This window comes from Osmia lignaria, chromosome 11 (genome assembly GCF_051020975.1).
Source record: "Osmia lignaria lignaria isolate PbOS001 chromosome 11, iyOsmLign1, whole genome shotgun sequence".
Lineage (NCBI taxonomy): Eukaryota > Metazoa > Arthropoda > Insecta > Hymenoptera > Megachilidae > Osmia > Osmia lignaria.
This window is the reverse complement of record NC_135042.1, coordinates 8,486,041-8,598,559: the sequence shown is the minus strand read 5'-3', so window position 1 is coordinate 8,598,559 and position 112,519 is coordinate 8,486,041. Positions and strand designations below refer to the sequence as shown.

The 112,519-nt window shown below is 45.8% G+C and overlaps 6 protein-coding genes across 7 annotated transcripts; 4 read left to right on the top strand and 2 right to left on the bottom strand.

The window, feature by feature from the left end:
* The first annotated feature begins 3,798 nt into the window (after positions 1-3,798).
* On the top strand, positions 3,799-7,238 carry Osi17 (DUF1676 domain-containing protein Osi17). Its single transcript, XM_034323270.2, has 4 exons — positions 3,799-4,882; positions 4,952-5,184; positions 5,250-6,007; positions 6,735-7,238. The coding sequence occupies exons 1-4, from the start codon at positions 4,234-4,236 to the stop codon at positions 6,871-6,873; spliced, it is 1,779 nt and encodes a 592-aa protein (XP_034179161.2). The 5' UTR covers positions 3,799-4,233; the 3' UTR covers positions 6,874-7,238.
* Positions 7,239-8,575: 1,337 nt separating this feature from the next.
* Osi18 (DUF1676 domain-containing protein Osi18) lies at positions 8,576-9,591 on the top strand. Its single transcript, XM_034323432.2, has 3 exons — positions 8,576-8,698; positions 8,771-9,132; positions 9,223-9,591. Exons 1-3 carry the CDS (start codon positions 8,595-8,597, stop codon positions 9,501-9,503), a joined length of 747 nt encoding a protein of 248 aa, XP_034179323.1. The 5' UTR covers positions 8,576-8,594; the 3' UTR covers positions 9,504-9,591.
* Positions 9,592-11,612: 2,021 nt separating this feature from the next.
* On the top strand, positions 11,613-13,049 carry Osi19 (DUF1676 domain-containing protein Osi19). The gene is made up of 2 exons (XM_034323350.2): positions 11,613-11,906; positions 12,086-13,049. The coding sequence occupies exons 1-2, from the start codon at positions 11,703-11,705 to the stop codon at positions 12,632-12,634; spliced, it is 753 nt and encodes a 250-aa protein (XP_034179241.2). The 5' UTR covers positions 11,613-11,702; the 3' UTR covers positions 12,635-13,049.
* Positions 13,050-14,916: 1,867 nt separating this feature from the next.
* On the top strand, positions 14,917-16,056 carry Osi20 (DUF1676 domain-containing protein Osi20). Its single transcript, XM_034323348.2, has 2 exons — positions 14,917-15,600; positions 15,688-16,056. Exons 1-2 carry the CDS (start codon positions 15,045-15,047, stop codon positions 15,945-15,947), a joined length of 816 nt encoding a protein of 271 aa, XP_034179239.1. The 5' UTR covers positions 14,917-15,044; the 3' UTR covers positions 15,948-16,056.
* Positions 16,057-69,733: 53,677 nt separating this feature from the next.
* Dip-B (Dipeptidase B) lies at positions 69,734-111,920 on the bottom strand. 2 transcript variants are annotated; one of them, XM_034323878.2, is made up of 8 exons: positions 111,798-111,920; positions 79,352-79,633; positions 77,646-77,754; positions 73,417-73,564; positions 71,712-72,064; positions 71,007-71,285; positions 70,697-70,936; positions 69,734-70,269 (listed from the first exon to the last, which is right to left on the bottom strand). In XM_034323878.2, exons 2-8 carry the CDS (start codon positions 79,627-79,629, stop codon positions 69,790-69,792), a joined length of 1,887 nt encoding a protein of 628 aa, XP_034179769.1. In that variant the 5' UTR covers positions 79,630-79,633; positions 111,798-111,920; the 3' UTR covers positions 69,734-69,789. The 2 variants fall into 2 exon arrangements, with proteins under 2 accessions (XP_034179769.1, XP_034179768.1); XM_034323877.2 differs by lacking the exon at positions 111,798-111,920 and adding an exon at positions 81,342-81,556.
* LOC117604118 (sodium-coupled monocarboxylate transporter 1) lies at positions 81,634-111,927 on the bottom strand. Its single transcript, XM_034323876.2, has 6 exons — positions 111,798-111,927; positions 89,780-90,182; positions 89,408-89,582; positions 87,867-88,018; positions 87,053-87,193; positions 81,634-84,620 (listed from the first exon to the last, which is right to left on the bottom strand). Exons 2-6 carry the CDS (start codon positions 90,136-90,138, stop codon positions 83,483-83,485), a joined length of 1,965 nt encoding a protein of 654 aa, XP_034179767.1. The 5' UTR covers positions 90,139-90,182; positions 111,798-111,927; the 3' UTR covers positions 81,634-83,482.
* Positions 111,928-112,519: the final 592 nt, after the last annotated feature.

Genomic DNA, 112,519 nt, shown 5'->3' with positions numbered 1-112,519 from the left:
CGTCTTAGAATCGACCCTGCACAATAGCTGACCCACATCCTATCCGCGACTTAGCCGCTCGATACCCATGGCACGTAACATTTTCGGAAGCAACGCGATCTGATTTGAAAAGAGTAACGGCAGTCGGATTTTTCAGGCACGACGACAGGCAATCCTATCTGCTTCCTCTCTGTCGATACTCCTTAGCTTTTTAACGCTAGGACAAACAATTTCAAATTAAAAATAAATTCTCAATATTCTGAGACTTGAAATATTTGAGTTATTCTAAATTTCTTATGGGGAAGCTATTACGTGTATATAATTTCATTCTGTTCCAATAACGAATACTTCAAGATCGCCGCTGTACAATTCTAAAATTCTACAACTGAAATAGCTGAGATTGAGTCATCACGAATTCACTGTAATTAACAAACGCTTGGGGCCTTTTATTAGATTCCGCACAGTATTTCATGAATCTCATATTAATAGATTTGTTACATCATCCCGGACTTACTCCCTCGTTAGGTGAACGATCGAACGAGATGAATGGTTTCGTCGGCGGATCGGGAAAATCGGTGAAAGTTTTCGTGTCTGTGGCCAAAGCGAACCACCATCGTGTCAGAAATAGGTGTCACGTGACGAGTTCGAGAATCGGTTTACTTTCCTACGAGCACGATCTTCGTAGTTTGCTCTCGTTTGACGCAACGGAGATCACCGGTAAGATGAAAGAACGGAAGCGTGCAGACATTGTGTTCCTTGATTCTATGTTACGTATGAAATTATGGATGGCGATTTAAGTAGTGCGGAAACAATATTATTGGAGGTGTCATTTCCGCTCGCTAAATGATACCTTAAGCTGTCGCAATGTCCACTTCCTTGTACATTTTCATTCCTGCTATAAAACATTGCTCGAGCTTAGCGAAACGAAATTCTTCATTTGATTCCATACATTTGTAGAAATCATTGATAATTGGGTTTATTATTAGAGTTACGCAAGCAACGAGAGAAACGACAGTTCATTGACCAACTTAATTGACTCCTCCTTTCTACAAGGTGTTAAAAGGAAGACACGCGAAAATTGAAAGATACACAACACTTATTACAACAAAGAATTTCTCTTCTCTCTTAATGTTTAATTCAATGACATATGATTTCTATGTCATATATAAGTATACGTGTTATTTGATCACATTGAAATTGAATGAAAAATCTAGCTCTTAACTTTAGAACTATCTACTCAAAGATACTCAAGTTTTCATGATCACCTCAATATTCATGATTGTACGGTTCTCAGGTGCTATTTAAAGAAACGTACCGTTGGCAGTCGTCACGAAGTGTCATTAATATCCCTGGATAGAATCGGCGATCTCGATTGACAGCTGCTTACGTGACGATAGACAGGGTTACGCCGGACGTTTGAAATTTTTATGCCCACCCAATATGTAACGTGTCCCAGTTGCTTGGTTCACTTCGAGCACGTGCAAACCAGTTCCGATGCACCGCGTCAGTGCAAATACTTTCAACCGTGTCTCCATTTTCCGCGTTCGACGCCTTCCGATTTCCGTCCGCTAGTCGCGTTTTCGGGGAATCTTTCGCGGCAAACGGCGACGCGATTCGTTCACCTACTTCTCGACAAACTGGAATTTCTCTTTTTCGTTTACCAGCCATCGCGAAAAGAGCTTGTCGTCAAGCTTGTTAGCACTGAATCGTTAGCAATTATCTGTAACCAACATTGCTATTCGAAATCGGCATACAAGATCAGAAGTCAGTCGATGGACCAACGCTGATCGAAGGGGGTTAAACGAATTCCAACATGGTCAGAAATATTCAAAAACAAAACGGTATACCGTACGAAGCAAGACGAATCGTGGTATCGAGCAATGTCCACGGTATGTTTGTGGGCTAAAACTTGTATCTAGGCTGGTACGAAATGAAACGAGCACGTTGCTGCACCATGGGTATCGAAGGTCGAAATAAAAAGAAACAGCCAAAAGGAAGAGAACGCATAACTCGTTTCCGTGAACGAGCTGGTCCACACGATCGCTTTTCGGCGGTCGAGCAAGCCGGTCGTCGCTCAACCTACCTGACCACCGGCTAGGTCAATAGTAGGTCAATGAAATTCATTCGGACAGCCCATGTTCGTCACTAGAATCCCCCGATTCTTTTCAAATTCCATAATGGAAAATCATCAATTCGAAGGAAACTAAAGATCAATTTATTTTAATGCTAAGTCCCGTGCGTCGCCGACTTTACGGCGGAGTCCTCGAGGACTATAGAAGAGTATGGTATCAATATAATTTTGAGGACCTCGGAAAAAGTTTCAAAGTCCAAATTTGATCCATCTAATGGTATTGAAGGCCAAAATTCTAAGTTTCCACTAAAGACAGAGGGAACAGAGCCTAAGTCCCGTGCTCTCCGGACGGGTTCTTGGTATCCATAGGAACTGTTCTTTGCCAGTTTTGCAAAGTCTTCAGCTAATTTCTTGATCATCTATATCTTTGGTATCAATATACACGCGGAACGGCACATTAAAGCTTTCTCCAAGCCGAGAAACGACACGAGGAAACACAGTTCGTAATTATTAATAATCTACTTCGTCCAGGTGTTACGGATGTTCGGAGCGGCACGTCATTGTAATATCGTTCAGGAAAACTCTGAATCAAGACTCAAGACTCAACTCTGAATCAAGAACATTATCGTAGGCGGAGAGCCATGATAACAACAGCTTTATCGTTCGTTTTTGTCGAATGTAGGTTGCTGGTGTAACACGTTTGAGCCTCCAGTCCGGATAATGGGAACACCTTCACCGACGATCTGTTAGTGAAAACCTCTCTCGAGGCGGAGTTATTCGAGAATTTGTATCAGAACAACGCTTATCACAGTGGCTGGTACATCTTCTTTTAATCAAAAATAAGACCTGAATGTGTAACTTTGAAATGAACCAAAGAATGAAACGAGATAGTGAGTAATAAATATCTCATTACAAGCTTCAAGCCGATACGAAAAGTTACGAGCACGAATGAACCTGCTTAATATTCCTCGCGTAGATCTTCCGCATCGAACCACCTCCCGTGCGTCGTTTTTCGCGGTACGTTCTAGATTTCACTCTCGCGTTCCACTTTTTTGTTGTTTGTCATCGTTTATCGTTGATTCGGAAATCGAGTCGCCCGCTTCGTCGAAAGTCCACGATCACCGTTTTTCTCCACCATCCCCGCCAGCATTCCTAGACGTCGACAATCGAACGATAATCGAACTGGATCACTTGCGAGATCGCATCAGACCGGTCTGAACCCGCGTAGACGGTGCAACGGTCCATCCGATTCGCAGTTTCACCGGGAAATCGTTTGAATACAGTTCTGCTGGACAGTTACAATCAACGTTTTCTTAACGGTGTCGCGTTTCCAATAGAAGACCTGAAGTTTAAATCAAATCGAACGGACTTTTGTGAAGACCAGCAACTTCGAAGACTGTAGTCGTCAAACACTTTCGACGACGTAAACACGAAAACCCCATTACATTAAAACAACTTGGAATAGTGTAGACACGGTAGCTCGCACGCTTTAAGCATGAAAAAGAACACGGTTGGCAGCTTTTCCATCGGCTTTCACCTGGAGCGAAGGCAAATCGTGGCCGGGCAAAGGTAGGGTCGCGTTGCATACGAAATCTTGAACGTCCATTGGGCCGGCTACGCCTTTGACCACGCGAGCGAGCATAACCCGAAGCTTGGCTGGTTGCAGCCAGAGAGGAGACGATAATGACCTTCCTCGGCGTACCCGTGGACGGAGTAGGAGGGCCTTTGACACACTTGACGCTCAGGTGAATCGTAACCGAGAGCCGGGAAGCTCGTGGTTAGTTTTAAGCCGGAGATCGAGCGGAGCGCGTCTCGCGAGAGGGAAGAGACAGTGGTCGAAGAGGATAAGGACGAGGCATGAGGACCAGGTGACATGGACATACGTAGAAGAGATCGATCGGGATTGCGCGAGGCGTGGAAACTCGGCGAAATCGAGGAGCTAGAACATTGAAGTCGAAAAGAGGCTGATCCATCGAGGACAGAAATCGTTAACCAGGTCGAACCTAGTGGAGGGGACAACGGATGCAATAAAAGGTGCACGTGGGTTGCTTTGAAGAAATCAAAAGTGCAACTAAGTTGCATTTCTTTGATTTACATAGAGGTACTTGGCGAGTTTTTCAATCGTGTTGGTGAGAAAAATAGGACAATTCGTGACACTGTGAACAAATCTTCGTCGAACTGAGATGTATTCAAGGACGCTGTTAATCGCCGCGTGTTTATGCGTGGCACGCGTTCATTCGCAGTTCTTCAGTTTCAAAAACTTGAAAGCTTACACGAGAATCTTTAAGCTGGACGGTCTGCTGGCGAACGAGACCGGTAACGAGCTGTGGAACGGATTGCTTAGAGACTGTGACCGATCAGTAACGTTCTCGTGTATACAGAAAAACGCTTACTCGTATCTGGACAACGTTTTCGTGGAACGAGATAACGTGACCGTGTTCGAGGGGCTGACGCTGACGAAAAACAGTCTCGATTATGGAACGTGTCGGAAAAAGGAGGAGCAGGACTCGCTGGACGAGAACCTAGTCGGAGGATCTAGCAATGATCACTGCTCGAACGAAGCGGAAAGTGAAGGAACAGAGGGAGAGGAAACGGGTCGACAATTCGAGGAGGAACGGACACCTTTGGAGGAAGTGACCGATGCTTTGCGGAAAAGAGCCGTGAAATTTCTTGCTACCAGAGATTACGAGATTCGATTGCCGGATTTCTTCTTCGAGGGTGCTGCGATCAAAATCAGTCCTCGCGAAGTGGATGAAAACGGGGCCTTAGTAAGGCTGGATTTCGGTCAACAGCGTTTACAAAGCGAGGGGAGGATTTTCTTCAAGAAAATCAGTAGGTTATAGCGAAGAGGAGAATCGAAGAGAATCTTTATAAAATTAACTAACAATTTCCTTATTTCAGAAAAATTTATTCAGAATAAGTTGCTGACGAGCTTGCTGGCGCTGCTGCTCATCATCAAGCTGATAAAAGTGAAATTCATGTTCGTGATACCATTCCTGTTCGGCGTGGGCACAGCTAAGAAGCTTTTCCTGAAGCTGTTACTTTTCTTCATACCCGCGTTCGCGCACATTTTCAAACTGTGCTCGAGTTATTACACCACGCAGTCCACAAAATATCATCACCATCATCATCAGGTAAATGTCGATGCTAAACATAATCATTGTACCAAATATTATCTTCTAACGTTATTCTATTTCAGATAGCGCATCATCATCACCACGTTCCAGTTCCGGTACCAGTTCCAACTTACTACAACCATCATCATCATCATCGCGACGAAGAGGAGTTCGATGGTTACGACTACGCTCATCCTCATATTCAATACCGAAAAGACATGGAAGAGCTGAAAGAGTGGGGCATCGAACCGTACGAAGAGCCTTACGACCAACATACCGAACCCGTAGCTGCAGCCAGCATTCCTGGCCGAGTTCCAGGAGTACTTCCAGCACCTTTTCCAGGACCCGTGTACCCAGGAACGTACGGTGTGCCGCAATACGCGCCAAACGCTCAACCAGTTGCGCCTCCTTATCAAGAAAAACGTCCCCCTGTGTCGGCTCACAATTTAGCCTACTCGGCCTATGCTGACAATCGTCGAACGGTTGTCCAACAACAGCACGTAGCTCCCGTTGTGAACGTTCCTTTAAACCCTGCCAATTTACCGTCAACGATGTTGCCGACAGCTACGAACGTGAAACCTCCTTACACCGTGATGGGAGCGCAAAATGTGCGACAGGTGTCTCCGAAGAATTCGCAAACGGAGACGAAGGTACCTGTCGTTAGACAGAGACAAGGTTACGACGATGAATTTTACGGGCCAATTGTTGGTAGACTCGAGGAGATCTTTAGGCAATTGAGATTCAACGACGAGCCGTGCAAGGAGAGGCTGGTGTGCAGCATGTACAAGAACCCGACTGTTTACTCGCCACACAGTAATCTCGTTTCCAACGAACTCTCCAGGTAAGGAGGCAATGTTGAAGTATGTGATTAGAACGTTGATCTCTCCGTCGGGAAGTTGGTTATGAGAATAAACGGAAGTCGGTTCAAGATTTCGAGGACGGATGGTTGAGATATTTCTATTAGTTTGAATAGTATATGGATTAGTATTACAAAGATAGATTTCTTCTGTAGACGCTGTGATTTAAAATTATCATAATTTAAAAATTTCCAAATTCTATAGGAATGTGCCTAAAATTTCGCACTGACCGATAAATCGGGCCAAGTAATTATACGTTTATCCGCGTTCGAATTTCGATCGGCACAGGCGTCGATCACCGAAGAGAAAGGTGGCCACCGTTCCAAATCGCTCGAACATCGAATCACGTTTCACAAACCTGTCTCTTTTTCTCGTTACGTTCTTTATATCGAACGCTGTTCACGGTCATTGCCAAGCAACAAACAATACCATACCAAGCGCAGGTGGAGATATTCTTCCGACCAGAAACACGGAGTTATTAGTTCCGGTAGGAAGTGCGTAATGCTTGTGCTGCTCTCTAACTAAACTAATCATCCTGTTAGCGAGTCTCCACTTGCTAAATGGCGAAAGTAACACAAATGTTTGTCGAACGAATACGCTGACCCGTGAATCGTATTAAGATTTACCTTTTCATAAATTATAGATAGCTAAATAAAGATATCTATGTGTGTAGAATTTGTTATTAATTTATTATATTTCTCTTCATTGCAGAGACCCGCAGGAGTTGAAACGAACAGGAACCGAAAGCCCGTCTAGCCAGAAATTTCACAGATATCTGAACGCGGCCAGATTGGGTCAAGACGGTGGAGACTGCTTAAGAACCTATCCGTGCCACATAAATACCGAGTAAACCTAACGGGGATTTTTCTTTCCAATTTTAAGGATCACCGAATACCAGTACGCGCAAACCACGCATTCAAATCTCAAGCGCGAGCATTGAAGTCTCCTGTCCGGGCGTTGAAGTCTCCGGCGCGAACGCGACCGGTTGATTCCGCTAAGCAATCGCGCGGTCAATTTAGGGCACCACGAGTGCGCAAGTTCTGCTTGGAACACGAGGACGGGTGCATTCTTTTGGTCAAAGGATGCCACTTGTCGTATTTAATGTAATTACATGTTTTGCACTGCGACGAGAATTTTCCGAGAACGTTTTATCGCTAGAATTGGTAAAACGTTTTTCTCGTTCCTCGAGAACTTCAGCGTTTGCACTCGTGGTAATATTAAATCGAATGAGAAAGAAGAAACTTTCTCTTCGATTTAATTAAGCATATTTTGTTTAGGGATGTAGATAGATGATTGGAAATTATAATCGATAAAGTCTCAATTACTTTTCCGTTAGTAAATTAAAACTGAGCTGTTGTTCAGCTTGATTGAATTTAGAGATTCTTATTGGAAGAATAAATTCCTTTCTTTTCTGATGAAGTGTCAAACGCTATTGACACCTTGTCAGAAATATACAAATATGATTTCTGTATTAATTTATTTGGGATTCATGTATCGTATGTAATTAGAAAAGAATAATAATTAAGGTGTATACATGGGTGAGCTTGTAACTACTATCCTGTAAATTATTATGTTGAAGGTATGGAATTTTGAAAAAAAGAATTCCTAATAATAGATATAAGGGTGTGCTTGTTTCTAAACACGATTGTTTATTGTTACGTTCTCGGGTGCCATACCCAGTTATTTATTGTATTTATTAAAATTTTAATGATGTATAAAAAGTAAATTATGTACTGTACAAAGTGTAAGGATGCTTCGATCATGCTACCTCGAAGTTTCAATGTATCCTATTGTTTTGTTCGTAATAAATTCTGTAAAAAGAAAATCTACCAGTGTTATATTTTATATTCCCTAAACAAAATGATAAATTAAGTTTCATCTTTCTCGTTTTCTATCGAATAGCGTACCTCACAAATTATTATCTTATTATTTTGCAATAAAAAGATTTAGCATACTATCTCGACTTTTTAATTTTCTTAACGAAAGCAATCCACCTTAATATAATTAATAAAACAGGGTGTGCAGCACCTGTTGAATCAAAAGCTTACGCAAGCGTGGCTTAAATTTCCATATAAAATCACTTTCTAACCAGTTTCCAATTATGCTGATTGTTCCCTCTTCATAAAACGTTTTTACTTTCATCTATTCTCTTCTCACGATCAAAGCTCGAGCGATTTCACCTTACCGTCGTTAGATTTCTTCTGCTCGACCCGTCTTTTCCCTGAAAGATAGCGTTCCGAAGCTTCGAATCGAATTTCCGAGCTTCATCGTCGATGGTCGCGAAAGCAATTGACGAGGAATCTCAGCTACGCGATAGGAGACCACGTCCAGAACCGGAAACGGAGGGAAGAAATGGATATCGAAACCAAAATCGTCCCACGGGGACCAAGCACGGGAGCCGTGAAAACATCGTCACCCTAGATAATGAGGCTTTCTTCTTTCCTTTCAATCGGCCACACGTCCCTGATCAAAATTCATCGACCGTACGTGGCTTCCATCGGCTATAAAACCGCGTTGTCTTCGTTCGAACCGGCATTCGGTGTTTAGCCTCGCAAATCGGTGGTAACCGTCATGAAGTTTCTTACGATCGTCGCGTCCGTTGCCCTTCTGGCTGCCCTTGCGTCCTCGGAAAGGACGGAGACCACAGCCGAGGCCCTTCGTAGCATTTATTACAGGTGAGCGTGTGAACAACGAAAGAAATTATAATTTTAATAACCATACTATATCAACGATCATCTATCTTGCAGATGCATAGACAACGAAGCGATGTTGTCCTGCGTGAAACCAAAGGTTCTGGCTTACCTGAGCAACGCAGTGAAACAAGACAGACTCGCGATCACCGACGATTTGGCTGTAGTCAAATCGAGGGACTTTCCTGAAGAGAGCAGCGAGGAATACTATCCTTCGCACTATGACTCTGTGGATCCAGCTAGGAAAGAACTTCTGAGGTCTTTGATGCTGGAGAAACTGGACGCGTACCTGTCGAGCCATCAATTAGAGGCTAAGCTACCAGAAGCTATCGCAGGATCCAACATTGTGCCCCGATCCTTGGTCGACAGCATGCCTAGAAGCCTGACTGTCCCTCTGTCGGACTCTTCAAACGGTCAAGGTAGCAAAGTTTATTTATTAAAATCTTTCGGAATGTCGAAGACATTCGTTTAGAGGAAATTGTAATAATTAATTAAAATCGCTTTCGTAGGCCGTGGATTCGTCAAGAAGGTCATGATACCGTTCCTGTTGGGTCTGAAGTTCAAGGCTACCGCCCTAGTGCCACTAGCTCTTGCCCTGATAGCCTTGAAGACTTGGAAAGCACTCACTCTGGGTCTCCTCTCCATGGTCCTCAGCGGAGCGATGATGATCTTCAAGCTGACCAAACCCAAAGTCGCCTACGAGGTCGTACACTACGGACACCCTCCAGTGGAACATCCTCCTCACTGGGACACCGCGGCGCATGGTCCCTACAGGGCGTACAGGAAATAGGCTGACACGAAGACTCGACTTCCTCCCCTAGATCTTTCTATTTAATATTTATTCGCGCGACTCTGACTTATTTATAATAAAATCTTTTACATGGTCTCATCAAACCTTGTCTGTCACTGTCACCCTGAAACACCCCAGTCACTTTCGATTTTATTATTTGTTCATCGTGAAAGTTGTCGATTATTTAAGAATTCTATGGTTGTTTTTGTAAGTCAAGTATCGGGAAGACAACATATCGGGTTCATTAGAGGAGAAGAAGTAAAAGTAGATGATAATTTAATTATTGAAAGATTTGTCAGCGTTATGCGTTTCGATTTTATTCGATTTATACGGTTGTGGAAATCCAACGAAAATGGAATGGCAAGAAAAATGCAGTTAACGATATTTTGGAAAAGCGATAAAGGAAAACAGGTGCTGTCGATCGGAAAGGCGACAACGATGGACGTTACAACGGCCTGAATGCTTATGCTAACTCGACCCAATATTCCAATTACCGTTTCTTTGTGACGAGCCGGAGGAAGTCGGGCAAAGCGGACAAAAGTGTCTCCTCGCAACCCCACGCGTACATTCTCGCACGAGAAACTCGCACGCAACGCGCATTTCTGATGGGATTAAAGGAATCCCCTGAGTCTCGGCTCGAACAGCGCACGCGACTTAATCGGAGTCGCCAGAGGGTGAAATTACCCTCTTAAAACTTCAGTTACATTTACGCGACTTTGAATAATTAATTTCAAACGGAGAAATATTTGTATAAATAACTTAGTAATTCTACTTTGTGCGTTATTAAGAACACAATAGTAAAATATAACGTAGTTATTAATTAAAAAATTTACTAAAAGATTTATCATCCAAAGCTTAGACGTTCAATAAAAATTTGAAGCTCAAAATCTAGGATTTTCAATGGACACTTCTTTCTTTTTAATTTTTATGATTAAGACATTACACTAATGAATAGCAATGGGAAATTCCAAGCTCGTCTAATGAAATTAACGTGATCAAAGGCTAAGGGTGGGGATCGGTGTTAGTATTAACGCGTGGAAGACGTGTGGAAAGTGTCGAGTTCGTGGCATGAATGAACGATGGATTCAATGCCAATGTTACGATGCCATTGGTGCCAAGGATGAAGGGTCTTCTACTCTTACTCGCGCGCGCAACTTCCGCTTTTCTACCCTACAACCGATGCTGCGCGGATAGCGGGCCGAATATTCGAAAGTTTCGGTCCGTTTATTGCGTGATCTGATTGTTTCATCGACACATGATCGAGGTTAATGAAATGAATGATATTTTGTTCACTTTGGAATGCATATACCTATCATGAATTCTTCTTGAGGAATTTAGGAGAGCCCAGTCCCTAAAAGGAATTTCGAACTAATTCCAAGGAATCGATTTCTTTCAATGATTTGTAATGAAAGATGAAAGGTGTTTTTCAAAAAAAAGAATTCATTGTCTTCTGGTCTTTCAAAGTTGCAGTAAATCATCCCCTATCCTCTTCAGAAAATATCAATAATAAATTATCAGATCATTATTAAAAATTCGTGTCATTCTTCATATTTTAATATCGAACATATCTACAAATGTTATGAAAAGATTTTACTAATTTTCCTTCATTTGTTTATCAAAGACATAATGTCACAAGTGTAGAAACCTGTTTTTCCTCCCCCTAAAATCGTCATCCAAAATTCTCCCCTATCAAAGTGGTACACCATTGAAATACGTATAATTTCAATGTTCCCTTTCGATATCAAAAGAGTCTCGTGTTTCCTGGTAGAAAGCAAACGGTCGCTTATTAATATCAAAGCACGATCGCGTTTCGTGAGCGAAGCACGCGACCCACAGCCGGATCGGCCGACATCGGCGTGTCATGCGTCGCAGAAAAGCTTTCTTTCGACTTTGCTGATCCAGGGATCGTTCACGTAGTCCCGTCACGATCGTGTCGAGGCCTCGATAATCGAACACCATACTGAACGAAAAGAAAATTCGTGGCCGGATGGAAGTGGGGGCGGTATGTGTTCGGGTGCTCCGCTACTCGGACGTCCAACGAACAAGAACGATGGGGGCTTCGTATAAATAGCCTGATGCCCAACCCATTGGCATCAGTCGTCGTACCATTGTCATTCCCAACGATCGTTCTCGAGTACGAGACGCGCAACAGCCTTTTCTTCAGGGTGTATACCACGAGCCGACGTTTTCTCCGCTAGAATGATGAAGCTGTACGTGTTGTGCGCCATATTAGCCCTGGCGGCCGCCCAGCCGGCGAAGAACGACCTTTGGAAGGGTAGCAGCATGGACCAAATGGTGGACCAGACGAAAATCGAGTGTTCCCAGAAGAACGACGAAGTGTCCTGCATGAAGTTCAAGGTTCTGAATCTACTCGACCAGATCTTCCGCAAAGACAGCTTCAAGGCAAGTGATGGCGATCGTAAACACGACCTCCAAGCCTGATGATTACGCAAGTCCTCTTGAAAAGTGACACCGTTCCATTTTCCTCCGTGGTTTTTACCATCGCTACTCCCCTCGATGGTTCTCGTTTGAAAGTTATTGAGAGCGAATTCGTGAAGCTAAACTTTCCTTTTTGTACACAGGTCTCAGAAACGGTGGAAGTAACTCGCAACTCGTACCCTGTCGAAGAGGTGACCGGTCGTAGCGAAGCTTCCTTACTGGACAACGTTCAGACCTATCTGTCCTCTCACGATGTGACCTTCAAGCTGCCGATGGACTCCACCGTGAAGGTGAGCGCCAGGAACATCGACGACGATCAGCTCACCTTCGACGTGAAGTTCGGCCAGGGTCGTGCCGTCGAAGAGGCTCGCAAATCGAAGCTGAAGAAAGTCGTCATCCCGATCCTGGTGTTCGTCCTCCTCAAGGCTATGACTCTGATACCCTTAGCCATCGGTGTCCTCGGTTTGAAAGCCTGGAACGCTCTGCAACTGTCGTTCTTCAGCTTCATCGTCTCCGTCGGAATGGCGATCTTCCAGTTGTGCAAGAAAATAGCTGCCGACGGACACGGCGCCCCTCTTGCCGCCCATGGACCATGGGAGTATCAGGCTCAGTACAGGTCCTTCCAGGACGAGGCTCAACCATCTCAATATTCCGCTCAGGAACTCGCGTATGCCGGACACGCGCAGTCGTAAAGCGTTCGTTCGTGCGTCTCGTTCGCGACTTTTGTAAAATACCTGTCTTCCTTCTCTCCTCTGTACGCTTTATTTAATAAATTATTCTTGCAACACATATTTATGAACAATCTCATTTGTCACGATGCATAGTCGATGATAATAATCGAACGATAATCAATTTCAGGTGGATAAAAATGGAATTTAACGAGCTTCGATCCATTAGATATGATAAAAAGTATAAGAGAAAACTTAACACTTTGATGCATATTTCATAGGATAATTTTAATAACTTTATCTTTCCTTTTCTATTTAAAAAGAGAACTTCACGTTTCTGTACTGCACGCTGAAAAACTTCAAAGTATTCGAATATGGTAAAATTAATATAGGGTGAAGAGGAATAAAAATTTGGATGCTGGAATTACGAAGAGGCAACCCCGTTCCAAATTTATAATTATCTCCTAACTTTATAATTATGCTACCCACTAAAAAAAATAAATTACAAAATGATAGCAAAAATTATGTGTGATATATGTACCTAAAAGTCCTCATCAAATCTAATCCTCTTTTTCAATTCGAAAGTAATCGAAGAAAGTTTGAAAGGAGAATTTAAATAAACTATACTTCGCATCAAATTACGATCGTGTTGACGTTTGAAATTACCATTTCTTAAACCATAACTTCAGACATTAGTACCATATACCTACATATATTCTATTAAAATTGTTACTGTAATGTTTTACAAATGGTTGCTCTATTAACCATGATTCTAATCCAGGACGTTTATCGTGCATTCTGTAACACGTAAGCGGCCCATTAAAGCTGTTGATTATTTCGCGGATTAACGAAATATATGGTAACGCTTAACATCGCGCATCTGCCTCTTTAATTGAAACGATCTGTCCTTGCCACCCTATAATTGCGCGAAAGACCAAACCGTGAAATTCTCACTTGGGTATCTAAGTTCTTTAACGTGAGTCCGGTTTTGCAAGGAGATTATACCCGATAATGATCAGACGCGACTGGCTGCTTCACGCGACCTGGCAATACCGCTTTGTTTTATGCATATTCCTATGAAATGAAAATCCAGTCGCGTAACCTTCCTGCAGTTTACATTCCCCCTTCCTCAAACACTTTCGTTTCTATTTTTACATTGCATGAATTACAGACGCCATTTAATCTGAAACGTTCGTACGTCCTTTTTATCTGTGAATGCTGAGGATACAAAAAGAACGTAGAATTTATTGGCCTGTTCCTAGGGGGCTGTAATTCTCCTGTGAGCTAGTGTAATGTTGTATTACGAGATTACAGCAATTGAAAATTTACGACCCGAGATTAAGTAAATACGAACCAGGGTGGTTCCGAAGATTAACACATCGACTACTCTGGCGGTCACCGGTTATCAACGTTACAGTATGAGTTGGATTAATTATTCAAAAGTAAAGCAAATTCTCGAATGCCTTCAGTATTAAACCAACGATATAAAGTACCAAATTACGAAATGAAATTTAGAAAATTGACATTTGTATAAAAATTGCAATTACCGTTTGAACATCTATATACATTAAATTTGATAAAAAAGTACTCGGGAATTTTCAAAAAATATTAATAAACATGGAAATACTGAACCTACTTACAAAAAGTTTACTGTTTAGCTGTAAAATTCAGGATAGAGATATGAATTGAAGAGGAACAATGGATTATTGTAAAATCATTTGATTAAAATAATCCCGTGACCAGATCTGTGATGAATGAAGCAAATGTGATATTCTTAATTAAAATATCAACCTTAAAAAAATGAAACTCCACTGAACATCTGTTTGTCCATATTGGGCCTAATGAAAGGGTCAAGAAAATCGCACCGTTCGTTACAACCGGAACGGTTATCCGTTCTCCAAACGAGGAATCGTAGAAGGCTCGAGAGATAAGCGGGGCGTTAGAAGGAAGGCCAAGTAAGAGCACGAAGCCGATGAACGCGGGGCAAGTTCCGTTTCCCGTGCGTCCCAGGCGTCGCATGCCATCGTGTACGTGGTACGCGACGCGGGCCGACACTCGTTCCGCGTACGTACACGCTTGTACACGCGTCGTGACGCGTGCACGCACGTATACCTCCACGTTCGCGAAGAGGGAAGGTGGAGAGGATAGTCCCGTGTTCCGTCTATGTGCCAGTGAAATTTGAATAATTTTCCTTCGATCGTCGATTCCCGGCATGCGCGACCGAATAACATAGATTCGCGGGGGGCAAATTAAATAAAAGGGGCGGGCCACTCCTCCGTCAGTCGCAGTTCGATCGGCGATCGCTCGCTCGCACAAGCACGGGTGGACGATCGATATTTTTTTTTATTTTCATTGTTTCAAGCTTCGCGATTAAGCGACAGGTATCGTGAGAATCAGCCTTGTAACCGAAGGATTTACCAAGGATAACGAAAGGATGAGGACGTTCGTAGCTACAGCGGCCATAGTGCTGATGGCAGGAAGTTGCATGGCCAGCCAGGACTTCCTCTCTAAATCCTTGAACGAGTGTATCGCCGCGGACTCTTGGGTGTCCTGTCTGAAACACGAAGTTCTCGGATACTTGGACGAGAAACTTGGGACCAGCACCGAGGCCAGATCCTTAGATACCGTGGACGAGGCGATCGTCGCTAGGACCTTCAAGTACCTGAAGAGTTTCGACTATGGAGTCGATCTACCCTTCGTGGACGCTAGTTTGAAATACAGACCCAGCAGGAGTTTTGCTGATTTGGACGTCGAATTTAAAGGAAACGAAGTGGCTACCAGTCAGGCTCGAGGAATCTTGAAGAAGAAGCTGCTGTTACCCTTCCTGTTGTTGTTGAAGCTGAAACTGAAGGCTTTGATGCCCATCTTCGTGGCTATCATTGGATTGAAGGCATTGAAGGCTCTGGTGCTCTCGAAACTCGCGATCCTCCTCGTCGTTGGATTTATCGCCGTGCAATTCTTCAAGAAGGGCGGCATGATGATGCCAATGGGTACGTATTTAAAAGAAACTATTCTTATCATTTCTCTTTTAAAAAGTGGAAAAGAAAAGTGAAAGCAACGAAACTTCATATTCGCAGGAATGTCGATGGAACCGGCTACACCGGCATACGGAGCTCCACCTTTGCCCTCGACCACGTCGAGCTACGACCCGGCCAACACGTGGGACGGAAATGGACCATATTCCCGCGTCTGGACGCCGACCAACGGTGTGGAAGCCCAGAATCTCGCCTACTCTTACTACTCGCCCAACAGCGGTTCAAGTTCTTACAGCTCCTCCGGTTCGTCCTCTTCGTCTTCCTCCTCGTCGGTGAATCCTGCCAGTTCGTCGAACTACTAGGCACCCTGAACGAAGCTTCCGGTAGCTTCTGACGCTGGTTCATCTATAAATTAATTCATGTTCTTAACGACGAGATCGATCGTTCGTTGTTGTACGATCGAGAGACCAAAGAGACGCACGCCAAATAACCTTGAATCATATACGATGATCGATCAATCGAAGACTGTCGATTATCCGTCATTCGAAACGAAAGAAAAACTTGTATTCTTTCCTCGAGAAATCGATCGAGTATACGATTCTGTCCGTTGATTGATTAAATCGAGGACTCGAGGAAAGAATGGAAGTTATTCAATTCATCGTTCAGTGTCACACGTGTACGCGTCGAAGGGTACAATCTTGTAAAAGTGGCCATTTTTATGATGGATAGATAGAAGAATGTTTGGCTCGATTGAAGAGTCGATTCACGAAGCTGAAGATTGCTCGTACCGAACGCCATAACGTTGTGCCTTTTATGGTTGTTCACAGATTATTTATTAATCACGCGACACGATTATTTATTCTCCCCCTCGCATTTGTTAATAAAAGCATTTGTATAACAAAACCTGGTTTTATTAATATCACTTTCGTTAATACGCACAAATATTTTAAGTGTTAATTATTTTATAATTGGAAAATTAAATTGGTCACATCGGTATCGAAATTTTCTATGCTATTGTTAAAGCATACTATCGAGTACTTTCTCTACGAATTTCGATTGAAGTATTCTGATCACGTCGAAAACGTAAGCGCCAGAAAGTATGCCGTACCTCCTGCTACGACGTCTACCTGGTTGCTTTTACCTGTCCTACACAATTCAGCCATAATTCAAAAATAAACAGGTGGAATTTATTCTTTCACGTTTTTGCTACAAATAGACACTTTCGTTTTCTAAATCATTTGGAAAGGAATAAACATAATTACACAGAAGGGTAACATTTTATTAGAGAATTGAAGAATTGAATTTATTCGATGATCAACGAGTGTCTTAATTGCAATTACAAATTAAGAAAGTACCTTAGATGAACCATAAATTGATGCAATTATTATAATCTAAAGGGTTAATTAAATTTCTAATAAGTCGATAAGGTGGAGAACGTTAAGAAATTTTAAATGGAGTCAGAATAGCCTAGAGTTTAGCCTGTTCCATGGTTGGTAACTCATTCCAGGACACCTTTCGTAACCTTCACGAGCTACGGGACACTAGCTGAAGATGGCGTTTGCTCAGCACCTGAAGAATCACAGGCGTGTTACCTGTCGGTACTCGATCGTGCATTGAATCCCATCTTTCGTTGCACGATTCGCACAATATTACAATCATCGAACACTCGCGATCACTCTGAAGAATCACAATTACATTCGAATCCTCCTCCCTAAATCATTCGTCCCCAAGAGTCGTAAACGAAGAAACAATGAAACAGAACGCACTAAGAGTTTCACCAAACAAATTCAATTCTATGGAATATCCGCAAGGTTTAAATAGGCTCTTCGAAAGGGATTGGAAAATGGTTCTCTGGGTCTGCATTATTATACAAAGAGGCCCACCGTAATCTTCCATTTACCGGCTTTGCGTGACCCTTTCGACGAAAGCAACCCTTTCGTCGTGTGTCTTTAACGAGGCGCGGCACGAACGTCCCTTTCACCCGAGGTACAACAACCCTTTCTCTTTTTCTTTAGGCGTATGGAACGAAAAAACCGCACTGACCAGAAAATGCAGTAAAAATTTATGGCCTTTCGAGGCAGGGCCAAGTAATTTCTCTCTCTCTCTCTCTCGAGTATCGAAACGTACCGAAAGGGTTTAAACCAGCGGGAGGTATACACCGAGTGGCGAAATGGCGTAAGCCTATGAATTCTATAAGAAAATCGACATAATCCGCTTTAGGTATTGCTCCTTCTGACCACTTGACCGCAGGACTTCCTTTCCCAGTAGCATAAATTCGACAAGGGATGGGCGATGGTAAAAGGATCGTTCGATGAAAATTATTTCGGTGAAAATTATTGGTGCTCGACGAAAGTATTTATTAAGCCGTTTGGATGAGCGCAAGCATGCGGATGATCATTGTTAAAGAATGATGAAGAGTGGATTAATCATTGGTAGAGCTAATATGTTATAGAAGACAAGAATTCGAAGGAGAGGATAGGCAGGATCGTTTCACACAGATCTACTAATAAATACATCAAGTGCCTAGCAGACGCATCCACGGATTCTTGTTGCAATTTGTTCAATGAAACGGCAGCCTCTTCCCGTTTCCAGGTTATTTATAAGCAACCGACTATCGCCTGGTTTTCTCGCGTGCTTTAATGAATTCCGAAAGAAAGACCGGTTCGACCCGGCAGAACAGAGCAGAGAGTCGGGTGCAACCCTTTTTTCCAGAAAACCTCCTCCTACCGTTCGCCTCGGCCCCGTTTGTACCCCGAATCATCGTCTTAATCGTGGATAGTGGCCCTCGTGCTTCTTTTTTCGGGGGCCGATACATTCTCACGGTCCTCCTTGCTTTCCCGTTTAACAGATTTACGATCCGTGTAGCGCAACTTGTTAACAAAGCGTTGGCTGAAGAACCGAGATACGCGTCGCTACTGTCTTTCTTCTAATTTCCCATATTAACGCTGCATTCGAAACAAAGTCTGCGCGATGTCTCAAAACGTTCTTATCTATTCGCTCGTGCATTCCCATCTGTATTCAAGAGTAATTATAGTTTCTCGCACGCATCGTGTTCTATGGATTCATCGAGTTGCACAAACGTGAACTGGTTCCGAGATAAATTGAAAGCAAACTTCTGTTTGATATCGAAATTTTCGACGCATTCAAATATTTACGTCCACGTCCGTAATGTCCAGGATCCGTGGAATAAAGGTTGATCCTGCGAGCGTATAGATCGATCCGAACAGGATGCGTAACTTCCTGCATCGGTATTCCCTCCCACTCGCGCATGGACACTCGAGGAACCGAAAAACTCTCGGCGTTTGTCGAGCCATCGCATCGACAAGCTGCACCGGGTACTCCCGTTTTTTTTCCCTCTCTCGTCCCATTAAAAAAGCTCCTGGAAAACTGGAGTTCCTTTGTTGGGAAACGCAACGCGATGGTGGAGATCAAGTTAGGGGAAAGAGACGGGGTGCGTAACCGGTCGTCTGTTACAGAACCGGAAGGAAATCTGTAACACAAGGATTCAGCCTTCCTCCTCGTCGTCTGATCGCAAGGCTGAAAAGGTGGGCGAACAAAAAGTGCAGCATCATTGGCGATCGCTTGCGTAATGCTTGTCCTCCGTTTTCTTTTATAATTGTCGATACAACATCGTAAAGATTTTGTATTTCTTTTCCAAGCGAATAATCCCCTCTATAGTTTATCGCTTCTCAAAGAATGCGTCCTAATACCTCCGAGCATCTACACAAGTGAAATGGTGAAATTTAAATAGATTTTCCTAATCGCGGAAGAGAGGAAGCGTAACTTACCACTGTCGCGACAAGGCAAGAAAGTACTTACATAGCTGAATCGCTCGTCTCGACCCCAGTATGTAACTTTCTTTCTGTCCTCCCCTCTACGAACGATTGCATAACGAGAAATCGATCTTTGTTGCATCGATACGTATAGCGGGACAACGATATACGCAGCGTGCGGCTTGCGGTGAATTGCGTAATTTCGTTTCTGAACGATGTTTTCTACACGGGTCAGAACGAGGCCCTCCCGACGCGACTTGTCTCCAATTTACCACGAATAAGGACGATCACGATGTCCATCTTCTGTGACTGTCGTTCGTTACCCGCTAGTCGCGGCGACATTTAATCGAGTCACGACATTTGACGCGTCCAATTTCCCCCTGCTGCCCCGGCCACCTGTATATTCCCCTTGCAAAATCCTCTTCGACCAGGTTTTTTCTTCTGCCCCCAGGTTGCTTCTTCCCTCCTGCGGCGGTTGACATTTGCCGGCGAGCCGTTTGCACGTTCGATCGAGCGTCGGCTCGATGAAAGCGAATCCTTGCTCGAACGGACGAAGGACGTCGAAAGAACTTGGAAGCTTGAAACCTGAAAGAAATTTGCGAAATTAGCAAGCAAATGGCAGATATTTTAAATTTCATTCGCCGATGGTCCGGATTGTTTGACAGGTTGGTCTTTTTCCCGAAACCTATTGTGTATTCCTAAGTGTCGTCCAAAGACACCTTCAACAGGTGCGAGGAAACTGTTCGATTGTTTCGCGGTGAGATCCGATACGCTCGATAACGACCCCTCGAAAAGGCGGTCGGTCGAAGAAAGTATCGAGAGAGAACAAAAAAAAGTAGAAGATGAGGGTGGTGGCAAAAGAAAGGCAAGGTAAAAAAAAGAAAGAAACAATGAGAAGAAAAGCGCCCTTCGAAAAGACACAGGTAAAAGCGAAATGATGCAAGATATCCGCGGTTTGACAGCCGCTAACGACTCTATTCTCTGCGCTTCGTCGAAGGGTTGCTCGTAAACCTTGGCCACTGTAAAGCGAGAGGGAAAGCTAAAGATGACAATTTTTCGCCGTGCCACACTTACAAATCGGCAAACAGAGCCGATGGATATACGCGCTTCCTCGAAACTTCTCTTCGGCTTCACTGGAGAGTGGTGATCGTCTCATTATCTCCTGGAAGATCGTGCCTCTCGATGCTTCTCCTTCCTGACAAGGATGAAATGAGAGGTTTACATTGTTCTACGACGACCTTTCCGCCGCAGTTTTCCCGTCCGATTGGCATCGATGCCTGCCGGCGTTGCGGAACGACACGAATTTATTTGGTTGCTGATGTAAGTAACGACCTTGGCTAGGATCGAAGCAACGAGAGAGGAAACGGAACCATCGTCCTTGCTACGAAAGGACGAGCATTTCTTTTTACACAGGAAAGAATCACCCCGAGTGTCAACGTTAGATCTTAATAAGCTTTCGCATGTAAACGAAGTCAACGTTTGTCGCCGGCGATCACATTCCACGACGGCTGTTTTTCGAGTCGCACTCGACAGCTCGCGATACATTTGCGCAATCGATCGCGCTGGACATTCCGATAAAATATCGAGCATCGTTTAACGGCTCGGGATTGATAGCGAGTAATTATTGCAATTTATGATTTTAATTGATGGGTCGCGGTGAACCATTGCTTCTAATTAACGAAACCGCCAGACTCGAACGTTCGGTGAATTCATTGAAACAGCCTTTCGCGATTGATAATGATTTGCCAATTTTTTTGAAACATTCGATGTTATAAGAACTTTATGTCTCCTTGAATGCGTTCTGACGAAAGACAACTCGAACCCTTTCACTATTTAAAGATAATTGAATACTTGCAATATTTTCTATGGGTGCAGTTCGGTTCGTAATTTTAGCACCGTTCGACGAAACAAAGTCTGATCCTTTCAGAGGCGTCTAGACGAAACGATACGGGTCATTAAGGTTCGTTGCGTGCTCGATCAATGAAGCTCGTGTTCGCTAAACGGACTCTGACCGATCGGTTTCCACCTCTGTCGATGGCGATCTTTATCGACCCTCGAGGACCACCAGCAACGAACGCGACTTTTAACAAAGAAAACACAGATCAAGGTAATTAACCTATTAATTATATATCCGCATAAACCTGCCCAATAACTATCTAGCTCATAGTCTGGAAAAGCTGCGAAGTGGTTGAACACGCGTGCTGTTGGCAAAGCCTCGTTCCACGAGGCAGGTAAGCGGCGTCGATTAGCGCGCGAACAGGACAGCGTGTAATTAAGGCGCCGGTGTTAAAGCTCGTTCCACAGTTCACCGATGATGCGCTCCTATCTGCTCGAGGAGCCGCGGCTCGAGCATCGATGCGTCACGAAACGTTTGGCCGCTTCGAATACCAGAGGATTCCTACGCTTATCCGCATATTTTCAAGGGTCACTGAGCCGAGCTCGCCTCGTCCCTTCCTGCCACCCTATTATGGGTATCCGTGAAAAAATTGCGATTGCGCAATCGAGACCCAGAACCTTCACGGTCGTCCATTCTTGGCTTTGAAATGGTCTTAAAAGTAACAAAAAGAGTTTCTATCAAAAGTTTTCCTTGAAATAATCCTGAACAGGTCGATGGAGGGTGAGAAGGACGTCGTCGCTTGATAACTGAACGGTCATCGACAAGTTTCCGATGTTCTAGGGGCAGTCTTATCGACGCGAAAGAGCGGGATCCACGTCCTCGAGGATTCGAAGGGGAGATTCCTCCGCGGTGTCGTCACGGATTTTATGCATTCCTGCGCGGACGCCGCGGGAGACTTCCTTAAAACCGAAAGTGATACCGAGGACAACAGAAGACGGACGAGCGGAACGTATACGCACGTTTCTGCTCGCGTGACACCGCTCCATCTTTACGCTGGTTGGAAAAACGAAGAAGAAATCGGGAAGATAAACGAGAAGATAGGTTTCGTGGACGTTGGTCTCGTGACGCTTTAAGTGCACCTGTGTGACGAATACTCGGATATCGATCGGACTGATAGACGGACCAGGGAGAGAACAGGTGTAAATGAAGAGAAGGCTGCGATCAAGAACACGAATCAACGTCTGATTCTTTTCGAATCGAATGTCGAAGCGAATGTTCGACTAATAAAGACACTAGCCGAAAGAATTTTCTGTTTACGATTCTAGTTCGCCACTCAAAATGCTAAACTAATGATTCACCGCTACAATTATCTACTTTTTATTACCAACAAGCGCAAGAACAACGCGGGATCGGCAAAAAACGGCCGCAATGGGAACGGCTGAAAATCAGCTCGCCATTCGACTACGTTCGTAAAACATACCAGATATAATGCAAGATCGTTGAGCGTAAAAAACAAATGACCGTTTTCCAATTTGAACAAAAAGCAACATCAATCCAGTTACTTTCGATCGGTCGTGCTTAATCGGAAGAATCACCGAGACAATTTAATTAATTTCCTCAACGTTTCACTTTAATTAGTCAGTGTGAAACGCAAGCTATTAACGCGTTATCAACAACCTATTATTTTAATTGCCTGATGCATTACGTACCATCGTTTTAACGCGTCGATCTTTACGCTTCGACTCGCGTTTCAAGCGTGTAATTCTTACTGGTTCACGCGAGGATGCAGGAAACGAGAATAAAACAGCTGGCAAATTTCCAACCACCTGGAGGAGAATCGTTCTTCTGAAGAACCGGAGACTAGAAGAAGAAATGGATGAGAAAAAAAAAAAGAAAGAAAGAAAGATCCACGTAATCCGGCAGAGAAGAGACGCTCGAGGGTAAAAGGAAGGGGTTGATGATGGTTAGGTAAAAATCTCGCGTGAAAGGTACTTTCTAAACGGCTGCTCGTATCGTGGTATGCGGAAGGGTTGAGGCTAACCTGGACTCTTTTTTTCTCATCTGGATTTTTTTAATCCCCTACCCGATGCAAGGGGCGGTTACCGGGGTTCCGTTAGGTCAGCTCGACAGCAGGCTGCCCTTGAGGTAGGTGGTGGTGCAGTTGCGGCGTTTCCCCCTGTTTTCTTCCTTTTTTTTTCACTCTCATCCCTTATGCTTCCTTCTGCGTTTCCTTGAAACCCTCGTCTAACTGTGATCCGTGTAATCCACGCGCAGCTTCCGCGTTTCTAGGGGTTCGCGTGTTTTCTCACGAGTGCCCCGTTTGGGAAACCGGTATCCTTCTTCTACTTCAGGGTTGGTGGACCACGGCTTCTGAAAATAAATTTCGAACGTGTAGATATTCTTTGATAATCTAATTTAACAGCCCCTGTAATAAAAGTTGAAGAAAACCCGAGATAGGGTCAAAAATGGAATGAATTACAAAATCAAACATTAATAATTATTATAATAGAAATTGTAATAACCCAAGTCGAGGTATTTCGATAAAATTTTATTGCACGCAATTGTAAAAGCAAAAGCAATTAGGTTTTTAACTATGCCTTTAAATTGTTCTCGTTCCAGTGGGATGCAATAAAACTCTATTACACATAATCGTAAGAAAGAAAAAATAGGAATTAAGTGAAGGAAAAAAAGGTCTACACCTCGAAGCGACGATTTTTCGCGCAGTGGCCTGTTATTACCCTCAATTTTCGACCTGGACAAAGAAGCTCGTGTCAATAAACGGTCCCAGAACCCACCCCCCGTGGAGTCTCGCTAAAAACCATTGTCCCAAAAGAAGCTATGCCAAAAAGCTGCAACACACGAGACGGGTACTATTCGTTTACAGCGGTGTCATTAAATTAATCGTCACGACTGTGTGCCAGCCGATGGTCACCATCGATATTGTCCACCATTGTGTAGAACAATGAATCGTCCGACTCGTCGATGATGGCAGTGAACGAAAATTTCGTTATTTTGATTTCCAGGTTAACTTGCCCGGCTCCTAGGTAGGAAAAGGGACTAAATGAACCTACCGTAAAGTCATTACATTGCGGACAAATTTGGCCGCTGTTACGGTTCGCATAGGTATACCTTCATTTTAACTTCTACTGTTCACAATTCGACGCGTGTGCAGATGTCCTTAAGGTGTTACCAACTTTAGCGTCCCTCAAGGTCTAATTGCACCCTTCATGATCTATTTTTCCACGGTTGGTCATCTTAACCGCCACTTGCTATTTTACTATCGAACAAATTCCACAGAAATATTCAACGATAATGGTGTGAATCTTAAAGCTTCGGTTGTTCGGGAACAACTTGGCCCACGTTTTCTTCGCTTTATCATTTCGTTTCACTCCGAAACGAGGAGAACTGGTTCCTTTGCTGCGGAATACCTAAGCGACGAAAGTCGATATCCCCAGAATGCAAGACGGGAGAAAAGAAAGAAAAGAAGAGAACTGGCGTGCCAGCGCGTGCCTGGACGCATAAAATTTTCCTTCGGCCGAAGAAAGAACAGAGAGCAGGAGGGCGGTGAAAAAGGTAGAGAAAGAAACGGTCACGGTGCAAGGTCGCGAACCGTAATTTCTGTCTTTCCGTTTGCAAATTTCCTCGTCCTTTTTCCTCTTCCGGCTACGTCGAAGCGTATTTATGCGTTTACGGTGCACCTCGCTGCGCCTTTCGAGGTCAACGACGAGATTCGTCTTTTTTCCTGAACCACCGTCCCCTAACGGGATCGCGAAAAATTCGACCCTACCTGAGACCGTTAAAAATGACGCCTTCGATCCTGTTCTTCGGCTTCCCCGGTCCTTTCCCCGATACGCAAAGCGGCGAGGAAAACGGGAGGAAAAATCGTGATTTCTCGAGAGGGAACGTACATACGACATTGACTTCGACCTCGCGGAGGTTCCACGATTTTTCTCCGCTCGATGTTTCGCGAGTGAACGCGTCGCAAGAAAATTCACGAGAAACACCAGTTCCTGATTCGTTTGCTTAGAAAAACGACGGCCGTTTCTTGCCGGAAGTCAAGGCCGAGTCCTCGACTTTGCTCGTTAGAACGTTGTCTCGTTTCTTAAACCGAACGATTGAAAGAAACATTAAAATAAACAACGTTATTACGTGCAAATACCAAGGATAAACATGAAAATGATATTTTAATAATAATCTTCTTCGACCAATTCCATATTATATACCTTTACGTTTGAAATGAAAAGGAGCAAGCAGTAATGTAAAAGATAGAAAACTGTAGGTATTAGATTGAGAAACAACCCGCGTAATGTGCATCTCGCATCCGGGGTACCTTAAGTCCGCCGCGTCGAAGGCAGGGTCGAAGGAAAGAGAACCGGGAGTTGGTCGTTTGGTGGGGGGAACAGGACGAAGGGGAAGGAGGCAACCCGAGAAGAGAACCCAGTAACCTAGTGCCGAGTCGCCTGGAGGTCTGCAAAAACAAAAGGGAGAAGTGCGTGCCACGTGGCCCGTTCACCGATCGGCCCGATGCCTCGCGATTAGTCGCGGTACCCGCAAAAATGACCCCCTTCGCGCGCTCCTCGCCGCGATTTTATCGGCCACGGGGGTGGCCCCGCTCCGGCCACGTGCCTCCATTCTTTCACCGATATCCTTCGCGTTCCTCCTACGAGCATCCGGTCACAGATTTTCACTCGCTAATAACCGTTCCTGTCTGACGAATTTTCCGTCGAATTTTCGAAATTTACGTAGCACCAGAAACTGTCGGTCGGTGATTCATAATTTATTTTTTAATTTTTTCTTCGGAATAATGAATACTCTTGGGAAACACGAGGAAAGAAGGAAAGCAGGAAAAGAGGCAACCCGTTTAGAAATGACTCAATCGAGAGAGACCGTGGTCAGCGAAATATTTCCAGCTCGAAGGTCAGCAACAAGCACGCAGGAAGCAGGCGAGAGAAACGAGGAAAAAGAGGAAAGGGATAAAACGATCGGTCGATGGAACGCATTACTCTCTGCTCTTTCTGCTCTTGCCGTTTATTGTACACGAGAAGACAAAGAGAAACAACAAAAGATGTGTATAAGGTAACACGGTTACCGCTGTTTACGAAGATAGCGAGAAAGAAAAAATAACTTAAGGGGTGCGCTTCGATGGACGTCGGGGTGGGCTAACTGTGTCGTCGCTAATTAACCAAACTGACGATCGATATAATTAAACTTGAACGGTTGTATGATTTTCTTCAGGAATTTTTTACCGGATTTCTTTTTCGATAGAAAAAGAAAATCGATTCCATGAAACGTACGATCATCAAAGTGTTAACAGCGAAAACGGTGGACACGGTCGTATCGTAACCTACGATAAGAAACTTAATCGGTCTGTCGATTGTTGCGTGCCACGAAAAGGTCACGAGGATTATTACGAAGAAGGCGATCGCAACATAGCCGAATAATCGTCGATTTCACGCACGCGGCTGGAGATAACCCTTTACTAGCATCCCTGTAAATACGAGGCTCGTTCAATAAGCAAAGAGACAAACGGCTGTAAAGAAGAAGTACGATGCTTTCGTAACCATAATCTGACGTCCCTCTGTCATCAATTTCAAACAGCTGCTTGGCTTCTTACTTATCGAACGACCTTTGTACGCGGCATATTCTCTTCGAATCGCACGAGTCACCGCTTCACCGGTTTCATTCAACTTCAAATCGTAAACATTCACGGATATCCGTTTGAAATCAAGCCGAGTGAAGTGTGAAGTGGACGCCTCTGCCTGTCGCGCGCGACTCAACCGGAAGGAACGTCCATGGACTTCCGTTCGATCTATTTAATCGGCCACCGATTTCGTTTCTCGCGATTCCAGCCCGAACAGAAAAAATACAAAAATATATATCCATTTATTTATATATATATATATATAACTCTGTATATGTATTTATATATAGAAAATCTCTGTGCAGTAAGTCTGTCTCCGTCTCAGATACAAATTCGCATTCAATCCGCCCTCCTTTCAACCCTTTTCTTTCTCCATTCTAAGTTTCCTTCGGGCATTCGACTATCTTTCCTCTCACACATACGCACACACGAACCTCTCTATCTTCCTCTCTCCGTCTTTTTCTCCTCGCTGGCCGCTTCTTCTCGCTTCGCCTCTCTGTTTTTCATGGCGCGATCGCGATCCTTCCAAAGATGGATCAGGAAGAGGAAAGGAGGACGGTGGAACGTCGGACGGGCAAGGAAGAGATACGACTTAACGCGAGTGAACACAATCGAATGAATCCTGCATAAAATCGTGGTGATGATAAAAAAATAATAATATAATGCTCGATGAATAACGGTACAATTGTGTGTGATAATAATGTTAATGGGATATATCGTTCGTTATATCCTGGATACAGTATACAATTACGTACGAAGTTGAACTAAAGAAATTAGAATACAAAGTCTGGCGAAAAAGAAACAACGGTGAACAAAATGAATTACCTAAGCGAACGATGTCTCCGTGGATAAAAATATATTACAATAATCTGTTATTAATAATTATTTTTCGAACTTTAGACATACGGTTATCTCGTTTCCCTTTGACCAGACCCTGGTAAACACGCTCGCGTGCGGACGATCACGGTAACTACTTTGAACATCGTGCATGAAGAGAAGAAAACGTGGAAGAGTAAAACGTTATCCGAGGCACGGGTTCGAACGACGCCGATCGCGCGGCGGTACCCGCGAAAAAGCTCGCGCGCGTGGAATGCAAAGTGCGGCGCGTTGTTCGTGGCTGAAAACGCGCGGATCGCCGGACGATGGAAAGAAGTTATGTGTAACAATGCACACACGCGGCACCGCGGTAACTGCTTCCTGACGGCTACAGAGAAAGAGAATAAAGACGGCAAAAGAGAGAAAATCCCGCTCCTGTTGGCCGACGACCGTCGTGCTTTCAAGCGCATTCTCTTTCTCGCGGGTTCGAGACCGGGTCAACGAACACTCGTGTGCAACCTGAACGTAAATACGGGATCGAAGATACTTTTTAATCGCTATTGATCGATCCTACGGCCAATAAATATTCAATAACGATCGTATTCGCAAAGATGATTTAAAGGACACGCTCGTGTCATTGGTTCAAATAAATTATATTCTAAGTGCAAAAAATAATTTCAATCATAAGAAGAATATAATCGATCACCAGCGATCGCAAACACCTGTTCGATCGACGATAAAGAAAAATCGTGTACCTGTATATTTCCAATAGTCGTGTTCGCGCCTCGTAAATGTTGTGTATCGGTAATGAATGGTGTTATACTGGTGGCAGATAATTGCTGTGTAACAGGCGGCGATATAGCGGCAGTGATAGCGTTAATAACGAACTTTCACGTCGAACTTATTAAACGCGTTAGCCACGTTTCGTTTGCCTTTACGTTTTACTGAAATGAAGAATAGACGCTGAACACAAGTAACCAGGCCGGCCGATTCATGGTACGTTTAATAAATTCAACGTGCCCTAATATACTATAACAATGTGTTCCGTGTGTGTTTCTGTAATAATCAAGTAACAATGATAACAATTTTCCAGTAAGATATCAAAGACACAGAAAGCTGGAAGTTCGCGGTTCATCGTCTAAGGATACTTCGTCCGCATCTACTTTTTCGATACATACACGCATATGTATATGTTTATATTTATATCGGTGCTCACTTAACGCTACGGTTTAAATAATAATAATAATAATAATAATAATAATAATAATAATAATAATAATAATTAATAAAAAAAAAACATAGAAAAAAATAGTAACATCTCGAGTGTACCCTCGATTCGGTACAAGGGATCAATTTGTCGGAACAGGCGTCGAAATGAACAACCCTGAAGACAACGTGGTACGGGTAAGACGTGCAACAAGGGGTTCGACGGTTCCATCCAGTCCTCGTGCTCTCTTGCTCGTGTAGCTCGATGAACGAAGAGCAGCAGCTACTCGGGTGACTGATGTTCATGGCAGTGCGAAGCTTCCATTCTTGTGTTCCTTGCTTCTCGAGGGGCGTGGAGATCGTGGTCGCCAGCTCGCCTCGATCGCGCAACGATCCGGATTCCTCGGACGGCAGTGTCGTTGTTGCTGGTCTGTCTGGATGAGAAAAAAAGAAACGTAAAAAGTGTTATTCCTTATCGTATTTCTTTTTATTTCGATTCGTCTACACCTCCGTTTGCGCTCGAACGGTAAGGAACGCGATATGAATCAAGGATACGAGATATCGATATTCCCTACGAACGGGTGGAGTCACCGTTCAGAAGTATAATAATCGTAAAATTAGGAACGCGGTGAGAGTTGTCGCAGGATGTCAAGAGGGTGCGGTGGGTGAGGCGAACAGGCGGAACAGGGAGGAGAGAACGAGGCATAGCTGTGGAATATCCTGATCCTAGCGAAGGCCGCCTGGTGCATTCTAGCCGGGCAAAAACTGCATAGGAAACCACGCCCTGGTTGCTGCCACGATCGCGTATCCTCAGGGACGCGTGATCTCCGCGTGGAACCAACGACACCCCCTTCTACAATCTCAATAACATTTAGCAACTTTCGATCGAACTTCACAGAAAATTGATCGCGAAGAATGAGAAAAATTGCTTCGTTTCGTTTCGAAGGAATTCGAATAGTATTTAGCATCGAAAGAGTTCGATGGAGAACGAATAGGCGAATGACGTGGTACCGGCAACCTACGTTCTACCCACTTCACCCACCTACCCGGCAACCTAGTTGACTGTCACGACTATTCGCGAGGTGTACGAGGCTCGATCGATCGGTAATCGACGGTATCTTCCGGCAGCCAGTAAGCAAACGAACGGCGCGGACCGTGTCGAACGGCCTTCGCGACGATTTCGCGCGAGGTCGAGTTCGATCTTTTTGTCCTGTTCTCGACACTGGCAACGGGGAATTCGCGAAACCGACCGGTAGAAGGAAGCACGAGCCTTCTGCTGAGTAATCCTCTCCGCGCGAAATATTCAGCCTCGGGCGAGGAATCAGGAAGCGAAAGGATTTTTTCATCTTCCAAATGAAATCGTTCTTGCCGATAGGATCGCGTGAAAGTTGTTGCTCAGAGTCGACCCGGAAGGATCGACAGAAATCGGAGGCTGTTCTCGGTCGAGGAAGGTTTCACTTGCACTTTCCACGGCACCATTTCTCGGCCAAGTTCAGCCGAAAAACGTAACCAAGTTTCGTCCCCGCCCCCGAAGAGAAAGCATATATTTACGCTCGCGAGGCCTAGGCCAAGATCGTTTCGACGCCGGGGAAAGAGAAAACGAGAGGGAACGGTGCCAGGATCCGCTTGGTCCCTCCTTTTCAACGCGATGCACGCGCGTGTAAGTGCATCCACACGGGTGCAACGCGCGAGGGAGGATGCGGAGGAAGACGAGAGAGGAACGGAAGGAACGAGAAGCGGAAAAAATAAAACTAGCCGGAGCAGTGAAGTCCGTTAGACCGTCTCCGTGGTCCGCGCGCTGAAAAAGAAATGCAAGCGTTGGAAAAGGAACGAGAACGGTGAACCTAACCCAAGCCACCAGGAGAAGTCTGTTCTCCGGGGACGGCGCTGCAGTTCGCCCCTGAACTTGCTTCTCCGTCTTGCCCACACGACGTTGACCTACTTCCATGGCCTACCCGATATCTCGACCGTTCTATACCCGTGAACATACAGCTCCGATTTTCTCGCGCTACGCTCTCATTGACGCTTGCATTTCACTGACCTACATATCCGGATCCATCGTAGACACTTCTCAACGGTTAATCATAAATTTCACTAATCCTTCTTAAGCATCGAAGCGTCAGAGTTAATTTATACCAATGACTTCAGCGTGCTAATCGAGATATTATTTCTTATATTAATAAAGGTCATTAATATTCTTTAACTCCAATCTACCGTCGATCTACGAAAATATTCTCGTTGAAAAGTAACATCCATCCTCAAGGACAATCGTAGATTTTGAAACGACTGCAGCACCTTTCGGAGGTAGGTTTCGTAGATGAGAAGGAGCCTTGACGAAGGCGGTACAGTCTATTAACATATTCAAGCTGGAGGAAGTAACGCGTGTACGACGAACGAATCTCGCGTTCCAACGTGACATCTCGATCTCCTTGGAGCCTTATCTGTCGCTGAATTTCCTGCTCGGCAAAGGATCGAGTTATCCGGCAACTCGGTTTGTCTCGTGTTGTATTATTAGAGATCAACGTCTCGGGGGCGTTATCCGTTATCCGTTGCGTTATCTATTCGCCGTACGTTAAATGAGCCCGCGATAATGAGCTGTTCACGAGGGAGCACGAGAAACGTTTCACGCTCGCACGAAGATTACTTTACCGGCTGCTATCGATATAAAATAGGGCTGGTCAACCTGTGCCGGACACATTGGTTTAGACAGCACGGCAATGCACAAGTATCGGGATAATCATTAGTTTATATAACAAGTCATTTCCCGCGGCCACGTGATTTTCTCGTCAAGGCGAGCCGCTCACCACCACACGGTTTTATGCACCGTTCTACCGTAGAAGAGACACACCGCTACTCTACCACCATAGGTCAGCAGCACCGCAAGACAAGAAACAGACGGCCGAAAGACTTCTTCTATAGTAGAATTAGAATTTTTCTACATAACGCTTCAACTATTATATCGTGACGTATCAGTGGTAATTGAAATTTTATTTCAAACCCTTCGCATTTGCGATATTTTAGATTACTTAAGATTATTTGCCGATATAACGAAACGATTCCTAGACGATCAAGCATCATAAAAATGATTCACGTACAATTGAGTAGAAAAGATTTTACAACCGACCATGGAAATTCCAGAACCTCTGTTGGATTCTTACGCTTCGGTCTGCCACGCTGGAATGGTAAACAATCGCGGAAACAATTACTCCGACCGGGATTAAAGAACAGGTATAGAAGAAACGGTAAGAGCGAGGTGTCGTAGCTTCCTGAAGCTTTGCAACTCGTTACTCCTTCGATGAAGTATTCAACAGCTCGCGTGACGAAAGTGTGTCGCCGGTGTATCCGGCTTGGCAGGTGCCCGAAGGCAACGTTTCAGGTCATCCCGACGCTAATTTACCATCGTTCCGCATCTATCGTTCGCGGGAACGGTAACGAAAATTCTCTTATTATTCCTGAAAATCTCATCGAATCGGTACGTGGATGGTTGCTGAAGATCTATGCATTCCATAGAACGCTGGTAATGGGACGTTAAAGAAGCTGCTGCGCTTCTCGGCCACGATCGAAACCTAGGCGAAGAGGGAAAAAGAGCGAGAGGGATGGAACGAAAGAGTCTCTATTCGTAGAACAGAGAGGAAGAAAGAGCGACTGAGATGGCGGGTAAGAGCGAGAGGGTCGAGGCAAAGGTGGTCTTACCAGCGTAAATGCCACTGGTTGGCATTATGCCGCTTGCTTGGCCAGACCTTCGATGCATCGAACACATCCCGACGATGATTGCCCGACGCTAGAATCGCGATATCGTTCGTCTACGATCGAACACGGTCTACGAGGGAATTTCGATGTTGCGCGAGCCGCGACCGACCACCGCACGACGATCGACCACGAACACGGCCCTGGCCCATTTACCTCTGGCACAGAGTCACCGGATACCAGCGATGCTGATATTGGCCTTTTCCAGCTACCTCCAACGCTTTTCCTTCCCAAGCAAACGGTGCGCGCTCTTTTCTTCTTTTCGCCACCTACGCGAGACCACGCAGCGAAAGGTCGCCTTCGCGGACGATGATTCCCTCCGGCTCCGCGCGTCTTACGAATCTTTTCAAACGCCGGACGATTAAACGAATCTAGACACGTTTCGGGAACGATACCCCAAGGGGTTTCGAATGATTATGTCGCGACAACGAACATAACTGTCACGACAGTTAACCTTTGCCTTCCGTCGATCGACGGACGCGAGAATGCTGGAGCGCGATTTGACGTAATCGGGCCGCGAACGGGTGGTAATCGAGGCGAAGCAAACGGAATCGTAGTGGTACAAGGACAGCCGGTGTGCCGGCGACCGTGCCGCTCGTGGAGGAACGGGCTCGTTAAGGACCGGCGAGATTTTTCGAGGCTGCGGCGACGAAGTGCAAGGAAACGGCGTGGGGATCCGTGGAATGTCGAATTAAAATCTGGCCGGCCCTCTCGCCGCCACGATATATCGGGGATAGGACCGAGACCGGGCTGGTAGACGCGAGTTATTCTAGCCGAGCGTAAGCCTCCTCGGGTTATAGAGAAGCTGACGGGTCCAAGAGACACCGGGCACAGGGGAGAGGTGAACGAACCTACGAATCTGCTGGGCAAGCGACAAAGAATCGAGCCCCGGGGGCAAAATCTATCGAGTCGTTTCAGAATTCTTTGCATATTTCCGAGACATCTTTAATTAAATCATTAATTTTTAATTTCATTTAATTGAAGATTAAATCCATCTCACTGTATCGATCGAGGGTTAAATTTACGGTGAAATTCCATGAATAGAAATTTACCAAAAAGTATGCAAAAATATCTGAAATACTCTGATAATTAAAATTTGGGGAAGAAACAGTGGATGCCATTAGAAACGCAAATAGATTGTCGTCTATTCGAATGGTCCAGCTAGAGAGGACAAAAGTAGAAATAAGAGTGGTCGTTGCTTTTCAACCGTTGATCGTTTCGATCTACCGCAACAGATTAAATCGCGATTAAACGATCCCACTCGAGGATATTAATTATTGTAATAACGGCGTAATATGCGCTAGCCTGTTGTTATGCCACCTTGTGACACAATGTTAGCTGCCGGATCATTATGTATCGAGCGTGAGCAAAGAGCGTGGCAGAAGCGGAAGGGGCACCGAGGACAAAAAACGGCGCGTAAAGTAGACGCGTTTAAAAACGCGAACTGCAACCGCACGGATACGAGAGCGACGCCGTTCAAGGCTGTCGTTTGATCTCTTTCCTTTTCTTTAAACAATGCTCCGAGCAATAACGTGTACGAGCCCGTTTGCAAAAATCCGTTTAGCGGAAGAAACGGGCCGACGCTCCGTTCTGGTCAGCCGTTTACCGCTTATGTAAACCTTGTTCGCCGTTTCGCGTCCTCGCGCGACTAGACGGTGATAAATCATAGTACGATTCCGAAGCTGAAGAGAGACGAGGTAAACAACGGCTGAAGAGGAATCGATTAAAAATAGCTTGATTCAGAGAAGAAGCTGACTATTCGATAATCTTTGAAAAAAAAAATTGGAAGACTAAGCTAGAAAGCGAAGCTAGGTAGATTATAAAAAAAGAATAAATAAATATGTATGTAGGTTACACGAGTAGCAACATCGAAGTCAAAGTATAATAAAAAATAATTATGTAAAACTGATGCAACCTAATTGTCACGATTCGTTTGATTAATTATGGCGGCGTTTAATTGAAGATTCCCAAGAAACGAACTGGTCCGCAGCTTACTACGAAAGAAAAGAAAAGAAAAGGAGACGTGGCCCTTTTGAAAAGGGCCATGGATCGAGGCAGGGAAACGATCGAGGATCGAGCGACCGCCTGGCCCGGCCAAATAAAGTCAAGCCTTAGTTTTTCGTCGTCGAGTGGAAGGCAACCGTGTGTATTGGTGTGTACGTATCCGTATACACGATACGTAGGCCGAAGAGGCTCGAATCGGACGATGTCCGAGCACGTAACCAAATTCAAATCCGGGGGCGCCATTGTTATGCGAGCTGCATCGGTCTCTTCAGATGCCTGCCTGCCAAAATCCGCGAGCGGAGCGCGCGCGACTGGGTTCGATAGCATCGGGACGCCTGCGAAACGATGCGTCACCAGGACTATTGATATCTCATCGTGGCATCCTCCTAGTCTATTTCAATACCGATCGTACGTCGAATTTCGGCGACGCTTCCGATCGAACAGCTCGGACGTAAAGGTTGAAAGGAGAGGAAAAGAGGCGCTAGAAGAGAAACAGCCGGTCCGCAGAAAAGAAGGGAAGCAAGAATGTGCAAATATACGCGGGAGAGCAAGAGAGAAACGATTGGCATGCAGGTCGCGCGGTATGTTGTCCTAGGTCACGCGTAATCCCACTCTCTCTCTCTCCCCTCGACTCTCTCGTCCTCTCATCTCTCGATGGTACGAGGAGGATGCGTTCTCTCTGATAAAGAGAGCTTCAGATGAGCTGCTAGCTGATTTTAATGAAATTTGATAAAACGATAGGTAACTATACGACTGCAATTATGGATGCTTAATCAATTTAGAGAAAAGTATCTACGTTTAAAGTTTGAAAATCAAATTGTTATTGAAATCAACCAGAACCATTATGCGAAGCTCCCCTTGCGACTCCATCATTTTCGTAAGATCACGGAGGAGGATGGTGAACGTTACAACCGCGATGGATGACTCGTCGCGAATCCCGGGAGGAAGTGATTTACGAACGACCACGGATTTCTATGGTTCTGCCGTGTTCGTTGGCTTTTACTAACCACGCCGGATGAATATCGATTAGCGTGGATGGACGCGAGAGAACGCGACGATAAAAATAATTGCGCGCGATTCTTCTTCTTCTGCAACAGGCGCGTTGCTGTTCGCGAAAGTTTCCAATGTTTTTTCACATCACCGATGGAGGATGCAGGGGGAAATTTTCATCGTGATTTCCCCGCGAGAACCTGCTCGAAACTTCTTTCCAAACGATCATCGAACGAAGTGAAACGCGCACGGTGGTCGAGAGCGAGAAGTCGAAGCAACCGAGCGTACGGAGGAACGAACGAACGAACGATCGCTTATTCCTGACGAAGAGGGCACGATCGTCGGCGCGCGCGCGCGCGACCGGGACGGTGAATGCCCAAAACTCAGCTGGTGTCAATGAACTCGGCCATGTGAGGAGTCGGACGAGGCCTCCTCGGCTTATACTTACTATCGGGGTCTTGTCTTTCCCATGGAACCGAGACTAATTTCGTGACTTTGCGAAAGCTTCCAGCGAACCGGCATGTACATCGACGATTCTTTGCCACGCGAGTTTTCGGATTTCTGGATCGACCTTTGACTCACGGCTATTCTTATAAACGGTACAATAAGAATTAACCAAAAAAAAGAGAGACACTTTAATTCTTCCGTTTCCTGACGAAATACCAAATACCTTTGCGTTAACCCTTTAACAAATGTAGAACACCTGTTATATCTTGGTTTACAAGCAATCACCTACAATTTGGCGATAACGATACGGTTTTTATCTAATTATGCTTTAATTTTAGGGGCACATTGTTCTACCTTAAATTACATCGAGTTTCGTCTATATTTCTAAAAAAAGAGGATCTGATTCTTTGAATCTGCAAACAGCGACTTGAAAGATCGCGGAAGGAGACGAAGCAATGGTTCGCGAATAGAGAATTGATGCTAGTTCGCCTAATTACGCACGGCAACGACATATTCGGCCGAGTAGCCGTGGAGAGCAGGACAGAAGGAGAGAGGTGAACGTTCTAGACCGACTGGCGGAGGCACCTGCTCGCAACAGCGACAAGAAAACCGGCAGGTTGGATGAACGCTTCTCTAGGTTGGCCTCGCTCCTCTGATACGTCGAATTCATACGGCGAGTCGTGAACAAAAATTCAAGTCCGAGCCCCGACGTCATCCGGGGACACCGGCAGCGCGCAAGTCGAGATTTTCGAGTCGGTAAACGGCGCGAACCTCTGCCCGATTCGACTCTGCCCGTGACGTAACGCAAAGAAATCAGACATCTGCCTCACCTTCTCTCTCCTCCCCTCTAACTTGGCCCGTTTCCATCGTTTTTAACCAACTCCCTCCCTCTCCGCTTTTTTCGGTCGCCGGTCACGCGCGGGTCAGCGAATCTTCGAAGAGGAATCCTCCCTTCTTTCGCGTGCTTGGACGCGATCCGAGCACGCCGAACAAGGTAGAGGTGGCAGTTACACGAGAAGGAGAGAAAAGAAGGAACCAGGTGAGAGGAAGGGTTGACCGCCGAAAGAGAAATTCAAAGTGGTCGCGATCGATTCCGCGTCGTTCGCGTGGATGTACGTATACTCCTTGTCCGATCGGTAACCCTTCATCAGCCAGCAGGTATCACGCGAGAGAAAACGATCGGGAATTAATCGATGCCCGCGTAACGTTCCAGAGAAACGGGAATGAAACGAAGAACGATGAGTGGGTTGATCGAACCCCCGAAGAGAACACCGCTACCATATGTCAGAACGTATTATGTAAGAGAGGAGAAAGAGAGAGAGAATACGGATGAACCTGTTTCTCGTGCACCACGGTGCATCTATCGATGACAAGAAAAATCGACAGACGACGAACTGGCAGCGGCGGGGATTAACTCGCATAGATAAGCGAACGTCCGGATAGAGTACGGCGAGGAAACCAGAGGGAAAGGGGGAAGACGCGAGTTGAATTCCGCGATCGATCAGCTAGTAGGAATCGTCGACGTTCAGGGAACTAGCTGCTCTATAAATACGGTCGGGAAGAAGTAATTAACGTACTCACCTCTTAGGTGCAGGCAGTGACAGTCTCCGGAGCTCTTCATTGATGAGTCTCATCCAACAAGAAAGGGTGACGATGTCTTCCCTTCCGTATGTGGATACTCCACTCGGATCTCCTCAAATTCGAGGTCGAGGTTTCCTCTCTCCCCCTCACGCGTCCCATCGTCGATTCAGCAACGTCGTCAGCGTGGTCGTCAGCTGGTTCGCCTCTTAAAACAACTAGACGGCTCGATAGAGCTTCAATACTGGCCGGTGGGATCGAGGCCCGTACTGGCAGCCATGTCGCGACCTTGACGTATCTCGAGACCTATCCTCTATTACTTCCTTCTCTCTTCCGGAATACTCTCCTCGACCTACCTCCACTTCCTTTCAGTACTGACCGGTCGGATCGAGTCCAGCCATGTTGCGATATTCGTAGTCGATCGAATAGAAATGATAACGAATTCAAACTTGTCGCCGACACACCGGAAACTACTGGTTACAGTAGCGAGATTGTCGTTGATTCTCAATGGAACTTTGATCCCTCTGTTATTCAGTAGAGCCCAGTGGGGTCCAGTCCAGTTTCCATGATGATAACGACGCGATCAACTGGTCACGAGAAAGATGGAACGAGGAATCTTCGGTCTGCTACTGGTTGATACGAATCCGTTCAATACAGCCCGGTAGGGTCCAACTGATGAGCCATAATACGTCCTCCCCCAGGAATGTCGAAGTATCGGTCCTCCAGGCGGGCTGTTAATTCGACGACACGGCTGTTACGCGGTCGAATCAAAGGAAACACCGGTTGGAAGGAGGCTCGTCGACTCCGGATATGCGCCGCGAGCGAAGACTGTTTCGGGCTACACTCCGCGAGTCGAGAATCCGCGGACGATACCGAGGAAAAGCACCAGAATGTATCGGGATGTAAATGAGAGAAAAGAAACGATCGTGTACCGACCGCGCGATTCCGCGGACTACCGGGAAAACGAGGAACCGACGAAACGGGAAGAAAGAAGAGATAGAAGGAGGGGAAAAAAAAAAAAGGAAAAACGTACGACGAAGCCCCGAAAAAGACCGGTTGCTGTGTGCGTGACCGTGCCCCACAGAGCTCTGACAGCTCCACGGCGAGTGGCCTCGCTTTAAGTCTCGGCTGGCCCCCACTTGCGCGACCGGCGGCGAAGCTGATTGGTCGACGCGACCGGCTACACCGGCAATCGGCACTCCGATCAAGCTTTCGGAAAATTTCCCCCGATATATCGTCCGGACGAGCCCAACCCCCACGAGTTGCCCGGTCCCTGGGCCCACTACGTGGGGAAGGAAAGTGGGATTCGTTGGTCACTCGAGGAAGGGAGACACTTCCGAACCGCGGACAGGAGGAGTCTCTCGGGGTTCCAGCAGAATATTTTGGCTCTCGATTGGACGAGCGACAGTGAATCGCATGGGACCAGATTTTTATTAAATCCTACTCGAGGGGGTTATTGAAAAACTCACCTTCGAATCGTCCGAAAGAGTATCACCTGGAGTTGACTCGTTTTCGAGGCACTTACATCTTATGTCTTATACTTTAATAAAAATATTTATTTAAATTATACGGAACGAACCCTTTTATGGTACATGATATCTATTAAATTGTAAGAATGTCAACCTCGTGCACGTACGTGAAGACGCAAGGAGTGATAACGAGTGTAAAAATTTGTAACAAGAAGACACACGAACAGTTCATCGCAAGAGAAGGAGCAGTAGTAGCAAAGATACTAGAGTATGTGTCACGCGTCGCATTTGTGTTGATGAACTGTACTTAGGTAGTAGCATTATTATAACTAGAGATAATCTTCTTTGATACCTACAAGCGTACTTAAGTAGTTTATGTCAATGAAAAACACGAGCCTCTTCCGCGATCGACGTTGCATACGCAAATATGCAGGAGGCGAAGAACGATGTCATCGATTGTGTTACTTTTTTTCCCATGTACTTTCGATCTTGTGTTACAGGTTGTACATGATGCATGGGACCGTTTGGTCGTTTGGAAATGGAATTTCGTGACGAAGGACGGGAAGGAGGCGGTGGGTCGTTTGGGTGGTGCAATGTTTCGTTTACGTTTCGTTCCACTTGCTTGCGCCGAGGTGGTCCGTCTCTCGCGCCGCGCGGACGGCCCATAAAGCTCGGCCAGCGTTTAAACTATGCGACTCCGTAGTTTCCGTGCTAGATGGAAAAATGGAGCAGTGAATTTTCCATCGTCGAAGCACCGCTAACGGAACGACCGTCGCTTGGCTATCTAAACGAAGCGATTTCTGCCGTTCGAACGGAACAGCGAATTCATTGACCTCGAGTGTAAAATCGATTCCGTCGTTATCGTCTCGCGTGCGGCGTGCGCAGACCCACGGAACGGCACGTTATCGTCGAACTTTTCAATTTTCATTCCCTTACCACTCGAACCCGATGATTTGCCTGCGAACGATCCCTTTCAAAGCGCGATTAAGAATGCCGGAAAGCGAGGAATTTGATGAAATTTACGGCCAATGGTAAGAAAATAAAATCCAACGTAAATCATTGGCAACTTATTGCTTCGTGGCACCGTGTCTCATCCTACGTTCGTCCTACGAGCCGGAATTCTGCGACTTCCCTTCCTAAGTTCCAGTCCTAATCTTCCCGATAAGGAAGCTCGTTAGCTAATAGGCTCTCTATATCTCGGATCGACCGGACGAGCGTAGGCTTACGTAAGCGGTCAGAAATGTCGGGAAATTGGTAAAATCCATCCTCTGATTCTGACTACCCTATCGATCCATACGGTAGCGTGTCCGATTTTATGAAATACGAGCTCTTCCACGAAGTAAACCTTCGATTTTAATCCCTCACTGCCGTTCTTACCGATGTTCGAATACTGTAAACATGAAGGGATTTTCTTTTGCTGGATAGTAAACGAAATTCTTGGCAGTTCAGGTACAAGCACGTTCCGGACGCGGTATTCGAATACGTGGAAGGATCGTGGCTCGCGGATGGTTCAAGCGTTTATTGCGCATCGCAGCTATTCTTAAGCGTAGCCGCGGATTAAGGGTGTGGCCCACAGCGGTTACCGTTCTGGCCCCATTAAGACAACAGACCGATGCCGTGGCTCCTCGTTTGCACGGGAGACAATGACCGGTGGCCCCAGACGGTCTACCTCTTTCTCGTCCCACCGCCTCCCTCGCACCAGGAATCAACCGAAGCCCGGCAGCTTCTAATCGACTTCCTTTTCATCGACGAACAAATCTTTCTCTCTACCTCTTTCGGTCGATCCATTTAATTTACACCACCGCTTCCTCGACCTGTCAATCAAAATAGAACGTCCATTTCGGTATCCAGCAGGAAGCAACGTCGGGCTGCATAGCTGCCTCTTGATCGCGTTCAGCTAGGGTCAACGGAGGGCACAAAAGGCGAGGAATTAACAACTGAACAGCGTTATTAATTTACAGGGCTGGTCGGTGTCCCTGTTGTAAATCAACCGGTCTGCTTCGACCCGTCGAGACAAAGGTGCCTTTCGATTTGACTCGGTGGAAAGGAGAGTGGCCGCGGAATATCGTCAGCCGAATTTTACGGGGCAACCTGAGAGACGTCGAAAGAATCGGGACGACCCGATTCGGTGCTGAAAACGAGAACGAGAGGAGAAGAAGATGCAACACCGCGATCGATCCGATCGGCCGATACAAATAAAGCACGGTTACCCTGGCATCGCTCGTGTAGATATATACCGCGAGAACGTGCAGTTTGTAGTTTGTCGCCCGTCGTCGCTCGCGGCTACGACTTCGTGTTACTGGGATAAAAGGTGAACGACTCGCTGGTACTCGCTTTGCTCGTCCCACCAGCAGCATCCCGCTCGACGTTTGGAGGGGTAGCGTCCTTCTACGAAGTCTAACTGAGAGATACATGAAGATGAAATGAGAAAGAGAGTATCTTTATATATGTGTGTACGAGTGGCCGAGAGAGAGAGAGAGAGAGAGAGAGAAAGGCTGAGAGCGCAACAGCGTAAAGAGAGTCAAAGAAGAAGAAGAAGAAGACACTGGGAAGAGGGGAACTATAAATTACTTGATCATCCTCAAGGTTCGATTCGCCGACTGCGTGCACCTTCTCGTTGCGCCGCGGTGTCATTAAAGCGATTTTTGTGCGGAAATGTAAATCTTGGTGTCGCGTTCAGCGTCGGCCTGGCCTCGGGTGGGCGTAATCGATCCATCCGCCGATAATAATGATAAGCGTGAGTAACGCGACGCTATGCGAACTTAATGAGCGAACATCTCGCGTCGTGAGAAGCGTTACAGCAGGTTTTTCGAGCCCGTTTACGAGCACAGGACGCTTTGATAAACCTAATCCCGTATCGGAGCAAGAGGTTTGCAGAGGTGCATCCGTAATGGCTGCTCGTTGGCTATTCGCACGGTTAGGTAGTCGTAAACGGAAGCACGTGGAGCGAACAGGACGAGTGAAATTTCACGAGATACGAATGACGTCGTTTAGAAATTTCACTTTCACGTTCTTGGTAGATCGCTGCGATTCGAAATAAATTCTCTGGTCTCATCGTTGCTTCTGAAAAATTGCGGGTTAAAATATTAGCTAGGCTACTCGTGCAATATATCTCTCGTTCTTTGAATATATCTCGTTCGTTCCCTCGAATCTCCCGGAATCACGATACCTCAATTTCCCAGCGGTCTAATTACACAGCGGAGCTGAAAATCCGTTCGTGATGGCCCCGTGGGCGTGCGACGAAGACCAGGAAGCGGCATAATTCGGGCCCCGGGCCGACAGGTTACCAATTTCCATTTTACAGCCGCTGCACCGAATGTCGAAATTTCTTTGGGTAACGCATAGTTCAGAGGTGAACGATGCCCTTCCCGGTTGAATCACGATCAAGGCAACTCGCCGCACGTGGTTGGTCCCTTGCAGACATCTTTCTTCTCACGTGTTCCGAGCATCGTGAGTCAATGCCGTAAACCGTACGACGATGGCGATTGTGCAAGAAACGAACGACCTGCCTACTTATCCATACACCGTTTGCGCAACAGACAGTTTCGAAAAGACGTTCCAACGCAGAGACCAGCTCGCACGAGAATGCAACGTGTCCCGGTGCCCGTTCAAACGCTGCCTCGCCATTGGTCTACGACTAATTAAGCCGCTCGATTCGATGATCACGAGGAAACGGCCTAAACCGGGGGGACAGAAGCACGTCACCTTTGCTCCGTAGCCGGAAAGGCTCGCTTTAACGACGAACGTCGCTCCGTATTGTCGATAAGTAGCCTTTAATTGCGACCGACTCGCCACGGCTTGGGCCTTTGTGTCCGCGTGGGTTTGCCTCGGTTCGTTTCCACAGTTTTGCTCCTCGGCTCTGATGTACACGGGTCATTAGACAGCTAATGACGGAATTAATGGCGAGGCGCCTTCGGAGTGTACCAACTTTCTTAATCTTATATTCAGAATTTTGAATTCAAGCTTGACTTCCGGTATCGACTGTTATTTTTAATAAATTTCTGCAAGAAATTATTTCTACGATCTAAGATCATCAACGACGCGTGAGACGATGCATTCAGTAGGTCGCGTGCCATTCGCGACTCGGCCAGGTATGCGTAATAATTCTCGCGGTAGAAAAGCCGGAAAACAAGCGCGTCAGGGACGTTCGTTCGCGTGCCATCGCGACTACAAGGATCATTGTGACGATTTACAAGGTATTTCGATCGGCGAAAAAACGCCCGAAGAAGAAAGGAAGAAAGAGAACCGACAGCGATCTTAATCGGTGCGAACGTGATCCTAGGTCGTCGAAGGACTCGGAAGCGGAGGCGCGAGGACCGTGCTCCACTAGAGGCTGGGAAAAAGCGAAGTCGCGACACGATGTTCCATGTTGCAGCAACCTCTCAGTTATCGCAACGACTGAAGTGATGGCATTTAGTGCCATCTCACTAAATGCCTGGATTTATTGTCACGCGAAAAGGTACCCTAAGCGAGCGGGGGACATCCAGACTCGCGGACAGAGAGGGAACGAGGAAGAGCAGACGACGCGGTGAGGGTGAACGCCGGTGGAAAGGTGCGAAGGTGAGGGAGGACAAGAGGAAACGCGAAGTTAACGTGCAACAGGGACAGTTGAAGCGAGAGGGAGAGAAACGGAAACTGTGAAAAAGAGGAAAAGAGAAGGAGGTCGTAGGCACGGAGAGAAAGCAAGAAGGTGGGACGAGAGACAGATGGTTAAAGAGGAAGAGAAGGAGAGTCACTCGCTCGAGTTGTCGAGGCGATTGTGCCGATGTGCGTGGCAAAGTTTTGCGCCGGGCTCTCCCTGACCTAACCACTCCGCCTCTCTCGACTCGGCTCGACTCCGGCTCCTCTCGAACGTGCCATCGCCGATTCGACCGGTGGTCGATCGTTTCCCAAACACCGTTTAATAAATACGAAAAACTCTCCAGCTGCTCGACGATACCCTGCTCCGTACCTTTATGACAGTTCAGAGAGAGCATTGTCGGTAAGCTGAATAATCCTGAAGAGGATAATACCTTAAGTCCTTAAATAGTAGCTGGTCTACAACTCGAAGCTTGTTAGCTCCATTCACTGTTCGCTAGACGGATCGAGCGACGATTTAAGTGGAAGCGGATAGCCTGTACTCGCGGTGAAACGCGTCTACGAGAGCAGCTTCGATCCGCTCGGTTCCCGCCTCGCTTGAAACTCCGACGAAGGCTAGCGACCGTTCTCGACAAGACGCCGTGCGCAGCCTCTAGGTCGGCCGTTCACCCTGTTCCGACACGATCGACGGAGACTTGCGCCCGGAACGCTGAAACTCGATCGAATTTCGCTGTCCGCGCCGCGGCTGTTCACCGGGAAACGCGCTTCCGGGAAAGCGAGCCGGCAGAAAAAACGGAGCTCTGCTGGTCGAACGAGACAAGTGGCGGGAACGCGATGGAATCGAGAGAAGCTCGCTGCTTCGATCGAATTCCACTGAATCATGTCGGTTTAACGCGGAGCAGCTACGTTTTTTGCCGTTCGTTGGCAAATCGTGATCCAATGCTCGGTAATGACGAGGAGGATCTTTGACGATCCTTCGAAGATCCTTCATCGACGAGACGCGACGAGAACGTCCAAAGAGGAATCTGTGCGGCGGTGGTTCCGAATAAACGCGGCGGGGACTGAATCATCGCCGTTGAGAAACGATTCCTCGTCATGGAACACCGCGGTCGGACTTTTCGTCGCGGTATCTACTTCCTAATTAGAGATTCCCGCTTTCTTCACCCTTCCCCTCCATTCCTGCACTTCTTCCTCCGAAAGAAAAAGTATTCATCTACCACTTTTCTTCCATCAAAACTCCTTCGCAAGCTACTCTCAACCAACGCAAACCTATCTGAGCACTATTTCAAACATCGTCAAACTTCTTCAAACATCAAAAAACTTCATGAAAAACGAAACTGCAACGATTACAGAGATGATTTACATATTCAGATAGACAAAGTTCGATCGAACAAAGCGGAGAGAACGAGTCCAGATTCTACACGGACTGACCCGCTCGGCGTTAATCGAGGCCCGGCAGCCCGATACTCTTTTTCAAGGTAAAAAACCGTGCTGACCGTGTAATACCTTCCTCCCACCCCACCCTAGCTGGTCCTCCGCCCCCGTGCCCCGCTGTCGATCCAGCGGAGCCCGTTTCTTGCGAATCGATTCAGCTGGATCAGTGACCTGAAGCGGGGCGCCAAGCCGTGTTCCATCGATACGGGCTCACGAATTATCACTCCTCTCCTTTTCTCTCTTTCTCCTTCGGTACCTCGATTAAGCTTCGCTACGGAATTTTGTCGCATTTTCGCCTCGCTGACGATCGACGCACCTGGTGTACTTTGCAATTTCTTCGATAAATACAGCAACGTCAGATTTCGCATGTGCTATTTGGCAAACGACGAGCAATCATTGCGATATCGTCGCGTCGATTGCGACACGCTCGCGCGCATTGCAGAATTAAAACTTGAAACGTGCCGAATCGCTGAATGGCATCGGTGTGAAATCGCAACGGGCAGTCGATCTGGGTGGCGATGAAAGGAGACGAACGACGCGGCGTTTAGACTGGATATTCAGCAATTGAGGATTCCGTGGGGCCGGAACGCCTTGAAGAACTGGTGAATAAGTGACGATAAGTAGGTAGATGGGTAGGTAGGTAGGCAGAATGGATAGGTTGGCTGGCTAGTCGCTCGTTAGGCTAGGTGCGTTGACCCGCCTGGCGTGTTCACTGTTCAGCTAGAGACAGATAGACAGAGACGGACAGGGGAGAAGGTGTTTAAGAGTAACAGAGATGAATAGAGTCGGTTGGATAACGCTAGAACGAGATAGCGGAGAAGGGGGTGGCGGAGGAGAGAGGTTGCCAACACGTCAAGTCCGCGATCCTCCTTCCGCGGCTGATCGGTCGGGCCGAAAACCGAACAAAGAACGTTGAACTCCGGCCGCTTTTGGCCGACGCGGTGCGGCGCGGCGCGGCGCGGCGAGGAGCGCCGTTTGCACGCTCGACCCAACTCTCCGGGGGATACGGTCATCGTGTCACGATCGAGGCCACCGGTTGCCGCGACCGGCACGCGTCTCGCTCGCTCGATCGCTTCCTCGATACGATTTATCGTCGTCCTAGCCGACTCGGTACCTTATCAGGGCTCGTTCGTTCAGCAGGAAGTGGAAGGCTGCACGAGGTCTTTCCACGTTGAACGTTGGACCTAGAGGAGAGCATGACGTGTATGTACACTATGCGCTGTACGAGAGAGGATCGTTCAACGAGAGACACAATTCTGCCGAAGGCCTTTATATCGCTGGGGAACGTGGCTTCGCTATGAGTCACGGTACGAGGCGTGCCGATTAAGCGGTACCAGATTTCTGTACGTCGATCTCGCCGGGAAAATCTGGACCGTCCACCATTCCAAGAATTCCACCTGTCTCTCTCCTTTTTTTTAACGAGTTACTCGAGCAATCCAGTTTCGTGAATTAAAAAGACTCGTTAAACCGTGATAATTCTCCCGAGAACGTTGCGATACGCGACCTGATAACGCGTACGAACGTGACGCAACGATCGCGAGGAACTTTCTCAGGGAGAGTGCCAGCGATCGGTTCCTGGCCACGTCGGCGCTAACGAGAACGAAACGAACTTTCCGTCGATTTGGCGCAAAAATCGCACGAACGAGGAAAGAGAAACCGATGATCGATTTTTAACACCCTCGGATACGAGCTACGTATCTCTCTGTCCGTCTGTTTATCTGTCACGCTTCTCTTTTACTTTCCCTGCGTCGGAAAGAAAAGAAAAAAAAAAACGAAAGAAAGAGACGGAATAGAGGGAGAGGCTTCCTCGTCGGGGAAAGTGAAATCGGTCGCCTGCACGAGTGCACGCGTGCTCACCTTGTTCGCCGCTGCTCTTACCTGTCGCGTAAATCAGCCCCGACCAATGCTACCATTAATAATGGAACGCGCTAATTTAGCTACGTCCACTATGGAAAACCGAGAGGTTGGAGAAAGCGCGTCAAGCGGGTCGTGTCCTTTGGCGAAGAAACGCGCTTTCGAAGATGCGCAGAGTACACCTGCGATTAGAACGTGATCAATTAATTATCCGAATGGAAAGTATTAAGGAACAGTCATTATTAACCCTTTGCACTTTCAACAATCCCGATATATTTTTGTAGAATTTAAATAAACAGTGTATATTTGATCGAGCCTCGTCAATTCGACGTTATATTTCATCAGCAGGATAACTCGGTTCCATCGTTTGATAGCCTCCGCTTACCGAACAAGCGTTACGTGACGCCCGTCACATCCATGCTGCATCCTCCATACGAAAAGCATCCTCTCTTTCGTGTCCAGACCATTTATCTCTGCATCGGACAACCTAACACCTGTACTTAACAACGTTCCCATGAAACGAACAACATCAGCCACCCAAAGAAACAACGGAACCGAGCTTCTACGATAGCGAAGGTAGAATCATTAACACGGCTACCCATGTTTAGCCCTTGGGCTGAGCAGCAGTGTCTTTGCTGACTCAACCGAGCGAACTTTAATGGACGACTTTTTTATCGAGGCATACCACAGTGAAAGGATTAAGGAAGTAAACAAACAAACAAGAGAGAAAGAGAAGAGAGGGGTGGGGGGAAGTGACGGTACAGGATATGTCAAGGAGCGTCAGCCCTTCGACGATGCATGCGAAAGCGCGTCACGCAGGCAGAACTGTTGTGCAGAATTCAGCGCGCATTTGCATTTCGCCGGCCGTGTGTGCGACGCACGGTGCACGTGTGCAAAGGTGGCTGGTCGCGTGCAACGACGCGAGAATCGCGGTGCAATGTGTGCGTGCAACCCGGTCGATCGACTCGAACGCGTGATCGGCACGCGAGTCGAATCTCGATCGGGCGATGCGCGTGCTCTTCGATACGCGACGCGTCCGAGCGTCGGGCTTTCCTTCGCCTAACGATCGACCATGGAAAATCTATATTTTCCTTTGATATCGTACCGATTTCATTGATAGGAATACGGGGCATCGACCGTTTCTCACCGATCGTCGGGCAGAAAAATCGTAACGCGATCGTGGTAAAAGGAAAAAGGAAAAGGAGCGTGGAAGAAAAACGATGGAAAGTGGTCGTATTTCTGCGGTGCGTGGCGAGAAAGAAAAATGAACGGCGCGAAACGTAGGTGCGGAAAGAGATCGCCGTCCAGTCTAGCGAAACTGGCACAGTGTCAAGGTGCCTCGCGGGCACATTTGCGAGCACGTCGGGGCGTCGGCGTGAGAGGGGCGCAGGACACGTAGGAGTGGGGCTTATGTATCGTCAGCCTTCCTCCTCGTTTTACCGGCAAGCCTACCGCGGCACCGAGGCGGACAGAACCGAGCGCGGATCGAAGCGGCTCGACTTTCACGAGGCTTTCTTCTTTCGCGGCCGGCTTGCCATCGTGTGCCACTATTTCGCGTAAACACGCCCGAGATAGCCGATCCGGTCCGCGCGCCGGTCAACGGCATCCGGGGTGAAAGGCAAAACGAAACCCGTGATCGCCAGATGGATTTTCCGTGGAAATGAAAACCTCGCCGCAGGTTCCGGCGACGCCTTTCTCCGCTTCGCCGATATTCGCCCGTCATCGACCGCTGCACTTTCTTACTTTCGTTTTGTAATCCTTCCACGAGCGGCGGGCGTTGCTTCGACTACGCCGGAATATATCCGACAGTATATCAAGTATATCAAAGAATTTTTTCATTATTCCTTCATATCTGGAAATACCTGTTCGTTGGAAGCGATTTAAAATCGGTGAACAAGGTATCGCATACCGCGAGACGGAGCCAATTATCGCAGCGTCGATGTTAAAATATTGAGGTTGTTAAAAAATTCATATCCAAACATGCCGATGGATGCGACCCGTGGTTCGTAATGCAGTCACGTAACGTCCTCGAAAAATCGAATTCTTCCGTGTACCGTCGCTAAAGCATTCCGCTCGGCGTACCGGTATGTCATTCATAAAGAAATTATACCAGTCCATTACTCAACGATTATTTATAGCAAACGGGCGTACGTAGGCAAATCAGCGTCGATGTCCTTATCCCGGGGACCAGATTCGTACTTACACGGTGGGATCAGGAGAAAGAAAAAAAGAGGAATTCGTCGACATGCAGGTGCATTACCTGGTCACGCGTGCACGTACACTTTCGTGAACGACGAAAGTTGCCGGAACGATTCGACGACAAACACACGTGTGCATGATTCATGAAATTCAGATGAGCAGATTTCATTCGGAACGTTGAGATCACGGATGATTTCACGAAACGGAACCAACCTGAATCCTTTCGTTTCTACCCATATACCCACATACTCTGTAATTAATTTTTTTCCAGTTGAATTAATTTTTTAGTAACTGTTTCGTTGATTACCGCAATTCCTGGTGAATGCTAAATGTAAATCAATTCCTGGTTTATCTCCGCTGTGCGTATTCTAAAAATAAAACTAAGTGGGACATATGTGTCCCGTTAGACTTTGTGTGCTATAAACCCGAAGGCAAGGTTTAAAGTATCTATATAAGACGCTGCAAGAAATATTCCATCTCCCTGTCTTTCGTTCTTTGTTTTTATTGATCAAGTTGGGTTTCGATGGTGTCTTTAAATGAAAGGATGAAAAATTCCAAGTGGAACGTACATGGTCCCGATGACCATCGAAAAGTTAGACCCAGTAGCCGCACATAGAATTCGCCTACATTTTTCTCTCCTCCTTATCCTCACGGAACAGAGGAGTCCCTGAACGAAAGGTGGGAGTAAATAAGGTAGAAGGCAGTGGAACACTGTTAAACACGCGATCCCGCGGTGCCACGAAATGATATTCAGCCGAGTGTTTCGACAGGCCGGGTGTCGTTAACCTCCCGCACGGTTCGTTCCCCGCTAGTCGGGAAACAATTGTCCTCTCTAGGTCTAGCTCGAACCGACCAAGACGCCCACTCCCTAGGGACTATTTCAATCCCGTTTACCTCGTAGGTTCCCTAGGTTGCGAATTGGGCGTTGGCCTCCGCCCGATTCATCCTGGTGTCAGCTCGGCCGACGAGTACGCGTGGAATCCCGATTCGAAATATCTATCCTAATTTAACCCTTTAAATTTTCCCATTTCCCGTTGCAAAAGTAGAATTCAAACGTCGGCTCTAGATGCCACGTGGGATCCTGTACCGGACCAGAAGGAAACCCTTTTCTCTCCCACCTGTTTGAACGGATTTCGGTGGATCGCGGTTCGAAGGGCCGGGCAGAGGGACCAATGGCATGCATAGAGGGACGAGAGGAAAGGGAGAACCGCGTGTGCACGGTGGTACTTTGAAAATTCGAGAGATCCACGTGGACAGGGGCCGTCCAAGAGTGTTGCAATCTTGCTTCGGCCCCGCTTCTTCTATGCTCTTACCTCTCGTCCCCTGCTTACCTCTTCCGCCGCTTCCTCGACGAATCTTTGTGTGATTTCTCACGGTGAACACGGGATGACCGTTCCCTTCGCGAGCCTCACTCCTACGCGATCGAGCTGGTTTTTTACGTACCGATGTGTATGTACGTAAGTACGTGGTCGAGATGATATTGCGTTAACTGGCTGACAGGGTGACACGTATTGTTCGCTGATAATCAGAGGTGTGGTCTTGGAATGTAGGCTATAACGGTTTAAGGTTCAAGCTTTTCGGTGCTTGAACGTTTTCGAGCAACGACGAATTGATAATCACCTGCACCGTGCGTCACGTCTCTCTATCAGGATGGCAGTTTGTTCGTTAGTAAATGAATAATTATAACGTGAAATATGTATAATTAATTCGATGGATTATTTAAGAAATAGCTTGTTAGCAGATGGAATAACGACGGCGGTAAAATTGAAATGTTAAATTCCATCGACGCGTGACAGGTCCGAAAACAGTTTGAAAGATAAAATTTACGACCGCGTTTCTCAGCGAGGACGGTAGTTTGCAGAGTGCTTAAACGCGGCGTGGTGCTCGCGGCCGTGTAGTAGAAACGTCACGCGAGACGAGCTCAGCTGTCCGCGGTAACGTGCACTAACTCCTAGCCCTGATCTATGGTGTCAGGGTCTGTGGCTACCATCACTGATCGCTCTATTAGATTTTACGGACCGACCGTTGAACTTCCCGTCCTACTTTCATGAAAATCGTAACTTCCCTAAGAAACCGAACCCCGTTATCCGTTGCATGACTCCGGCTGAACTGGGTATCCGATACAGGATCTCGAACGATGCTCTGACCAAGTTATTCACCAGATATTCGCCTGTCCTTCAGCTTTTCCCGGATCCGTTCGAACTGCAAACTAGAGCATTCCGCATGAATTAATTTTCTCCAGTACCTCTATCCTATTCGAAACACCGTCCTCTCGTTTCTTTTCATCGATCAGCTGACCAATTAAAAAATCATTAACTGACCATTGACCCGGAAACGTACCGTTAACTGTGCAGTGACCCGGTACACGAACATAGATACCGTAGAAAGGGTACGTTTTGAAGAACATTGAGGGATCTTGGTAAGCCCGAAGTGTCAGGCATGATTACTGCATAATTTATAAGACGATGAAAGCCTACTGAACTCTATTATAGAATCATCGATTGATAAGTATCCCGCAACAAGCAACCTCAAAGACTAAGCGTAAAGCGAACGGTAAACTGATCCTGGAGCGTGATCCATGATCCTCGATCATAGAGCGATCATCAGCCGGCAATATCGATCGATCGAATGGGAATAAAATAGAAGCTAGGGGAAATAGCGATTGCCTAGATAGCTGGCATCGACTGAACGTCGTTCCACGGCCACGTACGTATGCAAATGACTCGAGCTCCCTCGCTCGCGGTTGACCGAGTGAGAGAATCGTGAATAAGACGAGGAGAAGCTGTAGCTCGAATCTCTCCTCTAAAATCTCCGCGGCGGATCCGAGGAGGTGAACGGAGCAACGGTAACCCATTGTATCGAACAGCCGGTTCCTTTACGACGGCTTTCTCACGATCGGTCAGTTGGCGGATAACCCAGAGGCGAGCGAACGGTCGTCGCGGTACCTTCCCGCGAGGATGTACGTACCCCCGGTGCGTGCAACTGGGTTTACAGCCGGATGCAGCGAGGTCGCGCGGTACCACGAACGATAGCCGGTCGTGTGGACGCGGACAGAAGAGGACAGGGACAGGACAGGAGACGGGCGCAGCCGGATTTCTTTTCTCGTGCGGTGCCGACACTCGCACGCGGCCACGGCTAACTGTATTTTGACTTTGTGGCCTGAATTGCGGTAACACGGTAACTGGCTCCACTGTGCGCGACACCCTGGAGTAACGGGCCATATCTCGAAGCCACGGTTGTTCGAGACTTTACGCATGTAGCTACCTACATAAAAGGCACTCTCACAGAGAACTGCCCGCGGACATCGTGGTGGTAGATACACCGTGATTCTGCTCGGTTGCCCGCCTGCGTTCAACCGCTTTCAACGCGTGCAGATGCTCGTTTCGAAGGAGAGACGAAGAAGACACCGGTGAAATGAACGAACGACAGGGGAGGAGCGAGCGAGAAGGCGGACACGCGAGGACGTAGGATCAGAACGATGCCGGTTTACACCCGTGTGCGTTCGAACCCCGCGCCTCTGTCCGTGTAAGTACGCGTTGCAACGCGAGTGTAGGTACAGTTAGGTGGAAGGTGGCCACCGGCTGGACTCTGTAGGTCGGAGCCGCGGGACGCGCGCGGTCCGACTCTTCGTATATCCTTCGCATCCGGGGGATCGCCTTCGAGACGACAGCAGGACCTTGGGCCTTAACCCACTCTTACTGGGAAAGGGACTAGCAACGTAACGCTTCTTCGCCGCTTCTTCCGCGTTCGCTGTCTTCTCGAGGCTGGCTGCGATTCCAGGGATCCTGTCGCGTGCTCCTGCGGTGATTTCGATGACGGCATAGACGGATCGATTCTACGTCCTTTACCTACGACTTTCCCTTCATTTTTATACCGAGTATACATTTTTTCCTTCTCGGGGAAACATTACAATTCGTTACACTGGACATTAAGAAAGTAAGACTAATGTCGAGCATCTTCCGCATAATAATTGATCGCGATTCATTGAACGAGCGCAGCTCATCAAATTCCCGGTCACAAACAGAGAAAGCCTCGGCCACGATGTTTGTCGTTGAAAGGAGCAAGCCATGAATGAACCACGTAATCCTTCCCCGATTTCTCAGTCGATCGGCACTCGATACGATCGGCAACGTAAAAGGGGCGTGCTACCTAAGGAACACGTGCCACGGCACGCGACACGCGACTCTCCAAGATCCTCGCGATCCTCGCAAGGATCAGGAAGCGCGTTCTGAGAGAAAGGTGTATCCTGTCGCTGGACGGCTCCCCCTCTCTCTCGTGCTTCTTTTTCGTTCACCCCTTTCTTTCGCTGCCGCCGCGGTCTTCCTGTCGGCGCGGGAAAGGGGCGCAGCAGATGTTCCTCCCGCTTTCTCGAGAACCCTTTCACGAGCGTCCCGTCTGCAAGACGGACGAGCAGGCCTTCTTCCGGGATCCTGTGTATCTCGTATTGCATCGAACTGGTTTTCACCGGGCGGAGAGAAAAAGTGGCCGCGACTGGAGGAGGCGGATGAAAGCGTAGAAAAAGGAGAGGAAAAAAAAGCTGATCGTTTGGAAAGGCTTTTGTTGTGCATATGGTGCACGATCCACGCCTCGAGACGACTCCATGGATGTTGCTCGCCACGGGACGGATCGATTTCTTCGTAGAAACGTTCGAATTTGATCTAAGAGATCGACAGCCGCGACGGAGACCCGGAAGTCGTCGCACGGCCACGCGGCCCACGCGACCACCGTCTCCCGCCACGAGGACGAACGTTGGACGTGCTCGAAGGAGGAATAATTATCGGCGATATTCGATCGAAGGAGCGCCTTTTCGTTGCTTCCACTTCCTTCTTCTTTTTTGCGATCCTCTACAGAGAAGGCTATGTACAGCTGGTATTTTTCTGGCGATGAGCAACAAGATTCTGATTTATTCGAAAGGGAGAGTGAGAATTCGCACAATTTGCAAACATTGGAAATAATAAATTCGTATTTTCATCGAATAAATTATTTCCATAAGCTGCATAACGTTAAGCATGTAATTCATCGCGTGGGAATCTCATTCATTCCTGTACTCCGTCGTACATAAAAGAAACCTGTCGATTGCTTTCTTCTGTTTGTCTTTACCTTTCTCATTATTACCATTCGGTTACGTTCCTTCGAAACCTGGCTACTATCATTTCCCGTGTGATTCTCTGTTTTATTTGAAATAAAACTTACACTCACGTGTAAGCAGGTATCGCCTTGATCTATTTCCCTGTTCGACAAGCTCGTCGAGGAAGAAAGAAAAGTGGTGGTGGTGCAGCCGTTCCGAAAAATCGTTCCGCAGATGTGGTTTTTGACCGATGCCTCGCGGTCAGCCGGCCAAGGGCCAGGAAAAATGTCTTTTTAATTGGCAATTAGTCGCGTCGTGAACCCTTTCGCATCTGTCATCCGGCCGCGGGTGATCTTTCACGACGGTCTAGCCACCCTCGAGCGTGGATGAATGGAGCGGCCGAGTAAAAAGCCCGCACGGAAAGTCCGAGCATTCTCCGTTAATCCTCGGCACACGCGTTCCATCGAGACGAACGATATTTTCCGGAGACTGGCCACGCGAGTCGGTGAAAAAAGAATAAAGGAGAGAGGCTGAAAGTGACCGGCACAAAGTGGAGCACCATCGGATGATGGACCCTCTCTCTCTCTTTCGGACCATGGACATTTTTCATCCCCTAATTTGACGGACGGGCGTGTGGCCGTCGTGCCTCCCTCCGTTTCTTCGACAAAGTGTAACCAACCGAGGGACAGACAGTCGAGAGTTTATTCAAAAGCGATGCTATTTTCAATCGACGTGTTTTACATGCTGCTGCTACTACATTTTCTTCGCGTTTGCTTTCACGAACACCAGTCGTCCGTCCAGTTGCCGATCCGATCTTAACTTTCTACACGGTAATATCGCTGCTTTGATAAATTTTATTCAACGTCACGGTTTGGTCTCGATTCAACGTAGCGCCTTAATTAAGGATCGCTCTAGCAACGGAAGAAGAACGAAGGATTTTCAATTGTAGGCAAAACCCACGCGTGTACGCCGAGTTAAAGAAGAAAGTACACGGTGCGGTCCCGGAAAAGCGATATCTGGTCACCGGTTCGAGAAATATCGTCGAGCGGACAATGGGAAGGAGCGCTGCTTAGGAAGCGATAACAGAATCGAGGCAGCATATCACGGACCTTGAATTGCGTCCGGCACACCTCCGTCTTTTGCCATTACGCGGCCACTTGGCAGCGGACAACTACGCTCCTGCTACTCGACGCATACATCGCCATTTTTTATCCGTCTGATCTATGCGTTCTACGATTACGCGACGTTCCTCTCATTCTCGAAACGTACCGTTTGCTGTACACGTTCCGGCTGTGAAAGAGAAGCAAGACGTATCGGCCATTACCTGGACGCTCTTTCTCTTTTTCTCTTCTCTAATACGACGTCGCTATTGTCGCGGCCGTCCGATAAATTGATTGCCAGCAGAAATTCCGCGATATTCTTCTATCCTTCTTGGTCGTTGCGTTTCGGTGAAAGTCCGCGTTCAAACGTACAGGATATCGCAAGCGGAAGTGAAAGAATTCGAGTGGTACGAAATATTCTTGAAACCTTCTCGACGAAGTAACATTCGAGCAGAATGCAACTGTACGCTTTCGCAGTCAGTATAAACAAAGAGAGGCGACGACTATGATGGCGAAGTCTAATTTCAAACACTTACGCGACTCCGTCGAGGCATCATGGGAATCGATAATACCTCCGATGCCTGTCTTCTTCGTCCTTCTGTTCTATCCTAATCGATCCATCTCCTTTCTTTCCTCTTCGCTATCTCGTTTCCTCCCCGGTGGCTACTTTCTTTCCTCGGCGAGCGTGTCGATTCATTCGGACTGCCGATGATGTTTCGAGAACAGTTATGTGGGAGTCTGGGTCACGAGGCGTGGCTTCTATGGGGACACCGTCCACTGTCCCATAGAACCACAATCCTATTGGCCAAGAAACGCTGGCGAGGCACGACCGGAATAATTATGTAACCTGCGCTTCGCGGTACGCGAGCCGACGCGTTCGTGATCGAGGGGGGTTGCAAAGCACCGTGGTGCCGTGAGGGGAACGACGTGCCGAGAGGGGGCACCGTGACCCTTGCTAGAAGAAAATAGGTGCCGGTCTGCCCACGTGCGCCTCGTGTTTTTCCTCTTTTTCCTTTCCTTACCTTTCTCCCCCTGACGCGCCTTTCGTCGCCACTTGTCCCCCGCGTCTTCGAATGCCACCTAAGTCATACCGATGCATAAAACGACAGTTTCCTTTTTTTTTTTTTTCGACCCTAAAATGACCAACCTTTTTCAAAGGACTAAGTTGTAAGCTTCACGACGAACATTAGTTCGTCATTCCCGGCATGGTGGTATGGAAGTGGAAAGGATCGACGTGACCTCGACGCCGAGAGGATGTCAAGACGCGAGAACCGGCTATTTATTGTCCTCCGTGTGGGCTCTTTTATCGACGATGAATTCGTGTCAGGGAAAAGGTTAATTATACCCAGTCACGAGCGAGATCAACGACGCTTACGAGGAGCTTTCGACCGACGCCGGTTCTCTTCGCGCTTACACGCGGAGAATTAACCTTTTAAGCGCTGCCTTTTAACGGGAATCTTCTCTGTGCCTTGATAAACTCCCTTGAACCTGAGCAACGAGGAACAACAGAATAGACGGTATAATTTGTTTCTTTTTTCGAAGAGAAACGAATCATAATCGAAGTAGAAAAATTCCAAATTCAACGCCCACGCGACAGAGGTGCGCATTCCATTGATAAACTTCCGCAGCGAGGATACAACGAATCCGCATACGCGAGCTAGGAAAGGATATTATATCCTCCTCTTACGTCAGCCCGGCAAATTGATTCCACCTTTTCACGGAGAAACACACGGTCGAGCGAAGGTTCTTCCGTAACGCAGAACGAAAGAAGTTTCGCGCGATTCTTGTCCCTGATTGTGCTCACGCGATAGTTCCTCTATTAGGCGAGAACGTCGAAGAGGCCAGAAGAATTCTAATTGCCATTGATTTTCACGCGCTCGCCGCACGTTTCCGCGTTTCATTATTTTCACCTCGCACCCGTGCCTTTCTTTCTATCATCGAATGGACATTGCGCCGTTCTCTCAGGAATTATTTACAAAACGAGTTCCCAAAATTCCATGTAAAATTCCATCCACCTTCTTCGAGTACCTAAGTCGGAAATTAGCGCAAGATTAATGCAACATCCTCCTCTTGACACGTTGAACGTCATTAACGAACCGCGTTCCCAATTATCACGGCCACGCGAAACGATACCGAGAAGTTTCGAGGCAGAGGCGAGCCTAATGCCCCAGTAACGGGATGACGCTTTTGTTCCCGGTGACGGTGAATTTGCAATTCAAATAATTAGCGATCCTCACGAAAAACGAACCGTCTCTCTTTCAGCCAGCGTCGCCGGCCACACGGGACCGCCTTCCACTCGGGCAGGATGTCCATTCGTGGTAAAATCGGACACGGTTCGTTCGCTGGCCAAGTTCCGCGATGAATGGCGAACACACAACAGTGACTTTTTGACCTAAATTCTTTAACGACCGGCTGAAAGCTGACGTCAGCGAGTCCTTGACCGTAACCGCCGATCACCTATACTCCTCCACCACCAGCATCGAGGCACCATGGGATCGTTGGTGACCCTATACGCGGGGGGAATTTGATTCGCGCCAACGCTTCCTGCTTCTTTCTCTCTCGACTCTCCAGTTTCGCCCACGTTCACCTCGTGCTTTCCTGCGCTTTCGTCCGCCATTATTTCAGGCAATTTTGGAATCCTTCGTGTCCCCTTTATGTCATTTCGTGATTCAAACGGCACAGAATTTTCGCGTGGGACGTTTGTACCGTTTCAGACTCGACATCGAAACATCGAATCGATCTCGACGCTCGTTTCTACGAAGCCAAAGTATTCTTTCGAGAATCTCGCAAGGCGCTGGCGCTTTATTCGGATTCGTAAGGAGCCGAGTAAAAATATTCAACGGAGGTAACCGGTATAATTATATGGTGCGCGTATCGCTGCGACGGGATGTTTACTTATTAAAATTGTAGGCCTACAGAAATCGGTGAGGATTACACCGAAACCGGTTCCAATTGTGTAGCTATTTTCGGAGGTACGCAAACTCGTAAAAGTCCTTTACGACGACCGATGGCCCGTGGCTCGTTCGCAAAACTGCCCGCTCGACGGACACGTTTCACGTCCATTGAAACGTCGCGTCGCGTCGTTTCGATGCTCGCCCGTTGCATGAAGAAGAATAGTCATTTAATTAACAGAGACACAAGAAGACGCGGACGAAGATAGGAAATGTTTAATTTAAAAAAATGATTTATCTGATTGTATCGATTTTAAAATTCCCATTGTACGGCACTGGTGAACCCGGAATTCAAATCAGGAGAATCTCGACGACACGTTCGATTCGAGGGATGCAAGATGGCGGAATGGTTGCACGCGCCAGCCGCGTAACACGAGATTCTCGTAATCGAATACGCGAGAGAGCGCGCGTACAAAGGGGACCACGGGACACCGGGAAAAGAGAGGGTGGTGAAAAAAAAAAACACGTGGATGGAGAGCGGATAGGATGTACATAACGCAGGAGAGAGTATTCGGACTGGCCGACCGATCGGACGGTATCCGCGTTACCCGAATGCTGCTGTCGAGAGGTCAGGGCGCACAGGATGCATCGATTTTTTGCCCCTTAACATTTTTTTCCCTCTTCTCTCCCTTCCCAACGTTTTTTTTTCCCTCCTCCTGTGCCGTACTGCTGTCTGTTCATCGCCTTTCTCTCCTTACCCCTGTGGAAAAATGCATAACGGGATGCGCGGACCGGACCTCGAAAATCGGGGGAACGTGCGCGGCATCGTCGAGTTCGGTTGAGTCTCCTTTTCCTCTTGGGACTACGAACAACGAGGGGTGTCCAGGGTTGTTTCTTAACGGAGGGGTGAATTTCGAGGAACAGCGAACTTACGTGGAAACCGTACTGTCTATCCAAAATATTAACCCTTCGCGAGTGGAACCCAAACGTTGAAGAGGATTATCTGTTGTTATTCGAATCGAGCAATGAATTCATGAGAAATGAGCGAATGCGAATGCGCAAACGGAAAGAAGCGAGTTAACATTCTACCCCTAACGCATCGAGTTCGAGTCCTGCTGTATTTACAAAAAAAGAGTGGAAAAAAGGGAATCGAGGTATAGCAGCCGTATGAAGAAAAAAAAGGCTCACGCACAGCGCCACATTTCCTTCCATCGATCAAGCAGAAACACGTGACAGGGAGGTCGAAGCCATCACGAGGATCCTACATCGTTCGTGTCCGCCGTTGCATCCTGCGGGAGGAGGGTGTCGGGTACAAGGGACGCGTAAAACGTTCCGCGTGAATCGAGAATTCGAATCCTGAACATCGGCACCGAGTGGCCACGGTTTCGGTGTTATATGCACGGGGCCAGGTCGTTGTTGTGCACGAGGAAACGTGACGCGAAAGCCGAGTCCTTTCCCGTGCATCTCATTAGGACACACTGCGAGGCAGGACCTCTGTGTCGCTTATCAGGATGGATATATTTTACGATCGGGAAGTTGGCCGGGCTTCCGCTGTTTGCGGCTACCTAATTGGACGGCTCTGTTCCTGCTACGATTCGCCGAGGCACCCTCCGCTTTCGTAGTCACCTAGCAAGCGTTTCTTTCCCGTTTTCTCGCTCCTCCTCGCCGACCCTACACGTCCTTTCCGCCTCCTTCTCACTTCAAGACCTTACGTCTTCTCGACCTTCCTTCTCGCCTTCCCTCGCATCCACCGCACCGTCGAGGAAGTTTAACGGCGGCCCGGCGTGGCACGGGCTGCGTTCACCGCGCATCCATGAAAGTGAAACGGAGAAAATCAGGTTTCGAAGACGAGCCTTCCTTCGAACCTACTCCTGGACGACGCCCGAGATAGAACCGGGAGTATCGTGTCTCGGAAGCGCATCTACGTCGAACATGAAAATCAATAACCAATTGCCGCGTACACGACGCGTCCGTTCCGCGAGAAGAAATCCGCTTGGCTGAGAGAAAATAGCTCCAAATCGAGAAAGAGAGAGTTGTTGTCGATCCGTGTAACACGTCCTAATACACTTGCTCATTACCATACGTTACATCGTGTCCGTTCTGCAAATGAGGCGAATGAATTTCAAGAAAGAAGAACGTATATCAATACACGAGGATGAATTATATAAGAATCATAGTGGAACGATGAAAATCGGTGAACGCGTTACAAAACAGTTCGTCGACGAGTCGTCTCAGCTGAGAGGCGGCCAAAGTCAGCTGACTCGGAGCGTTACCTGGCACGGGTCAAGTATCCCTCCTACTTTTCCTCGCTCTTTGTCCCTCCTCACGCTTTGTTTCGACTTCTGGCTCGTCGACCTGCGAACTGGCTGAGAACTGGCTGAGAACATTTTTCGAGGGTTCGATTTTCATCCACGACGAGCCGGCGAAGACGCGAGGCGCCATTGATCGATGATGGATTAAAAGGAAGAAGCGACGACCGAAGGGGCCAGCGTCGATTAACGAGCAACGAGAATCGAGCACGCATTCGAAGAGAAACCGATCGGTACCACGGCCTCGGTTCATAAACCAAGAAACCACAACGCGCCACTTCCCGTGAGGAACGTTCGCGGGCGATCGTTCCTCCCAGCTTCTTCCGTAAACAGGGTCCAATTTATGGTCAATTTATGCATCGAATTTCTGATACTTGCACTGTTTCTTTTCCCAAAAATTGCTGTTATCAAACGTCATTAAAATCTGATTCGAGGATGGCGTCATTCGCAACGCGAACGTAATGAATATTGTATCATTCATTTGAAAGAAGAGAGCGTGGTCGTTCGTAGCTCGGTCGCTGCATAAATGGGACCATTATGCAACAGTTTCCCTGGCTACTCGGGCGAAAGCAAGCGGAGGGGTTGCGAGGGGATCGCGACCAAGATTCCTCTTCACCCTGGTGCTCGCCCCACCTCGTGTTCTGTTGTGTCGTCCACGCGAAATCGTGCGAATCGATCGGGCCGCTGGTATGGGACAGAGTGCAAGGAGGAAGCGAGCGATCGAAAAAGAGCAAACCGGGAAGACGAACGCGGAGGATGAAGCAGCGACGGTGGCGGCGGTAGAAGAAGAAGAAGAAGAAGAAGAAGGAGGAGAAGAAGAAGAAGAAGAAGAAGAAGAAGAAGAAGGAGGAGGAGGAGGAGGAGGCACAAGTCGTCGGTGCAAACCGAACGAGGTATAGAGGAATCGGTAGGCGATACGGGAGCGGGGGAGGTCGAGCGTGCGAGGGAGGGAGGAGGTGGTGGCGCGGGTGTCGGGAGGAGGAAAGGTGGAGGCTAGAGGGGTCTCGCGGGGCCAGAGAGGTAGGGAAGTTGGTATCGCGGATGGCGATGGCGATGGCAGAGTCAATGTCCTAGCGCTCGCACTGGGTCACGGCGAGTTGCGGCCAACGACCCAAGGCAGAGCTCCTCTTTACTTTGCACAGAGCGAGCGAGAAAGAGGCCGCGACGAGGGGAACGAAGATGAAGCGGGACCGAGCGACAGACAGAGAGCAAGAGAGGGACGATAGAGCAGAAACGTGGCAAGAGGGAACGCGATGGCGAAAGAGAGCAACGGAAAGAGAGATACCGGGCAAAAGAAGAGAGACGAACACCGTGTTCCCTGGTTCCTCGTCTCGCGATGTGTATACTGGGTGCTCGAAGCGAGAAGTCGTTTCTCGCGGATCCATCCCGCGGATTCTCGTTTTCTGCTTCTCCGCGAAGGAACGTCTTAGCCTTTGTCCTCCGGCCGCGGCTTTTACCTAACCCAAGAGCAACCGCTCTTCGGATTCGCCAGGTCGCGTGACACGAAAACCAGCCTGAGAATTCTGTCCTCTTCCTCGAGCTGTGTGCTCGCGACGACAAGCGTGAACGCGATTATCGGTTGCTACTTAACGCTCTCGATCCTGGCGAGGTTTTATGAAAAATTAATATTAGAAAAAGTTAAAAAATGGTTGTAAGAAAGGCGAGAGGACACGGTGAAAATCGCTTCCTACCAAGGACCACGAAGATTTTCCCTTTCTTCTCGTTCATCTTCGAGACAGCGACCGGTTCCGCGATGTTCCACGATCGGCTACGACTCCTCTCAGCGGCAGCACTCTTCGACCGAGACTAATAGATTACGTTCTGTACGTCCGTCTCTACCTTTCGTCGTCGCTTTCCCGTGGATTCCTCTCCTGGTTGATGCTCGATCGCTCGTACTTAGCTTCTTATGTAATTCCCGTGTCCTTCCTCGGGGATACCGCGAGACACCCGGGACACGAGACACGCCAGATAGAATCTACGCGGCCTCCGACTTGGTGGCTCGCGAGAGAATTCGAGGAAAGCCGATAATGAACGTGCAGTAGCTGGTGGAACGCAGCTTCGAGCGGCGAATAGATAAATTACCAAGGCGTCTAATCAAATGTAAATCACCACTGGTCTCCTGGATTACGTATACCAGGGATAAAATCAACGATTCGTTGATTTCGATCGTCGATTCGTGAGCAGACTCCTTCGATCAAACTTCTCTGTAGTTTCTCGCATTCGATTCTTGCTGGATGGAGTTTCGTGTAATTTCTCTTTCTCCTTTTGTTCGTTCATTAATCATTTCAGCTGACGATGAGAATGGAGAAGAGTTGTAAGGGTGATAACGAGCAATATTGTCCAAATAATGGGGCAATTGTGGCGGTTGTCGGTTAATTAGACGCGTAGAGACACGGTGAACGAGGAGACAGGGAAACGGCGATCTCGCGCGATACACGCCGGTACCCGCGGTATTCGCAATAATTTATTCGGCCAATTACTTCAGAACTGACGCGAGCCTATGGCGAATCATTGAGCGTAAAGGTCAATAGCACGTAGCTCTAACTCGGTGCCGTGGAACAAGTCATCTGAGCGCGGTTTATTCGCATCGTTTGCCGTAGTTTCAACTTTTCGACCGATTAGATACTCTGCTCTCGTTAGAATCGCGCGATCCATTAGCCGTGAAAAATTCGAGAGAAAGAGGAGGGTAAAAAAAGAAAATACAAAAGTTTCCTTTCGACGGGTTAATGGCAATCTTCCAGTTGAATATCACGGAATTACTTCACCCTGTTATTATCTGTACCACGGTCCCTCTACGTGCGAGGGATTAATTAATCGCGCGATTAATAAGCGCACTGCGAATTTCAAATATTTATGAGAATGGAATCCAAGCGTTCGCGAGGCTTCCGAGGAAAGCCAAGTGGGAGAGATCGCCGATAAGCAGACGGAAAATACAAGAACGAGCTCGACTCTTCGCAAGAACGAGCGAGCTGAGCAACGCGCAAACAGCCGAGCAGTGAGAAGCGAGCGGCGATTAATGCCGCTGAATTACATCGGATCTTCGAATTCTCTTGGTATCCAACAGCTGGAAAAATAATTGCCACCTGTTACGTTGGATTAATGATTCGGTTACTCAATCGATCTTCCCAAGGTCCGAGATCGTGATCTCTTAAACGAACTGACTTTTCGAACGACGGATAGCGGAACGACGATAGATACGATATCGATAATATCATTTCTCTTGCAACACGTCAAAACGGGTCCTACCGTGAAATTAACAGAGACATAATTATCCAAAGATTATTCGTTGGCTACAAGACAGCCTCTAATGGTGATGGTCGGAACGACCACTCGGAGTAACAGGATTGCGAATTTAAAGGAATCTCTGTTTCCCGTGTTAACAAGACTACCGGGCTCTATAAATAATCGACTAATACCGTGTTCGACTCGAAACGCGAAAGCTTCGGATCCACCGAAATTCCAAACTTCCAATACACGCGACGCGGGGCATGAATTATTCGGCCCTGACTGTTAATCCGCCAACTCGTGTACCTTTTCTCCGCTGACGTAGCCGGTTACCATCCTGCCGATTGCTCGTTAGATCGATTTCTTCGTCGATAATCGGCCTCGTACTAGAACCCACACGCTCGATCCAAGATTCGCGTCACGTCCCGCTAAGCCCGTTTCAGACTTTTTCTAAACGGTCCTCGTGACTTTTCGTAGAGAAGGGCCGATTCGCCGACGACTGGTCAGCTCAGGGTAGAAACTAGACCCGCCAGAACGAAGAACTTGGCCCTGTGCGACGAGATCCGACAGTCGACGGATAAGTTTTGAAAGCGTGTTTCAAATTCGGTAGGGAATAATACCGTTAACGAGTTGTCCACGATTAGTTTGCGGCGAGGCTGATTCTTTTAAGCCAACTCGTTGCTCACCTACTTCGAGAGGCCTTTCCTGCTGCTTACGGCCTCGTCATTGGTCCACCGGCTGGTTTCTTCTTTTTCGATTACCAGGCTGTTTCGTTTGACCGCCATTCCAATTCTCTTCTCCGTTCTCGAATAAATCAGTTACCATTTTTATAATGGTAAGATCAACTAGGAGTACTCGGTTGGAAATTCAAGTTCAAACGTTAAACGATGCCTTTATCTTTCCGAATGATAATTCGTTCACGGTTAATGGTAATGCTGTTTGGGGATGGGAGGAGAATATGATAGAAGATTCACAGGATATACGGTAAGAAGAAGGTACCCTTCATGTGAACCGCGAGCTGCGGCTTGTAAACCGGAGGGAAACCCGAGGAAGTATATTTGAATTCGTTACGCGTACTTTGAAAAGTAATAGTATTGCTCGTAAAGAGAGCGAGGGTGGGAAGAGGATTGCTCTTTTCTGCTTTGAACAATGCCACATTTGGTTTATTCTGTCCGTTGCCTCGTTCGATGCGAACGTTGCACGATAACGAAATAGTTATGAAACGTGCAAGTCGCGTTTGTTAAGCAATATTTGGCAAGATTTCTAAAAGCAATCGATGCCGATGAGCTCATAGTTTTACGATGTATGGAATCGATTCCGCGTGCGTGCTGGCGGCGGGAAACGATGAATAGGCGATAATTGAAGCGGACGATGGTGCAAGAAGCGGCTGACCATCGCATCAGGGTCAGCGTTGCAACGAGGAAACGAAAGAGAAGAGAACCGGGGTTGCATAATCCCGATTCTCGATGCCGTGGCGCTGTCTCGGGGTCAGCATGCTTCGTAGAAAATCACTTTCCTTCCCATAGCATTCGCCGGTTCGTTCGCTCGCTTGCTCGCGCTTGCACCTCCGCCGATTCCTTCCTTCCTCCCGCGTTCGCCTTCTTCCTGGTTTCTCAGCTCGTTACGAACCAACCGACAAATTATCGGCGCTGCCTCGTCAGCCGTGGACGGGAACGCGCGTGCACGCATCGGTGGATAAGGGAAGCAAAAGGAAAAAAAGCAGAGAGCGAAGGAGAGGAACGACAAAATGAATAAGGTCGATTCGTTATTTGATCGAATGAAATAATGTATGAGTATTGATGACCTTTTTTCTACTTGACGTTGCGGAAAATTTAATTGAATAACCCTTCTTCTGTATAAATATGCATAAGTGACTGTAAACACTGTAATGTTCACTCCACATTCGACATGAGTTTACCTTTTCCCTGGATATCAATATCAAAAGAAAGGTATCGAGCAAGTACTCGTATCGATAAGTATCGCGATTCAACCCTAAGCACGAAATACCGGGATGAGGCTGTGAACGTAAGCCTCTGTGGTACTTTCACTTCCTTTCCCCATCGGCATCTCTTTCTCTCCCGTGTCTTTTTCTACCTCTTTCTCACCTTGTTCGCCTCATTCTTAGCCACTCTCCCTCTTTATCTCTCCCTCATCTGCCTCGGACATAGAACTACTTTTCCTTTCAAGCCCTTGACTGAGGGTACCCGACCATGCCCATCACGAAACCTCGATGGATACTCCTTCGTCTCTCTTCGCCCGCTGAGAATCGTCCTTCCTGTCTCTCGGTTGCATCTTGGCTCGGCCAAACGCGTGGGATAAATAGTTGCGTCCAGCCGTGGCTATTGCCGCATGATCACTGAACGAGACCCGCGGCGAGCCCGAGCGGACGATGGAGAAGGACGAAGCGGAGGAAGAATGAAAGAGTGAACGCGCGCGCCGTGACCTCTTCCGCGCGGCACCACGATCAGAGGAGGAGCAGCGCAGTCTGCGTGGAGCGTGCTGCCTGCTCGAGCAAAGGTGAGAACGACGCGGACCGAAGGAAACAGGGACACGAAGATGGTCAAGCGAAACGACTTCGTTCGCTGCCTACCGGTAGCGATAGCAAGGATCCCGAGGGGTTGAAGAGGAGACGCGGGAAAAGGCACCGGGCCATAGAGAGCCGGAGGAAAAAATTCGATGATGAAGAGAGAAGACGGTGGGCAGTTTCGCGCGTAGAGGACGTTGACGTTGATAACAGCAACGAGAACTGCTGATAAAACACCGATACTGGTTTCAGACCCCCTACAAGAATTCATTAACGTTTGATAGCGACTTCGGCAGACTTCGCATTAGTCTGTCCTTTCAGTGAAAATATTTGGAGTTTCATATGTTTTTCACCTTTCAGGCAAAGTTAGGGTGTCTTAACTGAGAAGAATAGAGTAGATACCGGTCCTTTTCTTCCGGTACCAAGTATCCATATAAGTAATGAGTAAAAGTATCGATACTTTGGCGGTATCGATTCAACCCTAGCAGCAACCCAGAAGAAGAAGAAGAAGAAGAAGAAGGTGAGGAAGAAACGAGCAGCGATCAAGGAGACGAAGAGCATCGATGATAGAGACAGCGTTCGAGCGAAGAGAACGAGCGCGAAGGAGCATGCAGAGGAAGAGACTGAAGGAAGGTTGCAGAAAAGCGGTTGGTTGGTGAGCGGCAGAGAGACGAAGAGAGCTGGAAGGTGAGTCGAGATGATGCAGTTGTGCGTTTGCAAGGAAGGCGGAAGGAGGAACCGCGGAGGGAACCGGTCCCGGTCACTGGGCCACCAGCCGGCCGTCGAACCCGCCACACTGCCATCTACCACCCCCTACCCCTCTTTTACCTCACCTAAACACTGTTTCTCCTTCTTCTTATTTCTCCTGTTTCGACGATCGTCTCTGTCCCGCTTCCTTCGCCCTCCCAGCTGCCTCCCTCGCCTCCTCGCCGATCCCCAGAATGCTTCCTTCCATCCTCGCCAACCTTTCTCGCCATTTCCAGCCTCCGCGACCGACGACTCTTCTTCGTCTGCCTTCAACCTCTTCAAACAATGTCAACCGGCGCGGTACCGGACGACTGGGCTCTGCGCGCCGATAAATGCCACCATGTTTACCGGCCGGAGGCTGTATGCTACCCGCGGATCATCCATCCTTCAACCGCGGGCTGAGTTTTCGACTTCCGTCTTGCCTCTAGAAACGTCGTACTTCTAAACCGTGAGAATGAATGATTAACTGGTTAGTTTTGTTGAATGGAAAAAAAAAAAAACAAAAACAGTGCCGTAATTTGAAAGCCTATGGACCCTGGCGAACATCCATTCTCCGACGATACGTTCGAGGACATTAGCATTGTTCCCATTTCTCGGCTCTCGAACTTTCCCGCGACGACCGGTGGAAAATGGAATAGAAAGGAGGCTGGTTCAGTCGGGCAGATCGATACACGATGATCGTGATAATCGATCGATTCGTTGAAGATCGAAGGAAAGAACGCGTGCCGTCAACGTTGATAGATGGAGGCGGTGAAAAGGAACGGAGACACGGGGACGAGGCGGACACGCTCGTTCGCGTGGAAAGAATGGAAGAATTAGTTTTGGATCGGGCTTTCGATCGTGAGAGAGCTGACGAGCAGGTAGCGCAAACGGAAGCTTGACTCGTACACGGTAATCTCGGCAAGATACGCCAAACATTTTCTCTTAATTAAGAAAGGACGTGGCCGTAATTAAGTTTCCCTTCCACGTTATTCTCCTGCTCGTTTCAGGTTCGTGCGTTGCATTGCCATCGTTGCATTGGCGCGCAGATGCCGACTGCGAATCTAACTGGACAAAAGTCGAAAATTATTGTAAATACATAAAATTAAGTTTCTATTATTGTCAGTCCGGTTTTTAATAAATATTCCGTGCTATCCTCGTTAGAAGTCACGCGAGTTTATCACCTCCTGATATAAAATCCTTGACGTTAGTGTAATTGTAGCACAGCATAAACGTTGCAGAAATATAAGAAACATTCTTAGAAACAAACACGATATGGCGTACGAGCTTTATCACCTGGTTTCCCATAGTAAATCGGGTAGCACAGGACGGATAACCCTATCGGCAGCGAAGCGTTAATTTAGCAATCAACCGGACGATATTACAATCCGGCCCGTCCACTCCAGGCGTTGTAGTCCTTGTTCGTTTTATCAAGATCGGTCGATCGACTTCCCGATAGGAGAGGCTCACCTTAACAATACCACGACGGACACGCGTTATCGCGCGAGTGTCTCGCGTTTCGACGAGCTGGTAAACGCGTGTACGCCGCGCTCTGTTACGCGGTAATCGACAGTCTGGAAAGTTCGATGATTCCTGTCCCACGTCGCCGTTCGCTTAGATTGCATTCCGCAGATAAGACACCGCTGACCCGGGGGAACGCTTATTGGCATATGTCGCGACGTTTCCGAGCTCCAAAAGGAATGCGCGTGATCTCGGATTTTTCAAGAGGCCGCGTGTTTTGTCCGCTCGTGAGAATCGAACGGCGATTCGAATCGAAACTGATGCGACCGGACAACATTTTCTGCTTCTTCGCCTCGATCTACGGTTAAAAAGTTACTTCTTACTGGGAATTTTACTTTGTACTCGATGGGAACGAGTAATTGTATAGCCACATATCCTGGTTCTATGAAATAAAAGATTGTTACTGACAGTTGTTAAACTCATTGATTTGCTGACATTGACTGCAAGTAAAATAAATTTCTCCCGCACCTACAGACAGTAAGATAAAGTTACCTTCTGCCAAGCTATGATTACCATTTGAAGGTAAGAATATAGCAGTGACTACAGATGTAGAAGACTGGACATGCCTTTGTTTTCGTGGGGGCATGATTTAGGGGGTCCCAGACACCCCCAGATGAGATTAGATCTGCATGCAGAGAGCACAGACAGATATCGAGAGATATCTCGTCGGTGCCGCGCCTCAAACTGACATCTAAAAAGATCTAATTTTCACTCCCTTTGAATCTATTTTTTTTTTAAATCAGTCAAAAGCAGCACAAAACTGAACAATTAATATTGTAATTGTTTGACAAACTTGTATTCACTTCATGCACTTTGGTAAACAAATCATTCGAAAGTTGTTGCGTACTTTATCGGCGTCAATTATATCAACGGTAGGTAATACCGACAAGTGAAATATAAGAACGACTAGCAAAATATAAGACCTAAAAACGCGAATTAGTATACCATCATGGGGTATAGTTTTTGATATCGAAGCAATCTGTAAGTATTTCTGATTTATATACTAGGATAAAGCAGATGGCGTTCGTTCTCAAGGCACAAATTCACGACCCCTTGAGAAAAAAGGTATGTCCAGTCTAGTTGAATCTGTAGTGACTACTGTTGATAAGCTAGCGACCATTGGCAGGTCGCTTTCTTACCAGATGTTGCTAAGAAATCTCTCTACCTAAATGTACCATACTCCTACCTTAAAGTAGAAATCATTGAAAAAATACGTATAAAAAATTTATTTCCAAACCCTTGAAAATTATTAATAAACAACGTATCTTCAGCATATCCCTTTCTGTACGTTCGGCCTACAAATGGGTTCGACAACGTTTACAGGTTCTCCACATGGTGGACATGGTGGACATGGAGGACATGGAGGACAAGGAGGACATGGCTGACAAGGTACAGGTGGACATGGTGCAGGTGGACAGGGCATAGGACAACAAGGATCACATTGTTGTGGACACTGAGCACAGCAGGAACAATTTCCAGAAACGCAGGATATCTTTGCCTCCGCCATCGGTGGACACGGACAGGGTTGACAGGGTTGAATGCACACCGGCTTGCAGTCCACTTCGCAGACGTATTGCATCTCGAACGGTAGGTCGTTTCGAACGGTGAGACATTTGCCTTGAATGAGGTAGCAGTAGGACAAAGCCAGGACAGGGTTGCCACTGTAGGGTAGCTGGTGAGGTCTGGGTAGATGTCCGTTTATATCGATGTGCGTGTATTTTAAGGGAGCACAGCTACAGGCACCGTGCTGCAATCGATACGAGGGGGATGAGAAAGTGAGGCCGAACGTTGCGGATAGAAAAGGAGAGGAGGGAGGCCGGCTAAATGAGGCTTTAAACGTCATTGCAATGGAAAAGCTTTTTAATCTGCCATTAATGGCTCCTCGCGGTACTTATGTTAAGCTGATCGCCCATAAAAAATTCATCCTGCTTTCCTGCCGAGAGGAGAGCGCTTTGCACCGCGTTAAACATAACTGGAAAATAGAAGGCCAAGCTGTAAATAATTTTCATGTATCCTATCAGAGTATACTCAGGAGGGCGAGCGTACTCAGCGAAGCTCGCTTTATTGGACGATAAATCGAAGGGATGCTTACAGGAATCCCTAAGGATCAACAAGGAGATTTGATTTTGGGAGAGAAGACGATTAAAACACATCGTTTAGAATAATCTGTGTACCTTGTCTAAGCCGGAAGCCATGATCAAGAACGCGGACGGACCCTGGTGTCCCCTTTCCGTTTTCTTCGTCGACTTGTTCACCGATTGAAGTATGTCGTCACCTTCGGTCCGACCTTCGTGGAAATGAAAGTCCTCCCTGCGTATCCTCGAGATCTCGAAAGGATCGCCCATCGTCTCGCCGGACGCTTGAAGCTTCTCCGCGTTGCTGACTAAACGCGAGACAGCGTTGTCCATGACGATCTGGAAACAGCACGAAACCGTGTGGAATAAATTGCACGAATCGTTTCGAAGCTCGATACGGAAGACCAACCGAGTATCCACGTCCAACGGTGAGTATCGCATGGTTGGTCAGCGTGGCGATGGTGAAAATGTGCGGATTAACCGAGCACAGGGCCATTTCTCGGATGTGACATAGGGCATCGGCCATCGCCATTCTACCTTCCGCGTCCGTATTCCCGACACGTACTCTAACCCCGGCTTTCGCGGTGATCACCTCGTCGGAGACGTAAGAATTCTCCCCGATGCTGTTCCTCACCACGCACAAAGCCGCCACCGCTTTCACAGTCGGCGGTTGCAATAGGTTCACAACCTGGGAACCAGAACCGCGAGATGATTTATTATCGAAGAACAACGTGCAACGAATCGACGCTGATCGATTAGAGATTATTATATCGTCGAACGAAACTTCGTGAGTCACGAGTTGCATTAAATCCACCGACGAGAGCTCGATCATGGATTGCCATGTTATTAGACGTACAGAGGAAGCCCGTCGCGCGTAATCTCATCGATTTAATCGGCGAGTTAATCGTTGCGAAATGAAACGCTCGACATTAAATCCACGAATCTCGTCACGGTGCCGCGTCAAGTACGAAACTACCCGTATCAGTGATGCGTATCGACGATAGATGCGACGGTTCATGAAAAATCGCGGTGTCGTCGAACGTTTCATCCCGTTCAAACAATATGTATCGAAGCGGCTGATCGACCGTGAACAACTGCTATTATATTGAAGCACCTGCATGAATCCAGCACACGCCGCCGCCCCACATTTGTCCCTCGACATACCGCACATAGTGCCCTCGATCTTGAGGTCGACGCCGCCGGTGTCGTAAGTGACACCCTTTCCCACAAGCATCACCGTCTCCAAGACGCAGGCAGGATTAGGTGGCTCGTAGGTCAGGAAAATTATCCTGCCCGCGTGGCGGGGTATCATCGAGGCTGCGCGATTCACGCACGCGAACAGAGGATACTCCTGGAGTAGAGTGTCCTGGTCGGACACTACTTGCATCGTCACGTTCGAGCCGCAAAATAGCTCGGCGAGGTACTCCTCCATCCTTGGTGGCGCCATTCTTTCCGGATCCGCACCACCTGCGAGTGATTGCAATATTAAATTTGTTATTAACCAAAACCACCCTCCTTATATTTAAAAGAAAAATAAAATAAATATCCTGCTTCTTGCTCACGCTTCGAAACTTTTCCAATGTGCCACGTATTTTCGTTTCGCCGGACGTCCGTGTGTCCCTGCGATCGTAGGTTTCCCGCTTCCGTTGGTTGAAATAAGAAAAAACGGTAATACGACGTGGCGAGACGAGGTCTAACGAGCCCCTGCAAGCAGGCTTTCGGTTTAAATTTAAATCTATAGCGGTCGGTGTTTCAGTGACTTTTAGACGCGAGCGGATTCTCGCCGCTGCGCGATATCTTTTTTAATTTTCCCGCACGAGAAGACTTTTAACATCGTATTAAAAAGGAGAAGCACGCTCGACGTAAGATCGCGCGTAATTTTATGCGCGGCTGCCTTGGGTAGAAATTACAAGGGAACGTAATCCCGTTTTATTTCGCGAGAAGGATGTGTCTGACCGCAAAATACTTTTATTTTTTCAACCCCCTCTCCGCCCCTTCCTCTTTCAACGTTCTTCGCGGGCATACATAATAATTTCAGTCGAACAGTTTAATCTCTCAACACTTTAAACTCTTTAACTGCATTTCACGTTAATAGGAGCGGAGAAAAACGTTCGCGATAAAGAAGAATTACCACCAGTTCCATTTAATACTCTTCAGTTGATGATTATTTCATCTCGTTTAAAGAACAAACGATTCTATGGAGATGGTTTATCTTCTTACTTCGTTAGTTTCAAATCAAAATCATAAAAAGCTTAACATTCCACGACCTCGTATTTGAAAAATGGTGATATAAGGAAACGCGTCTCGACTGGTCGTCGCGAAAAACCTGTACGCACAACTTTTTCCCGCTTAATTAAACGCTCGAGATTCTTGGTGAAACGTGCAAGTAGAACGGACTGAAATTTACATTCCACCAGTGGCGAAGGAACGCGTCGAATTGCTGAGTCGACGTTCAGAGTACAAAGAATTCGAGCAAAATTATATAAACCAAAAATTATTCGAGAAACCCGCACGAATTCTCCGTCACGTTCGTTGAAACCCTTTGAAGTTTCGTTTATTTTAACGGAACGAATAAATGCGATTACGTTTAAGAAAAAGCACGGATGGATATTTTGGAGAATCGCGTCAGAGGTTGTTCGTAAGACAATTTTACCAAAAATCAGAGAGACGCGAAGCGTCCAAGTTCACGCTCGACCAGTCGAGTCGTTCGCCGCGAGCGATTTTTCCACCCCCTTGTTCCGTTCCTCGGCGAAACGGAAGTTGGGACCATTCTTCGGCGAGTCTGCTCGATAAAGCAATAGAAATCTCGGCCGACTTACCGATGTCCCTCGCGACGTATCTTCCGCTCTCGAGAGCCGAGGCCAACTTCACGATACCCTGAAGCTTCTTACTGCAAATCGGACTCCAGACAGCCAGTTGACACGCCTTGTAACACCGGTCCGGGCATGTTTCTCGCACCTCCAACGGCTGTGCAAAACCAGGAAATAAATTGAAGATGAAACTTTAAGAGTTTAAGAAGTGTAGTGTAATATTTTAACAACCATGGTATTATGTTGTATTTACCTGGTCGATTAAATAAATTCTATTATGAGACTATTATTAGTCTAATTATTAATCAAAAGATAAAGAAATGCTTGAACAGAAGCTCGCCTTGGCTTTAAAATCGATACGAACCGAAATAAGCTCTCCATATCTTTTCATCTAAAAATGGAAAAAGAATTTCAACAACAGCTCTCTGAAAATACACAAGCTACAAGTTTGCCAATTAAATAACAGGAAGTATCAATTCGATAATCAATGTTCATTAAATACGGTAATGAATAATAAATAATCCGCATCAATGTTTCATTAACATTTCCCGAAAGCGAGCTTGTTTAAATACTAAATATGTATTAAATAAAGCAGTGTAACGGATCGAACAGCACCGTGCACGAGTCAGTTTTACAAGGAAAGAGAAGGATAATCGTAACTGGAGGAGAATAATTTCGGTCGAGGAAATATTTTCGAGCTACCTCTTTTTTAAACGAGCCAATATTAAACAGACTCTTAAGCAGAGTCACCTTTCGTGACTTAAAGGCTCTAGGTGCGCTCAAAAGCCCCTAATTAGCTAATAAACGAGAGGACAGGACAGGCCCGACGAAGATTTCACCCTCCTACTAGAATATTTCACCAAGTTTTCGTCGAGTTTCTGTAAGCGGTCGAGTCGGCTTCCTAACGCAGCTTCTTAGCGGCTTTGTTCCTCCAGACAGAAAATATTAAAGCGGATAATCCTCTTAGTGGATCGCTGGTTCATAAGCGACGGCTTGGACTTCCGTGCTGGACGTGTGTCTCGTTCGAAAGTCCTCCTACTAATCCGCCTTAATATTTCACCCTCTCGACCCATCGAGAGTATCCCACAGCTCCTCGTTTCTTTTCCTCTTCCCCTGGTTTTTCGTTTACGCAGCTTCATCGTCAACAAAGATCGAATACCGATATTTATTTTTACACGTTTCATTTACTCGGTTAATGTCGACGAGCCTCGGTTCGGAACGCGTTAAAGGAAATTAAATATTCGGTATCGTTCTATATAATAAAATAAAGGTTCATTCTTCGCGGATCGGGAAAGATAACTTTCAGCACGAAAGATGGCTCGTTTCTCGGCCTCGCTCGTCTTCGTTATCCGAACGCCGGGCATAGTTTCGCGTTAATGTATTCGCTGCTTGTATCAGAGGAGGCTGGTATAGATATATCTGCTATGCTCGCCGATAGCTATTATTTCGAAGTAGGTGAATAGTTCGGAGCCATGTATAGAGCGATCATTGGTATCGCACGAAAGCCAGGAATCGCGGGCAACGTTTTGTGAACAGTTTAGCGTTCTGCTAATTTGACGACTGCCGTCGAAGAATTTCGGGCGATTCATCGTTACGAATGGTGTATGTACAATGTCCCATTTACCGAGCTATTAAACCATGTTTCTAGCTAACAAAATTATACCGCCTTTCGATAATAAAGCACCGGAGAGTTTAAAGAACGATGAAACGAGATGATATTCTGCTGTACAACAACCGTTCGAGCGGCAGTTCCAACAATCTGATCGACAGGAAGGAAGGAAGGAAGGAAGGAAGGCGAGGGGGAAAAAAAGGGATGAAACAGGCAACGCGGTAATCTTCGCGAAAGTCATTTGCAGGAGAACCTTTTTTCCCTCGGCAATGGGTATTCCATTAGCCCTCTGGCGAATTTTCGAGCAATTTCGCCGAGCGAAAGCGTCCGAGGATAGCCCGGGAAAGAGAGTGAGAGAGGAATTTCGTGGGCGCCGAAGTTTCTTTGGGATTTCACGAAAACGATTTCCATCTGCAATAACACAGAAATTCCAAATCCTCCCTGAAAATTAACTTCCTACGGGAAGACTTCCGGGAATTCCGATCGAAATCGTTGAAACCTACGAATCTCCTTGGTTCTTTCAATCTCGTCGCGAGAAGAAAGATCAAGAAGCACCGGTGCCGAAATTAAAAATAAAAGGAAGCAGAAACGGCGCGCGGTATGATCACGAGGGAAGCTGGTCGACGTTGTCGTTGAAAAGAAAAGACGAAGGAAGGTAGCGAAAAGAGAGAAAGGGGTAAGAAACACTGCTGAAGATAACGGAAGTTCTATAGGGGATGGAAGAGGCGACGCTTACTACGGGCGTTCCGATTACGCGGCATCGGAATTCCGAGGGCGTCCTCCGGTATTTGGAAAACGATGCCCCGTATTCGCGAGGCTAAACGACCGAGCAAGCAAGCCTCGACGAAAGAACGAACGAGCTTCTCGTCGATGGTTCAACACACCCAGCCATACACGTACACACACGTACACGCACACGAAGATGGAAGAGGGTGAGAGGGTGCTCTCGAGTATTTCGCTAATTAGGTCGCACCGCCGGCCGCCAGGATTTAGGTACGCCAGGCATCCGTTACTCTTGGTAAGACGGAACCCCTCGCAACCCCTTCGCACCCCAAACTACCTCCTCCTGGCGCCGTTCTTCCCGTTGAAAAGGCACGTGCTCCTCTTCCTTAGCTGATCCTTCGTGTATCGCAGGCTTAAAGTTGCAAGCACCAAGCACGCGGAGTTCCGCGTCCAAGATAACAGACGAAAATCCCGACCAACATTCCTTGAACCCAGAGGCACACGCGAAACACTAATCTGGTTACTTAATTGTTAATCAATCGATGATCAACCAGGAATCTGTTTTCGTCGGAGGATTAACACCCTGTATATATATACCAAATACAATATTTTTTTTATCAACAAATTTAGTACTCTCTTTTCCGAATATCATCGTCGAGTAACAGGAACGAGCGTTCCATTCGGTTATTAGGGCGAATAAAATCCCTAGGCGTTACGGTTCGACGACATTTTGAGTAAACACCGGTGGGTGACAGGTATCAGCAGCGAAACGCGCGGTCAACAGAGCTATTAAACAACACCTGTCAACGCCAGTGGCGAGGCAAGCTGTGGCTGATGGATAAGTGTGTCTTACGAACGGATCGCGAGCACCCATTGTTCATCGACGTCTTTGCAGCAACGTTCGAACAAGTTACTTGTACCATCCGACTCCTAACAGTTCGAACTATGATCGAAAGCTGAGAGTATTGTATATCGGAATTGGACGTTCGACACTGGCCAATCATATCTGAGCGCTATCCTGCTTGTTAAATTATCGATAACGTCAGGCAGAGACAGGATTAATTAGAGACGCCATTGTTATAATGTAGTTCATGTCAATTCCACGTCGGTCGATCAAGCAAAATGTCTTCCAGTATTTCGAACAGTTCCAAAGAAAATGACCAAGTCCCAGTGCTAATTACCATGCTCGAAAGAAACACTCCCAAGGGGGCAATTGATTCTCGACAAACGGTAATTCAGCCGTTAAATAAATCGACGGAAGGGAAAACTTTTCAGCTTTCGGGACGAGGCGATTAACGGCGACGCTGGTCGAAAGGATAACGAGGAGAATCTGGAGCGTTCGGACCAGGGTCAATCGTTTACCCAGAGACTAACGGAACAGTTTGACCAAGAGTTTGCGAAGTATTACCGTGTCGTGTAACCCCGGCTGACTCGATGCATGCCAACGTCATTAGTTATGGATTAAGATGCCGGCGTCGCGTCGCTTCGTATCCCTTCGGCTAGACTCAATTTAAGCTAATAAGAGCTCGCGGGAGAGAGGGGAAGGAAATTTAGGTCAGTTTGAACCGACCGATGAAATCTGACCAAACCCGAAATACGAGGATGAATTCCTTTCGAACACAACCACCGGGTTTCTATTCTACCCGTTAGCCAGGCACACCCGTATGTTGTCTCTGTTTGATTGGTTTAAATGGCGCGACAGCGACCACATTTCGACCGACTATCGGGGAAACGCTTTAACCAGCCGTGTTGCCTACAATTGAGCGACGCGCGTTTATCAGCGACGTTGACGTTACTAATCTTCGGTTGCTCCACTTTCTTCCAGGATCGTTCGATCGAGCAACGAAAATTATCTTCCAGCTTTTCGTTATTTTATTTTGAAATTCAATATTTTATAACTACTCACCACGTACAGTCCTTCGAGGGCTCCCAAAAGCGTGACGAGCTCCACGTTCTCGAAGCGGATATCCGGCAGGAGAGCTAGCAACGGACACCTAACTCCAGCTTTCAGTGCTCTGTTAACAGAACAAAGTAATGGGATGTTAAACGAGAATGATAGAGAATTCGAAGGAAAATCAAACAGCAGAATTGAGTGGTATGCAACTTCCCCCCTCTCTTGATTACTAATGAGATCAGCTGTGCGTCAGAATGCTCGCGATTTCAAAATCTCTTGATTAATCGAACGAACTTTCAAGCGATAAGATTGAAGCTGGATTAAAGCTATCTTCGAACAAACAAATGGTCAATCGGTTGCGTGTATTCGTTTTGTTCTGAGTTATATACAAAGCGCGAGCGGTGATGCATAAAACAGTGAACGCGATACTCGATCATGAATATTTACTCGCGCAGTTCATTGCAAATTTATTAGCAAAAATATGGTGGCGAAATGAAGCTTGCTCATCTGACGATTCATAAATAGATACGGTCGATCGCCGGGAAAAGTCGATAGCTTTTATGAATCATTCAGCCGGCAGTGCACAATCAACCCTTCCACGATTCGGGGTTAACTATTCCGTGGAGCTTCTTATAAATATTCAACGGCTGAATTTATCTCTTCACACGGAGGCCATCGATCATACGAAACGAGGGGTGCGTCGGAATCTTGCGGGATGATAACGCGATTAACCCTATCCGTCAATGAATACTATCTCTTTCCTATTTTGCCGCAACTCTTCACTGTCGTACATCTGTTTCCTATCGCCGTCATGTGAGCAAGGATTAGACGAGCTTCGATCTACCAGAACCATTCATTTTGTAATTTATTATTTACATTTGTTAATTTGTACTCGCTATTTATTATTTACACTCTTCAGGCATATCGTCAAATATATTTGTTCGATCTCAATTTCGAAAACTGTTTTCATCGCTGCGACGTATAGTTGATTGAAAATGAAAAACGATGCACGTCAAATATTTTGTCGACTTTTTACGTCATAAAAAAATTGTACAAAAACGTGACGGGTTAAAAAACTTGTACGTTTCAACAAAATATTCGGTGTAGTAACGAAGAATAGCCAGTTTCAGATGTGGTACACGCACCCTTCGTGGAAGAAGAATGAACAAACGAGAAACCAGAAACGAATTGATGACAGAGTCGCGGAACAAAACCGTTGGGAAGCGTTCTTTTTCACGCGTGACCGAACCGATGATTCGAAAACTCGGTGTGCTCGTTAGCCGACGGTTTGTCGTTAGATTCGATTATCCGCCACTCGACGCCTGCAGCCGTGGACTTTTACAGAGAGCAAACGTTTCGAGGACCGATCGCAGCAACGTTCACGGCTCCCGAAGGTAACCGCATTATCCGCCGCGCGAAATCTCCTTCGTTATTCAACAAGCGGCTAATCCGAGTTCGCTTAATGACCCTGCACTTCGAACCTTCCGGCGCGCCAATTAAGCCGGCCGGCGATTAATAAGCAATTACGCGCGAATCGTCTCCAGTTGATCTCTCCGTAGCTTTGTTTTTATCTCCCTAACTTCTCTGCCTAACGTTCGATTCAACGACTTACGAATTTTATCTTAATTAGTAAGATCCTTCCCCAAGCTTCGACTTCTACTTAACTTCATCTAATAAATATAACCATTATTTTCAGTTAATTTTTCCAATCGAACTACCTTTGGACACCTTTAATGGCCGCCTCGGCGAAGCTCCGCACGTCGTGATAATCCATGTTGAGCGGGCCTGTCGGACTGTAAATGAGCCTTTTCGCGGGCAAATTGATTGGCAAAACCGCACCTATCACGCCCAGGGCGGAATCGATCTGGGCAGCGCTGTATAAAACAGTTTTGAAAGGCTCCGGCTCGTCGAAACCCGGCGCGCAACCCGATATCAGGATTATGCCGTCGTAGTCGCAGCTGCAGATGTTCGGCTCGATTTTCAGCTGACACGGCATCCATCTGAAACAAATCATTATGCTCGTTAGCACGGTTCGTCGGTGCTAATTGTCGTGACTCCGGGGCTAGCCGAGTAATTAGTCGGTAACCGGATCCACCGCGTGTCTCGCCATAATTCGTAAACAATAGGCTGCCGCGAGCTTGTTCTTCGAGTAATTTTGTCGTTCGAACGAGAGCATTGTTGTTTCGAAAAGTAGATCCACGCGAACGAAGAATCGATGTTCGAATCCTGATTTTCGAATACCAGATTCTTCGTTGGTTCGTTTTGAAATTCGAATTCGATGCATTGAAATGGCGGAATCCGTGGGCGGTAACCATTTAGAACATTAGGATCAATGGAAAGGAATCCGTAACCTAATTGATTGGAACATTCATCTGCTAGAAGATTTCGAGTTCGAAACGGTCTCGGTATAAGAGCGGAATAGAGGGAGCATAGTTTCTTGCTTCCTCAAGCAATATCGATGCGATCCTCGATTCAGGACTTGGAAAGTCGACGTTCAAACGATATCTCCAAGGCAACTTCGAGCAGTCGATACGAATCTCGGGGCACACAAATTCCACGAGCTTCCCAACTGACCGCGATTCGTTTCTCCAAGAGTCCCGTTGAAAGCGTCTGGTCAAGATTTATCGTGAAACATGGATGCTTCGAATCGAAACACCTCTCGTTTCCCGTGCGATCTCTGAATCGTTTCAATGTTCCTCTCTTTGGACGATCCTCCTCGAGAGCTTAATATTTCTAAGGCTATTAAACGCTCCCTCAACGTCGAGCCCGATTCAAACCGCGCTGAAGATGGAAATTCCATTTCGAAGCTGATAATTACGCGGACGAAATTCTAATATATTCGACGAATTTCAATCGCGTCCATCAAACGAATCCCACGCGCGTAATGTTACACTCGCGACGACCGAACTTTTCCTCCCGTTATTTTCGCGGGCCAACGAAACAGCCACGGTGCTCGAGGGGTGTCTTTTTACGCGAAGCGAGTTCGCGATGCGGTTCCAGACCTCCCTCGAGGACGAAGAACGTAGAATCGTGTAGTAACTCGCTGCATGTTTCACGCTTTTATCTTCGTTATCAATCATCAGCCAGCTTTCCGCCCGCGGAACTTTGGAGAATGTTCATCAGCCGAGCGGAAACGGGAACTTTGCGCGATATTTACGACCTGTAGAAATGTCTTTGAGGACCCGGGACTCTGGCACGCTTTCGAGTCATGGCTTTGTTAACTTTTTGTACAGTCATCTGTTTGTAAAATTGTATTGTCTCCGAAGAAAGACGAAACTATTTATAACTTAGATACTTGTCTACCGAAGATCGTATCTTCCCGGTGGTACTGTGATTACAATCAGACTTTATGCGATTATAATAAGTGGTGTGATATCGAGATAAGACGTTCAAATACTCGTTTTGATTCGAGAAAACAATACTCTCGAGATTTCTTTGATTAGTTTCAAGTACATTCAACGACCTTTTTTCGAAAGCCGAGAATAAAAATATCGCTCTAACGATATCACACTGTTTATCGTGCTAATTTGTAATGTCTTATTCCTGGCGTGCGTGACATTGGGAACTCGTGCGATATAACATTAACTAAAGTAGTAAAGACAAAATTGTTTAAATACTCAAAGCAGTAATATTCAAAGTCGAGGACGTGATGGTTTTTCAGGTGAATCAGAATGGTCCTGAAGACGTGACCGTTTTACACGCGTTTACCTCGATTCCACAGCCATGATGGATCACAGTGCGACGATGTCCTCTCCTGGAACTTATCCGAATCTTCCGCGAAGGATTCTTCGATTCTCTGCCGGCGGATCGCGCAATCGAAGCTTCGTGTTTCCATGGATCGCGATCTGGAAATCGTGACAAGGGAGACGGCGTTACTCCGCGTCGAAAGGAGAAAATAGCAACGATCAATCGATCGTCGTCGTTCGTCGCTTGCTTCGCATTCAACGTATCACAAGGGGAAAATAAAAGAGCGCGGCATCTTTCTAACGCAACACTTACAAAACGTTCTATATTTATGTATGCAAAAAGAACAAAATAAATTATTCACAATATCTCATGTACAGATCATTCGTTAATCCATATCGTTCACCTCGCAATCCGTAATCGTTACAAAAATACCACGCAATCCATGAGACGTACATAAAACGTAACAATATCGTAAAAACACAGAAGAGCATCTCCGTCGTACAAACATCGTCGACGGTGTTCTCCTTTTATTTGCACACGCGAGTCGCTCGTCTTCGAGCGAGAAGAACTCTGACCTTAAGAATCGAAACCTTGCGCAACGAACACATTAACATCCACTTGATTCCTCGCAATCTTATCACGATTCAATACTTTCGTTACTCGCTAACGCAGGGGCGGGCCTGGATACGGAATTCTAGAGAATTTTTTAGGCATCTAACAAATGTCAAAGATCATATCAACTAAGGTAAATAACGAAAGATTGACTCTGCAATAGAACGTCGATTTCAATAAAATTATATCTTACGTGATTACAAGCATATTTCTATATCTATAATCTTTTATAACGAACGCCTTCAACTTTCCGTCGAAATGTACTCTCGAAGAAAGAAAGAATTCCGTAATCTCAGGCGAGGATTGTTTAAACGATGAGTATTAGACGCGCGCGTACGTATAACGTACAAGTGTCCGTATGGCAAATTTGCGAGTACGAGGGTCTCGCAAATGAAGACTGGTGCGTTAGCGAGAGAGAAAATAAAATGAAAACTAAAACAGTTCCGCGAATTTGAAACTACGTTTACTTCTTAAGTGCTCCGTGTACGAAGTTCGTCGATCGAAGTGAGGGGATGGGGGGCCGTCAGTCTCGTACGAAGAAAGAAAACAGGGGGGGAGAGGGGGAAGGAAGAAACGAGATTGCAAATCGAGTCAGCAGGGTAGATGCGGTGCAGCGAGATGCACACTTCAGTGCATCGATAAATGCCACCGTTTGTACGCTACCCTGTTGCGTGCCTCGACGAAAACCTTACAAAAAATCGAGCGAATTTCATTCTCCAACGAGACGCGTAAACGCATTTTTCCCCGAGTCTACTTAACACACAATTGCATTCTTTAAACGCACACACACACATGCTCACGTAAATCGCTCCGATGGTAGGGTATATGTGTACAGGGGTAATTTATTAAACGGGGCTTAAAGCGTAATTTTCACGTGACATTATCATGAATTCTGATTTGGAAAATATTTTTCCTTAAAAATCTAAAAGTTACTTTCCGCGAAGTTTTTATTTCTTTTTTTACTTCTAGGCTAACATGCTTGCGGCGATGCGAAAAAGTAGCTTCAACCGTGAACGTTGCATGCCAGCGATCAAAACAATTTGATTCCGTGGCATTAAAACCGCGACATGAAATCCAATATCACGATAAAGCGGCATCTAATGAACAGCGGACGAGTCACGACAGTGAAATTCCCTGTCACGTGAAAACTCACCTTTAACGAAGCCTCGTTCAAGCTTATTCGTCTTTGTACATACTGGCGTCTACCCTGTAAAAATCGAAAGGAATACCGGCGATACTGGCGACGCTGGTTAATCGTACATCAAAGTAACAGCTAAACGAATTTGTAAGTCGATCGCGAATATCCCGGATCGCGGATCGGTTCGATCCATCGTACTCGTTAAATCGACGGGAAGTACTACGCGCTAGGATCGAAGTATCGACATAATACTACCTAAGAATTCTATCAAGAGCGACGCGTTCTCCGGCTCCATAAACTCTCATCGATAACATAGTTCAATCGACGCCCAATCACTTTTTTTTTGTTTTACTACACTATAAAAATGAAAAGAAAAAGGGATAGAATACTTGAAATCACTGTTCCGAAGGGTTCACAGCCGGGTCCCTTTGCTGACCTCGCTGGTCACGTCGAGCGATATGTTCTTAAGGGCGTTCAGCTTCTCGATGTAATCGACGTTGATACGAAGCATCCCGTTGTCGTCCACGACCCCCTGAAGAGGGGTGGTCTTCTCCGTGCCATTCGCAATCGAGATCACCGACGAGGATGAGGTCGCGTTGGTCGCGTTGTGCTCGTTCTGCAGTCGCGTGCTACTCGCGTACAGTCTTCGTCTTCCAGGGAAGAATCTTGACATCTTCACCGCCAGAGGATGAAGCAGATGTTCCTCGTACATGTCGCCCTTCGGATCAGCCGTGATCAGGCTGACGATGATGCCAACGATCACCGTTGACAGGCTACCTATCAGGGCGTAGTACATGTAGGTTATACTATAAAGATACTCGATGGGTCCCATCTCGGACTTTCCGTCGACCATTGACGTATTTTGCCAAAGCTTCGTCGTGACGTTGGAAGTGATGGACATCAAGTCACCCGGTTGAGTGACCCACGGCGAGAACGTGTCGTTCTTACAGTTCTCCGTGGACAGGGGCAAAGTTTCCACGTCGTTGTTGATCGTCAAGTGTCCGAAAGTGATCCACAGCGTGGTCACGTGACTGAAGACCATCCCGGCAGCCGCGCCCTTCCAGTTGGCACACGGTACCAGCATGGCCAACAGGAACACGCCGAGCAATGGACCAGAAGTGGCCGACGTCATCAACATCGAGGACTCGATCACTCCTGACAACATCGCCACCAGAAAACTGACGCCTACTATCAGCACGCCGTAGATAACGCTGATCAACTTGATCAACTGTAACTGCTGGTTATCTTTCAGATCACTCAGAGACGGTATCTGGCTGAGAAAGTCCTCGAACGTGACCGTGGCCAAGGAGTTCAGATTCGAGACCGCCAAGGTGAGCGCGCTGTTGAACAAAGTCGCCATCACTAGACCCAACAGACCCGGGACGCTGAGGAACTTGTCCTCCACGTAGAACGGCACGATCTCGTCGAATTTCGAGATGTAGCCGAGCGACAGAGGATCGCAATCCGCGTAGTTGGCGAAGATCACCATACCCACTACCCAGGAGAGGGAGAACAAGACGCAGATTATCGGCATGTTCGCCATCATTGTTCTGAAAGAAATATTAAAAACACACTCAATATGTGTATATCTATTCGAGATCTTAATTTTACTGTTTATTTTAACGCAGTAATTTATCAACAAAATACCTCATCAAATTTTCAACTCATGTGTCAACCTAACAGCTAATGATTCTTTCCACAAAGTAGACATATTTACTTCCGCATGCTTATTTATGCTAATATCCAGATAATATCCAAATAAGAGGTCGTAGAAACAATAAACAACTGTACTAATTTGTTTTCGACAAATTAGATGATAAGGTAGAAAAGGTTCTAAACTTTAATTTTCAGTAGTGTTAGCCTTCAATTTATCTGCCTTACAAGTGAAACAAGCCTTCGAAAATGGATCTTAACAACTTGTAACGTATGTCATTCTTAGATGCTCGAATCGACGCTGTTGACCCGAGATAGGGGATCGAGCATCCGTTAAAAAGTTTGGCCCGGTGCCATTTAACCCCGTGTTCGTCCTCGAGCCAGGACGAAGGACTCATTGATTATGCGGTACCGAAAAGTGGGGCCAGAATTGAGACACGTTCTCGAGACGGTAGACCGCACGGGAATCGTGGTTCGACCACGAAATTTATGTCGGAATTTTTCAAACGGCACAATATTCTAAAAACGATCATTCGAGGCGAATAACCATCGCGTTATTCCCGCGGCGAAAGCTTTATCAGCGCTTGAAACGCACAATAAAGCGATCGTTTCGCGGCGTGCCCACGTTTCGCAGTTACATTCCAATAAAACAAAAAAAAAAAAAATATCATTCGAGAAAACGTTTTTATCGCGCCACGACACGATTATATTCTAATAAAAGTCCATATTCCGAGGGAACGTTTTCGACGTGACAAACTGACGGCAGGCTTTTCAGATTTATACTCTAATAAAACGGACGCGCGGGAAAACACCTCTGTGGATAGGCCAGCGTCGATGTTTCGCTGGGAAAAAAGAGGAGAGATAAATTGTCTCTGAAATTGACGATTCGTTTGTCGCATTTTTGAATACGAACCGAACCTCGCACATCAAATACATAGGTCGATGATGCGTGTTTGCTTTCCCGCTTCAACCGATGATCGATCGACTTTTCACGACCGTAATACCTCTCTTTACGAAAAGAATCGCGTTTCTTTCGTCCTGTTCTTTCTCAGATTCGTGCTACTTTTTTTGTGACAACGAATGGTTTCGTTTTGATCCATTTTTTAGAAATGAAAAAAAACGGAAGGTGGTCGATTCTGCTGTTTGTGCGTAATTACGATAAACCGTAAAGGTGATTAGCGACCATACAGTTCTGAAAATAACGGCCAGATAAGTGTGACAATTTGCATAATGCGAGGTGACTGGTTATCATACGGTAGCACGCGAACCATGTGACTGGATCATAATAATAACTGATATGATAACGAGCGATACGCAAAAATTGCGTCTCGACAGAGTGACGGTGATTCACCTTCCTGGTTCAACCATCTGTCTGTCCCAGCTTAAATTGACGTTTTAATTGAAACGTAACGTAAGAAAAAAGGAAGACGAACGGATGGTTTCGAATTTCTTCGAGAATGCTACAGGGAAGTACTTCCTCGCTCTGTCCCGAGGGAAAATAGTCGATTCGAGGAACACGTTAACTAAGTGATTCGAAAACTTTCCTACATTCTGTTACTTCATTCCCGGAAATAGAACTATAATTTCGTCGATAACAAGTTTCTTCAAGGTGAAGCGTGAAAATGTTTCTCGAAAATCGGTTAGTCCACTTGCATTGATAAGCAATTAACTTAACAAACCTTAAGTAGTGAGCTAAAATGATGGAATACTATTTTGCTTAGTAATTTTCTATTCAATTATACTAATACTTAGTTGCTTCCTTGGAACAAATTTTCAAGTACTCCCCGTCGAGTGAATGAATTTTTACAATACGAAACAGCTGCTTATTAAAATTGGTACGTCATTCAGATTACGATTGACGCGATATTTGAAGCGTTAATAAATCAACCCACACGAATTTCAGGTGTCTGCAAAATGTATTTGATATTGTCATGCAAATTCTTGCGAATCAGAAACACAATCTGCAAACGGATCAGTTTATATCGGATTAAACATTCCGAACTATTTCTTTCGCTTATTTCACATATGCGTTCATATTTCACATATGTATAGCACATCGTAACGCGTGGCTTTGTCTTCGGGACGTCTGTTTACATATCTACCGCGTAAACTGCTAATCCCGTGTGCGTGTCTCGAAATTTTAGATAAGGGAAGCAAGAGGTTCTGCATTCACGGGCGTGACTCGACGGGAGCAATGTAATTTCGGCGGAAATTACGAAAGGAACGATGCAGATTTTGTATAAGCGACCTCCTCGGTACCCATCGTTTAGCAAAGAATCATTAAACGAGCGAAAGTTTCGGGGAAAAAATGAACGAAAGTGTAACTCACTTGACGACTTTGCGTTGACTAGTCATACTGCAGTATCTCTGCACAAAGTTCTGCTGGCAGCCGAAAATGGACAAACTCATAAACAGTTGTCCCAGGGTGGCTGATAGCGTCGTGACGCGTAGCGTGGGATCCAAATCCATACTGAGAACAGATTTCATCTTGATTAATTCCACGGATTCGTCGAAAGAGAAAAGAAAAAAAAAAAACGAAAAAGGTGGATGTGTCGCGAAATTGATGCTATCCATTCTCTGGAAACGTCTCCGACATAAGGAGCGTCTGTAAAGAGAAAGGCTCTTTATCCATTCAAAAAGTTTCGTCGGAGGGAACGTAGACTCGAGGCAAATCCGCCAGGTACCCTATTCGTTTCCGTGGCCGTAAATCGGGGTTACTTTGTTTCGCCGCCTTTGTTCCATCGCGCTATATGGCCAGAAGGGTTGTTTTGAATTGGAACGACGCGATGAATGTCGGGTAATTTTATTGCTAGTCTCAAACGACTGCTCAGCTATTCGTCGTTTACAACGGACCAGGTTGTCTACCGAAGCTGGTGATAAAACAATGAAAGAAAATCAACCCCTTTCGGATTAACCTCGTCTACCTTTTCTCCAGAGAAAATTTTTTCTTCTCAAGAAACGTATCAATTGATTTGATCGTAAATCTTTCGATCCTTTATTAACTCGGCGAGCGTTAGGTCCAGATGATATATTCTACTCCGACGTTCGCTGGGTTAAACGTGCAAAAAGAAGATACGTGTTATCTGATCGAAATACGAAATTCACGTGACTACAGTAGTTCGATTTAATGTCTAAGTACTCACTTGAAGAAATCTAATCGGCCACGTTCGTACGTCACGTTGAAAACTTGAGCTGGACCGATATCAATTGATCCACGAATGATAATCACCAACGAGACACCGATCATCGTGATACCCTGTATAACATCCGATAGGATCGCTGCCTTCAAACCTCCCTGAGAGCAAAACAAAAATATAACATTCCTCAATTTCATTCATCATTCGAATTCCATCTGATAGTACGCTAAAACTATTACAAACGCATTCGTTTAGTCGTTACGAATTTAAGAGCATCTTTCTGCAATGTATTATGAGGCAAAACGGTGGAAGGAATGAGCGCATTACTTTCAAAGCACTGTCCTTTCAGCCGATATATAGCAGTTTTACGATCGTATCACATTTACGATCTTTGCGGTCCGGGAATTCACCTGGAAAGGGCGAACGACGTACTCTCAGAGCTCGTGAATAATTGACACGTTATAAATGTGGCCGGACATCGTGAAGGTGATCTTAAAGTCTTAAAATCATTCGGCATGAAAAGACATTCTTTATTGGGTTCCGCTGACGCGAAATTACGATGCTCGTTTAACTGTCTATAGCCGACTTTTATCATCGTTGAAGGAAAAATTAAGTATTCGTCGGGACAAACTCGCATACTTTTCTTAGGTTTCGTCAATATTGTGTCATGTTTGTTCACCGTTCCTTTACTTACGATCGTGTATCAATGACGTTCATTAATTTGCATGCGCTACTTTAAACTCGATATGGTAATAACAGTAAATGATTACTCATCGCTGTGTAATCGTTTCAAGAAGTTTCTATACAAAAAAGGAAGCTGATGGCTTTCAAACACGTTTCCTTAAGCCTGGTCTACACTTCGGAAGGAAATGAATAAAGGGTGTTCGCAAATATTGGTTGAAAAACAAGCGAACAATCAAATGTAAACAGGCTTTTGGGCAAATGTTTAGTTCTTGGTGTCGTTCTATTTTTCTACGCTGGTAAATATTTGTTTCGCAAACATTTGTATGGGAACAATTGTATCTAAAAATGTGGGCTAGGTTTCACGTTGCCGCTACGTTTTAAGCTTAAATAGCTTTACGGTTTCGATAGAACTTTGTACACGTACAGACGAAAAATTCGCTGCCATTTATTTAAACGTTTTTAAACGAATATTTTCAAGTAACTTTTACATTGCTTTTTGCGCTTCCTATCAAACAGTTGCATTTACGTCCGAATCGCGGCCTCGATGTTGCGACTAATTAACGCGTTGCAATTTGAAAAGTAAATTTAAAAAATGATTATTCATATCCTTAATTATAGTTTCGTGTTCATTTTTACATAAAATGTTAACTATACGAATAATGAGCTTGTTAGACGTAAGCTATTATTAAAAACAGCTTTCTATCGAATCTATTTACACTGGTGTTCATCTTTCCTCAGCGGTAATCTCATACTTTCTATCACAAACAGCGATAAATCTTACTCGCGTCAACGTTATAAGCCTTAGGAATTTACAGAAGTCTACGACAAATTGATCAATTTCTTCGGTTGAATTTCGTACATACCATCAGGGTGAAGATGACTGAAATCGAGGTGATCCCGATGATGCTGGCCCAATACGGCAGGCCTATCACAGCTTTCAAAGCGACGCAAGGCGTGAATATCGTAACAGCCAAGTTCAGCAGGCTGCGTATCACGTACGAGAAGCTGGCTAGGCATCTGACTAGCTTCGACTTGAACCTGGATAGGATTAGCATAATTACAAAGAAGCTCTGTCCGCCGGGACGGCCGGACATAATCGTTAAGAGCGAAGATGATTTCAAGGTTCGCGGCGCGAAATCAACGTCCGAATGATCGTTTTCGAGAAGGTCTGAAAAGCTGAGCTAAGAAATTTGAAAGAAATAAAGAAAACATCGAATCACCGAAAAATTAATTACCTCATATCCAAGTACTGATAGACAGACGTGATGCCGAGGTTGTAGTAAACAGGCACGAAGACGAAACACACGATCGGATAAGCGAGCAGCATCCCGTAGATGGTCTCCCACATTGCGCTACCCCTGTAGTAGAGTTCCGATGGGTAGCCGAGAAAGGATCTAACCCCGAGGGTCCCACGCGCGATCGACAGCATCATGGCACCCATGGAGACACTTCCAGTAGCGAACACGTAGTCTGCCTTGGTCGACTCCTTTCGACGACCACGGAATTTGCTCCATAACGGGATGACGAACGAGGCGACGATGCAACCGATGAAGATCAGGTAGTCCACTACCATGGACGACGCGTTGATCGTCATCCTGGGCTCTCTTGCGGTCCCGTTTCTTCCCTTAGCCTCGAGTTCTTCGTGGTACCGGAAAAATCGTATGTGCCGATGTTAAACGCGTTATTAACGGTCGCCTTGAACGGCTTCGTGTTTGAATCTACCGGCGAGACAGTCTCGAGATCTTCGTCTCGTCGAGCTCTTTTTCGAGCTCTCGCGATCTTTGACGATTTAGTCGCGGCTCGCGATACAATTCGCTCGTTCGAAACGTACGGGCGTAAAGTTGGTCGCGTCGCTTTTATATGAAAGTTAACGTGCCGACGCCAGCGTACCACTCGGCTCTGTCTTTCGTTGCGCAATTTTTCGTCGGCCCTGATCGCGAGTGATCCTCGATCGATGGAGATGAGAGGAATCCGTGATGCGATCGGTACAGTGTCGTGTACCGTGACTAACGCTCTCCGTAAACCACTTCACGTTAATATGCTCTGGACCCCAAGCGAGACGGAACTAAACGAGCCGATAGCGTGACGAAGACGGTTCAAAGACTATCTTCCGGCTAGTGGAGGGGACGGAGGTGAGCAAACTGGAAGGGACTAGAGATGGTACGGAAAGCTGGTGTCAAGCTTTCCTTATCTTATTTTATTCGCTATTGTTTGCCTTGTGTGCTCCCGGTGTTTGCTCGCTAACGATCATTGCCAACGATTTCTGATACGATACCGACTATCGTAATTGGTTCATAATCGCTGTCGTGCTACGATCACAACGATTATGTAAATCAACCGGCGCGGCGCTCCTTCCCGACCACTGCACCGGCCACGTGACACGACTGCCTGACGCTACCGACGATTGTTTCTGTTTTTCAGGGAAAACGAAAGCCACGGTTAAATATTTGCTTTCTAGCATTGCACAGATTCTTTCGGTGTTTACCGACGAAACAACCGATCGTTTGCTGATTGCATACGGGAGCCTCGATAAGGAGAAAGTTGACAAATTGACAAAATCTAATCTTCCATTCGAATTAATCCTTTTACTATGCGCTTTATTCAAATCAGAATTTCCTGACGCATTCCATCCCGAAACACGAGTTTGTCTGTTCATTGATATTCCTCTTAGAACCCAGCCACTAACGATAAGTAGCTGTTCCTGTCGAATACTAATTATCTTCGTTCTATTCGATCGACTAATCATTTCAGACCTAGAATTTACGTACAAACAACCGATCGATTTCTTTCATCTTCGATCCGCCCCCCAATGAAACATCAAGCATTATGTTAACAACAGTCCAGATGTGCATAACCGGAATAATCTACTGTGTTTTCTTTGATAACTCGACCTCGCTGTCATAAATAAGAGAATAAATATTGCTACGAGCTCGTGACACGCGGATCATATGATTCCTGCGTGCTGGGCGAAACTCATTCGTTCGAGATAATCGCATCGACTGCAGTCGACGACGAATCATCAAGAGGCACAAAGCGCGGAGTCGAAGAGGAAGACGGTTCTTCAGTTTCTCTGAGAAACTCTCTGAACGTCTTTTTGAGCTAGCTGCCTCGAGTGGCGCACCGTTTGACCCTGAAAACTTCTAGCCCGAGTATCCCGACTCGGTTGGAAAAGGCTTCTACCGTTTTAATCGCTTAACCTCGGAACCAACGTCACGTGAAATCACAGAGGAAGGAAGTAGCTTTCTTGCACGTTGAAACACACTGCTGTCACGGTGAAGTTCTCGTTCGTTGACGGCGCGAGAATATCAAACTGGCTCTTCAACGAACGGATCAGACGGCGCCTTCTACTTAGACGCGTGACACCATCGATCAGACGCCAAGCCGTGGAAATTTCCTTGAAAAAACATTAATCCACAGACGTCTGACTCGTCCTCTTTCGTCCCACACGACGAGAACCTCTTTCGACACCTTCGTTCCACCCGATACCAGATGAGACTGAGTCGAAGATTTGTCTGACGTCTCTCCTTAGGGAGCAACGAATCACTACCTGTACGCCCTCCGCGATTGGTAGTCGATACATTTGCGTTATCGCTTTAAAATGCAAGTCAAGGGTCACGATCCACTTTTCGTAGTAGCTGAATTTACTCGTGTCGGAAAGGGTTGCTAAATAAAAAAGGATGAATTAGCAAATTATAATAGAATACAGGAAAAAAACGTCAGAAAGGTGGCGATGAATTAAGAACAAACATATGGTGTGTTATCTCACAGATACACAGCTGATACTAATTCAGTCGAAAATACTCATCAGACATTCATATTTTAACAGCTGCTCCATGATTACGTCGTCTATAAAGAAATACATGCTATTTTGGGGAAACTCGCTACATCTTTTTTTTCCTTTTCCCACTTCACTTCCCAGTCTCTTGTTCTAACCTCGCCACACGTTAACACGAAACGCAGCTAGAAACAATGCGAGGTCGTACGAAATGCGAAACGTTGACTAAAGATTCAAGGGGGATGTTTTGAGGGCAAGCATGATAACGCTAACGCGTCCGAGAGCTCATTGTGAGGTGCACTTTGAAACAATGAGCTCGTGGCATTCTTCCTTCACAGACATTTGTCTCTTCGTTTTTATAACTCCTACCATCGTTCGACGCCTCCCTCGTGCAAAATTTTTCCCCGAGCTTTTGTACGGTCACGCGAGAACCTCTTACGTTTGACAGCGAACCAGGGAGAAGCTTTGAGGAAAACGGTGCTTCGCTGCGGAGTACTTTTTCCCTTCGCCGAGAAAAATTCTTACAAGTATTTTAGTTTAAATTTAGTGATTTTGAACGATCAACTGGTTTCTCGGTAGGAAAGGAACAAACTTTGCTTCGTTTTATTCCAACGAAAACAGCTTTTTAAGACGCGGACCAGGGAGAGAGCAATTCGCATGGAACGTGCACGCATACTTGTGCATCGGGGTTCGGTGAGAAGCGGTCTGGCCGACCGTGAAAACTGGTAGGAAACGCTCGGAAAACCGGCCCTCGGAACTCTCCACCAGCTCAGACTTCATCGTTGGCCAAGTCGAGCGAAACGTGCTTTTCCGCGATTATTCCGCGAGCTTCGCGGCGAGTAACGTTCCTCACGATCTTTGATCCCGGTCAGAGGAAATCGCAGAAATACCCTGGCTTACCTTCCCTCGTCGAGACGTTTGAAAATTCGTGATCCTTTAAAATCGGTCGAGGAAAAAACTGGGAAAACTCGTGAGTAATATAATTTTCTCGAGCTGCTTCCAACATCAAATCTTAACGTTCATTTCTTTGTAATTCTGTAAATGATAAGAATTCTAAAAATACAAGACGCATCTTCGAATTCCAAGAATCAAGCCCATTAAGACCTCTCTCACTGATTTCTCGAAATTCACGACTAAAAGTATCAGAACTGACGTAAACATAGAAGCACATGATTCATTTAATCATTTCGCAAGATGCTTGATTAACTGAAAACTTACCAGACCATCGACCAAATTATCTCTGTCGACGAAACACTTGGTCAGAAGAATTCTTCACGAATGAAAATGAGACTCAATTATATTATAAGCAGATTCTTTTATAAATATTTGACAAACTTTAGTTACGTAAAGATGATAGTAAATATAATACGAAAAGTATTTACACGACCCAAGTGTGATATTAAATTTGACCTCATTCGTAGTCACGAGACTGACGATTCATCGTGTAAACGACTTCTTACGGAAAACAAGTGTCCTAACGGGACCATTAGATAGAATAATTGGCGGAAAACTTTCCACTGTTGTTTATCAACGGTGTCAAGGGCCACGGTTGATGTCGCGGAACGATTAAGCGAGTACCGAAACATCTGTCCCGTCTGAGGAATTCACGAGAATTTTCTTAAAATCGTATCGAACGATCTCGATTTCCCAAAGAGGGTTCGTTATCATCGTGCTAGCGACGATTAATTCGCCTGGCGGCAAGCCGAGCACGTGCTTCGATCACGAGAACGCTAGTCACAAGACAAACTTAATTGGAACGTTATGAATTAAATCGATGACTCGATCGCCGAGAGAGAAAGATTGTGACCCATTGATCGAGTCGAACACGTGCAGATTTATTCGCGACGCGTGATTCCGATCAACCAGGACTAATGAAATTTTTATCAAGACAACTCTGCAGCATCGCGACCCCTTTCTTGTCTATCCTAGCAATATTTATCGCGATTTCTTTTTTTTCTTCGTGACACGCAGCTGTAAATCTTGCAGACAGGTGTGTTTACATTCGTAATCATTCTTGAGATTAATATCTTATCGGATAACGCTGTTTTGCATTGAATTTAACACTATCAACTGTTTTTACTGATAACAAGAGGATCTGTAAATTCATTTTCTTCTCGAAACAAAGTTGCATGAGCTTCTTAGATAATTCAATTTTCAGCAAAGTCAGGCCTTTCAGAGGTCTGAGTCACAATTGATTCAGCATCGTCATTCCAGGGTTAATTCATTCAAAAAGTTTGCAGAATTCTAATGGTACCCGTTGCTTCAAAACAGAATGTAAATAGTGTGAATCAGCACTTTCGAATCAGCCTCCATTTTTAGTTTTAAGAGAGTTCAATAAAATTAAACAGAACACTTCGAACATGTCTACAGTCAGTCGCTTTTAAAATTCGTAGTTTCACCGCAAAATGGCGATCGGGTGCAAATTGAATTGAATTATTCAACGAGTGTCTCTTTACGAAATCGTCGAGCTTCCCCTGCGATTGAGATAAAAAAAGGAACTCGAAACAACTGGATACAGAGCGTTTGATTCAATTTCGCCGCGAAACTCGTCTTCCAGGAATTGTACCAAGAATATAATGGATCGTGACAGATACGAAATAACGTTATGCGACACTCGAATCGTCGCTTTTATTCCGTCTGCACGGTTCGCGAGAAGTTTCGATACAAATTCATGCCTCATGAAACTTTCATTATCCGATCGATCCTCCTTGTCGTCGATTTACAAATCGATCGTTGTATTCTACCTCTGTTTCCACAACGCCCGGCGTTCTCTTCTTTCGACCGTTTTACATCGGACCAGCCATGGTGTTTCATTGATTCTTTTATAACGCGAGGATTTCTCAAACAGCTAATCGTTTCTCGATTATCCACCAGCTACCCGAAACTTTCTTCGAGATTCATCTCCACGAAAATGGAGTGAACGTAAAAGAGAAATCCTAGTAATTTTGCCTTCATTACGTTTCGGGTATTCTCGTATTCAAGGGAACGATCGCGTCCACTCTGGAAATTAGATTTCCCTTTTCCGCAATTTTTTTTCGAAAATACAAACGACGAAAAATTTACTGTTAAATTTTGACAGGAAAATTCGATGTTTCAACTTTTACAAGCTTTTGTAGCAAGCGACACCGGCCGCCAGAAGCGAGCTTTTTTCAGCTGGTGGTAGTAAAACACAAAAACCAGCCGATCAGTCTGAAATTTTAACACGTTATTTTTCGTGTCGTTGGCTCCTGCTGATACCAGCTCGCCGGTGCAATTTTTCGTTGCAAAACTTTCCCCCCCAAAAAAAGAAAAAGGATAAAAAATTTCTCGCGCTGCTTTATTAAATTTTCACAGACACAGCTGAATTTTATAATTAAGACAAAAAGTGAACGATAAACCTTACTGTCAGATTCTATGAATATTTTTCACCAACAACGTACACGAAATTGGATCGCTGACGAGAATAAAATGAAAAAATTCGCGAAACAAAAATAGCTGTCTCATCGCGTGATGCGCGTTAGTTTGATTATCTTTGCTAAGAAACGACTCGAATCGAGAGCCGGGCTTCGGAGTGCACTTAAAGTGAAATTTGTTTGTTCGACGCTCGATCCTCTGTCTTCAACTTCGAGAATCCATTTACCCCGACGATTAAACGTTTCAGGCGAGAGATTTAAACGATTCATCGCGGCATTTCGTGCAGCATCCAAACGAACAGAGGAAGCGGAGCAGCCGAGTAAAGAGAAGAAACCGTGATAAGATTAGCACGAGCGGCGGTCTAAAAGCGAACGTTGCAGTGGAAGTTTTCGAGACGTCCGTAAGGTTTCGTCGAAGACCTTTAAACTTATCGCGACGTTCGAAGTAACGTTGTTAATAACAATTTCAACGTTTCTGAGAACGTTGCCCCGCAAAAGAGCAGTGAAAACGTTCGCTTTCGGCTACACCGGCGGCCGTACACTTCGCAAAATCGACTTCGAAACAGTCTTCTCCCTCGTTCCCATTCCCAAAGACAATAACTTTCGAACGCTTCCTTTTCTGTACAACTTTAAATACTCTTCCATCCCTCCCCGCTTCGTTATTCTCCAATTGGTTCCTTTTAAACGTCCAACTTACCGGTTGAATCTTCTTCCCGGCTCCTCGAATTTGCCCGGCGATCGTTGCAGAAAACTTTCCAACGAAACGATTGCTCGAATCCTCTCGGAGGAAAACACTCTAGACGCAAGCTTGAAGCGTAGTGGAAAGATTTTTTGGGGTGTACCGACGACCGACGACCGACAGCGCGGAAACGGTGGCGATTTTTCTAGCCGAGTCTCCACGGATCCTGCTGCTTCTGTATTTGTCGCGTCGCGAGAACGCTTGAATCCGCGCCAAATCTCGCGACAGCTTTCGGGATTCGTGAAACTACGCTTGCCCACTCGGCCTCGGCTTCGACGATTTTATTTGCGTTCCACGCGAATCATTTTTTCTCTTTTTTTTTTCTTTCTTAAAGATTTTATTGGTATTCGAGCGAACGTGATCTACTCCAATAACTTGTTTACACAGGAATGATATAATATCGTTAAAGATAGTGGACGATCTTTTTTTTTAAACCATCATCTAAACGCGTGAATGTTAAACGGGCGAAAGGAGAGATGATATAATTTTACTCAGATAATGTTTTCCTTGTTATTCTGAGAAAAGATTATATCACAGGGTGTCGAAATTCTATCCGAGAAAATTTTTAATCTTGAATTACTCTCCGCCAAATTTTCCTCTTACCGATGAATTTTTCTGGTACAAACTTCCGGATATAAATTTAGCAAACCATTTTTGTAACGTTCAATCATTCGGTGCATCGTAACCAAAAATGTTTTTGTCACACGATGGGCAAATTTAAATTCGTAAAGAGTCAAGAGTGAAAAACCACACCTTTCTATTTTTACGTTTGGTCTCTGCGATGAATAAATCAAACCAGCTGGTCGACATTTTACACTAAAGAGGTGCGAGGTTATCATTGACCTTATTTCAAAAAAAAAAAAAAAAAATTCCAGGAAAAATTCTAAAGAATATGCTGTCCAAATATCCATGAATCTATTTATTCGATGCATACGATGTATGTTAACGATGAATTTTTAATTACGAGTCAACAGGTTGAAGGTGGATTTACAAAATGTGATAAGAAGAGATGATATACGAGACGATTGTGACCCTAGGCCCGATTCCAGAAAAATGGTGTCACGGGAAATGAAATTTTTTCGTTCAGAGAACCCCGATGTCCTTCGCGGCAGCGTTTGTAAAGATTACCGAAATCTTACGCAATTTATGAAGCTTATCTGAAGCGTGGCAAACTTATTGCCAAAGTGCGAGCGAACAATTTGAATAAGAATCAAGTTCGTACGAGTATATCGATAAATATTCACGATACGCTGGAAGGAAAACGAACTGACTCATTGTCAGCCTAGGAATGTTTATGATCCTGATGGAAAGTGGTTTTGATTTCGCGTTAAGTCACACATAATATATGTACGATGTTTGACGTGCAAACACGGGCGTTAAAGCCGAAGCATTCGCCTTAAATCATTTAACAACTCTGAAGCTCGTTGTTAGAGCAACAGATCCATCAAGCGTAATCATCCAATTATCTTTCGAGAATAAAATATCCCCGGCTTACGGATCCGGTGAAAAACCGGGAAAAACAAACGACTGGTAATCACAGTAGCGGTAGATATTGCTTCGATAAGAAGGTAAACTTCTGTGAACCGTTCTCATGGAATCCGGATGGTTTCATCGATCTTGGGAATTGTTATTAAGTCCTTTCGACGAATGCTCGACGAGGAAATCGAAAATAACTCCGTTGGAATGATTTTTAATCGGGCTAGATCCTGTCTCTGTTCGTCGAGGAACATCGGAAATCAAGAAAATGCTGTTTCATCAAATTGTTCGAAGATTGGCGTGACGTTGCACGTTTCTCAATATATTGTCGTATAAAAAATGCGATAAAATGATGCTCGCTAAAAATATTCATCCGAAAAAACAGTGGACGAAATCAACATACAATCAACCCGCGAACGGCCTTCTTGGAGCAAACATCAATCTTTAATTAACAACCTCATTAGCGTCTATAAGAATATTATTTGGTCAGCATCGTACGGAACAGATCATGGATCTCTTGCGTCACTGGTCGCTATTAATCACGAGATTCCGGCTCTCATTAATCAAGCGAACCGAGTCACGACGCGATAAACACCGATCGCCCAATTAACGCGAATCATTTTGTTTAAAACAAACGGTACCAGAGGTTATCCCATCACTCCTTATCAGGTGTCATCGTTAAAAAATTTTCAAACACCGGATCCTGTTGTAGAGCTGCAAGGTGTTGCTATCCATCGCTAATTAACACGTCGACGAATTTAACCCCGCGGATCGAGTTCCTTCGATTCTTCTGCATAGCAACAGATCTCTCGCGCTTAACGAAATTTACAGAAAGCCTAATCTTATTTTTCTTTTACGAAAATGAATAAAAATTACACGATAGTGTTCTCGGTGATAACTCTTATTACGTGCCACGCCAGGCATAGACGTTTTCAGTAGCAGTAAACACGTTAACGAGTTACACCGAAAGATCGATGGATTCGTACAGTTGAACGATTCATTAACTGGGAACAGCTTCCAAGAAACGGAATCATTTCGTTGCGGACACTTAGAATCATGATGAATCGTCGTGATCGTATTTAACAGATTAACATCATTGCCAGAGTGCTCGACTTATTTTCGTCGCTTGAGCAACAGAGATGTAATAATAGTCGTTTTATGCCTGACAAAGTACTCTGGTGACACGCGAATGCCAAGGCTTGAGAATTAAATCGAAACAATAGGAACGATGACAACGAATGGGAATCTTAAAAAATATTAATATCTTTAATAATTAAAATTCTAGTACGCGATCATCTACGCGTCATTTTCATTGACGTATGAACAGCAAATTGTTAATCTCCCTGTGTCACAAAGATAAACGTCACGAAGATATAATAAAAATAAAGCCTACTCGTTGATATGCGAACGTCAAAGGTAAATCACCTGGCGACACTGAAAAGCGAGTGACTTTTAAAAGCCGACTGTGTTGTATCTGAAAGGATCATAAAGTGGTCGCTATGTACAATAAATCGTACGGAACTGAAAAGCAATCGCGTTGGTCGTTTGTTGCACGACAAAGTATAATATGCTACGATACATAAATAATAAAACATACCGATACGAACGAAGCTTGAAAATCTAGCGTGCCAAAGAACCGTCCCTGCCCGCGTGTCTCGTCGCGTTTGAGCGCGAGTTACGCGTATCGCGTAGACAATCAAAACAGCCCGGAAAATTCTGTACAATCAAAGTATAATTGAACGTCAACACGGCCACCGATGAATTACTCGCAGAAACTGCTTGCTTGCCTCTCGTGGCTAACTGTAACCGGAGGTCTTTTTGCGTTTGGATAGGAATTATGGGACACAAAGCGTTTTCGATGGCGCACCAGAGTCATTCTGAAAACAATCCATCGTCGTGACGTGACAACGTTACACGCTCGACTATGCTAGTCGAACAAACGTTACACGATCGAGGCATAATTTAACGTCAACAACGATAAATTATTTCCGGGAAGCTTAAAAAGAGAGCGGTGGGTCGTTTTTTGCGTTTTGACAGGAGTTGAGGAACAGCGTTATTTAAAAATAATTGGTTAATTTACCTCATAGGGTCAATTAACCCTTAACGGGTTAATTTAACATAAAATTAAATGTATATTTTTTTAACGAAAGAATAATTTTTAAAGGAACAATGTAAAATTTTGAAAATGAAAATAATGAGATAGAAAATTAAATTAAAATTGGAGCTCTCTCCATGGTCCGCCGTCCGAGGCTTAACATAGTAATTTAGATTCTACTTCATGAATTTAATATAATAATGATGCTACTTACAATTTTCTTTCAATTATTCTATTATATTTCATTTACGATTCCGGTCACTGGTGCCCCTCATGGTGTTCAACGTGTTCAAAACTGAAAAGCCGAATTAAACAGTACTACACCCGTCCATTTCCACTGTGCCAGTCAACGTGTTTTAATGCTTACAACGCATCGGGACACGTCATTGCGCATCGTTGCATCACGTTGCATTTTGGCTGTCCTCCAGATGCACCCGGGGACCCATGGCGAATGGATCGGGCCAGAAAAGTTTCCTTGTCGAGGCGTACCAGTCGCGACGTGATTTAAATTTCTGCCGAATTCGTCCCGAAAAAAAAAAAGAATTTAGACCACCGTTTTCTCTGGAGTCTACACCCACGAACTATACTTCTGCTTAGCGTAATAGAACATGCACGTTTTCGAGAAAAAGAAAGACTGTCAGCAAGTAAATTACTCAATCATAGTAATGTATTCTGGCGATTAATTTACGAATTATTCATGCGACAGGTTTCTTCATAATAATTTTCATTTCCATATCATAAACATTGTTAGATAATATTTTGTATCGAAAATTTGGCTCTTCGAGGGTTAATAAAAGAGTGGAAAAGTTCATCAATTAACTCTCTCCTTCCATATCAATATCGATTCAACTTTTTCTCGATGTCGCTATCTGATAAAGAATTCCGATGAAATCTGCACTAACCATAGATATATAGTTTATTATATTTCGCGTGTAGATGTCAGATCCTATCTAAGGAATCTCAAACAGTTCGAAGGTGAATGATTTTTTTTATCGTTTCGTAACGACCATGAAATACAAACCCTTTTATCTAAAAGACTTCAATGATTTCAACTACGTGATCGAGAACGGTAATCCGAAATGGCTTATACGTGTATCTCGAACTTATATCTTCGAAAATTGAGCAATTACAAAATAGTTGTTTATACAGAAAGGCAGATTGATCGCAACAGATCTTACCGCGGTATTTTTAGAGTGCGACGAATTAGTAGAATGAAGATTCTCCAATCGTTTCTTCGGCAAATATTTGTTCATGAAGCACTTTGTGCACGTGTAACGACATTTTGTCGGATTCGCCGAGGAAAAGTTCCAATCACGTGCACCGAGGTGTCAGGAAAGCGTGTATCAACACTTTTATATCCCCCGCTGGTATCCGAGAATTTCATTTTTACAAGCAACGAGGATTCGCGTGCTACGCGTAGCAGACAGCGCAGATTTTCTTTCGAGCCGTTGTTTATTTTAAAAGAACCCGTGACTACCGCGAGTATCTTCGGTGCCTCGTCGATTTTCCGTCGAATTTGCAATTTAAAACTGGCGAATGTAAACGATATTGATTTATAACTGGCTCGTAAAGTCACGTTGCGCGGTTGCTTTTCGGCGCTCGTATCCGTTGAATGGAACCCATACGTTTCAACAATTTTCAATCTGTCCCGTCAGAAGCACAAAGCGTTTATTCTCGTCGAGTACGTTTGATATTTTGTAACGAGTTGTAAAATTCTCGCGAGTCAGGTTTATCTTGCACGTTGAAAGCCGGGGCCGCGTATAAATTTCTGACAGTTTCAGATTTCGCGAACGGGAAGATCGCGATGGAACGAGAGAAATGCTGGAATCAAAGCGGAAACTTTCCAGCGCGTTTCAGGGCAGACGTGTTAGCGGTTTAATATTATGCAAGTTTGACGTATTATGCTAGACTGCTGATCACTGGTGTTTAACCGATTTATCCGCGGGCAAACACGCGTACACGTTGATTCATGATACCGTCAACAATTAGTTCTCACAGGCGGCAGTAAATCTCTCGCCGTATGCAAACATTCGTACTAAAGGAAGTCAAATAAAATACTCTCTCTCGCGTGACCGTTTTGTTTCTTTTCTCTTTCCCTGAATCTCAGCAAACAAAGTGTCAGAAATGAGCCGCGCCGTTTCGATAAGCTAGTTCGCAAAGAAACATAGCGTATTTCCCGTGGAATAATAATCTTCGTTACGCTTGTAACCGATTTCGAAACACGTTCGATAAAATCCATTCCGGTTAAACCTGCAGGATTCATTAGAATCACGATAAATCTTACGAGTGTTCAATTATTTCTTTTTTCTACGATCCGAGTACTGCCAGAGAAAGGGGCAAGTAAAAAATTGTTGGTGCCCTGAGACTGAATTTAACCTTCATTTTTCTTCCGTCAAGCTGCATTGTTCCGCGAAGAAAGCCGTTCGTCTATATTGACTGATGAACCTGCCGATGCAAGGTTTTTCTTTTTATTTATCGTCGGGGATGGATTTACGGGGAATGCAACGAAGGAACGTTCAGTTTGAAGTTTCCATTTACCTTCGCCAAACGATTCTATGCAATTGCCGGCGCCTAATGTTCTTCAAACTTGGCGAAAACGAACGTGATTCTTCGAGCTGTCAAATGTTTGGACGCGAACACGGCGCGACGTGGCGCGTCGATGTTTGCCGGTCGCATACGAACAGTTTCCTAGTTCGATTCGCCGAGTCACGTCCAGCGGTGATAATCGATCAGTAAACAAAGTGTACGGGTTACGAGGAGTTTTCGAGCGTACGATAACGAGCGAAACACGGCGAATAATCGATCCGTCGAGTAATGAGAGGAGGGCTGCCGATCGAAATCCGCTGATGCGACCGCTGCAAGCGCTGCGAATCGCAGATAGCTGCTCGGCTCGCGACACAGACTTCGTCAAGTAGATTCGCCATTTAGGAAACTAACCGGTAGTTCCCTCCAACTTCCAGCCGTCGCATCGTACAAAGTTCCTACGGTTCTCGATGATCTAATCATTGACGCTCGTCGCATCCAGGCGCCATTAAATCTCGTTGCCAGTCGAATTTCCGCTTCGACGTTATCTTAATTACACTTTGGATCGCGGTAAGAAAGGGAAAGTGTTAATATCCTGATTGTCTCTATGATCATCGTGGTCATGGACGAGTACTTCGAATACAAATTCATAGAGAAAGTTCTGAAAGGTCTTGAAATTGTATAAAATTACGGAAAAACTGAAACCTCACCGATTTGCGTCGAAGAAGAAGATCAGTCAGCGCGAGGGAACGAAACAAATGGCCGCGTACTCCATCTCGTTGCAATTTTCGTGAAATTCACGTCAGGAAAGCTGGTCCTCGTTACGTTTCGCGAAAAGGGAGCAAAAAAGGGGAAGAAGAAAGGAGGAAAGAAGAGACGTGGCTCGATGGATGTTTCAACGATGCGATTCAACGCGAGCCATCCTCTTTCCTCCATCGGTGAGATACTTGCGGCGGGCATTTTTCTGCATTACGGTTATTTCGAGTGTAAATCGGCCGGATTGATAAAAATGGAGCGCGTCGGGTAGGCGGCGAGCGTTCTCCAACGCGCCGCGACGCCTCGCGCAACGAACCGCCGAAAGCGAAAGAATACAAAGAAGCCCCTAGCGAAATTGGACCATGATATACGTCGTTTCCCGCTAACAACGATCCTCCTTGATTTACGTCTGCCTTGCGCCGTGAATTGTCGAAAAATTGTAACACTCTAACTATCAACACTACGCGAGCTTCTTCGAGATGCCAGCCAACCACTATTTCATGCATTCTTTCCTTCGTTTTCTCTCTTGATGCGACAATGCATCCTCGTGTCGACCTACTGCATCGTGCGTCGCTTTATTACGTCGTGACAAAATGAAACACACAATGTTACGAGCCATCTTCTTGTCATCAAAGCAATTCAGTTTCACAGCAGTCTGTTTAGTCAAAGAACAATTCTCATGTTTACCTTCAACATCGAACGTCAGATGCAACATTACGTTTTCTCATTACCAGAAAACAATGGACACTCAATTATCGCCTGTAACGTCGATTCCAAGTGTTTCCACCGCGAAACCTTCCGAAGGTTTTCCTCGAACTAGCCGGGAAATTACGCTACCGCTGACCGAAAGTTTCCCGGCTTTCGTTTAACGTGCTAATTTCAAGCGGTCTTTGTTTGGACGGCTACGCGACTTTAGGACGACGAGTCGATCTGCATTTCAGATTCTTCCAGGACGTCCGAAGGAATATTAAACCAGACTGCTTTTATTTCCGAGCTCGGATCGAACGTTGTTTCCGCGTGGGAATTAACACGGTGTATTAATTATGTAATTCATCCTCCCCTCCCGTTTATTCGTTACGAACTCCCGTAACGAGCGATGAAAAGGAATTAATTACATCAGTCTCGAGATTCTCCGAAGAGATCAAAGACTTGTTTGCCTACTTTAGAAAACAATCTCGATTCATTTTTTTCGCAAGAAAAATCTTTTCTCTTCCGCTGCTGATTGCTCTTCCAAGATTCAAAGGGCGGAAAATCGGTCAAAGCCGAGAACCTTCCGTACGTCTTTTCCATTTTTTAAAGCGCGGTCTTTTCTTTTGCAGAATCCAAAGAATTGAGAAAGCAGAGGGAAAAAAGGTACCAGCCGCTGAATCGTTAGCGACCAGCTGTTCCTCAACGACGACAATAAACCAGAGATCGTTCCTCATTTCGTCGGTTTACCGTTCGAATGCGGAGAAGATAGGGGTCTCGCACGAAACTTTGCCGAACCAACATTACTTCTTCAAAACGAACGCTCAACCAGTGTAAAGAGGAAGCACAGCTACTCCGTCGTTCGATGGATCGAACGGAAAGGGGCTGGTGCTCGGGGCATTAACTCCGAAATTAGCGAGTTCCTTGTGAAATAACAGGCTGTTTCTAGCCAGATCTAATCGGCTCTTGGGCCGAGAAGCTAACCGGTGGGCCGCGATGTAATTTGCGGAGAAGCGTGAGATAAGTCGTGGTTGCTTGTTGTTATCGCCGCGCCGAATTCGACGCGAAACGGCTCGAAATTCCACGGTAATTCGTGTTTCAGTTGAATTTTAACCTCAGCTCTAATTACAATTTGTACTTTATCAATAAAGAATTGCAACTACATTGTTCGTTCTTCTTTTTCAATTTTCCATTACCTCCAAAGTTATCATACGACGAAGGTAATTGCATAGAAACGTTTTAATATACTTTGATAACTGAAATCGCTAGTCCGATCCTAACGAGAGACAACGAAAATCCGGGAAATTATATCAATCGGATTATCAAACAGAAATTCAACAGTGACAGACGAGGTTGAAAATTCCAATAACAGAGTTGAAATGAATCAAATCCGTCCAACGGAGTCGAGCAGAAATCAGAAGTTGAAGCGTTCGAACCAATTAACTGAAATCATGTGTAACCATTACCGATGGACGATTTAATCTGTTAAAAGTCGGCAGTTCTTTGAGCGCCGAACAAACACGATATCTTACATTGTTTTCGAGTAATCAACTCGTGCGTTTGATTCGAGCAGCATAAAACTCTGTCGGGTCAACGGGTGAAAGACTTCATCGACGTTGATTAATTAATGGAACGTGGTGGGGGAGGCGTTATCGAAAGGCAATCGCGGTTCCTTCGAAGTTTCTTGAAGCTCGCTCGTTATCGCGTCGATTCTGTGAATTACGTCCCCGAAAACTTGGTCACGTCGTGTAATTGATAACGGTGTTATCAATTGACGAATCGTTGATCACGTCTTATCGAAGGGTACCGTTCCCTCCATCGATCGCGTATAATCAAGAAAAGGAAGTTTCGTCTGAAAGGTACACAGAACCGGTGCTCCAACATAAAACGGCACGTTCCCGGTTGCTTTTTTCACGTGACGGACGCTCGTTCGAAATACACCGAACAGACGGCTGTAAAATGTACACTTTTAGAAGTAAAACTTTGTTACCGCACTCGTCAGCAGCTATTCAAGCGAACGCTTCGTTCCGCTCCGCTCGGATGTCGCGTTTCTCTCGAGCCACTCGTTGCTTCTTTCGGTATCAGAATTTTTTTCATTGGTATCATGAAACGATTTCTGATATTCGAAAGTTCACGATTCCCTGAATTAATATCAAAGTTTGAAATTTCAGTTTCATCTGTCCGAGTGGATAAATATTTAACGTCGACGTCATAATTTCGTCCATTTAATTTTAAAGTAGGCGCGTTTATTTGGCGAACGCGTCCATTTGAGATACATTCGATATTATAGTAGCTAGAGCGGAAATGAACGACCTCGATTCGGCAATAATTAAAGTATTTAACGTTAATTGAAAGCGTTCCATTTAGAGGTAAATTCCGATAACATCGTTAGTGTGCTTTCCCGGCCGAAAAATGAGCAATATATCGAAGTACGTGAAAGAAATCTCAGAGAAATCAGAGGAAATGTTGTCTGTTCGACGAAGACGATGCACAGGTGAGAAACTAATGGTGTTCTAATCGCTCGAACGGCGAAGAATACAGAGGAGGAACGGATTGCGCAACACGCGATGAAACACGCCGGTCGCGTGTTTTGTTAACCGTGTAATTGCTAGTTTTCTGTCCGGATGTAAAGCGGCTATCTCAGTTTCTTGTTTCCTTCCCGCGAGCGTTCGTCAAGAGCGAAATTTACATTTCGCGAGATGGATCGATCGAAGAAACATATAAATTTCGCGTTCGTGGAATAAACGGAGGCTGGCAACGAAGAAAGGATACGACGCTCGGAATCCGCTTCTCTCCGCGCGGCCATCGATTCTCACCGCTTTCAGTCTCGTTGATGGATCGTCGAACTGGGAGCTAGCAACCGTGTGCTCGATGAAATTGCGGCATTTGTCTTCGAACGGGGGTAACTCGAGATGGTCCTCTACGCTGGCGAATGCAAAAACTTCTCTGCTTAATTGGACCGAAACATCGTTGACAAAATTAAGGAGTTGCTAAATACACTTAACACTCGTTTCAATTCTTTCACGGGTCATTTTGATCCGATTACAAAGATCAATCGTGTGAAATATAGAAGGAAATATGTGAAGATTCGTGTATTCGGGACTTAAATCGGTCATATTTTTCCATGGAATACAAATACTTCGATTCGAAGAAAATCCCAGATATTGAACACAACGGTGATCGATTCGGACTAGATACGACAGTGTACTTTTCTACAAATCAAACAAATTTTCATCTCGATGACACTAAAGTTACGCGAATTCTAATTTTCACGTTAGAATAAATTTTATTTCCTCGATGTCCTTTCAATTTGCTCCAAGAATATTGATTCCCTTTGATAAATTGAAGACGCATCTATTTTTGCACGATTTTTCGATGTCTCTGAAAGCGATCGTCCACGCGTGAACTTCGTTTCGAGACGACACGCAGTTGAATAAACAGGTGCAACGGTGTTTGCACTATCCACGAGTCGAAGATGTCTCGATTGTTCGCGTCTTTCAGAATACGCCTGGTCGTGTGTAAATAATCGTAACGATAAACAGTTTGTTACGCAAACGGATGTACGGTCAGTTAAAAATAACGCCGGGTCGAGTGATGAATGAGCGGTTACGATGTATCGCGCTCGAGATACAGATGCGAACTGATCGGATCAACAAGGAAATGGTATGTTTGCATATAGTCTCGAGATTAAACGCCCTTTCTGAAACTCTGAGAAACAACAAGGGGTCTGTTTCGAATAAGGTTACCCTGGATCTTCTTCCTCGGATAAAGACGTTTAATTGCGCAAACAAAGGTGGACGTGAATTTAATGAAAGTTTCAAACGTCGACGGACTTAGAATACCATTAAGAAGTTTAATTAAGTTGAACTAAAACAAATTCCCGACGGTGGAAACGCGAAGAGCCGTTCTGTAAAACGGAGATTCCACTTTCGTTTCATATCTATCAGGTTTCGAACATAAACCGAGTGCTCGGAATTCTTCATCCTTATCGGGCTGCATTAACCTTTTTCATTATCTTTTCAAACGTCCGATTGATAGCGTTTTATTTTTAATTGAGAATTACAAACTTCTCCATTATCCTGGGATATAAGTTAACGAATAAATAAGTATAATCAAAGTCCTTCGATTCATTTGAACTATTCGAGTCGAATGGGAAAGAGAGGAGGATGGTCAACGAAGGAAGAAGTTAACAGTGTCTGTAATTTCCTTTGTTCGCCGCGAATCGAGGGAATCCGTGAATCGCGGCACGTACGCTCGACTTGCGATTTCGATATCCCGTTACAAGCGCAAATATTTGTCTGTAAACCCTTCCTATCCGGTTGGCTAGCGTTGTTTCTGCTTTGTGAATCGCTCGCTAGCTACGTTTCAAACGCGAGGTTTTGTTGACCCGTTTACCCTCCACCCGGACAGCAACCGTTCCTTTTTTTTTTGTTTGCCGAACATCACCGACGAGAAAAGTTTACAACTTCCTCTGGTTCTCTGCTTTGCGCTGAAACAAATATACGATTCGCCAACTCGTCCACCCGGTACCTTGTTTTTTACTTAAAAATTGTAGTTACAAATTTGAGAAGGTTCGCGCGAAACATCCAAGTAGCCGGCCCTCCAATTATTTCGAGCAGTTGAATGGTTGTTAGGAAACGTGTACCGAGATGTTGTCAGAAACAAAAGTGTTTTTTACACTTTTCCAGTCGCGAAAAGCATGCCGTACACGAGACTCGTGAAAATCGTCGTTACTCTTCCTAAACGATAAACAAGGCGAGCCTTTAAAGAAGCCGGTGCTTACTATGTTTTAAATAAACAAGTTCCTTGCAAAAGTTGACGCGACCTTCTTCGCGTCGGATAAGAAGGCGAGCGGATTTTCTCGTCGAGTCTCAATTAAGAGGTTGAGAAGACGCTTTGACGAAGGCCCGGAAGTACGTTTGGCCGGGTTTCCAAGGAACAGGAAACGCGACTAAATGCGAATTAAGTAACTACCAAGATCCGACTTTCGAATGATTAATCGTCCAAGGTTAATGGAAAGAAAATTGTCTCGTTTCGAGAAGAGATTCTGTTCAGATATGTCGGGTGAATCTTTACAACGCTACCACAACTTCCACGAACGTTTAATTCGCTAAATTCGTTTTCCTTCGAGAAGATTTTTGTCCATTTTTCCAACGACAAAAGCGACGAGCCGGCGTCAAAAGGAAAATGTTAAACCCGCGCGTTGTTCAAAGAAAAAGGTGACACGAAAATCCGAGGTTGCATTGGCGAAATTGCAAGCGCAAAACGCTGCATTGGGATAGGAATTTTTGCAATGCGAATCTGCCCTGGCACGTAGGTCGACGAAAGAAAACCCTGTCATCTTTGTTCCCCTCGCGAAAAGAAGCGGATGAAAGGGGTGGCGAAAAAGAAATGGTAGAGATAGAAGTGGAAGAGTCTGCAGGGTAACAGGGTTCCTCCAGCCGTGCATTAGGGACTTTTTGATGGCGTCAGATGCTCGTTGCCTCTCTTTTTATAGACGATTATTACGAAAACTTTTCGGACAAGGGTGGAAGCAGCAGGCTAGCAGAAAACAGCTACTTTACTTCCAGAAGACGAAGACTTGGCTAAGATTTTATTTGCTAATTCCTATACAGTTATCTATAAAATGTTCCACATATTTAGATTAATTTTATAATATCACTCGAGAGGAAGTGTCGTCGAATAAATTTATCCAGAATAAATGATCTGAAATCTGTTCTGAACATCAAATCGAAATAGGGAAGCCACTTTAATCCAAACATTCTGAAATAACGTACGATCACGATCCACCCCCGAAACAGTAATCATCGCGGACGAGATCGCGATAAGAATTTCGATTCAAATTTTCCATTCCTTTCTACCCTTCCCCGGGACAATCTGCGCTCGTTTACCCAAATCCCGACTTACCGTCTTCGCGAAACGAGACCCATAAATTCGTGTCATCCCCGAACGGAAACGAATATAACAGCGACGCACCCCAACGATCAAACGAGCGCCGTTTTCGGATCTACCTTGAACAGTATTCGTGACGTCCCTTGGCTAACTCGCAGGCAAAACAGATAATGTAGAATTCGTCCCACGGGACCCGGTTCCCAACGCACTGTCACAAAGTTCGTTCCTCCAGAAACGAGTTCGCAGACAGGTGAAACGTCCTAGAGAGCAGGTAAACAAGTGAAGGACTGAAAGACACACTGAAAGTCGTGCCTCTATTTCTCGAACGAGTGTTATATCGAGACTATTTTTACACTCGGCACGCAGACTAGCCGGCCCGTTTGGCGACGATCTTGAACTCGAACTCGAGACTGTGCCATTCGCTTATGCCTGCTTCTCTCGATCTTCCATGTTTTCCGTTCGCCGAGCAAAGAAACAGGTCTCGACCGAGGACTCTCGCTGCGAGGTGATTTCACGCTTCTGGAACCTGTTGTACGCACCTTAGAACGCGTGGGTCGCGACTCAGAAAAGCAGACGATGCATAGTTTAACGACGGAGTTCGTCACGATTCAATTAAAATTAGTCGCTTCTTAATTGTACTCTATAGAGATGAAAATTTGGCTAGCGGAAGGAATGTAGGTCCGATTGATTCACCATTTAGGATTCAATTTGAACAGGCATCTCGGAACGTTAACCATCAATTTATGGATCCTATCTGCCGTGGATACGGGGACTGCACTAATATGTCAAGGTGTGTAATTTCGGGAACGTCAAAGGTGAGATCAAGCGATGTAGGGATAATTAGATAAGGGAAGGGCAATGCGGATAACAGGTAAGGGCCATGTATTTCAGTCCGTTGCGTATTCCGTGTGATGATGTTTGCAAGGATTTGCAAGAAATGAAATGATTGTAATTTGCAAGGTGCGTGTAAATCCATTAAAAAAACATTGAATAAATATGTACCAGAGTCAGTTTCTTTTAGCAAGATTATAGACGATGAAACTAATACAATTTCCCAGGGAACATTATCTTTCTACTCGTTTTTCGTTTCCACTTTTTTCCTAGTTGCCTAATCTGAATGGAAACGTCGCGTCGGCGTGAACGAATCACCGTCGGTGCGGAAAATTTTCCTAAAGCACCGTGCCCATTTCCATGGCGTTTCAATGGCGTTCAACGATAGAAAATCACGCGACAGGAATAATCCGTGGAGTGGCCTGAAATTGGGTCAACCGATCGCGTTCTCGATGCTAATGGCTAATATCCGAGCGTTTCCTCCTGGTATTCGTGTCTACCAATCGAACGAATCTGCGAGTATAATGAGATCCGTGGGTTCGCGCGTTTCATCCCGAGGAATCGAGCGATCCGCACGCGTGCTAGGTACGTAACGCGTGATCAGAAATAGCCGGACGAACTAAGCCGCGTCGAAGGTAGGATTTCCCCGTGAACGCGACTTTTGCCTCTCTAAGTGAAAACTTGCAAAAATTATAAAAGGAAAAGCATCGCGCGATCGCATCTTTCCTTCTGTTTCTCAACGGCTACAAAAACGTTCGAGAGAAGTTGCGCAACGTTAATTACCGAAATTAATTATCGATCTAACGAGAGATTAAAGAGTAATTATTGCGGGTAGTTGAAAATTATCCGTGGCTTTCAGCAACTAATTAAAGCACTTCTGAAATTTAATATACGGGGATCATTTAATAACTAAGGGGACCAACAGCTGTAGTTGGAAAACTTTCTCAATAAGAAGAACGACAGTTTCGAAAGCGTAAGTTGATACGCTCGTCATAGATGAAAAATAGCTGTTTACAATTTATTTAATAACTTAATTAATAATGGAAAGTCCGGATCGTACGAAAATAAGCGTTAAATAGAAACTTACCGTCCGTGGTTCTCTTATTCCTTGTTCACCAATGCCTTCTTACATTCGATCTTCTCATTCCCGAGCACTGTTCGTTCAATTTGAAAATTCTCCCAGGATAATTAAATGTTCTCCAACGATCTCAGGATTTCTGCGCAAAAGAAACAGAACAAACTTCGATTCACCAAGTAACACAATTAGTTCGTTTTCTTCAAAATTCACAAATTTCTCTGAACAGCGTGCCCGATGCGATCGAGATCGTTTCCTAAGGTGAACTGTGACCTTCGCGAAGTTGAAGCCTAGCCGAGCTCCATACTTTCTCCTTGATTTTCAGCGTCGAATTCTAAGTGCACGAGGTCGGGGGAACAAGAAAAGAAAATAAGAAACTGAGATAAACGAAGAGGAGACAAGTGGTCCACCAAGGAAGAAGATTAAAACAAATGAAAATAGACAAAAAGAAAGATACAGAAGTAGGAGATCGATAGAAGAGGAGGAAGAAACTGGACCGGTTCTCATTAATTCACCGAGACGCACGCTGCAGACTGGTTCGTTAGCCCGATCGAATCTCAATTAGCAAGTCGGGAAGCAAACTTAAAGGCTCGTCCAGACTTGATAGACACCGTCTACGGCCAGTCTGCATAAATTTCTGGTTCGACGAGTGTCTACGGACGATTGTAAGTCTGGACAAGCCTTAAGCGGCGAGGAGAGCCGGCTCTCCGGCCGGAAACGCGGAAGCGTATTTA

Excerpts from the sequence above, each read along its gene's own strand:
- Osi19 (XM_034323350.2), top strand. The coding sequence starts at position 11,703 with ATGATGAAGCTGTACGTGTTGTGCGCCATATTAGCCCTGGCGGCCGCC. Across the intron at positions 11,907-12,085 it reads TCCGCAAAGACAGCTTCAAG|GTCTCAGAAACGGTGGAAGT; the intron begins GCAAGTGATGGC and ends TTTTGTACACAG.
- Dip-B (XM_034323877.2), bottom strand. Across the intron at positions 71,286-71,711 it reads CGTGTGCTGGATTCATGCAG|GTTGTGAACCTATTGCAACC; the intron begins GTGCTTCAATAT and ends TCTGGTTCCCAG. Across the intron at positions 70,937-71,006 it reads CCGTTGGACGTGGATACTCG|ATCGTCATGGACAACGCTGT; the intron begins GTTGGTCTTCCG and ends TGCTGTTTCCAG.
- Osi20 (XM_034323348.2), top strand. The coding sequence starts at position 15,045 with ATGAGGACGTTCGTAGCTACAGCGGCCATAGTGCTGATGGCAGGAAGT. Across the intron at positions 15,601-15,687 it reads CGGCATGATGATGCCAATGG|GAATGTCGATGGAACCGGCT; the intron begins GTACGTATTTAA and ends TCATATTCGCAG.
- LOC117604118 (XM_034323876.2), bottom strand. The coding sequence starts at position 90,138 with ATGACGATCAACGCGTCGTCCATGGTAGTGGACTACCTGATCTTCATC. Across the intron at positions 89,583-89,779 it reads TATCAGTACTTGGATATGAG|GTTCAAGTCGAAGCTAGTCA; the intron begins GTAATTAATTTT and ends AATCCTATCCAG. Across the intron at positions 87,194-87,866 it reads GGCCGATTAGATTTCTTCAA|TATGGATTTGGATCCCACGC; the intron begins GTGAGTACTTAG and ends ATCTGTTCTCAG.
- Osi17 (XM_034323270.2), top strand. The coding sequence starts at position 4,234 with ATGTATTCAAGGACGCTGTTAATCGCCGCGTGTTTATGCGTGGCACGC. Across the intron at positions 4,883-4,951 it reads GATTTTCTTCAAGAAAATCA|AAAAATTTATTCAGAATAAG; the intron begins GTAGGTTATAGC and ends TCCTTATTTCAG. Across the intron at positions 6,008-6,734 it reads GTTTCCAACGAACTCTCCAG|AGACCCGCAGGAGTTGAAAC; the intron begins GTAAGGAGGCAA and ends TCTTCATTGCAG.
- Osi18 (XM_034323432.2), top strand. The coding sequence starts at position 8,595 with ATGAAGTTTCTTACGATCGTCGCGTCCGTTGCCCTTCTGGCTGCCCTT. Across the intron at positions 8,699-8,770 it reads CTTCGTAGCATTTATTACAG|ATGCATAGACAACGAAGCGA; the intron begins GTGAGCGTGTGA and ends TCTATCTTGCAG. Across the intron at positions 9,133-9,222 it reads GGACTCTTCAAACGGTCAAG|GCCGTGGATTCGTCAAGAAG; the intron begins GTAGCAAAGTTT and ends TCGCTTTCGTAG.